The sequence below is a fragment of the Myodes glareolus genome, chromosome 14, assembly GCF_982192425.1.
Source record: "Myodes glareolus chromosome 14, mMyoGla1.1, whole genome shotgun sequence".
In the NCBI taxonomy this organism is placed as follows: Eukaryota; Metazoa; Chordata; class Mammalia; order Rodentia; family Cricetidae; genus Myodes; species Myodes glareolus.
Genome location: NC_142039.1, coordinates 32038277 through 32182455, shown reverse-complemented (window position 1 = coordinate 32182455; position 144179 = coordinate 32038277). Strand labels below are relative to the sequence as shown.

At 44.3% G+C, this 144179-nt stretch overlaps 2 protein-coding genes, 1 long non-coding RNA gene and 1 pseudogene across 4 annotated transcripts; 2 read left to right on the top strand and 2 right to left on the bottom strand.

Annotated features, from left to right (window-relative positions):
* Positions 1–23373: 23373 nt before the first annotated feature.
* Gpr137b (G protein-coupled receptor 137B) lies at positions 23374–55716 on the top strand. Its single transcript, XM_048460907.3, has 7 exons — positions 23374–23841; positions 42579–42628; positions 47299–47521; positions 48867–49016; positions 50945–51073; positions 52805–52929; positions 54759–55716. The coding sequence occupies exons 1-7, from the start codon at positions 23473–23475 to the stop codon at positions 54865–54867; spliced, it is 1155 nt and encodes a 384-aa protein (XP_048316864.1). The 5' UTR covers positions 23374–23472; the 3' UTR covers positions 54868–55716.
* A 4816-nt stretch (positions 55717–60532) lies between these two features.
* On the bottom strand, positions 60533–103221 carry Ero1b (endoplasmic reticulum oxidoreductase 1 beta). 2 transcript variants are annotated; one of them, XM_048460904.3, is made up of 17 exons: positions 102954–103221; positions 93435–93554; positions 88430–88513; positions 86238–86279; positions 84293–84375; positions 83673–83746; positions 79915–80035; positions 79764–79810; positions 76913–76924; positions 74781–74807; positions 70701–70793; positions 70313–70559; positions 69378–69447; positions 68755–68841; positions 67267–67400; positions 63181–63237; positions 60533–60837 (listed from the first exon to the last, which is right to left on the bottom strand). In XM_048460904.3, exons 1-17 carry the CDS (start codon positions 103053–103055, stop codon positions 60822–60824), a joined length of 1416 nt encoding a protein of 471 aa, XP_048316861.1. In that variant the 5' UTR covers positions 103056–103221; the 3' UTR covers positions 60533–60821. The 2 variants fall into 2 exon arrangements, with proteins under 2 accessions (XP_048316861.1, XP_085555361.1); XM_085699235.2 differs by having other exon boundaries at positions 60533–63237; positions 102954–103219.
* LOC125417373 (large ribosomal subunit protein eL21 pseudogene) lies at positions 91577–92408 on the bottom strand (annotated as a pseudogene).
* Positions 103222–103247: 26 nt separating the features above from the next.
* On the top strand, positions 103248–105498 carry LOC125417374 (uncharacterized). Its single transcript, XR_007237115.3, has 2 exons — positions 103248–103894; positions 104617–105498. It is a non-coding gene; the product is annotated as an uncharacterized LOC125417374 (long non-coding RNA).
* The last annotated feature ends 38681 nt before the right edge of the window (positions 105499–144179 follow it).

Below are 144179 nucleotides of genomic sequence, written 5' to 3'. Positions count from 1 at the left end.
TCGTATGGCGGGTGAGAGACAGACGGATAGGCACGCCATACAGAGTGAGGTTGGATATTTATTTACTGGGTTATAGAAGGGAAGGGGAGAGGGAGGAAGAAGGGGATAAGGAAAGAAACAGAGAGAGAGAAAGGGGGGGACAGAAAGGGCTCAGACTGGAAGCAGAAGATCCTCCTGCCTCTGCAGTGGACAGGGAAGGGAGTGGGCAGGGCTTGTCTCTTAAAGGGAGGGGACAGACCATTACACATGCTATTTTATATTTGGATGTGCAAATATTTGCTTGTTCATTCACAATTGATGGACATTTGAGCTGTTTCCAGTTTTCGCTGACACAGATAAAGCTGCTATATATATCTGTACACATTCTTTGTGAACATACACATTTTCTATTGCTCTTGGAGGAAGGCTGCTAAACTGTGCAAATAGTGTAAATTGAACTTTACAAGGAACTGTCCGACTGTTGTCCATAGTAAGTGCACCATGGTGCTTGACCGTTGGCGACGTCTGGGGGCTGCAGACACTCCACATCCTTACCAGCACCTGTGGCTGTGATTATGTCTTTTTATTGTGCCTATTCCATTTCATGTGGAGTGATTGTCATTTAGGCTTTTTTCTTTAGGGGTTTGGTTTGTTATATTCTACTTAGTTATGCATTTGTGTGGGTGTGGTGTATGCAACATGCAAAGATCAGAGGATGACAGAGTGTGTCTTCCTCTACTACACATTGCATATTTGCATATTGTCTACCTTATTCCTTTGAGACAGAGTCTCAGTGATCTGGAAGCTTAGGGTCTGGTCAGGCTGGCTGGTCAGTGAACTACTGGGAGCTGCCTGTGTTTGCTCCCTCCCTAGGGTTACAGGTATGTATATCCAAGCTTTTGTTACATGGGTTCTGGGGATTCATACATAGGTCCCATCTAGCCCAGTATATCCTGGAACTTTTTAAGTAACCGAAGCTAGCTTTGAACTCTCAGCAATCCTGTGCCTCAGCCTCCAGAGTGTTTGGACTAAGGTAGCTTTGATTTGTGGGGTTTTTTTTTGGCGGGCGGGGGACGGTTTTGAGACAGGGTTTCTCTGTGTAACAGTCCTGATTGTCCTGGAACTCACTCTGTAGATCAAGCTGGCCTCCAACTCAGAGATCTGCCTGCCACTGCCTCGTGAGTGCTGGGATTAAAGGTATATGCCATCAGCACCTGGTTTGATTTGTGTTTTCTTAATGATACAGGTGTCCTTTTTTTTCCCCTTTTTTTTTCTTTTCTTTTTTCTTTCTCACCAAGAAATCCCTGTTTATTTACTGACCAGATATAAAGGTACCATAGGTGATGTCTTAGTTGGTCTGTCTAATAATCCTGCTTATCTGGTCTTCCGTGTTGCCAGCATCTCTACCTTCCACAAAATGAGTCGTCTTTTTCCTTCACTCTACCTTGTGGAGAAGATAAGAAATTCACGGGTAACTTCAGGAAGTTATTCACTTCCTTGGAGCATTTTCTGACTGTATGGATCCTATCTCAGCTGTAATCATCCATGCAGATGACGCCGTATTTACTAAGAGATTGAGCAATGAAGACAATCTGCTGAGGCAGTTTGCTTCTTACCGCTTGCCGTACCTACACTTGTAGGTGAGCCCATTTGCTGAATTCATGTTGGGGTCCCTATGCAACGTTGTGTGACAAACTTCTCCTGGGGGAGATGCAACACACACATCGACTCAGCCCAGAGAGGCAGATCATAGTGTAGATACCACCAAAGTCCAGTTTGGTGAACCAATGAGTTTTATGGTTACTTACAGGAATATGGAAGTCTTGGAGTTTCTATTGTTGTGATGATACACCATGACCGTGACAACTCTTATAAAGGAAGGCATTTAATTGGGGCTTGCTTACACTCAGAGGTTTAGTCCTGTATTGTTATCGTGGGAAGCATGGTAGTATGTAGGCGCTGGGGAGGTAGCTGAGAGTTCTACCTTCACATTGGGAGGCAGCAGGAAGAGACTGAGACTGGGCCTGGCTTGAGCATTTGAAACTTCAAAGCCCATGCCCAGTGACACACATCCTCCAACAAGGCCACACTTACTCAAAGGCCACACCTCTTAATAGTGCCACTCCCTGGTGACCAAGCATTGAAATCTATGAGCCTATGGGGGCCATTCTTGTTCAAACCACCACAGTGGGTGAGGTGGTTGAGGTGGGTTTTTTTTTTTTTACAGTAACAGAACTTACTTAAAGATGACTTTAAAAAAAAAGATTTATTTATTTATTATGTGTATAGCATTCCTTCCATGTGTGCTCGCATTTCCAGAAGGGGCGCCAGGTCTCATTATAGATGACTGTGAGTCACCATGTGGTTGCTGGGAATTGAACTCAGGACCTCTGGAAGAGCAGTCAGTCAGTGCTCTTAACCACTGAGCCATCTCTCCAGCCCCTTAAAGACAGCTTTATTGCCGAAGCCCACTCCAACATGAGTGACATCGCATAGAAGGTAGGAACCTGGGGCATACTACAGGCAACTCAACAGGTTGAAAAGTGTCCTTTCAAAGTGATTCTTGTCTAAATTCTTCCAGGCAGTTTGCCAGGTTTCTGCTTGGTCCAGGCCTGGTTTTAGAGTCTTCTTTGAACTTGGATTTGTCTTTTAGGCACTCTCAATTTTTATTGCTTACTCTAAGAGGGAAGGGCCTAGTGAATCTGGTCAGTTTCAGGGACTTCCTAAAGCTGCCTTGAATTGTTTACATTTCTGTTTAAGAAGCTTCCCTGAGGGATGAAATGTTTCAATAAGGAGGAAACTGTTGTGTAGCAAATGTAACAATACCCAGGCTATTCACTGAAACCTTGTTGAGCTTAACAAAGGTGCAATTGAAGATCTAGCACAGAGAAGCTATAGTACCTTGTGGTTCACACCAAGGGCATCTCGAATTCTGAGGCCAAATGCCAAGTTCAGTTTGCAGGTACATAGAAGTTCCCAGCTTTTCTTGCTATTCCAGCTATTCAGATCTCAGTCCTGTACATCTGCCTATAGATTTCCCTGTGACAGCTCTTTCATAGAGAAGTGGTGTAGGAGGTCCTCCTGTCCATGTGTTGCTTTCATTGGTTAATGAATAAAGAAACTGCCTTGACCTAGTTAATAGGGCAGAATTTAGGTAGGCGGGGAAGACAGAATTGAATGCTAGGAGGAAGAAAGGCAGAGTAGGAGAGAGACGCCATGGATCCACTGGAGATAGATACTGGGAATTTTCCCTGGTAAGCCACTGCCACGTGGTGATACACAGATTAATAGAAATGGGTTAAATTAGCCAGGCAGTGGTGGCACATGCCTTTAGTACCAGCACTCAGGAGGCAGGCAGATCTTTGTGAATTCGAGGCCAGCCTGGTCTACAAGAGCTAGTTCCAGGACAGGCTCCAAAGCTACAGAGAAACTGTCTCAAAAAAAAAAAAAAAAAAAAAGAAAAGAAAGAAAAAGTAAAAAAAAAAAAAAAGAAAGAAGTGGGTTAAATAAAGATGTAAGAATTAGCCAATAAGAAACTAAAGCTAATGGGCCAAGTAGTGATTTAATTAATACAGTTTCTGTGTGGTTATTTCAGGGCTAAGCTAGCAAGGCAGCTGGGACAAACAAGCGGCCCTCCTTGCCAACAACTGGTGCTCCAGTGTGGTCAACTATATCCACATAAAACCTGAGAGGGCTTGAAAAGGAATTTTAGACACAAACACAGAGTTTAACACAGCTTCTTGTTCTTTGTTGGCGGCATGCTACAGCTCCTTTAAGAGAGATTTTTCTTGATGCAGCCATAGTGGGGGGGGGGAGCCATGTGGTTTTAAAAGGCAGCTTCCTGGTGGACCATGCTGCCAGCATGAACTCTGGCTATGAAGCATTTCAATGGCATTTGTGGACTCGGTTGTTTGTGTGCCCATTCAGGGTCAGGAGGAAAGTAGCTGAAACTATGCCCATGTCTCAGTGCTCCCTGTCTGGGCGGGTAGCAGAATCAGGTCTACTAGGCTTGCACTGGCAGGAGAGCAGAGCGGATTCCTGCCGCCATGTTTTTAGGCTGCGTAGTGCTCTGTGTGGCAGATTTAACTTTTACTCAGAAAAAAAGGGGGGCTTATATGCTGCAGGTGCTACCCAGAGTTTAGGTGGTGAGGATGGCTCCCACCCAGCAGTCCTAGAGCTGAAGTGAACTACCTCCACCATATTTAAAGCCTGAGAGAGGCGGAGCCAGCACCTAGGGCCACTGAGACCAAGGTACTTAGCATTTTAAGAAGTGCATCTGATCAGAAAGGAATTACAGATACACAGTAGGACAGATTCAGACATAAAAGACCTATAAATGGGTCATAGTGTTGGATAAATGTATGTAGGCTTGGAAGAGAGAAGAAAAAGAGTATAGAGAGTCATAAAATAAAGTTAATGCTTTAAAAAAAGGGGTAAAGTCTTTAAAGAGAGAAAGTATAGACAGTCATAGATTAAAAGAGTAAAAACACTAGAATAAATATTAAAAAGTAATAGAGTAAAAACAAGCCACATAAAGATGGAAAATTCACAGAGAGTTTGGATTATGTATATTATTGTATTTTCTTTGAATTTTTTGACTGTGAAGGAGCTAAGTACAGAGAGACATTTCACTGTATGGGCTGCTAAGCTAGGCCATCATGTATATTATAAAGGTATCTTGACTTCAGAATTTGGGTCTAAGAACATGTTGCTTGGGAAAAGGATTCTTTTGTTTTCACAGAAGATGAGAACCTGTGGTTTGCTTCCAGGCAAATATGGTTTCATAAACCAAGACCCCCTGAAAGGTTGCCAAGAACCCCCCCAAAAAATTACTTCTCCCAACTGCTGACTGAGATAAATCTAGCACACAGGATGTACCATGAAAGACCTGATTAACAGCGCCCCCAAACAGCAGGAAGCAGTATGGACAAATCTACATCCATATTCCCAAATATTTTTTTAAATATTTATTTATTGATTATGTATACACTGTGTTCTGCCTGAATGTGTGCCTGCAGGCCAGAAGAGGGCACCAGACTCCATTACAGATGGTTTTGAGCCACCATGTGGTTGCTGGGAATTGAACTCAGTACCTTTGGAAGAGCAGGCATCTCTCCAGCCCCCATATTCCCAAATATTGCCTATAAATGCATGTTTACATTTAAAGGGGGATATGATATAGATATGAATAATTTGCATTGGTATGGATCTTGGTTTATTGATACAAATTTAAGATCAATTTTGTTATATATATATTTCTGCTCTTGATTAAGGTATTGTGATTGTGTAGCTCATTTAAAAATGTAATGTATAATTAAATATAGGTTAATAGAGAGTCATCTTTAATATTTAAGCTTGTAATCATGTTAGGTTTTCTAGATGCATAGAGATATATTTCAGTTAGATAGGTATTCTTCAAATCTTTCAGAGACCTTCAGAATATGGCATTTAAAGTGTTTAAGAACTTAAGACTTTTCATGACAGTGAGACACATCTGCTCCTGGCAGCACCAAGCTACTTCAAGAGGAAGATGGACATCAAAGAGGCTCCTTATGGAGGTAGTTAGCCATTTGTGCAAGAAACTGCTCTTACCTGGACATGCAGGACCTGCAGAGAAATGACTGTTGAACTTGCCTAAAGGTGAGATGGTCCTTCAGGGTTCCTGCTTCATGAAAGAGTCTGTCAGACATTCTGCAGGACACAGAAGAAAGTGACTGGACTGTCTTTGAAATTTCCTGCTTCATGGAAAAGTATGCTGGATACTATGGGCCTGTAGGCTGAAGATGGATGCCCCAGTGGTACAGAAGAACTTTGGGTGACTGTCCAGGCAGCAAGATGTCTCTGTCAATTCTAGAGTTTTGGAAGTTGCATACAATGCACTTCCTGTTTACTTAGGTAATATTATATCCTTCTGGAGTCTTTGATGGAGTTGAAGAATTTATAGATAAAAGATAAAGTAAATAGAAATATTATAACTGTAATTCTTGTTTGATACCTGTTTGTTATATGTAATTTTATTATGTTAAAGTTAAAGCCTTCCTTTTTGTTTAAACAGAAAAGGGGAAATGGTGTAGGAGGTCCTTCCGTCCATGTGTTGCTTTCATTGGTTAATGAATAAAGAAACTGCCTTGGCCTAGTTGATAGGGTAGAACTTAGGTAGGTGGGGGAAGACAGAACTGAATGCTGGGAGGAGAAAGGCAAAGTAGGAGAGACGCCATGGATCTGTCGGAGATAGATGCTGGGAATTTTCCCTGGTAAGCCACTGCCATGTGACGATACACAGATTAATAGAAATGGGTTAAATTAAGATGTAAGAATTAGCCAGTAAGAAACTAGAGCTAATGTGGCAAGCAGTGATTTAATTAATACAGTTTCTGTGTGGTTATTTTGGGTGGCCGGGACAAACAAGTGGCCCTCCTTGCCACAGAGAAGCTTCCTCCTGGCCTTCTGAAGCATCTTTAGGCCAAACTTCTTCCAAAGGTGCTTTCCCTTGAACTCTGCAAAATCTCGTCACTTTTTCTTAAGGGTTCCTGGCACAGCAGCAGAAACCTTACTTCCCTTCTCCGCACAGCCTCCAAAGTCCCTGCTGGAGAAGGAGCTGTCAGGGATCCTTCCATGTGGATTTGCGCACGTGCTGCTTGCTGCCCCTTCTCTTCTTTTTGGCTGTTTCACTGTGCAGTAAGGCAGGTGTGCCTCAACTTAGACTTACACGAGAGCATCGTTCCCATAAGCCCATTGAAAGATGAGAATTTTGTAAACCGAAAATGCATGCAACCCACTAACCCACTGAACTGACTGTTAGTGCTGGAGAGTGTCCCATGGTTTCCTGGAAGTCTTGGGGTGACTCTCACCCAGTGTTGCTGGTCCAGGATAAAAGTTTGGAATGTGAAGCATGGCTGCATAATTAGGAAGTCAAAATGGCACACCCAGCCATCAGAAGTCCTGACCTTCTGTATTTGTGAGGGAGGGGAAGAAGTCAAGTTAAAAACTCAAGTATTTGGTGGATGGAGGGTGTGACTCAGCATTCGAGTATTTGCTTAACATGCAGAAGAAGATTCTGAGTTCACACTGCAGTAAGAGTGCAAGAAAGCAAATTTTTAATTTAATTGTCCATGTTTTGCAGATAGTAGATTTGATCCATTCTTTAGTAGAGATGCTAGTGTTTGAGTAGTGCATCTGTGTTTGTGCTTATGTGTGTGTGGGGTGCACATGTCTATATATGTGCCTTATGTCTAGTTGAAGACCAAAGATCAACTCAGAGGTGCTTCCTCAGGAGCTTTCACCAGTTTGGGGGCAGTCTCTTTCATTGGAACCTGGAGCACTGATTAGATCAGGCCAGTTGACCAGTGAGTTCCAGGGACCTGCTCCTCCCTGCCAGTCTAGGGCTGGAATTGCAAATGCAGGCCACCACGCACTGCTTTTCCACATGTTCTGGAGACCAAGCTCAGATCCTTGTACCTGCTAGGCAAGCACTTTACCAACTCAAATATCCCCCCAGACCCTTTGTGTGTGTGTACGTGAGCACGTGCACATGTGTGTGTATGCATATATACGTGTGTATGCATATATACATGTGTGCATGCACATATACGTGTGTGTTTGTGTGTATGCATGTATACGTATATACGTGTGTGTATGCATATATACGCGTGTGTTTGTGTGTGTACACATGTATGTGTGTATGCATATATATGTATTTGTGTGTGTGTGCATATATACGTTTGTGTGTGTGTATGCATATGCATATTGAGGTAGGGTTAGTGTGGACTACATGGTCCAAGTGACCCCATACTCGGAGCTTGTCATTCTTCTGCCTCAGGTTCTCCAGAGTCGGGATCACAGGTATGCACCTCTTCCAGGATATAAATAATACTTAATTAAAATTATATCTTCTACATTTCTCTTATACAAAGGTTTTCAGAATTGACTCTGTGTTAAAGATCAGAATTCAATCTACTGTTTATTGGTTGCACAAATGATGAAAAACCATAAAACTCCAGCAGATGGCGCCAAGATCCACCTTTCACACAATCCCAGACCCACCTTTGAGAAAACAAAGATTCTTCACCCACACGGGCTGTGCCACCGAAGAAAATTCTGGTAAAATGGTCTTTAAAAAAAAGTCACAAAAGTTGTAGTCCTAAGAAAATAACCAGAAGTTAGATGGCCCTGTAGAGGGGCCTCCCATCCACCACCTGCCTTGCTCCTATAGTGAAAACAGCCCAAACCTTCAGGACACTTAGGCTGGCTTTATCAGACTGTGGCAGTTGAAGTCCTCGGCCCCCTTGCGCTCCCTTGCTCCATTAGGCCCACAGCTCCATTCCAAACTTCCACCAGTATTCAGATGCAGAGGCAGGAGAGGGTATGGCCTGTCAGGTTGAAAGTGCTCCCCAAATCCAGGAGTAGAGGACTGGTAATCAAGGGAACCAGAAACTGAGGCAGCTCAATAAATACCTGTATTATCCTTCCTACAGTGTCCCCTGGATATATTGTCACCTCAGAGTAAAAACTGTACATTAGGTGGGTAAGATTAAGGCCCGGGGAAACCCGTGACCCTTGGAATATTCGGGGGAGAAACTGGCAGACTGGCAACCTTTGTGCCCAGAGCTGAAGATCAAACATTCACCAGCCCCCACCTCAACTCCCTACCCCCATTCCTCCTTGGTACACACCTCTAAAGTCAGGTCGGGGAGGACGTCGACCCACCACAGTTGTGCTGAAGGTCATGCTCTCTTTGAGTTGTCTGAGGGGGGCCTTTGAAGGTGCTGCTCAGAGTCTGGTTCCAGCTGGAGAGGTGTTTGAGCTGCTGTTTTGGAATGCTGTCCTCTGGATGTAACACAGCCTCGGCTTTCCTGAACTCACAGCAGGGGTGCTTATCCCTGGGAAGCCCAAACGAGAATGGCCCATTAACATTCCATCCTGGAGAGGAGGTGAGAGGACGTGCTCACCCGCCCCACACCTTCCAGAGGACTTACGAAGTTAATGGTTGCTGGGAGGGAGAGACATTCTTCGGTGGTATAGCCTCTTTTAAGTCGCTCACACTACTGTAAGTAACCTCTGGCCCATCCTCCTTTAAGTTAGCCCTAATTAAACTCATTGGTCCACTGGCCCATCCTCCTTTAAGTTAGCCCTAATTAAACTCATTGGTCCACCAAGCTAGACTTGAGTGGGAGTATTTCTACGATCTGGTGCTGATGGCCTACTGGGATAACAGGCGTTTGTTTGTCTTTAGGGCTAAGCTCAGGAAACATCAGCCAAGATGTGAGCAAGCTGTCTCTCCTACCCTTTTCCAGGCACCACGCCATGGTGGACTGCTCTTTTTGAACCTTGAGCCAAAAAGTCGCTTCTGTCCGGTAAAAGCCAACTATACACCAAGATAACGGAGTGTCTGAAACCTGTTGCACAACGAGGAGGCTTTGTGAATCCAAATTTGATGAAAGATCCATGAAATGGTTCCTTTTTTTAAAAAATAAAATAAAATAAAATAAAGACAGTCTCTCTCTGTGTAGCCCTGGCTGTCCTGGAGTTCACTATATAGTCCAGGCTGGCCTCGAACTCAGAGATTTGCATGCCTGCCTCCCAGTGGCTGGGATTAAAAGTGTCAGCCACTTTGCCTGGCAAGACGCGATTCTTATTTGCTTATTTGTCCATTCTCTTGCTAATGTTTATTAATATTTCCCATATAACCAGACCCTGTGTTAGCTGGTTACTCCTAAAGGGGAGAGGAGAAAGAGGGCGGGCTTCAGAGCCGCGCAAGCACAGATGTATGCAAGAAGCCAAGACTATGAACTGAACATAATCCCGTGCCCCTGGCCACTCTCCCTGGACTCTTTCTCAGGAGACTTGCAGACTTAGAATGTGCAAGCCAAGTGATCTAGCAGAGGGGCCCAGCTCACATGGGAGTATCTGCCTCAATACGACGACTCCAAACGCCCAGAGCACACTGAAGATTCTGCTCTGATTCTTTGGACCTGTACAAGATTAGCAAAGGTTTATCCTAATTTCAGACCCTCTCCTGAGAATGCATTTTTCAGAGCTGTGCTGGGTAGTGGGCCCCTGTTCTCTGGTACTATATTATGTTTTCCAAACATACAGAAGAGAGAAGGAAAGACTTCCCAGGGAAGGAAAATTAACCGAATGTTTCACCTCTCCTATTAAGTTTGGCAAGAGTGACTTTTCTAGAATAAATAGATCTTCTACTAATCACTGAAAAAAAGGCAGAAGAGAGAAAAACATCTTTTAGACTCTAAAGTTCTTAGGCAACAAGTCCTTTTCCTACAGGGAAAGTTTTATTCCTTAAAAATATAATGCTGGAGTGACCACAGCCGCTAGTCCAGGCAGAGACAGGGAGAGCGGTGCAGATTCCCCGCAGTGAGCGGCAGAGGGGTGGCTCATCCCGGACAGGCTGGTGCTGCCATGTGGCCGGGAGAGTCACCCAAACGGGCAGTAAAAGGCTTATAAGACATAGTAAAATAGACATAAGGCTGAACATAAAGATGAACATTTATTACTTAAAGGAGAGGGAGAGAAAGAAAAAAAGAGACAGGGAAAAAGAGAGAGATGGGAAAACACGTGTGCACAGGCCAAGAGAGGGAACAGGAGAATTAAGAAGGCAACGAGAGGTCAGAAGTCGCTGGGAGTGGGCGTGGCTTGCCCCTTAAAGGGACCAGAGACCAAAAGAATTAACAGAAAGCTAGCATATTTTTTTCATCCTCCATTTTTTCTGATCTAAACACATCCAGGAGCCTAAGTGGATGGTGCATTTCTATAATCTCAGAACTGAGGAGATAGAGGTAGAAGTTTAGGAGCCCAAGGTCACCCATAAGGAGTTCAAGGTCAGCCTGGGATTCATGATGGTGTCTTAAGAAAACAACAACAACAAAAAATCCTCACATTTGCATTGTGAAATAGACTGTGACTAAGAGTATTTCTTGACTGACGCCCATGGCTCATAAAACCAAGACAAGAAAACTATCCTTGCAATGTTGAGTTAGATGTCTAAAAAGTAATATACATTATATGTATGTGTATAAATCTGGAGAAAATGAGTTAAGATATTTGTGAGTGATATCTCTAGATGCTAGTGCTGATAATTTTAACTTTCTTTCCCGATCATGTGCATTCCCAGTACTAAATGCTGGGTCTCAGGGTGTTGGGATTCAAAGCAACCCTTTGGTGGGAAGGCATTTCCTCCATAGATAGGTCGTGTGTGCTAACGGCAAGCAAGGGACTCAGTCCAGGAGTTGAACACACTTGTACATTTCCTTTGCAAATATATTTGAATTGCAAATATAACCAAATTTAATGACTCTGAAGCCCAGAACCTGCCTTTGGCCAGCAAGAGCTCAAGACTTGATGTTGACATGAAGGGAGGAGGTGCCAGGCTGTGGTGGTGTACACCTTTAATTGAAACACTGGGAAGGCAGAGGTGGGTGGAGCTCTGAGTTTGAGGCCAGCCAAGTCTACTAGTGAATGTCAGGCTTGCCAGGGCTACATAGTGAGACCCTGTCTTTACAAAGTCAGGAGAAGGCTGGGCGTGGTATGCCACCATGCCTTTAAGCCTTTAATCCCAGCACTTGGGGAGGCAAACAGAGGTGCATCTCTGTGATTTCGAGGCCAGCCTGGTCTACAGAGCAAGTTCCAGGACAGCCAGAGCTGTTACACAGAGAAACCCTGTGTTTTCTTGAAAAAAAAGTCAGAGGGAGAGGAGAGGGAGGAGAGAAAGAGAGAAGAGGGAGAGGACAAAGGGGAAAGAGGAGAAGAAAAAGGAAAAGGGAGGGAAGGAGAGAGATTGAAGAGGAAAGAAGAGTGGAAAGACTATGGAAGTGGGTGGGAGAGGAAGAAGGAAGAGAAGAGAGGGAGGAGGAGGAGGGAGAGAGCAGAGAAGTGTGTATGTGTGTGTGTGTGAGAGAGAGAGAAGGGGGAGAAGATAGAGGATAGATAGATAGATAGATAGATAGATAGATAGATAGATAGATAGATTGATAGGGAGAGACAGACAGACAGACAATGGGAGATGGAAGAAAGGGGGCTGACTGTGATTTCACCTAAATACTGATTATTTAGACAAGACTGTTGATTCACATTTCCTGTGACTTCCAGGGTAGCTTACCCTGGAGCCCCCAGAGAGGCACACAGGATGCCATCCTGCTGAGCTATGGGTCAATGCCACTATCCTATATTCTACATGCAATAGTGTAGGATCTACCTACATCCCTTTCTTGCAACATTGAAGTCATGATGGGGAGAAAAAAGATTTACAAACTAAGAAACTGAGATCAAAAGTCCCCAAGTTGGTCCCAGAGAGCTGGCTGGACACCAAAGGTCACTTTAGGCAGTGTTTCTCAGTGGGTCATTGTTAGATGTAGAACATTTGGGACCAACCTTGCTGTCCATGGCTGTGTGTCTTTGGGGAGCACTTCTAACCTCTCAAAGACTCCTCTAACCACTTACATCAGGGAGAACAGAATGATAAACTACAGGACGTAATGAGGAATTGATGTATTTGCTTGTTTGTTAAATATTCCTTGGGGCTGTTTAATTCCAACTCCCTACCTTACTCACCTTGATTTTGCACCCTCTGACCTCGGAGTAATTCTGGTTTGTGTTACTCTTGGGGAGAATAGAAGTAGGAGACAGAGCCCTTGACTCTGAGACCTCCCAGTGTCCTTAGTTCATCATACTTTAGGCTAATGTTTTCTGAACCCCAACAAGCACACATGGTTATAATCCCGCTTGCTCTTCTGACATCATATACCCTGACTTATCATACTTATGAACAACCAGTAAGCCAATGCCCGCCTGCCTGTCCACCTACCCACCTTCCTTTCTTCCTTCCTTTTTTCCTTTCTTCCTTCCTTTCTTCCTTCCTTCCTTCCTTCCTTCCTTCCTTCCTTCCTTCCTTCCTCTTCTTTGTCTTCCTCCTTTTCACCCCCACCATCTTGGTCCTCACAATGGAACCCAGGTCCTTACACATGCTAGGCAAGTGCCCTCTCTCTAAGCCACATCCTTAAGGTCCACTCAGCACAGATTGGCCCAGAATTCATTCTGTAATCCCATGTGTCCTTGGCCCTGAGCCACTCTCCTACCCCCTGTGCATTAGGATTGCATGTGTGAGCCACCACATGGGTGTTGTCAATCAAACCCCATCCTCTACAAAAGCAACTAGTGTTCTTAACCACTGAGTCATCTCTCTAGCCCCTTTGTCAAAATTTTAAAAAAAATTTTAAGGATGTGTGTATTGTCTGTCTGTCTGCCTGCCTTGAGTTATAACTATCCCATAGTCTCAGAGCTGGCCATGGTAGCCAGTGTATTACTGCATCTAAGCAGTACACACACATATATACACACACACACCACCTGTAATAGCCACTCCTTCAGCTCCCACAGGTCCTATGGTGCTCACAGAAATGGCGTTTCAGGTCTAACACTTGGTCCCTGACAGCCTGCTGTTGTGGGGTCAAAGGCCATGGAGACAGAACCCAGACCAGAGCAACCTCCCATAGCTACAATGCCTTTGCTGGTCACCAGGAACTGTCCTTACCCAAGCAGAACAGAGCTGGCTGCTGCGGGTCCCAGTCCACCCCCATCCACCCCACGGGGCTGAACAGAGTCCAGCATCTGGTTGTACATTAAAGGACAACAGGCCAGTTCCTAGGGCAGTGGGGACAGTGGGGAGCTACAGCTTGGAAAGTTGCCAGCTCTGGGGGCCACAGGAATAGGCATGGCCTCATCCAGGTTTAATGGGCTGGTGATTACCAATAGGCAGCATTGCCTAGTGGCCCAGACTTAGACACAGGGTGTGCTAGGCCAGTTCTGCTGTCTGGGAGCTGGGTATCGTTGAGGGAAGGCCTCTCACTTCTCAGACCTTCCTCTAACCATCTCTGAGCCAGGAGAGTAAGACAGTAAATTAAGGGGATATAGGAAACACTGTGACGAATTTCATTCTAAGACCTGAAAAATAACTGGTTTTAGCTGGGAGAGGTGGTGAAATCCTTGTACTTGGGAGGTAGAGGTGGGAAGATCAGGAGACCCTACCTCAACAAAACAAAGAACCATCGCAAACAGCAGTTGGCTTTGAGCTGAGCATGGTAGTGCGTACCTGTCGCCCCTGTACTGGAAAGCTGAGGCCGGAGGATGATGAGTTCTAGGACAGCATGAACTACACAGGGAGATTCTGAAAGAGAAAATGGTTTTAGTGTGCTTGCTTGCTCGTTCTGTTCTCCTGTAGTTATTTCATTCTACGTCTGAGCTTTCCCAGCTCTGACTGCCTGGGACATCGTTAGCTCACCACCAGACCTCTCTGTGGCTGCTCTCTTCAAACCCTTCCTTCCTGTCTTCCTCGTGTGTGTGTGTGTGTGTGTGTGTGTGTGTGTGTGTGTGTGTGTACGTGCGCTTACATTCATGAAGGAATGTGAAGGCCAGAGGTTGATGAAAGGTATCGTCCTCAACTGTTCCCTACACTTTTTTTGAGACAGGACCTCCCACTAACCCTGAAGATAACCAATTAGGCTAGACTGGCTGGTCTGTAAGCTCCCAGGATGCCCCTGTCTCCAACTCCACAGCTCTGGGATTACTACCACGCTGGGCTTTTCACATGGGTGCCTGGGATCAGACTCAGGTCCTCAAGCTCCTGTGACAAGTGGTTTGTGGGACGCCTCTGCAGTCCCCACACCCTTCATCCTTTCACAGCGTCCTGCTTGTTCTTGGAGCCCCCCTACCTCTCGCTCCATCCTGGGACACCCAGCCCTGAAGCTGCCAGCCCTCAAGTGACTGCCATGTCACAGCCATTGTATCCTAGAATGCTCTTAGTTAAGGTTTCTGTTGCTGCGAGGAGACACCATGACCATGGAAACTCTTACAAAGGAAGACACTTAATGGGGGTGGCTTACAGTTCAGAGGTTTCAACCATTACTGTCATGGTAGGAAGCATGGCAGCATTGGGGCAGGCATGGTGCTGAGAGTTCTACATCTTGACTCAAGGGCAGCAGGAAGTGGTCTAAGACACTGGGTGGTATCTTGAGCATATATGAGACCTCAAAGCCTGTTTCACCAGTAACACACTTCCTCCAATAAGACCACACCTACTCCAACAAAGCCATTCCCGCCACTCCCTTTGAGGGCCATTTTCTTTCAAACCACCACATGGTTTTGCCATAACAGAGGGCTAGACAAGAGGAACACAGACTAAATCCACTCATTACCACTAATGCAACAATTGCTCAAAGCTCTCAGTCTCCCCACTGAACTGTGTTCTTGCCACTGCGGCTCTCCTAATAACTGGCCATGTCAGGAGAAAAACTATTTTCCCCTTTTCCCTTATAGCTCTTAGTTTGGGTGGATCCCATAACATAAAAGAGATCAACAAGTAGAGAATGAAGAAGTGGCCCCCCAGGTTAGTTATTCAAGATCCACAGGAGCTACCCAGAAAACTGAGTAAAACTCATTGCCTCTAAAACCAAGAAGGAGCAGTGTACGGGAACTTCTGGGACTGGGGATGGCTCAGAGTGGGGAGTCACCCAGGAAAAGTATACAAGTAGATTTGCTAGCAGAATTAAGTGGGAACTTCCTCTGATAAGACTTAATCACCCTTTACTCTCAACTGATGTTCTCACTCATGTGGCTTTGTTTCTAGACTCAACTGTTTTTACAAAAGACTTCCCCTGTGGGCTAGCCCTATGCCTTGTTTGCTTGATATTCCTTATTCAATGGGTTGTATCTAGGTGATGTAATCTGCTGTACCTAGGACCTTGTACTGGGGGCACTACCCTGGAGGCACACATATCTGGGGTCAATCATTTTCATAGATGCTGAGGTTCACTCGAGTGCAGGCTTGGGGTTCTCACAGGCTTGCAGCAAACCGGAGATAGTTCTAGTCTGTTGTACCTGTGCCCAGAGTCATCTACTTCTTTTTTTTTTTTTAATATTTATTTATTTATTTATGTATACAATATTCTGTCTTTGTGTATGTCTGCAGGCCAGAAGAGGGCACCAGACCTCATTACAGATGGTTGTGAGCCACCATGTGGTTGCCGGGAATTGAACTCAGGACCTTTGGAAGAGCAGGCAATGCTCTTAACCACTGAGCCATCTCTCCAGCCCGAGTCATCTACTTCTTGTTCTTCCCTTGTGGACCCTGTTATGGTTTAAGTAAAATGCTGCAGGTCCTGAATGGTGGCAGTGGGCAGTGGGTCCCGAGACCATGGCAGGCCATGAAGGCAGCCCGGTCCCAGGCAGGAAGCCATGTGGCAGGTGACAGACCGAGACGGATAGGCACACCATAGAGAGTGAAGTTGGATATTTACTTAGTGGGTTATGGAAGAGAAGGGGAAGAAGGGAAAGAGGCAGAGAGAGAGAGAGAGAGAGCCGGGGAGGGGGAGAAACAGAGAGAGACAGAGAGAGGGGGGAAGGAGAGAAGTTGGGAGAAGGAAGAGATAGAAGCTGCCTCTTCGAGAGGGAGACAGAAAGGAAAGGACTCAGGCTGGAAGCTGAAGATCAGCTTGCCTCAGCAGACAGGGGAGGAAGTGGGTGTGGCTTGTCTCTTAAAGGGACAGAGCAGACCATTACAGACCCCACTGCTTCCAGAAGTCTCTCTGACTCAGCATGCCTACTCCCTTCACCCACAGGGGCACAGCAAGGCGCCTCTGGCTCCCACCTAGTATGGGACTCTTGCTGACCCAGCAGCCAAGCCATGGTGAGGTGGCCTCCTGTATTAAAGGTCACCGCTGAAGCCACAGGGTGATTTTGTTCTCTTTTTTCCTGGTTCCCGAGACAGAGCCTCCTGTAGTCCAGGCTGGCCTCAAACTTGCTACATAGTTGAGGCTGCCCTTGAACTTTTGACCCTCCTGTTGTCCCCTCCTGAGTGCTAAGATCACAGGTCTTCCTTGTTGCACCTAACTTGGCTTTGAGTTCTTACCATGGGTAGAGGGAACACTCATCCCTTGACCCTCATACTGCCTCCTAACTCCCAGACCTCCACTTCTCCTGAAAAAAGCCCCATGGCTTCCCAGGTGCCTTCCCCCCCAGTCTAACAACTTCTTTGATTGAATTCCTTATGGAAAAAAAACCATGTTATTCTTTTGGGAATGGGATCACTCATCGTGTTCCTGTCTTGAAGGTACGTACAACCAGTAAGCCCTTCCTTCAGGCTGGATCACTGCATTCTTGAGGATACTTGAGAGCTTGTTTGGAGGATCTAGCAGCTACTCACACACCCTTGGCCAACGCCTGGTCCTCCTCTGTGGTGAAGGTCATCTACTTTGAGTGCGCCACTCTGGAATGGACACACTTGGAGTTAGGGAGGAAAGGGACACCATTAGTCCGATCATTAGTATTGATCCTGGTAATCAATGGGATGTCAAGTATTGCAGCGAGATGGCCTTTATAGCTTAAGTTCTTGCTGTAGTCTGGAAGGGTTAGTCCATTCTGAAGACATCTATCCTGACCAGGGCCTGTGTTGGTCAGATTCTACCCTTGGAGCCCTGGGATGGCGCATGCTCCCCTCTCAGGGCCCAGGCTTGCCTTGCTCAGCTCTCCTCCTCTCCCTCTCCTTCCTTGTCCTCAGATGAAGAAAGCTGGGCACTCCCTGGCCTGTGGGCTGAGAGATCACTCTCTTTCAAAAGCACAAAGCCCTTACTGTGTTCTGTACCAAAGGAAAATGTCAATGGAGTCCTGGGTGTGACCAGTCCCTGGGGCCCCAGAGCTGGCCTGCCCTTGTTTTCTGTTTGAGAGGGCTGAACTATGAGGGTCATACTTACATACATACATACTTACAACTGTAGTATGTGATTGTGTGAGCATGGTCATATGCTGGTTTATGAGTATCATTAACCCAAAGGCCAGGGCACTCACCACTGCCCAAGGTAACTGGAGATGCCCTAAAACTTAGGGAGCAGAATTGAAGGCAAAGTAAAGAAAGGCTCACTTGTAGTTCTCCAGACATAACTGAGCATGCTGGTGCATACCTGTGATTCCAGCCATTCAAGGGCTGAGGCAGGAGGATTGTGCTTTTGTAGGCCAGACTAGGCTAGGCTGTAAGACCAAAAAGAAAAGAAAAAAAAAGAAAGGAAAGAAGGAAGGAAGGAAGAAAGGAAGGAAGGAGGCTAGATGTGATGGCTCACTCTTGCAATCCCAGCATTCGGGAAGCTAAGGCAGGAGGATTGCTCTGAGCCTGAGGACAGTCTGGCCTGCTGAGGAATCCCTTTGCCTTAGCTCCCAGGGAACTGGCATTACAAGCATTACTGGTAGAGTTTATAAGACACTGTGCTATGCTGTGACTTTGCAGTTTCTCTCCCCCTTGGAGTTGCAGGCAAGCTCAAGACAGCCTTGAACTCTAACTAAACTTTTCTTTTATCCAAGGCCTTCTTGCCTTGTGATTCCTGGTGCATGGGCTGGCCCAGACCAGGTCATGTGGCATGAAGCTTGCCTGTTTACCCTTGAAAACCTCTAAGGATGATGGAACTCCCTTTGTTACAGATTTAAAAACTCTCCCTTGAAGACCTTATCGCGTAGTCTATGATGCTCTAACTCTCCTGGTATTTTAGGAACTAAAGGGCCTGTCACTCCTCCCTCAGGACCCCCGTTATTCTATTCATGAAAAGTATTTCTCCTGCTCACTCCCGTCTGAGGGCCTCGTTGTGGCTCCTTATGGTCATGCTCTTATAACTCTCCTCATACAGATCCTGTAAAGGGTAGTGCTGTCTCAGGTTCCTTTTCTAAAATGTCTTTTATATTTTATCTAACAGGGTCTACCTGGAGGAACTAGATCAGTGGGGGTGGGCCTTTGGAGGTAGATCTCATCCCTACTTCCTTCCTGCTCCTCTCTCTACTTCACACCTGTCACGAGGTAAAGAATCCTCTCCACAACACAGTGCTGCCCCTGCACACTTCCACTCAAGTGCTTAGGACAAAAACAGTGAACCAGAGCCTTTGTAATGGGCAGAAGAAGTTCTTGTACCTTCAAGTTACTCTTGAAGGTATTTCAGTCCCAGCTACACAAAAAGGATCTAATATGGATGGGTCCAGCAGCACAAAGATCTAGACACATGACTATTGAGAATGGCGCTTCTCAATCATCTGCCAGCTTCCTGCTTCTGTTCTTTCACCTCTGGCTCTCCTAGTGTGAGACTGTTGGGAACGGTGACAAACACTATAACCAAAAGCAACTTGGGGGAGAAAGGCTTGTTTTTATCATGTTCTTCAAGGTCACTGTCTATCACTGAGGGAATTCAGGGCAGGAATTCAAGAAAGGAGCTTGAATGAAAAAGAACAGAGGAATATTGTTTGCTAGCTGCTGGTTTGCACTCTGAATTACATGCATGGTTAATATTCAGTTAGCTTTCTGATACAGCCTAGGCCCTTTAGGTTCAGGATAGTACCCCTGGGCCCTCTCACATCGTCACTGAAGACAACTGTTCACAGACAATGCCACAGGCCATTATGATCTGATCCGATCTGACTGTGGTGGCTATGAGGACTGACTATTGTGTCTGTGATGACTGTGGTCACTATGATGGCTGTGATGGCTGTGGTGACTGTGGTGACTGTGATGATTGTGACTGTGGTGACTGTAGTGGCTGTAATGGCTGTGGTGAATGTGGTCACTGTGATGATTGTGTTGACTGTGATGACTGTGATGGTTATGGTGGCTGTGGTGACTGTGGTGACTGTGGTGACTGTGGTGACTGTGATGACTGTGATGGCTGTGATGATTGTGATGACTGTGGTGACTGTGATGATTGTGATGACTGTGGTGACTGTGATGGTTGTGGTGGTTGTGGTGACTGTGGTGACTGACTATGGTGGCTGTGGTGACTGTGGTGGCTATGCTGGCTGTGCTGGCTGTGATTATGATCGTGGGATATGTTGGTGATGACTGTGTTGACTTTGAAGGCTGTGGTGAGGGCAATGACTGTGATTTGAGTACTGACTATGGTACTGACTTTGATGGCAGTGGTGACTAAGATGACGTTGACGGTTGTGATGACCGTGAAGGCTGTGGAGATGGTAATGGGTAGGATACAGTATGGATTATGGTGACGGCAATGACTATGATGACAATGATTACCATGATGACCATTTTGCTCTGATGATAGTGATGATTAAGGACTGTGCTTATATCATGAGTGAAAGGAGGTGAATAGATGGCATCCAGCCATGGAAATGGGATCTCCCTCTAGTGGCACACCCAAGGGCAAACACTCACAAGCTAAGACCCTCATGAGGATTCCCCCTGATAAGGGACCAGATAGAGAGAGAGGGAGGACGGTAGTTGTGGCTCAAAGGTAGAGCACTTTCCTAGTACTCACCACACCTTGGGCTTTATCCACAACACATAAAATAAAATAAAATAAAATAAAATAAAATAAAATAAAATAATGGAGATTATACAGTGTACCTCAAAGTCACTAACACTATCCCTAGCTTTAAGACCATCTGCACAACAAGGTCTCGAACTTCTGCTTTATTTTTTTCCTTGCCATGCCATAGGTAAGTTTCTCTCTGTGTGAGGTAATTGTTCTTTTCCACTTGCTTTTTTTCTACTGCTGTTTTTTTTTAAACAGGACCAACTAATGATAGACATCTTAGTACTTAATAAAAGCCACCATCTGGTTAGTTACTTTTCTAGGTGCTGTGAAAAAATACCTGATGAAAACAATTTAAAGAGGGGTTTGCTCTGACACACAGTTTGAGGATACAGACTACCAAGATGGAGAAGGCACAGCAGAAGGAATGTGAAATATTTGATCACACTGTATCTGTAGTCCAGGAGCAGAAATAGATTAATACCAATATTCAGCTTGTTTTCTTCCTTTTACACAGCCTATGCCTCCAGCTCATAGAATGGTGCCGTTCATATTTAGGATGAGTCTTTCCAACCCACTTAGCTCAATCTAGTACCTTCTTCACAGACATGCCCAGAAGTATGTTGCCTAGGTAACTGGGGATCCTGTCTAGTCAACAGCCAATATTAAGCATCACCTCATGCCTAACTATTGCTGACATTCTTTTGAACATGTGGTGTGGATGGATTGTTCCTCTCTCAGTTCATTCTCCCTTCATCCAGAGTATCGAAAGTATGCCTTCCAAAGCTGTAGGGCACCGTATAGAATGAGCACTATCTCTCAGCCTCTTCCGCAGCTAGCCTACATAGGCAATCCAATTCTACCGAGCAGAAATCGGATGCATGGACATAATTTCTGGGATGGCTCCATAAACCAAAGGGTCAAATGCTCTCCCGTCCTCTTTCTGATGCCACATGGCTGTGGCCACAATAGTTGGAGAGCAAGCAGCCACCTTGGATCAAGAGGTAGTCTTGCACAGTGCAGGACTAATGTTAAAGCTCGGTTTCTAAGGACAAATTATGTTCCTTCAGTATAATAAAAGAGACAGTTGCTTTTACAGTGGGCCAAGGGAGCCAGTGGTAAACAAGACAATATTTCTATCCCAAGGAAACTTACGCAGATGTCACAATGACTGATAATTAGACAGGGGTGTTCTGAAAAGACATAGAGCATCTAGCCTAAGTGACCGGCACGTGATAGATGTTGTTGTCTATTAAATGCATTGGTGCTCCAGGAGGTAAAGGCAGGGCGGTCTTGAGCTCAAAGCCCAGTGGGTTCCAGGGTAGCCTGAGCTACAAATCGAGACCTTGTCTTGAAAACAGTTTCTGGAGGAAATGTTCCATACAGATAGGTGAAAGGATTGGGCCAGAGATTGAGGAAGGCATGAAAGCGTTGTCTTGTCTTGCCCAGGGTGTTGGCAGGTGTTGGTACTGTTCACCCTTCCTCAGGAGTTCAGTAAGCGAGGGGCTATCAGTCCGAGAAGGTGCAAGTGCAGTTAAGGAGACTCAAGCTCGAGACTAACAGGAAGGTGTGATCTTTAGAAAGCTAGATGCTGCTGTTCTGTGCAGAACCCACTGGAGCAGATCAAGTCAGAAGCAGGCAGACCAGCTGGGCACCTACCGTGGAAGATTAGAATCAGATAAGGAATTCTACTGCGAAGGCACACTGACCTTGTTTAGTTGGAAGAAAGTGTGTAAATCGCAATTTTGAGGAAAAGCCAGCTTCATGTTATTTCTGGCTTCTTAAGCTAAAAGAACATACAATTGGGAATGAAATTGAATATTGGTCAAAAATGAGAAAGGGAATCAGGAGAGATGGAGCTGTCCCTTGGAAAATCTGCTCTTTCCTTCTGATTATCCTAATTGCTCACCTAGTTATGCCTGCACACAGGCAACTTGGTTTCTTGAGAGCTCAGAAGTCATCAGCTCCCAACACTACCACTATAAAGTAGTGTGGCACAGGGTTGGGATAAACAGTCAGCTTCATCTGAGACAGAGAACCTCTGAGCAGCAGCAGCTGAGAGGAAGGACAGGGTATCTGGGTGGATCAGATTGCACTAGTCTCACCTAGTCGATGTTGCTCCTCTGCGCTGACGACAGAGCGCAGCCGCACTAGGGCGTGCAGTTAGGTGTTCCGGGAGAACACTGTGCGGCTGGGACTAAAAGCAGTAGCTACCAGCACAGACCGGCGAGAAATTCCGGCCTTTTGACCATTCACATTTAGAATTCAGAAGCGTCGCAGAAGCTGGCCAGTTCGAGGTCACAATTTTACTTTTAAAGGCGGGTGACCGCGTGGGTGCACGGGAGAAGGAACTTGTAAAGTGGTTTGGTTTTTAAATAAAAGAGTGAACTGCAAAACCAGGCATCAGCAGAAAACGCGAGGTCAAGAGAGCAGACACGCCCCCAAGACACACCTCCAAAGAAACACCAGCGCTAGACTCCCACATTTGGAGCACGCAAACTCGTGGTGGGGTCAGTGGCGTGTAGTTTGTGTGCGAGAGAGTGGATGCTCAGGTCAGGGGCACAGATTTCCTTCGTTACCAATCGGCACGAGAAGTCCAAGAGATGCACTGATCAGGGGTGCGTGCTATAAGGGGGTGCACAGTACGGGGGCACGCGGATGCTCTCTAGCGCCATCGATGGGATTGGGGGAACTCACGGATCCCAGTTATGGATGTTCCCTAGTCCCATCCCCAGACCCAGCCACCGGATAATGGGGAGCACATGGGTCGGGGCACAGATTTTTCTCCAACCCCAGGCTTGGGGTCCTGAGAGGCGTGTGAACCCAAGTTAGGAGGCGTAGTGCACCCGCGTTCGGATCACCCCTAGTCTTGGCCATGGGTGAGCACAGTCATAATGGTACTTGGCACCCTAATACCAACCCGGCTTCAGCTCTCAGGCCGCTGTCCCCGGGGCGCGCGCACCAGGGGCGCGCGGGACCGGGATGGGCGGGCCGGGTGCGGGCGCGCGCTCCTGGGGGCGCGGCGCTGCCAATCGCAGACAAAGGCCGCCCAGCAGATCATGTGGTGCGGCGGGAGGAAGTGCGGCTTGTTTTCCCGGCTGGGCTCTGGAGCGGCGGGTGCGGCGCGATGCACGGGTACCCGGGAGCGGACGGCTGCGAGCCCCGATGAAGCCCGAGCGGCCCCAGCCCGATGGAGGCGCCTCCGTGGGAGCCGGTGCGCAACGATTCGCTGCCACCCACGCTGAGCCCGGCCGTGCCGCCCTATGTGAAGCTCGGCCTGACTGCGGTCTACACCGCCTTCTACGCACTCCTCTTCGTGTTCATCTACGCGCAGCTCTGGCTGGTGCTGCGCTACCGCCACAAACGACTCAGCTACCAGAGCGTCTTCCTCTTCCTCTGCCTCTTCTGGGCCTCGCTGCGTACTGTGCTCTTCTCCTTTTACTTCCGAGACTTCGTGGCGGCCAACTCGTTCAGCCCTTTCGTCTTCTGGCTGCTTTACTGCTTCCCGGTGTGTCTGCAGTTCTTCACCCTCACGCTTATGAACTTATACTTCACCCAGGTGAGTCCCGGGAGAGTCGCTCATCTGCTGGGGTCGTCCTCCATCCTTCAGGCGGGGACAGGTTTCTTCTGTCTCAGGTGGAGAGGGTGGGGGCGAGGCGCGGGTCCTGGGACCATCCTATCCTCAGACCTTACTTGCAGGCGACCCCACTGTATTCCTGAAAGTAGGGAGGACCCACCGGGTAACCGGGAGTCTTCTGTGCACATCATATTCGGTGCTGATGCAAGGGGTGCCTGAACTCTGGTTTCCCATCTCCCTTGCAAGTCTTTAGACACCCCTTAGTCTGGTAGGCCATTTGAGTGTTGACCCCACTTTGAGGCCAGACACGGCCTATTGGGAGTAATGGTGGGGCGGACTTGGTTTTGATGAGATGTTTTGAACCTTTGGGATTAGGAGCCCTACTGTACTGTGAATTAGTAACTCATTCCACAGGATTGCTTCACCAGGGCCGTCTGGTGGCACGCCCAGCTCCCCAGCTGCAGGAGGTTTTTTGGCTTGCTGTCTCAGCTCAGCGGTGAAGCCCCAAGAAATAAGTCGTAAAATTGAACCTGGGCTCTTTTTACAGGCTCACCAGCTTCGTTTTATGAGACCTGGAGTTAATAAGCTAAAGGATTGCATGAGGGCTCCTGTGGCTGTGCCTTTCCTTAGTGAAAACACAGTGATTGCAGGAGGCTTTACAAATACCCAGCCAAGTCCTTCTCCAAGGTTTTAACGACACTGCGGCGTTATCCTTGCCTTCTCCAGTTCCTTTTAGCTTTCCGGGCACTAAAATGTCCATTTTCACAAGGGCCCTGCCCAGGGGGCATGCTCTGTGTCACCTGATGAGAGTGATTTAAGTATCTTTCTCGCGGCAGAGGCCCCTTGCAAGCAGGCATGCTGTGCCTTTGAACGGTAGCTCTGTTTTTCAAAATGTTTTGATGAAAATGTGCTTGTTGGGGTGCAGGTCGGTGGTGTAATGAATAAGGGGTCTGACTAGCCGGGGGCAGAGTTGTCCTGGTATCATAGAAACTGCTGACTGAAAATGTGGAAGAAATGGTTTTGCCTAACAAATACCAGATGTGTTGGTGCACACCTGAAATCCTGGTACTTGTTGAGTAGAGGCAGTTGGGTCAGGGGTTCTAGGCCAGACTCAGCTACATAGCAAGTCTGGGGTCACCCTGAGGTATATGAGACCCTGTAGGGAGTCTGAAGAAAACTAAAGGGGAGAGGAGGAAAGGTACTGGACATGTCAGGTGTGGTGGTTCATACCTGTAATCTTAGAGCCTGGGTAACTAAGCCAGGAAGATTGCTATGAGTTCTAGCGAAGCCCGAGCAATAGCATGAGACCCTGCATCCCCTCCTCCAATCAGATGTAATATTTAACAGAGTATGTATGTTTATATAGTGCTATTTAATAATTATATATATATTGGGTCTCTGCTTGGAGCCTTCTTAGTGGTCCTGTGGGTCAGCATATTTTCTAGTCCAGGGGTAATGGGTGTGGCTCTTCTGATGCTGCTTTTAAACTCTAAAACCAGTCCAGGCCATCGGCTTCATGACACACAGGTTTTGTAATTGAGCAAAAATGGGTGGTTCCTGCAAGACGCAAATGTAAGGTAAGGTAGTGTCATTTGGAATACTGTGTCTCAGATGGAGATCTTACCGCTGGTCCCTTTTGAGTATGCTGCCCTGTCTCTCTGGCAGTCACATGCCAAGCCTGCTCTTAGAGCCAGATTAGGGGCCGGCCGGCGCATTTTCTGCACCATCTGCTGGTTGTTGAGTAAATGCTGAGCAAGGGAAAAAGTGACCAGGCAGACAGAGCCACTTGTCAGGAGGCTCCAAGTCACCATCCTTGTTTTCTTTATGTCCCCCAGGTAGGAGGACACAGTAGCAAGGGGGCATTTGTCTGAGGGCTCAGGGTAGGGTAGTTAGTAGGAGAAGACAGCACCACCGTGAGGATGTTCCTAGCTTCCTGACAAGAATTCTGGTCCTTCTGGAGAGTTAGGAAGCCGACCCTTGGACTCTTCCAGCCTGCTGTGCCATCTCTGGTTCTCTGACATGGGTTCTCAGTCACTAGAAGTGCCTGGAATGTGGCTCTCCAAGGATCCCTCTGCTTGAGCTCATTTCAGACCATGTAAATCCAACTGTGGGAGAGGGTGGTGGCTACCAATGAAGGCGTGTGTGCTGGCTGGGCCCAGTGGTGCGGGTCTGTGGTCTCAGCTCTTCAGAGGTGGAGACAGGAGGATTGCTGAAAAGTTCAAGGACAGGGTAGACTACAGAATGAGACTTATCTCAGTCCGCCTAAAATTATTCAAATCCAGTTGAGGCAATAAGGTCTGTACACACAGTGTCAATCATGACTTGAGGGGTTGAAAAGAGTGAGGGCTGGAAGACGATGCAATGCCTACATCCCCAGGGATGGAGGTCCTGAGGCAGGGGACTGGATAGAAGAGAGCTAGAAGGCCCGGGAGTTGGAAATGGTCAAGAAGGGAGTCTGGGAGGTAGAGGGAGCTGCCTTCTGGTGTCACATCCTTAGGCCTGGCACGCTCATGTCACTTACAACCCATGAACTGTTCCTCCTCCCAAGACTCAGAAAGCGGTGGCATTACCACGAAGTCAGCGGCATTACCACGAAATCAGCGTCCTGTGTGGAGTGCCCTCACCCCTGGAATGCCCCACGGTATTTTTGCTTTACACAAAGAGTGGTTTGGAGAAGGGCGTGTCCGCTCTCAGCCTGTTGCTGTTCTTTGAGGCCCTGTCAGAGAATCAGTACCTTGCCTGGTAGCTCAACCTGTCTGCCCTGGTCCTGTTCTCGCTCTGCCCCTGTGGATTACTGCTTTGTCTGCGAGGTGGACTTCGGCTTCATTCCGGCCCACTTTATGCTTCTTTTGCATGAAGCCTTAGTGGTGGTAGGATCCCCTGGACTGCTTAGTCACACAGATGTTGGACTGGCCGTCGGATCCCCCATCTGGCCGCTTTTCCCTTGCCAGACAGAAGTGTACCCCCTCCCTGCGCACATGCACAGAAAACTGAGCCAGGCGCTAGACCCTGGCAGGGTGAGCTCTGCCAGAACTCTCTTAGACATCCACTTTCCTCTGCTATTTATACCCATTGGGCCCACACAATCTCAGATCAATGGGTGCCTGTTGAGGCTACTCAGGGACCCGGAGGAAGGGGCTCTCTTGCCAGTGGGTTCGTTCATGAGACTCTCCATCTCAGCCACACTTTCTGAGGTAGCCAGGAAGATGGAGACTGGCTTGGCCTGCTAATCGGAAGAAAGCTATGTGCAGTGTGAGTGTGTGCTATCCCTAAATATCTGAACTCTATTTGATAGACCTGTTGTTCCCAGTGAACAACCAGCTCCAGGGGCCAGCGGAGGTACACACAGCTTGCGGGGGAGGGCCAGACATGCAGGGAAGCCTTGGACCCAGAGTCTGCCGAGCTCCACATCAGATCACACTCTCCATGGTTAGGGCAGGAGAAGACCGCGACCGTGAAAGTCCCTGTGTTGGGGACATTGTATTGTCCCCCTCACCGGGTTATAGGACAGATGGTCCAAAGTTAAAGGTCTCTCAGCTTCTGCATGGGGCAGGTCTATCTGTAGAGCAGAGGTCATGAGGTGGTTGGGGCTCTGAAACCCTGCTTGCTGTGTGTCCCAGACACCTACCTAGGAATTTCCAGTCCACGACTCCAATTTTGGAGGCTCCTAGGGTTGCCTGGATGAAACGAGTACAGGCTTCTCTTGAACCCTCTGTGGTCTGAGGACAGGAATGGAGGAGTGAGCTCTCTGTGGGGGAGAAGTGGGCGTGGCGAGTGGACATTGACTTGGGAAGTAGGAGCCACCAGAAAATGGAGTCTGTGGACACTGTCACCATGCTGCCAGGAGAATGGGGTAGTGGACTTTGGACAGAGAGTGTTCTTACTGTGACTTCCAGCAGTCAGTTCAGTCAGAATTTGTCTATCAAATACCTGTTGTGCGTCAGGCCTCTGGGAGTTGGGAGAGGGAAGCTTCTAGGCCTCTTGGTGATTGTGAAATGGCTTGAGAAACAGACAAGACAGATCTTGCTGACTCCAGGTATCTCATGTCAGAGCTGGGACTATGCCTAGCCTGGGCTATGCACCGTCCATGGTCCCGGTGCCTTGGTCCTTGTGCTCACACCCCAGGCTCTCCGTCAGCCAGAGCTGTGTGCATTTCTGGGTGTGCATTTGTGCTGCTGCCTGTGTGACAACAGGTGCAGAGATTTTGGCCATACTCTACTCAGTTGCGCCTGTGCGCCTACTTACCTGTCAGGGTCTGTGTGCATGCTTGTGTGTCTCTATGTACAAATGCCTGCATATACATGTACCTGTGTCTCCGTGTGCCTGAATGTAAACCCTACATGTATCAGCATGCACGCTTGTGTATATGCCTGTGTGTGCGCACAGCTGAGTAGATCTGTGAAAACTTGCCTGTGTGTACATTCCTGTCTATGTCTTGTGTGTACACGTCCGTGCATGTCTGTGTGTGAACACCTATGTCCCCATCAGTATGCATGCTTATGTGCGTTTTTGAATACATGCTTGCTATGAATGCTCGTGTGGGTCTCTAAATATCAGTTTGTGTGTGCCTCTGCATGTTTGCATGTGCTAGTGTTTGGATACCTCTGTGTGTGTGTCAGTGTGCATGTTTGTCTGTGTGTCTGTGCTCATGGAGAGCCTGCACTCTCTGTCATTGCTCCTGGGTAGAACCTTCTATTTGAGCAGGACAGGTTCCTCTGCTGTCCCTTCAGCAATGTTTGTTTGTTTGTTTGTTTTGTTTTGTTTGAGACAGGACCTCACCAGATTGTCAAGGTTGGCCTTGAACCAGCGACACTGCCCAGGCAGGCCTTGACACTGCCCAGGCAGGCCTTGAACTCTTGACTCAGGCTCCTGAGTAGCTAGGATGGCAAGTTTGGGTTACCAGATGTAACTTTAGTATCTTGTTTTCCTCTCTTTTCCCAAACTTCCTTTGCATGCTTGGCACTCTGGGAACAGGAAGACAGCTCTGTTCAGTGGTTCTAGTCCTCTGACCTCGGCTCTGTCCAGTGGTTCCAGTCCTCTGACCTCGGCTCTGTTCAGTGGTTCTAGTCCTCTGACCTCGGCTCTGTAGCGCTGATTCCAGTCCTCTGACCTCGGCTCTGTAGCACTGGTTCCAGTCCTCTGACCTCGGCTCTGTAGCACTGGTTCCAGTCCTCTGACCTCGGCTCTGTAGCACTGGTTCCAGTCCTCTGACCTCGGCTCTGTGTCAATGGTTCTAGTCCTCTGACCTCGGTTCTATCCAGTGGTTCCAGTCCTCTGACCCTGGCTCTGTCCAGTGGTTCCAGTCCTCTGACCCTGGCTCTGTTCAGTGGTTCCAGTCCTCTGACCTCGGCTCTGTCCAGTGGTTCCAGTCCTCTGACCTCGGCTCTGTAGCACTGATTCCAGTCCTCTGACCTTGGCCCCAGCAGAGACTTTGCTGAGGAGACTGCACAGACTACACAGCAGTAGTTATCCTTAGGAGTTCCCAATGCTGGTCCCTGACATCTCAGTCCCTGCCTTTGCATGGTCACACAAAGAGACATCAGGGCAGAGCCCTGTCCTAAGTTGGTATCATTGTGTGGATGAGCTCAGTGACCCACACCAGGGTGCATCTGCCCGCCGTCACTGTCCTGAGGCTCACCTCTGAGGCCCCATCCCTGTCCCTCGCCTGTTCGATGTTCCTCCTGCTAGCTGCTCAGCACCGAGCCCAGCAAGGGCAGGGAGCATGGGAAGGGCTGAGCAGGCGCGCAATGCCCGTGCGACACTCTCTGCAGCAGCTCCTCGCCAGGGTGTCTGGGGTTCGGGGACGATCCGACCCGATCTGTGTCCACTTCCTTCAGCCCTTCCTGGTCACCTTGGATTTTCTTGTGAGGAGGAAGCCACTTCCAGATTGGAGGCCCTGCCAGTCTTGAACTCCAGGTAGCCGGGGCTCCTAAGACAGAAAAACAGCTACACCAGCGACTGGCTCAAGCAGCACCAATGGGGGCTGCGGGGGCTCAGAGATTCTAGTTCATCCTTCAGCTGAGGTCTTTACCTGGGAGGGACCAGTGAAGCCTAGTAGTGTCTTCGCCACGATGCCCAGTCCCCAGACTTCATGTGGAAGATGGGGAGAAAGGAAGGGGTGTCAGGTACTGGCCAGGACATCAGGCCTGTGAGCCACATGTGGTCTCTGTCACAGACCCCTTCCCCCCTTCCATTTAAAATCTGCTAAGGACACAGATTTTAAAAATAGCCTTCGGGAAGGACTTGGTCTGTGGACTGTAGTTCGCTAGCCCCGGGGTCAGGACAAACCTGTTTGTTTTCCTAGCTCTCACGCCACCTTTAGTCTGTGGGGGTTTGTTGGGAGCAAGTCCTGCAGGCAGGTCACAAGCAAGCCTTGGCTTTGCTCAGGAGAGTATCACTCATTCAGCGCCCAAGTTTTTACTACCTCTTAGTATATAGCCCCAGGAGGGCCACACTTCCAACATGCAGACAGATCTTTGGGGGCAAATTATATCCAACCCGTAGCTTCCATTAAACAGTCACCCCTTCCTCTTCACGGCAGCCTCAGGCAGCCACCACTGTCCTTTCTGTCTGGACACTACATAGCAAAGGAGTCAGACAGAGTGTGACCCTCTTTGTCCAGCTTCTCACACTCAGTCTGTTACACGTATCTGTTCAGTTCACAGTGCTGGGAATTGAACCGAGAGCCTCCCACGTGCCATATAGACACTCCCTTTAAGCTGTATCTTCAGTCCTCTTTACTTTTTATTTTGAGGCAGGGTCTCACTAAGTTGCCTGGGCTGTCTTGAACTCACTCTGTAGGTCCAGGCAGGCTAACTTGTGTAGCCAAGTAGCTAGGATGACAGGCCTGTACCACTAGGCAAAACTGCCTTTCTCCTTGGAACCAGCCATCCTCGGTGCCTTCCCTTGTTCCTGACATGATATGGACTTATCCCTTCCCTCCTGGTTGCTGTCCTTTGAAGTCTGCTGGCACAGGCCTATCAACCCTGTTACACAAGAGGCTGAGGCAGGAGGATCAACATTTTAAAGCCTACCTGGCCTGCAGAATGAGTTCAAGGCCAGCCCCGGGCAGCTTGGAAAGTCATTGTCTTCAAATAAAAATACAAAGAGGGGGTTGGGGATATAGCTCAGCGGAGTAGCACTTGCTTGGTATGCTTCAAGCCCCAAGTTCCCTCCCCAGTGCGAGAGGTGGGGGAGAAAAAGCCTCAGCTAGCCAGGCTGCTTCCTCTTCAGGAGTTCCCATAGCTATTCATTCTTTGTAGAACACGAGGAACGCCGTCCAACACCACATGACCCACAAGGTCACGGGTTCCTGGGAAAGTCTATAAATCTCCGCATTTGCCTTGTTTCTGAAGCGGAAGGTTACTCCGTGGGGGAAACCTGGGCATTTTTGGTGCTGACTTATTTCGTAGCTTTTGCATAATTTACTTTCCAGGAAGGAATCCTGTGGTAAGATCCAGCGTGTCGCTGCTGCGTGCTGGCCAAGTGACCCTCCATTGTGGAGCCGGTGGGCTTGACTAGTTAGTTCCTCCAGTGGTAGAAACATATCCTCCCTGTCACTTGGTTAATCTTCTTTGGATCCTGTGGCAGTTGAGCAGCCCTGGCTACTGAACTAAAAGTGTGATCGTGGCTCCCTGTGAGAATATGGTCATAGCACTACAGCTCGGTCACTCCTGGGACTGAGAAGAGAGCTCGTGAGGGAGGCTGTCCTTGGATGTTAGTCTGTATGCCAAGGCAGGTGGACAGTGCTTCCCCGGTCAGCTTGGGACGGGCAGTAACAGGAGGGCAGGGCAGTGTGTAGCTCAGACTGAAGCGGTCCTTGAGTCAACTAGGTCACCTCTGCCTCTTCACTGGACAGGTAGAAGCAGAACCAATGAGGCATGTCTCCTTAGAATGATAGTCCTGGGCACCCGAGAACAGAGGGTACAGATATCTCTGGGACAGCACCCAGATGAACATCTGTCCACCTCATTGTATGGCAGATGCTAAGCCTGGGACTGGACTGACTCTGGATCCAGCTCGCGGCAGACAAGAACAGGGAGAAGCATTTGGCGTGCCCTTGGGTTCAACTTGGAGAACTTTCCATAGGAGGGTAGCCTTGACCTCACTGTGTAGCCCATGCTAGCCCCAACTCATCATCTTCCCACCTCAGACTCCCTAAGACTGGAATTACAGACATGTACAACCACATCTAGCTTCTAGCTGCCCTTCTTAAGTGACGGGATGAGTTTGTCCTGGGGGACCATGTGTATAGTGTCGCCTCTATAGGCCCAGCTCTGTTGCCATGGACACGGACTAGGTGTGGGGCTGCAGACCCTCTCTGGTCCCAAAGCTGTATCTCTCACCCGGAAGGAAGGAAAGACTAACAAAGAATGCAGAAGCAGACACTCACTTTACTGTCTTGCAATGCTGACCTCAACTGCAGATCCCCTAGGGCGGCTCCTAATTCTCCGGGGAATCCTGTAGGAAGGGCCACATTCTGCATCTGATTTCAGGGACTCTGACCATCTGCCAGCCTGCTCGGTGAAGTGGGACGCTCAGGGCCCATAGGCATACACCGTGAGGCAATGGGATGGTGCTGGAGTTGGAAGACAAGGAAAGAAGGAAGAAGACCAGGGCCTTGGGGGTTATGTAATTTCCCCAGTGTATCAGGAAGTGGGCAGTCAGCAGGGCCGTGAGTAGGTGCTCACGTGCCGCTGAGTCCCTCACCTGGTTGAGTAAGAGAGCTTCTTTTATGGTCGAGAAAGCATCCAGGCTAGTCTTTTGGCATTTAGAATCGTGGTTGGAAGACATGCCTGGTGATCCTCAGTCCTTGTAGCCACATGGGTGCCACAGGACTCCTTAGCACCTATCAATAGGCAGGTGTTTGACACTTCACTCACCGAGGTCTCAGAAATGCACCGGGCAGATGCTGTTACCCATCCTATTATATGGGTACCGGAGGAGTAGTGAGGTCAGGCACCTATCCCAGATGCACAGCTGATAATTGGTGAAGCTATCACGGTTCGATCCTGGATTCAGCTCAAGCCTCCCCATTCTTCCCTTTGTTCCTCTGCTTGAGATGGATGTGTACAGTAGCCTGCGAAGGCATGGTGAATGTGGTACTAGGTGAAGACGCAGGAACTAGAGAGCCGTTCCACTGGGTGTTGTCATGGGTGGACACGCCAGCTATAGAAGACTGCGGGAGGTATGGAGACATTCCCAAGAAATACAGCCGGCTGGTGGTGGCTCAGACCTTTAATCCCAGCACTTAGAGAGGCTGAGGCAGGTGGATCTCTGTGAGTTCCAGGACAGCCAGAGATACACAGAGAAACCCTGTCTCAAAAAACAAAACAAAAAGAAGAAGAAAAAAGAAACACAGACTGGTGTGTGACAGCCCCATAGTTTCTTCTGTATCCATACATACACACAGTAAAGGTATAAACCAGCCTGGGTCGAAAACAGTAGCCGCAGGGAAGGAACCACCCTGGCAGGGAACAGAACCAAGCAGGGCTTAGCTGGCAATGGTGGCAGTTTTACTTATTAAAAACAAAGTGCAGAGCTGGAGAGGTGGCTCAGTCAGTCAAGTGCTCGCTGTACAAACATGAGGACTTTATTCCTGATCCTCAGCATCCACATCAAAAAAAACAAATAAGCCAGGCATGTATAGTAACACATGTCTGTAATCCCAGCACTGGGGAGACAGAGACAGGAGGATCCCTGGAATTCCCTGCATAACCAGCCTAGCTTAACTGGACATTGCCAAATTTAGTAGAGATACTGTCTCAAAAAGTAAGTTGGACACTGGTTTAGGAAGACTTGTGATGCTGACCTCTGGGGCGTACACACTCACGTTCTCGCTCTCTCCCTCTCTCCTACTTGGAACCGACATACAAAGCGTTACTATTGGAAGAGAATGCTGGGCATACGAGTTACTCTCTGTGCATGTATGCATATGGAATGTTTTGAAATAAAATGTTTAAGTGGCTGGGGCTATGGTAACACTCTTGTGTAGCATATGTATGAACCAAGAAAAAAGGATGTGTGAGCCTTAGATGTGATGGTGCCGGCCTGCCATCCCAGCTACCCTGGAGGCTGAGCAGGGGAGTCTGGAGTTCATGGCCTGTTTGGTCTTCAGAGTAAGTTCAAGGCCACCCTCAGCACCTTACTGAGACGCTATCATATCACAAAATAAAAAGCGAAAGGGATGTAAGGGATGTGTAATTCAGCGGGAAAGACGCAAGCCCGTCTTCTTACTATTCCCAGACCAGTGCACATACATACATTTACAAACCTATGTGTGCACGTCTAACTTCTCAGCTACTTCTAAGGGCTCCCCAGTGCCTTCAGCCCACAAGACAGGACCATGGCTTGCAGAGGGTAAGGGGATTGTGTTGCACCCCCAAGCCTGTCTTTTCAAGGGGTTGGGTACAGACTCTTAAGAAGGTTATATTTTGGAAGGATTTTGAAGGTTTCTGTAGAAGAATTTTTTTTTCTTTCTTTTTTTTTTTTTTTGGTGGGAGTGGGTGATTTACAGGTAGGATCTCAATAATATACAGCCCCAGGCGAGGCTCAAACTCGCACGAAATGATCCTTCTGCCTCAGCCTGCCAAATGCTGACATTACAGGTGCATACCCACACCTTGAAAACAAAGGAGGAATTCCAAATCAAGTATAAGTTAGGAAATGCCATGGAGCTCTTGGAACATAGTTGGAGCAGTTACGTCTCTGGGGACAGCAGGTTTGCAAAGGACACTGTGACACACGGGAATGTAGGTAACGCGGGCTGTTTCTACCAGGACCAGCTATTGTGACATTGGTGAAAGAGAATGCCAGTGCCAACGTGAAGCGGCTGTTGAAAACACGGGTTATTGGGAGTTCAGAGGGTGTGAGCCGATCTGTGACATCCACAGCCTGTGATTTATTAGGGGAGAGAGGCAGAGGTCAGCCACTTCTCAAAAGAACTGCGTCACACACAGGGGCCTGTCATCTAGAAGGGTGTGGTGAAGGGCCTAGGGTTCCTGGGGCGGGGGTTCTTAAGGTTAGTTGTAGTTGGAGGGTAGTGAAGAAGCCAGTTCAGGGAACCATGCAGGACCCCCACATTCCTGTCATCTGTCAGCTGCAGCCCGACCAACAAGTCACTGAGTGCCACCTAAGACCTGTGTGACACTGTGACACCCTGCCCGGTCCTGCTAGGACAGACAGACACTGAGAGGACTTTATTACTGTCTTTTCCCACTCCTTCCCTTTCCTCTTATTGGAGATTGAACCCAAGTTCTTTTGAATGTGAGGCAAGCGTGCTATCACTGAACTACGAACCCAGCCTCTTTATTCTTATCATTTTCAGACAGGTCCTCACCCAGTTGACCAGGCTGGCCCTGGACTCAACTCTGTAGTCCAGGCAGACCTTGAACTTAGATCCTCTCTCAGCCTCCTAAGTGGCCTGCATCATGGTGCCCAGCTCCAGGTAGAACTTAAAGAAACAGAGGAACTGGGTATGGTGGTTGTGGGGCTGTCAGCTCAGCACCTGAGAGACAGAAGAAGGGTGTTGCGCCTTTCAGGCCAGCCTGTGCTAACTGACACCCCCTCCCCACAATAACAAAAGGCTGATGAAGTGAAGCTAAAATTACAAGGAATTTGCAGGCCCCTTTGTTTGTCTGGCAAAGGCCCGAAGTGACTGGCCTGCAAGACCTGAGGTGACAGGCCTATGGCGTCTCTGATGAGATTGCTATCCTCCTCCTTCAGTCTACTCCTGCTGTATCTCTCCCACTGTGGGGGAATCCCCTGAAAGCCCTGTCTCAGTGTTGGGAGGGGAAGGAGGAAATGCCCAGTTCCTGACCCAGCTTCTCAGGGCGTCTGGGAGCCTGTCTTGGTCAGTGTTCTACTGCTGTGAAGAAACACATGACCAATGTAGGTGGAAGTTTCTGTCCTGACCGTCTGCTCCTAAAGAACCACTCAGAGTCTTAATACTAATTATAAATGCTCAGCCAATAGCTTAGATTTGTTACTATCTAACTCTTAAATTTAAATTAACCCATATTTCTTATCTGCCGTCTGCCACATGGCTCATGTCTTGTTATCTCATTTTCTACACATGCTGATTCCCTTCCATCTCTGACATCTCCTCTGACTCCGCCCTTTTCCTTCCCAGCATCCTTCGTTTGGCTTTCCCACTTAACTTTTTCCTGTTCAGCTATTGGCCTTTCAGCTTTTTTGTTAAACCAGTCTCAGTGACAAATCTTCACAGCGGACAAAAGGATTATTCCACAGCAAACCAAGATGACTCTTATAAAAGAAAGCATTTAATTGGGGGTTGGCTTACAGTTTCAGAGGTTTAGTTCATTATCATCATGGCAGGAAGCAGGGCAGCACACCAGCAGGCATGGTGCTGGGGAAAGTAGCTAAGAATTCTACATCCTGATCCTCAGGTAGCAGGAAGAGAGAGAGCCCAAAGCCTACCCCCAGTGAAACACTTCCTTTAACAAGGCCATACCTTCTAATCCTTCTAATCCTTTCAAAACAGTTCTACTTCCTGGTGGACTAAGTAATCAAATATATGAATCTACGAGGCTACTCTTTTTAAATAATTTTTATTATATTTTTTACTATGTAAAACAATTTTTAACTTGAAATATATTTCGATCATATTTTTCCACTTCCCCAAGTCCTTCCAGATTCTTTCCCCATCTCTACCCACCCAATTTGAAGTTCTTTCTCAAAAAACAAATCCCCCCCTAAAACCAAGAAAACAAAATAAGCCACCACCCAAAAAGAAGCAAAACAAAATGCCAAACTGCAACCAATTAAAAGCATACAGAAACCAGTGACATCCATTATATGCTGGTCAACTACTCCTGAGCATGAGACCTGTCAAGGAGTGGTTGATACGCCCAGAGTCAATCCAATAGAGAAAACAGATTTTCCCTCTCCCAGCAGGTGTAAGTGACAACTTATTTGTTAACCTTTACCATAGGGGCTGGATTTTCATTCATTCATTCATTCATTTAAAAAAAAATAACAAAGTAAAATATAATAAGATAAAGGAAGAACTATCAAAAACAAAAACTATCACATCAAAGCTGGACAACACAGACCAAGAGAAATAACAACCAGAGACCCACTTATTGGCACACTCAGGAATCCCATAAAAGCACTTAACTAGAAGCAGTAATACATACCCAGAGGGGTGTGTGTGTGTGTGTGTGTGTGTGTGTGTGTGTGTGTGTGTATGTATATGTATATATATGCACGCACGCGCACACACACACACACACACACACACACACACACACATGGTGCAGACCCATGCTAACTCAGCTCTGTGAGTTCAGATGAACTCCTGTTGATTCAGAGGGCCTTGTTTTCTTGGTGTCCTCCATCCCCTCTGGCTCTTACTCTCTGTCTGCCTCTTCCACATGGTTTCCTGAGCTCTGAGGAGAGGGATTTGATGGAGACCTTTCATTTAGGGCTGAGTGTGCCAAGGTCTCTCACTTTCTTTGTAACATCTGGCTGTGGGTGTCTGTATTTGTTCCCATCTGCTACAGGAGGAAGCTTCTCTGGTGGTGGCTGAACAAGACTTTGATCTCTGAGTATAGCAGAGTCACTAGGAATCATTTTATCACTACATTATTGTTTCTTTTTTTAGACCAGTTTTTTGGTTTTACCTAGTCCCTGGGCTGTCTAGTGCTTAGTCCTGGGTTCCATCTCATGGAGTAGGCCTTTAAGACCAAATGAGTTATTGTATGATTAGTGGTCACTTTGCACCAGCATTGCTCTACATATCTCGCACCATTGAAGATGAAGGGTTTGTGGCTGGCTTGGTGTTTACATTTCTCTTTGGAAGTGTGTGGAGGACTTCCCTATGACAGAGACCCTGGAACGTAGGAATGACAGCTCTGTGCAGGTCCCAGCTGGACATCTCTGTGTCCAGTGAGCTGTGTGGGTGTTGTCTTCAGCCACGGGGCCTTGCTGTTAGTTGTGGAGAGCAATCAGTAACAAACTATAGTCTTGGTAACAGCCGGAGTTGTTTGGGGATTCCAATGGGGCTCCTTTGGCCAACCACTCCATTAGATGTAACCCAGTCCTGGTACTGGAAGCTCTTTGGTGACAGGAGATGGCCAGCTGGACTCTGTTCCCTTGTGGGGGCCACTCTTATTCAAACCACCCCAGGCCATGGCCTGACTTACTCCATCCTTTCGTTGAGTCTCCTGCCTCCATCCTGCTCAGATCTTCAGTCTTAAAATTTTAACCAGGGCCAACTCACACCCTCAAATAACCTCTGCCTGACATGTCACCTGCATCCATTTTTAAAGAGTGGTTATGTCCAGATTTGACTCACGGCTCCCACTTCCCTCTGCCTGTGTGCATTCTGGGTATGCACTTCCCTCTCAGGCCTTCCCCAGCTGCCAGACCCAGTGGCCACAGTCGATTCATAATGCCTCACCTCTCTGCACATGTGACAACCCTCCTTGTCCCACATTTCTGCAGACTGACCTTGACTGCTGAATAGGCCCTTCTGACTCCTCTCTGTTCCTCTTTGCTCTTTGCAAAACAAAACAACAGCTTAACTAGGGGATAATTCCCTTGATTCCCCTACTTAAAAGGGCACTGCATTTAGAGTGGGACAGCTATCACTGCAATCACCTAACTGCCCAGACAGCCGCCCACCTACAGCATGGCTTTGATTTGCCCATCTTTGCTTCTGCCGAGAGCAGTTCTCATTGGAACCCTTCTATGGCTCACACTTCCTTAGATGTCCTACCACCTCCGCCTCCGCTCTTCTCATTCCTGTGTCCTCACAGTTCCCATCCCACTGCCCCACACCCGTGTCTTCACACCTCTCTGTAACTCTTCTACATTCTACCTACCTACATCCTGTCAAATCCCACGAACCCACAAATCCAAGCGCCCCCTCTTCTCTATCCTCGTATCTTTTAGCTCCTCACACCTTCCATGTCTGCTCACATTCCCCACATCTCAACCGCTCCTTCCCCATACTTCCCCAGCTCTCTCTCCTCACCTCCCTTCCTTTCTTCATCCCTCCTCACATTTTACCTTTTCTCATCTCCTTCACTTCCGCACACTCGCATCTTGATGCTTTCCCACACCTCTCTCCCCTCCTCAGACTGTCCTGTACCCCACCGCTCCACACCTCCCCCACCTCTCCACCCCTCCCTCACCTCAGACCCCTCTGAACCCCACCTCTCCACACCTCCCTACCCCTGCTTTTGATCCCCTCTTTTATCTGATACCTCCCTTGGTCTTTCACCTCCCCACACCTCTCAGATCTCCTCACACTGGGCTGTTGTTTGCTTCCCCTCAGACTTCCCCACACCTCACACTTCCCTGCTTGTCCTCAGACAAGCACCTCCTGTCTCCTCACTTCCCCTCAGACTTTCCTGGGTCTCACATCCCTCCACACCTCATTACCCGGCCTCATGCCTGACTACCTTTCTTCCTCTCACCCTTTCCTAAGCCCTCCATCTTCTTTTCCCTCTTCTTTCTTCACTGTTTGTTTAGGATACACCTGTTTGTCTCCAGGTCAGGAACCAGCTCTTCCTTTCCACAGTTCTTCAGAGGCCAGCCAAGTGTCCTTTGACAGGCCATTACAGTTGTTTGCTTAATCTCTTGTTGAATTCACCCCTTAAGCAGTCAGGTGGTGGGGGTCTCCTTCCTTCAGCTTTTGTGGCTCTGACTTTGTATCCTTCAGGATATGTGTGCTGTCAGCAGCTCTGTGAACTGCAACAGCGTGATTCATCTTTGCCTCCCCACCAAGGAGCTTCCTGTATTTCCAGCTGAGCTCCTGGAGTCAGCGCAGGCTCACGGAGGTGGGTAGTGGGATAAGAGGCCCCAAGGACCAAGATGTCACGTGAGGCTGGTTTCCATCCATCTTTAATGAAGGCCTGCAGACAGAGTGGGTGCACAGGACGGCCTGGAATTATTACCGCTTTACAACTTAGTGCAGATGTGTATGTCTTATAATTAATGAGGACAAAATTATGCTCAAAATCTTTATATTTGCATTGATATATCAGTATGCTATCTATCACATATCTGTTCTCACGTCACTAGCATCTGTTTCAGTCATCAGTAATTTCTGTAAACTTTAGGGAACTTAAGTTTAAGGATAAGGGAAGAGGTCTGAGCACAGTTTGCGGAGCCTGGCTGCATTCAGACGAGATGCCATTGCCACACATGCAAAGTGGGTGGAGCTTTTTGCTTTGAACTTGATTTGTTGGCTTGGGAGGATCATGGTGGTGCCGTTCTATCATCTGGGATGCCTTCTTCCCTTCAGGCAGGGATGAGACCTTAGTGGTGAGTTAGGGTTGGTAGCTTAGTGTCATCTTTGGTAGCGGCAGGTGAGAGGAGCGGCTTTCCTATTTAGTATATTCCTAGGATTCATGTCCAGGGGCTAAAACGTGGATATTATTTTAAACTTGCTCTTCCTCATCGTTGTTGCCATCCTTGTTGGTGTTGTTTCTCAGGCTGCCGTGAACACCCCATCTCTACTGCAGGGCGGTGTTCCTCAGCGTCTGGTTCTCTGAGCAGCCATTAGGGAGACTGAGTGATTAAATAAGTTTGGAAAACTGACATACAGCATGTTTCTTTTGGAGACTGATGTTATAGCAGTCTTCTTAAAGGCTCTGAGAACTCCTGTAGGGAACAGGTATTTTCTGGGACCCCAAGGTCAGTGGGTAAAGATGCCTGCTGCCAAAACTGATGGCCTGGGTTTGATCCCTGGGCCCCACATGACAGACTTTGGCCTCCACCTGCATGCACGGCACATCTGTACCCATATACATGCAGACACAAATGATTTAAGAAGATAACTATGTTTTCTAATGTTTCTAAATGTATTTGCTCACATGACCATATTCTCAGTTTCCAATATTGTTTATTATTGATTACCAGTTCTGTTGGGACAGTGTAGAGGTTCTGCCTCAGGGCTAATCCTCACACGTGGGTTGCTGTGCTGAAGCAGGCGAATGTTTCCAAGACGTGTGTGCTGGAAATGGGAACCCTGACCTTTGTGTGGGACTGGGAAAGGATTTTCACGGGTTTTGGCTAGGGTCATTGAGTCCCACCTGAGTCCATTCAGTGTGTCCTTTACTGAAAGTGGGCAGGCAGAGCTGCAGGACCAGGGACTTCTGGAAGCACAAGAAATCATTTCCTTATTTGTAAGGTACATAGTTGGTGGGGCTGTATTGACCAAGGGACTGTGGGAATTGTTTTGTATCTCCTGAGTGAAGACACCATTCTGCACATTCCAGAGAAAGTAGACACAGCATTGGCCAAGGCTGGGAGTGAGCTGGGATCCCACAGGAGCCTTGGGCCATCATTCATAGTCTTGTCCATGTCTTCGTGTGACCTAGTGCTGCACACCTGCAGCACTGCTGAGGGCAGAGACGATGGTGGCTTACACACCTGCGGCTCTGCTGATGGTGGCCCAGTCTGAGACTGAGCCCACAGCCTGTAAGTCTGTGCTCCCGCCAGCTGCAGTTAGAGACTGTTTTAGTAGTTCTGTATATCTGTACACATTTTCTTCAGTGGGACTGTAAGCCATTGAAGGCAGGGCTGGTCTTTGCCTTCTCTTTGCTGACAGCATCATGGATGGAGCCGAGCTCATGGGATAGGACCACTCACTTGTGTCTAGGCTGACAGTGTACCTCCCAGAGGCTGATGTAGGAGTCCCTTCTGTATTTGTGTTGCTTTCATTGGTTGAATAAAGAAACTGCCTTGGCCTTTTGATAGGGCAGGAACTTAGACAGGTGTGGGAAACAGAACAGAATTCTTGGAAGAAGGGCAGAGTGGCAGATGCCGTGAATCTCCGGCCTGAGATAGACATAGGTTAGAATCTTACTGGTAAGCCACAGTCACGTGGTGATGCACAGATTTAATAGAAATGGGTTAATCAAGATGTGAGAGTTAGCCAATAAGAGGCTAGAGCTAATGGGCCAGGCAGTAATTTAATTAATACAATTTCCGTGTGATTATTTCGGGTGTAAGCTAGCGGGGCGGCTGGGACAAATAAGGGACCCCGCTCCTACAACAAGAGGCACCATGGGTAGAGATGGTTAGTCTCGTGGTAAGCCACCAGAGCATTGGGGACTTGTAGCTAGTGAGTTAAAGAAAGCTACATACTTTGAATGAGTCCCTGACTGTAGCACAACATCAAATAAAATGATGTATTTCCATGATGCCATGATGAGATCAAGGTTTTTTGTTTTTGATTTTGTTTTTTTTTTTTTTTTTTTTTTTTGTATGTGACAAGAGTCTTCTTGCCTTGGCTGGCTCTGAATTTTTGAGTTTCCTGAGTGTGGGGATGGTGGTCATATACCACCATGCCTGCTTCAAAAGTCATGTAGTTTCTGTCTTTTCTTCATTGGCTACTTTAACGAAGTCTCATTTTTTTGCTTTGGTTTTCTGCAGTCCTGGGAACTGAGCCCAAGACCTTGTATGTGTTAGGCAAGCACTTGACTGAGCTCAAGGATTTATTTGTATGTATCCTCAGTCCTCATTTTACGTTTCAAGACAGCTGAAGCTGACCTTAAACTCACTTTGTAGCCTGGGCAGTCCTAGAACCTGGTACCTTCTTTACCTCAGCCTTTTGAGAACTGCGTCTCAGTGTCAGGGAAAGTGCCCGGTACCTGGCTGTAAAAGGAAGGGGACTTTAAGTGATGGGGACATTTTGTTGCTAAACACTTTATGCCCCAATCTTCCATGTTTTTCTGTCATTGCAGGTGATTTTCAAAGCCAAGTCAAAATATTCTCCAGAATTACTCAAGTATCGGTAAGTACCCTGGAACGTTGCTTCTCAGACAAAAGGTCAAAGTGTATGTGAAACCTGTTCCATCTACTGGAGTGTGTACACTTACCCTCTGTAAACACCAGACAGCCCTGCAGTGGTCCTGTTTGCCTAATGGAGTGCTCTCCTTGTTCATGAGAGCCGGCACATTGCTGGGTTTGCTGGAGTCCTGTGGAACAGTGTGCACACACTCACACACACACACACACACTCACACTCACACACACTCACACACACTCACACACACACTCACACACACACACACACTCACACACACACACACACACACACACACACACACACACCAGGTTTGTCTTGCACTCCCTGCCCTCCTTCCTCAGCCTCCTGCTTGCTGGCTTTGCAGGTATATACTATCATGCTTGCCTGAAACACTATTTAAAACAATGTAGCTTTTGGTCGAGTGCTCGCCCAGCATGCATGAAGTCTTGAGTTCAACTCCCAGTACTATAAAAACCGGATGTGGTGCACACCTATGATCTCTGGACTCTGGAGGAGGAAGCAGAAAGATCGGATGTCCAAAGTCATCTCAGCTAGATACCAAGTTTGAGACCGTTCTGGTTTATTCTAGATGCCCAGGAGAAGGCCGTGGTCTGAGGGACTCCTCGAGTGACAGGCTCGGTTTATGGGAAAGGGTGATTGTGTATGTTCCTCCTGATGGTCTGCGACCTTCCATGCATTGTCAGAGAAATTGTCATTCTCCAAGCTTAGAATGGTCAGATCTAGGTCAGGTGTGATGGTACACACTTGTAATCTCAGCCCTTGGGCTACTGAGGCAGGATCCTGTGTTCGTGGCCTCCCTGTGCTGTGAATTTTGAGCTAATCTGGGCTCATGAGACCCATTTCATCAAAGACAAGCAATAGTGAAAAAAAGCAAAAGAAAAAAAGGCCTCAGAGAGGGCTGGGGCACATTGCAGTCTTTGTGGGCTTGCCCCAGAGCACTCCACCACCACGGGCACAAAACACTGGAAAAGTGAATCCTTGTGTCACCACAAAAATGTACACAGATTTCACTTCCACACAAGTGGCCTTCCACATCTGTGGAGTCAACATCAGTGGGTCAGAAATACTCGGAAACAGGCTGATGTCATGGCTCTGTGGTTCTGAGTGTGTACTGCTCATCCAGGGGACCCCAGTTCCATCCCCAGAAGCCATGTGTAGAGAGTGTAAAGAGAACCAGCTGCCATAAGCTGTCCCCTGATTTCCACGTGTGTGCTGTGGCACATGTACCCACATATACCCATTATATACCCCCTATGCACACTAAAACTATGACCCCCCCCGCAAAAAAAACCCAAACTCTCAGAAAGATATTGCATCAGTACTGAACATAGACACATATTTTCTCGTCAGTCACTTGCTGTATATCGGTTATCCTGCATGACACAGACTTGATTTAGGTTATACAGGAAAATGTGCATAGATTCTGTGCAAATAGGCCTTTTTATGTAAGGGTTGTCCAGGCATCCTTGGATTTTGGTGTCTTTGGTGTCCTGGAATGACTCTCCTGTAGATACTGAGAGATGACTGTGTATGTAATGAGGATTCTACAATATTTATTCAACGCTCAATCTATTTAAATGCTTTTGAGAGTGTATGTGTATGTGTGTGTTTGTGTTTATGGGGAAGCCCGAGGATGCTGGAAGTGTTGGCTCCCTCTGGAGCTGGAGTTATATGGTGCTGTAAGCTGCCTGCTGTGGGTGCTGGGGATTGAACCTCTGGAGGAGCATACACTCTCCTAACCACAGAGCCATCTCTTTGGCCACCAGAAGAGTTACTTTTTTATCCCCAGTCTGTATCCAGGAAACAAGTTCAGAAAACTGTGTGTGGATTGGGAGTCTGTGCCCAACACTGCCTGCCTGCAGTTTGTCTGTTCTGATTCTGTCACTGCTGCTGTGTCGTTCTCTGTGTGTTTCCTCCACACCATTGAGCAGGAGCTTTATCCCCTAGAGGCTGGGATGTTGGGGCCAGGAGGTAGAGTATCCGTAATCTCAAAATTACAACACCAGATCACCTGAATGTGCATATGAAACATAATTGGTTTTTGTTTTGTTTTGTTTTGTTGTTGTTGTTGACACATGGGGTCTGTTCCTGAGATACCTCACTCAAATTTATAGTCCCAGCTTTTAAAACAACTTAATTTTATAATTAATTAATTGTACTTGGGATTAAACCAGGGCTTTGCATAGTTGCAAGCATTTTGGATGAGGGATACTCGGTTTGTAATGAGTAGAAAGCTGTTTTATGGTAACAGCCCAGCTTGTCTGTGCTCTGACCATCATCTTTTGTGGCCTCTGGATTAGTGGTGCTCAGCATGGGAAGAGATGAAAATGACGCTGTCTCTGCCTGCAGCTCCTCCACCCCCCAGGACCTGCAGCGATGTGAGCTGTTGAGGTTCTGTGTCCTCCAGACAGAGCTGTCTGACCTCTTCTGTTTTATAGGGTAGGGGTGGGAGTCTTTGATGGAGTTTCAGTCCCCCAGTGCCTGTGTCCAACCCCAATCACATACTCCTTCTGGTATGTCGGGATCTCATTTCTCCGGGCCACATGTTCCTCCTTCCAGGGTATGCACACACACACACTCTGAGCTCCTTGTCATTAGAGCTGGCTGGCCTATGTGGCTTCCCCTTTTCATCAGATGAGCCGGGGGTGCGTGTGGCTCTGGGTACAAGGCTGTGCAGGGAGGCATCCACAGTCCCATCTACTTGGAAAGATACCCTTTGTTCATGCCAAATTGTCTCCAACAAGAGGATGTTGTAGTTTGGGAGCCAGTTATCTGATGCAGGGTTTTGGGCCTGAGCCCTTCCTTCCGAGGCGAGATTTCATGTATTACAGGCTGACCTCCAATCAATTCATTAGACTGTCACTGAAGATGGCTGTGAACTTCTGATCCTTTTCTGGTTCTACATCTCAAGTGCCGGGATGACAGGCGTGCATCAGCACTCCCAGCTAACTCAGCACTGGGAATCAAACCCAGGGCCTTATTATACGTGCCAGGCGAGCACCCTAGCAGCTGAGCCACGGTCTTCCATCTCAGAATATACAGAACAGCGGCAGGAAACCCCGCCTGTAGTGGCGCGAGCACAGTCAGGCCTCAGGCTCTGAACCTTGAGTAGGTGGGGGCAGGCATGAGTTGGTTCTTAAATCTCTCTGGTTGTCAGTCATGGGAAAACTGTGGAGTTTAAGTGTGAGGGACCCAGGAGAGCAGAGAAAATGGAGTGTGCATGACCGTCAGAGGCAACAAAGATCTCTGTAGCAGCTGCTGAGCTGAGCTACAGGCTGTACTGGAAGCCAAAGAGCAAAAGGCTTTGTGGGGGGCTGGAGAGATGGCTCAGTGGTTAAGAGCATAGCCTGCTCTTTCAAAGGTCCTGAGTTCAATTCCCAGCAACCACACGGTGACTCACAACCATCTGTAATAAGGTCTGGTGCCCTCTTCTGGCCTTCAGGCATGTATACATAATAAATAAATATAAAAAAAAGGCTTTGTGGGATCATGGCTTCTAACTGGTGTTGAGATTAGAAGCATAGGTCACTTGCACCAGTCTGTGTGTGTGTGTGTGTGTGTGTGTATGTGTGTGTGTACACGCGAAGGGGGCGGGGTACGTGCATGTATATGTGTTTACCTGTGCACTCAGAGGTCAGGGGAGGACGTTGATATGGTGCGTCCAGCTCTGTCCCAGTCCTTACTCTCTTGAGGTCGTCTCCCACTGACTCTGGAACTCAGCAGCCGACAGTTTCCATCTGTCACCCTAGCCATCTCCAGTTCCTGGGGTTGCAGGTGTGTATGGCCATGCCCATTTTGTGAATGTTCTGGGGATGTGAATTAGTGCTGAACTAAGCCCTCAACGCCAGTCCGTTTTGGAGCCACGCAATTTCACTCTTTTTTGCGTTTCTACCGCATGGATCTGCGGGAAGAGATATAACGGGAGCTGCGAGAGGAACCTGAGGCGAGACCCCGAGCGCCAGGGAGGCGGAGCAGTCTGCATCACCTGTGGCGGGTCTCTTACACATGTGTAGCTCTGAGAAACTGTAAGCGGGAAGTGCCAGAGAAGTGAACAATCTATGGCTGTAGTTTGATAAGAACAATCCATTTAGCGTTTATTAGTTGCTGTGGCAGGTTTGTGTTGTGGTTTTCTTGCACTGTTTGAGCTCAGATCCGGGTCTCTGTGCTAGGCAAATGTTCTGCCACTTAGCTCTGTTCCCAGCCTCAGCTGCGGCAGGGTTTTTTTTTGTTTCGTTTTGTTGTTTTAAAGCTGTATTCATTTTATGTATGAGTGTTTTGTCTGAGTGTATGTGTGTACGCCTCGTGTGGGCCTGGTTCCAGTAGAGGCCAGAAGGCGACTTCTTGGGCTGGAGTTACAGACAGTTGTAAGCTGTCATGTGGGTGCTGGGAATTGAACCCAGGTCCTCTGGAAGGAAGAGCAGCCAGTGCTGAGCTGTGTCTGCAGCCCTGGTGGCAGGCTTTTACTGATGGGAGCTCTCTGCAGCTGGTGAGCGTGGAGGGAGGCACGCAACACATCCGCAAATGATGTGTGTTGACTACATCCAGCTGCCCCTGAGCATTTGCAAGGGATCGGTTCTGCGACCCAGAATGTAGCGCTCATAGGAAGTAACATCCTGGTGTCTCGTTGTCCCCAGGTTACCCCTCTACCTGGCCTCGCTCTTCATTAGCCTTGTGTTCCTGCTGGTGAATCTGACCTGCGCTGTGCTGGTGAAGACGGGAACCTGGGAAAGGAAGGTTATCGTCTCTGTCAGGGTGGCCATCAATGACACACTCTTTGTGCTGTGTGCCGTCTCTCTCTCCATCTGCCTCTACAAAATCTCCAAGATGTCCCTAGCCAACATCTACCTGGAATCAAAGGTAAGGTAGGAATGTGGCAAGTTCCTTATTCTGCAAATGACTTCCTGGCTTGCACCTAAAGCACAGCAGATCTTGCTCACCCTGCGGCTCACTGAACTTTGTGTGAACTTTTATTTCCAGGTGGCTTAGCATATATTAAGTGTGCAAAGTTGTTGGGAAAGCTCAGTCCGGTTTAGAGCTACATTTATTTAACTGTTAACTCAGTTTTGTGGTGCTAGAGATCAAACCCAGGGCCTGTGCATGCTAGGCAGCAGCTCCCACTGAGTTGCAGCCCTGCACATTTGAAAAATTCTTATTTGGAGACAAGGTTTTTGAAGTTGCCCCGGCTGGTTTTGAACTCAGCAAAGGCTAGCCTCAAACTGAAGGTCCTGTCCCTTAGGCCTCTGAGTAGTTAGGACTAGCAGAATGTGCCATTAGGCCTAGCTGAACCCACATCTTAATTGTCTACATTTAATTTTTGCCATAAAGTTCATTATCTTACTTCTAATACATGAGTTGTGCATAAAATTTTGAAAAAAAAAGCTCAGTTTTTAAAAGGGTTAAACGGTGCATGTCAGATATTGGCTGACCCCTGTGACAGATGAATGGTCCTTTGATTTAATGATGTGATTCAATGACTCTTCTTCAGTGCAGGACACAGTTAGTTCTGCTTTCCTGTGGTCCTTTAACTGAGGCAGAACCTGATAAAGCTTCATACAGAGGGATCAGTCACAGATAACCCAAGTGACCCCATCCCAGAGGCTGAGCAGAACTCCTGTGCTCCCAGCCTTGCAGGTTCTAGACTTTGAACAAGGCCGTGTGCATCCTGACCAGGGCTTGCGGGCTGTGCCAGGCAGTCAGCCAGGATCTTGTTACTGAACGGTGGGACTTAAGGGATTTGATGAGCTTTGTGACATTCTGGCTCTTAAGATCAAGGCCTTGGGGGCTGGGGTGATACCTCAGCCAGTGAAGCGCAGGCATAAGGACCTGGCTCCGACTCCCCCAGAAACCACATTAAATGTGGAGCTCAGCATCATGTGCTCGTAATCGCGGCGCTCAGCAAAGGGGCAGGAGGACCAGCAAGCTCCAGGTACAGTGAGACGAGTGACCCAGGAAGACACTGAGAGACACACGCGGAAAGAGGCCCGCAGGTGACCCTCTTAGTGGCATCGTCCCAGCCCCATGTTTTAGATGAAGGGAACAGAAATCTGAGAGGGAGGGGCTCAGATGCAGCAGGGCCTGGGGTGGGATGCTCTGGCAGCTCTGGCTGCCTTCCAAGGCTCTCTATTATCAAGGCCTGCTGGGTGACACCAGGGACGGGGCTGATGCATCTCAGGGGCCCACTCCTGTTGGCTTTGTCTTCCAGGGCTCATCGGTGTGTCAGGTGACTGCCATCGGTGTCACCGTCATCCTGCTCTACACCTCTCGGGCCTGCTACAATCTGTTCATCTTGTCATTTTCTCAGATCAAGAATGTCCACTCCTTTGATTATGACTGGTACAATGTATCAGACCAGGTCAGTGGGGGCATGACAAGGTGCTGCCTGCAAGGGGAGCAGGTCAGGGGATGGGATGAGGTGCTGCCTCAGTGGGGAGCAGGTCAGTGGATGTGGTGAGATGCTGCTTCAGTGGGGAGCAGGTCAGTGGATGTGGTAAGATGCTGCCTCAGGGACCAGGTCAGTGGATGTGGTGAGATGCTGCTTCAGTGGGGAGCAGGTCAGTGGATGTGGTGAGATGCTGCATCAGTGGGGACCAGGTCATGGATGTGGTAAGATGCTGCCTCAGTGGGGACCAGGTCAGTGGGACGTGATGAGGTGCTGCCTCAGTGGGGACCAGATTGGTGGGCACGGTATTGCTTCAGTGGGGACCAGATTAGTAGGATACAGTGAGTGCTGCCTGCTGGAAGGCCAGACTTCCCGTATCTGCTATTGTCCAGTCCTGCCCTGTGGGAGTTGATGGCCCACTGATGTGCAGACACAGATGAACCTCTGTGGTAGAGAAATGAACCCCTCTAGCAGGACTCTGTTGGATTGCTTTGCAATACTCGTTAGTGTTATCTGGAAAAGCAGCAGATACCTGCAAGTGTGTGAGTTCAGGTATGAGATCCCAGCAGTGCTCACAGCTGGAGCTGATTTAAGACCGTGAGATAAAAATAAAATGACCTCAGTGAGCTAAATCCACAATGGCTATATGCATACTATCCCTGGGAAAGATGAAACCATGGCTGTAACCTAGCAACCCTGGCCAACCGTGTCCCACAGGTGCAGCAGGGAGAAAGCTGGGCAAGGATGCTCAGGTCCACGTGCCATTTGAGGAAAATTAGACATGAGAATCCTAGACCTTAAGCTGTGGTCTTAAGCTCTTGATTTCAGAGGTGTTCATCATACACATAAGGGTTTTCAAGAGCAGACCAGTAGAGCCAGTACACACCATTCAAACCATCACCACTGCAGACCAGTACACACCATTCAAACCATCACCACTGCAGACCAGTACACACCATTCAAACCATCACCACTGCAGACCAGTACACACCATTCAAACCATCACCACTGCAGACCAGTACACACCATTCAAACCATCACCACTGCAGACCAGTAGCATCAGTGTACACGCCATTCAAACCATTACTACTGCAGACCAGTACACACCATTCACACCATCACAACTGTCCACTTGACCTTTTTCTCTTCCCAAACTGAAGCTTCATCAAGCAACAGATTTGGTTTTAACAAGTTACTTCCGTTTTTCTTTCAGCCAAGAGCTTCAAACCTCTATGTTTGGGTGCGATGGTTTTGAAGGGCTTGGCTTTGGTGGTTTCAAGCACCTGCGCCTCCTTGGGGAATGGGCGACTGCACTGGGCTGAGCTGCGGTTGTCAAGGAGACATAGGAGACATGAGTGCCATCTCCCTGTGGAGGAGTGAGGCAGCCTTCAGCATGATGTGCTGGAGGAGGCTTGAGGACCAGGCTGTGACTCAGTGTTCTCTTCCCAGTAATGGGCTGAGAAGCTGCCATATCCAGTTCCTCTCTACTCTGGGACCTTCCCTCCAGGAAGCCCCTGTGGCCTCCCCTTGGGCACTTCCTTGCTCAGGGGACTTTTCCTGGACAAACTGCCTGTGGTCAGCTCTTGTGGAGAATAGGGCGTGGCTATTGTGAAGATGAATCTGGACAGACAAGCTACTCTCCTTTAGGAGGAGTCCGGGCTGGGTGTGGGCTCTGGGTTCATCCCCCAAGCTGCAAAAGTAAATGAGTGGCCAGTCACAAATAGCCGTCCTAAATGGTCTCCACTGCTCTCCAGCTGGGGCCTGACCCATCACCGAGACCAGGTTTCAAAGTGTGGGCTTTAGGGGGGCATTTCACTGTACCTAGGGGTGTTCTCTGCTCTGTGTGCTCCACCACTGGTTGCCTGAGGTCTCCTGACTTCATTTTCTCCACTCTGGAACAGGCAGACCTGAAGAGCCAGCTGGGTGATGCCGGCTATGTAGTGTTCGGCGTGGTGCTTTTCGTGTGGGAGCTCCTACCCACCACCTTGGTGGTCTACTTCTTCCGAGTCAGAAGCCCCACGAAGGACCTTGTAAGTACTCTCTCTCTGGCACCCCGGCACCCCTAATCCTCCTGAAACCAGCAAGTAGGATTTCCCTCCCAGTTTTTCCGTGAAAAGTGACCATTGTGAGGTAGGCTCTCTATGACTCTTTCAAGTAGGATCTTCTTTCTCTTAATTCTCTTAAAGCTAACCCCCCCAAACGCATTTTCGTTATTTTGCAAGAGAAATGAAAATTAAGGTTTGTCTCATGGCCCAGGAACTAGCGAGAACCCTAGACCTTAAGCAGTGTTTGATCACAGACGTGGTTATCATACACACAAGGGTTTTCAAGAGCAGACTAATGAATCCCAATGCCACACAGTGTTCACTGCCCCCCCCCACATGCTGTTCTTTTAGCAGAAGACGGAGGGAGGTATGGCAGTTGGTAGGGTACTTGCCGAACACGCATGAAGCCCTGGGTTTGATCCGTAATACCACATAAACCAAGCATGTAATCCCAGCACTGGGGAGATAGAAGCAAGGGGATCAGAGGTTCAGTCATATTTGGCTGCGTAGTTAGTTCAAGGCCAGCCTGAGCTACATGATACTTTGAAAAAGACTGTTTGGAGACTCACTTTATCCCCAGAGCGATAGCAGCTCACCAGGGAGTGGGAGAGCAGGGCAGTGGCGTCACAGTGACCATGCTAAAGCCATCCACTTGTGCTTGGCCACATCTGCTGAGCCAACCCTCTAGAAGAGAAAACCAAGTCAGGTTCAGAATCCCCTGGAAGCCTTGCCGCACCATACAAGCTAGGGTACAGCTTTGTCTTCCTGAGCCATACACTCGGGGGGAGGGGCAGTGTGAGCGATGGGGGCGCAGGATGATGCATGTGGACACGGCACAGCTCCTGGTCCATACCCGGGTAACAGCCGCTTGCTGCTCTTTTCCCTACTCGCCTCTGAGTGGTCACTGCTGAGCCAGGCACAGGAAACAGACCAAGGTGAGGGGAAGATGGAGTCCAGCCTGGCTCTGCCTTCCCTGCCAGGATGGACTCCAGCAATGCCCACGTGCATTTTTTTGAGGATTCAGTTTGGGGCAAAAGAATGAAAGATTGAGGAACGACCTCCAAGAGCCTATGTGATTATACAGGTGTGTCTCCACATGGACTGTCTGCTTTAGTTTGGGGAACTTTTTGTCGTTTTGAGACAATCTTGCTGTAGAATACGGGCAGACCTCTTGCCCCAGCCTCCCAAGTGCTGGGATTGTAAGCGTGAATGGCCACGCCTGGCTATTTGGATGTATCTGTGAGGACTTAGAACAGTAATTCACCATTGGAACTAAGAACGCCATTGTGACATTTACACAGGTTTATGTTACCCTCGCTCCTCCTGACCTCCTTTATCTCACCAGCTCGTCTGTCCTCCTCCTGCTTTCGGGTCCTTTTTTACAAACTCCCTATAGATCCTTAAAGAAAGCAGCCCCTCCCTCCTCCATGATGCATTTTAGGGACTGGGGATGGTAGCTCAATTGGTAGAGTGCTTGCCTAGCATGCAGGGAACCTTAGGTTCAGTCCCGAGCACCTGAGAGGTAAAGGGAGGAAAGTCACAATTGAAGGTCATCTTTGGCTACTGAGGTTGAGGCAAGCCTGAGATTCATGAGACCCTGTTTTGATAAGAAGAAGAAAAAAAAACCAGGCACATTAAACACTTCAGCTAATGACGGTACTCCTCCCTCATGCTAGCAGGCAGTTGTGGATGCTAAATGATAACGTTTTCTTCCAGACCAGCCCTGGGATGGTCCCCAGCCATGGATTCAGTCCCAGATCTTACTTCTTTGACAACCCACGAAGATACGACAGTGATGATGATCTTGCCTGGAACATTGCTCCTCAGGGACTTCAGGGAAGGTAAGAGCCTTCTGGTGGGGAGAGACTACCCCTGAATAGAACTGCCCTGCATGGGACGTAGCCAGAGGTGAGAGAAAGCAAATGGTCTTTAAAAGATCCCCTCCCCCAGCATTCTTCCTACTCAGTATTCCATGGAATGCCTGATAGCTGTGCTGAGTTAAAGAAATCAACCTTTACTTATAGGACTCCTCCGAGCCTCCCCAGAGAGGGCCAGGGCATTTGCTGCTCAAATCACTCAGTGGAATATGATTTGGGACATTCAGGCGGACATCTTGGATCCTCTTTTAAGGACAGAGAATACATGACCAATAATCACTAGAGTGAATATATTTTAAGAACTAAAATTTGAAATTTGTCATCCTTTTTTTTTTTTTAAAGATTTATTTATTATGTATACAGGGTTCTGTCTCCATGTCTGCTTGCAGGCCAGAAGAAGGCACCAGACCTCATTGTAATGTAGATGGTTGTGAGCCACCATGTAGGTGCTGGGAATTGAACTCAGGACCTCTGGAAGAGCATCCAGTGCTTTTAACCGCTGAGCCAGCTCTCCAGCCCGAAATTTGTTATTCTTAAACAGTTATTTAGTAAGATATTCACAAATGTCACCTCATTCAGTGTTTGCTACAACCCTATGAGGCCAGTATAATTGAGTTCTCATGGGAGTCCCTTTGCTGGGTAAGCAGTGTGGCTGACCCTGGAGCACACTCTGTCAAAGCACATGGGAACTGCCCCCCTTTCTTGAAAACTCACTAGCAGATTGGTCTCAGTCTATTTTGGGGTGGGCACTTAGACATGTTAACATTCACCATGGTGTGTGTGTACTCAGGGCAGTAAACAAGCTGTACCTGGCTGCCTTCAACTAGTTCCAGTCTGGATAATAGCTGGGAAAGGGAAGATGGGAAGCACCCGCCCGTCAGGGCCAGGAGCAGCCCTCATGGCTTTGGTTTCTGCTCGCCTTGTGCATGATCTGCCCAGTGCTCAGAATACGGTGCTTGCTTTGCACTCTGTATAACTAACAGAGAAAGTCCTTGGGAATGAGGAGAGGGCTCTGAGAGGACCTTGGTTTGAGATACAGAGCTGAAACAGAACACATTCCTGTCTCCCTGGGTAGGGAGGAGAGACCCACGATCATATAAAAATGAAAAGCAAGGTAGCAGTTAAGGAAAAACACAGAGCAGCCATGTGAAGAGTACAGTCTCTGGAAGCAAGCTAATGTGCAAAGATTTCTCAATGTCAAAAGTTACCCTCCCAGAGTTCGGGCTCCACTTCTGCCTAAAACTGTTCTCTTAGCTACCCTGCTGGAACATTCCTAACCATTTCTTGCTAGAAGTTACCAAGAGCAGAGAGGAAAGTACTCTCACCCTGTGTACAGAGCAAGAAAAGACTGTATTTCATGACAGAGGAAAATAAAAACAGTATTCTGAGTTCTAATGAGATCTTAGATATTGCTTTTGAGAACTGTTGTAGGTGTTCACTCAACCCTGACAACAGCCCAACAAGGAAGTTACTAATGTCACTCCTGTCCCACAGATGAGGAACTTGAGACTTAGAAGTTGTCTGTCCAAAAGTACGGGTAGTGCACTATATTGCCACCTTAGGGTTCAGACACAATTTTTTTGCTAAAACTATGTTCTCTACAGTGGCTAGTTTTAGGTTCTAGTAGTTCCAGAGTTCTGAGTACTCACTGCAGAGTCCAGTAGACTTGAACACAGGCCACCAGAACTGTGTGTAGCTGTTGGTTGGAAAATGGACTTCAAGACACCTCATGAAGAACTGGGGTCTGTTGCTAATGTCAAGCCATTGAACTGGTTTTGTTTGTTTGTTTAAAGTTTTGCTCCAGACTATGATTGGGGACAGCAAAGTAACAGCTCCCTGGCCCAAGCAGGAACTCTGCAGCAAGACTCCACTTTGGATCCAGACAAAGCAAGCCAAGGGTAGTACCGGCTGACAGTCTGACAGTCCTGTGCAAGAGTCCTCTGTTGGAAACCTTCAGCCAGACAGACTGGATGACAGCTGAGTTTTCAGGGCACTTTTCCTTATGAAACAGGACTCCAGTTTTTTTTTTTTGCAATAGCTTCCTCATGGCTAGGTAGGACTAAGCAATAATTTAGAGTGATAAACTCTTAACTTTAGTGCTAGCAGAGAGCCTGGCTATTTCAGTGGGTATAATTTAAACTTTTAAAATAAGAGATTCTGTACTTTTATAAAGATGTATTTTATATAACTTAAATACTAATGCTAAAGTATACTAGGTTTTTTTCCTTGATTGTTATTGCAATGTATGTTGTAGTTTGCACAGATTTTCATGCATAATTCACTTTAAAACGTATAGACTACGTGGTCTAACAGTTTAAAGAGCCTTCCATCTGAAGGTCATGAAGGTCCCGGGGATTGTGAGCGCCACACGGATGGACTCCTGTAACTCCACTCCAGTGTTGAAAGTCAAGAGGAAGCAGAAGACCACGGTCTGTACGTGACAGGCTCCACAGCAGGAGTCTCTCCTGACCCCTGCCCACAGCCTGTGCTTCTTCACCGACAGCCCTACTGTGCACACTCCAGGAACAAACGGAAGCTGTCAAGATGCACTCGCCAACACTAGTCAGCCGCCTCGGCCGTGTGGGTAGCCATTTTGTAGTTTTCTTCAGCCCAGTTTAACTGAATACTCACTACCTCAGCAGGAAGGCAAGAGCGCCTTCCCTGACTCAGCCAGTGCTCGCTATAGCCAACAGTAAGCCACGAGCTCCCCACAGAGTGTTAACAATAAACATTTCTGGCCCTCAAGCTAAAGGACTGTGGACTCCTGACAGCTTTTCTGTAAACCATGCCTGTTTACTGTGTGAGCTGTACATGGTGCTCATGGCCTGTGATTTTAAACAGTACTCCGACCATATGTTGAAAGCTATGGGTGTGAAAAAGTGGGTTCTGTCTATGTGGTAGCAGGACCCCATCTCAGCCAGATAGTGTTTCCAGACAATGTTCCCATGTGCCATCTCAGGGCTCCCCTGGGTGTATCCCAAAATGGCAATCCCAGAGGCTAGATGCTCTGGCTTCTCACAGACTGCACCATCTGGTCACCAGGGCCGGAAGGCAAGTCTCGCTCACAGGCTCTAGCCCACTTCACACATCTCTCCTGCTGTCCTAGAGTTCGGGGATCTAACAGGGACAAGCCCACTCTCTCCTATTTAGATGTATTTAAAGTTGGTTTCAAATGGGTTGTGATTGGATTTTCATTGGATAGAACACCAAATTGAAGACCTACACAGCCCCTCACTACATCTTTGCTTTCAAGCATGAGCAAACGTCTGGGTTACAAGCCATCCAAAATAGTTATTTGCCAGGGTGAACTCCACGCAGAGGCAAAGCCTGCACGAGTTGCCTAACTCAGTAGTTTACAGTAACAGTGTATAAGACAGCTTATCTGTCAGTGTACCTGCAACTGTGCACTGTTGCAGCCAGTGCCTGTGTCCAGCCCCTGTGTCCTTGTCTCCAGCAGCAGCCGAGGGCAGGGCTTTCTGAAGAGCACAGCAACATCAAGATAGTTCTGTATGCACTTATTTTATAGCACATGCACACTTTATAGTTTGTCACGGAGAAGACAGGCACCCAGCATTAACCAAGCTATGATCCACTTTTACGATAATGATGTCAGCTATTTATTTTTTATTGGAAAGGACAAAATGATATGTCTATGGAATCTCACCATTGTTTAAAAAGACTATTAACTCTTAAATGCTGTCCCCACAGGCTGGAATATAATAAACATGGTGGCCATGGATCCCATGTAGGGAAAGAGGTCTGAGCTTCCTCTGCTAACAAAACTGCTCCTAATGTGTTAGATTAAACATAGGGAAAGAAAAGTTCATGTTTACAACCCCATGAAATTAAAACCTGGTCATATTAAAGCTTGAAATGCACAGGGTCAAGCCGGGTATTATGCTTGCATTCCCAACACTAGGTCAAGTTTGAGGCCAGCCTGAGCTATAGCAGTACCAAAAATGTGGTACCAGCTTTGAGATCTGCTGTAACAAGAACAGGGCACACACGATTTGGACTGCTGGAAAAGTCATTTGCCCACACAGCTAAGGATCTGGCCAAGCTATGTTTGTAGCTATCATTGACTGGCATATATTCCATTAGACGGTTAGCATCCAAGTGTTAGGAGTTGTGAGCTACAAGTTAGTACAGCATACATCCAGGTCACATTGTTTTCCTTGTGGCTGCAGCAAGGATGGAATCCAGGGCCTTACTCAGATATGGCCAATGCTCTACCACTGAGCTGTATCCTCTGCTCTTGTCAACCCTGTTTTGACTGTGTCAGACACATAATAGCTGTTCTGGTCCCATGTTTATCTGCATAGGTTAGGTAAACCTTAGTGCCTCCCAAATTCCCCCTTCACTAAAACTCAACTGCTTTTTGTGAACAACAGTGTCGAACCAACACTTCTCCCCTATGAAGAACAAAAGCAGTGTTAGTTACTGTGGGTACTTGAGAAGCACTATGAGAATCTCATTCGGACCTGCATAGTGTATTATGTATCACTAGAACATTGTGTACCCATATGCATGTGTACCTGCACAGTGGCCGTCAAATCTAGACCTTACACCTGCTAAGCAAGTGCTTTGCCACTGAGCTACAAACATTCCACCCCTGTTGTTTGTTCTACTACAAGGTTACAAATAACTTATCAAAATTCACAAGTGAAGACAACTATTTTAGAAAAGAATTCTCTCACTTTTACCAGACAGAGATCTAAGCAGACTGGTGCAGAAGTGCTTCAATGTCCACTTCCACTTTATCCAGTATGAGCTCTTCACAGCTTCTGATGGGACCAGGTGGGGGGCTACTGAACGGAACAGGCTCCAGTCAGCTCTCAGCAAAGACTAAACTAATTAGACAAAGTGAGAAAACTTTTAAAATGGGACTGTGAAGACATGCTGTGTAATTCAGTGTCCACTGGGTGTCTCTGCTGGACTGACTGCAGTTGTCATGATTTGGACCTGAGACAATACAGAGGATCGCACATTAACTTCCTCTTATCTCCTGGTAGGGACATGAAGGTCCCTCTCCCAAAGAACAAAATGCCTGGCACTTGCTGTAGCCATCCCTATGTCCCAAACTATTGGACTCCCAATACCTTTACCTCATCCTTGCCCTGGGTAGGTACTGTGTTCAGTATGGACTCATGCAATCCAGGCTTGTGATCCTTGGATCCAAATGTAGGGTCTTGGCAACGCCTACAGATATCCACAGCTGCCTTCTCCAAACCTTGATCTGCCCCTGCTGTTTTCTGATGTAGATACCTTACCGGTGGCTTCTTTTCCCTAAGTCTCATCTGGTTAACACCTCAAATTCTGACTTTCTATGCTCTCCACAGACCGTTTGTCCCTGGCACCTAGTTAGAACTAGAGTTTAGAGGCCCACTTTATTCGGCTTATATGAGCCTCAAAATTCTTCCTTTCTACCAACCCTTGTTCATGTAACTGTTACCCATGTTTCTGACACCCACTAGTATTTCCCAGTCATGGTGTTTTTTCAAGACCCTAACTAAAGCATAAAAGGGCGCTTGCATTCAGATAAACAGTGCTTTCCCAGGGCTGCTGTGTCTGTGGAGCTAAGCATCCTTCCTGAAGTTCTCTATAAATAAACTTACCAGCCCCATCCAAGGCTTCCAGTCTACAGAGCAGAGGCCTGTCAAAGGCTTTGCCCAGCTGTAGGTACACCCCAGGCAGCTTGGCCTGTGTGGTTTGATGAGGCCCTGACTGGCAGCTGTCAAATCGCTTTCCCCAGTCAGTGTTCTGGCAGCGTCAGGAGGCTCCCTGGACTTCTGGGAATATTTTAGGTGGCGCGTGGCCTCAGTGGCATTTTCTTCAGGTGTGGTCTTACTATAAATGGAATGGAATATGTTTGGGCTATAGAAGCTGAGCTATGTGGTGGCAAGAGTGTTTTGCTCATTGCTATATTCCCAGACCCCTCGAGAGTCAAAATCCGTTCTTTTCAGAGCTGCCCTTAAGTAACTCTTGTACTTTTACCAAGCTTAGCACTCACTGAAGGGCTCCCCCATTTATGAGTCTTTAACAGATACCCAATTTTTAAACAAATAAATGGGGGAGGGAATTTTTTTTTGTTTGTTTTGTCTTACTATATGAAGGTAAGTCCCAAATCATTCTTGGAGACTTTGTCTTACCATGGGTGCTGTGACAGACCCCTATGAACCGCTCCATTTAGTAAGAGTGCTCAAATTACCCCGGGTAGTTAAAATCTAAGGGGGTCTTTCCAGTGTGAGGCTGAGTTAGAAGAATAAAGCAAAACCATTAACACTTCTGAAAAAAAAAATACCGGTGGATTGCTGTCTTGGTCTGAAGTAAGGAAGCTATTCTGTGAGCTAATACAGAAGCCACCACAGAATCAGTAAATCCGACTAGAAAACAGCATGGAAAACCATGAGAGCAAACAAAGCCAAATCAACTAGAAGACTAAGCTGCTCGTCACACTTGAAGGACTAATATTAACAGGTGAGGTTCTGATAACCACGTGGTCATAGTGGACAAAGATCAGTAAGCAGAGCCAGGGGATGCTTTCATATATTAAAAGTTGTTCATTTTATATAGTTAGGCAGACCACAGTGTCCAAGTGTAGCATCTGAATACCATCTCTGACAGGGATGTTGTGGGTGAGCAGCACTGTCAGACGGTAGGTGGCATGTGAACAGAACCAGCCTCTGGAAGGCAGAGTCTGTCAGTGCCTTTCAAAAATCAGTGTGTGGAGTCTCTCACTTTTGAATACTTACCGTAGAGATGCACGTAAAATGTGACATGACGTGGACAATGTCTAGAATCAACTCAAATGCTCAAGAATGGTACTGTTCAACTAAATAATGGCACAGCCATGGTAAGGATGCCCAGCAACCACTAAAGTGAAAAGGTTGTCTGTGATATGTGGCCTCTGCAATATCAGGTGATAAAAAGCAAATGGTATGTATGTGATGTCACTCCAAGATAAAGAGAAATAAGGCTTTATGTTTATATATGTTGGCTATTTTTTTTTTAAAAAAAGGTATGGATGGAAATACAAAAAGCCAAGGGAAGAAGGCATCTGTGTGCACTGTGGCATTGTGTTTTTGGTATAAAATGTGTTTTTAACCACATGAATGTACCACCTATTCCTATTCAGAAAGTTAAATAAAACAAGCATTTTTTATAAAGCCTATGGCTCAATACAAATCAAAGAATGCCAAAGTTCCTATACTTTGATTGAATATAATAGGCCTTTACAGAAATGACACAAATGGCCCTCATTATCAGTAGAGGCTCTGGAGCCATGGGTTCTGGTGGCACTTTCAGGCTCCACAGCCATGAGTTGTGAATTTGGCTGAGTCTCAACTCATCTGTTTTTATGCTTTAAGAAATAACTGTACTTACCACCTAGTGCGCTGGTGACGAGCTGATGCATGTGGTACCCTAAGCACAGGCTGCCAGTGCCTGACATTGTGACTTCAAGAAGATCCCCCTCAGACGATGCAGACGTGTATTTTCTTCCTGATTCTTAAGTTATAATTGATTGCTCTTGAAATGGAGGAAGAAAAAAAAACCAAAGCAACAAAGATTGCAGAAGCATGTACTTTAATTCATGGTCTAGATTCTGGTAGGTACAACAGTGAATTATATGGAATTCTCTGAAAACTCAAAGCTGCACCTGTAGATGTTACTTCAAACAAAGAACATGAGGATTTCTGTGCTTGGCTTGTGCCATGGAATTTCCATGACACCGTGTACCTGGTCTGAGCTTCTGGTGACTAGCCTTGACTTCTGCAGCTGCTGGGAGGCCTACTGTGAACTGTGTCCAGATGTCCAGCTGAAGGCAGTGCTGAGAAGACCAGCACAGCCGTCCTTCCTTATGCACAGTGGCACCTAGGCAGAGTCGAGAAATACGGCATAGCATTTCACACACACGACACAGAAGGCCAACATTTGACTTGTCAACTTTCAAAACTGAGGTCTTGTTGTTTTGGCTGATCTGCCACATAATCCAAAACAGGAGGCGTACTGACTGACCATTTTAGTGTGTACAGTGTGTCTACCGCGAATGCCACTACAGGAAAACAAGCATAGGCCACCAAGGGAAAACACTTGCTCTTCTTCACGCTGATTATGTCACCAGGTATAATCATTCCCATCCATTTTGCTTGTCAGGTGCTAGATTTTTACAGTAGGCGACGAGACACAGACAGACAGACAGCACGTTGTGGCTCGGCTGTCGAGCGCTCTCAGTGTAGGCTCTCAGCACTGGTGCAGAACTGCAGACAGCCTCCTAAGGATCAGCAGCGTACAGTCTCCACAGTCCTCAGATGCATGGAAATATATGCCACGCACACAACCGTAATGCACGTAAAAGTTATCCAACGAACATCAACTGAGGAAATTCAGTGAAACCTTGGGTACATTCTAACTTAATCACGGCTTCTCAATTTCCTAGCACACACTCCAACACTACTGTGTGTCCTAAGCTTGGAATAAATCACAGTTAAGAAAAATTCAGCAAGTGGAAATGAAGTTTTTTTCTGAAGCCAATAGTGTAAAACAATAGCATCTAACTGCAGTAATGGTAAGTAACATTACCAAATTGACCTCTGCATTTAAAATAAAAACAAAAAGTGCAAAATTTTCACATTTCCTTACATTCTAAATGGACACTACAGAACATTTCTTACTAATGCACTAGCGAGGTCACTGGTATTTACTTTGTGGGCTTCTGTCTTACAGTGGCCCACTCCCATCACACGGCAACACTTGCAACTCTTTAAAATAAAAAGCAAAAAAACAAAGCCATCTTAAAAAAATAATCAATCTATAAAATTCACCACTATCAACAAAACATAAGTTTATAAAGGTTAGAAATTAGGAGGGAAATAAGTAGTGAGGCCTCAGTCCCCCATCAGCCCTCCACAGTGGATGACGAAGCACTGAGAGAGGAGGGAGCCAACTCAATCTAGTACACACCATGAAGTCACAAGGAAGACAGGTCAGACTTTGGCAGATAAGATGTGGGTTTAAGAGCACTTACTGTTTACTTCAGAAAGACGGAATCTAAGGAAAAGTGAGACTTTGGACTCGCATTACTTCCACACAGATAAAAACCTTTCAAGTAATCTCATTATCCACTGCCACCTTTAAAAGAACCAAGATTTAAAATATTTAAAGACTTTAAAAACCAGGTTTAAAAAATGACAGTCTAGGGTCTTCCAGTCCTCTACTGTCTTAAGTCACACCACGGACGGCTGATCTGGGATGAACTGAAGATGGAAAAGGGGGGAAGTGACACTCCTGCCAAAGCATCTCACCAGACAGAATCACACCAAGAGGTAGAGGATTGCATAGATTGTGTCAAAATCAAATATTGAAAATGCTTACTTTAAAATAGCAAAATTTGTGTATAATGCAATTAGCATTATAAACCCACAGGATCCCATTCAAATTTTATGAATAAACAATCCATTAAATAAATAGGGCTTTTCATAAAGTAACTGAAAATGTTTATAATTAGGAGAGGAATGACGAAGTCCAAAGAAGAGGAACTGTAGGCTTTAGGGAATGGACACCCCACTCTGAGCCAGCCTGGTGTACACAGGACATCTGGCTAAGTATGCATGGGAGGGCACTCACCCACCTCCACCAAGGCAGGTCCCTTTAGGCCAAAACCAAAGCAGCAACAGCAACTAAACAACTAAACTTCTTAAAGTGGTTGAGTCCTGGGAAATCATCCAGAACTTCTCTCACTAAGCACTGAAAGGCCTATTCATTATAGTGACAGCCCCGTATCACACAAGATGACACACAGTGTTAGGCAAGGCGAAAACACTAACTACAGCACTGACAACTTTCTGTCACTGAGACCAGCCCTAGGCAGCACTGGTTCCCTAGTTCTTCTATCACAGACTGAATAGTCTTCTCAGGATAAACACAGTCATTTAAAGTTTGACAACAAGGAATGTAGGGTAATACAATACAAACAAAACCAATGTGAAACAAACATGGAATTAGTATAACTTACAATTTTAAAGTATATACTTCATTTATAAATATCTCTAATCGATATTCTATTAAGGATCATAAATATTCAAGTGAACATTTAAATTTTCTCTTTAAGAGTTCAGAATTCTTGAAGTCTTAGACACTTTGTCTGCTCAATGTCCAAAGCTAAAAGGCTTCACATAGTCCGTTATGTCTACAGAGACATAGAAAAGTCTTCATTACCTCCTGTGCTGTAATAATGCTTTAAAGTTCTGTAATTCTCTTATGCTTGTAGAAAGCCTACAGGAGGAAAACAAGTGCATATTAATAAGGACAGCTGATGAGATGTGCACACATTTCAAATGCTGATACTGGATCCTTGAGCTGTATAACCTGGAAGCAAAAATCTAAAAGAACCAAACACTAAATATTGAGAATTTCATTTTATTTACTTTATTTTTCATTGCATATATTTGGGTTTTATTGCTGGGAAACATGCAAAACTAAAACTGAGATAATGCTAAACATCTACAAAGTTTCCAACTACAGAAAATGCCAAAATTCTTATGTTCAAATCCACATCACAGACACACTGAGTGTGCTCCCTTCCACTGTCTGAAGAACTAAGTCCAGCATACAAAGTGACACAGGCAGGAGATCTGGGTGTTTAGAAGGAGGTAGGCACCGTAGTGCTATAAGGTAAGTTAACCCTTACTTGAGCAGACAATTGGAGGAAAGCCTAGAAATAAAATCTTTCTAGGCCTACCCTGTATGGAACATTTTATAAAAGGAAGTTACTTTATATTCTTATATCAAGTCTTTCAATCTCTGGCCTCTGGTTTTTTGTTTTGTTTTTAACTTTAATTAGAACTGGATTTATAAGGATATTTTCATATATGTATACAATGTGTCTTAAAATATATTCTACCCCTGCTTTCTCCATTCTCATCCCTCCCCCATCTCATTAATGTTTTGTTACCCTAGTTTTCTTTAATGTCATTTATACAAACATGGTGTGTGTGTGTGTGTGTGTGTAGGCGGAGACTGCTCATTCATTTCCCAAGTGCCCAAACCCAAATAATAATGTAGAAACTATATTAATTACAACACTGCAACACTGTTTGGTCAATAGCTTATGCATATTTCTAGCAAACTCTTACATCTTAAGTTAACCCATTTCTATTAGTCTGTGTATCACCATGAGACTGTGGCCTACCAGTAAGGTTCTGGCCAGTAGCTGGTGTCTTTCTCCTTCAGCAGCTATGTGGCATCTCCCTGACTCCACCTTTCTCTCTTTATCTCTGTTCAAATTTCTACCTGGTTTTACTAGGCCATTGGCTGAAACAGCTTCTTTCATAACCAATGTAATAAAACATATTCATAGCATACAGAGGGGACTCCCACGTCATCTGTGTTGTGTGTGTGTGTATAAAATCTGTATCCACAAATGACAGAAAACATTGTCTTTCTGAGCCTGATGTGATTCACTATCTTGAGTTCCATCCACTTCCCTACAAACAGTATAACATCATTATTCTTTATACTATAAAACGAATTCTGTATATGTACTACGTTTTCACTATAGTATTAGACATGATGGCATCTGGCTCTGGGGGTGGTAAAATGACTCAATTCCGACTCTGATGTAAACTGTTGGTAGCTCTCTTGGAGCCAGGGCAACTCAGACCCAGTATGCAGTCAGGAGCAGAGAAACGTAGTGACTCATGGGATGCCTGTTTTGGCAAGAGATAGAAAGTGCAGAGAGAGCACAGAGAAACAAAGGATGAAGCAAACCTATGAGAATTTCGTTTTAAATAGATATGCTGTACCTCCATTAAAAGTGACAAGTCACAGGACTTTGGTTCTTTGGGCTTGCTTAGAAGGGCAAAGGAAGCCAATTCATCTATCTTCACATCAATACTACAGATGAGAGCTAGGTGTGGTGGTGCACGCCTTCAATCCCAGTACTCAGGAGGCTGAGGCAATGGATCTCTGAGTTAGGAGGTAGCCTGGTCTACAGAGTGAGATACAGGACCGCCAGGGCTACCAAAGAAACCCTGTCTTCAAAACAAAACAACAAAGACTGTAGATGAAGGGCAGAAACAGTGCCATGAATGGCTCACAAGTATTTGTTGTGTCCTACAAGGTCCTTCCCAACTCCCATTACCTATCTACATTTATGGTACTGTGTAAGTGATTGCCAACGAATAAATAAGCAGCTCAAACCCAGAAATAAAATTCTGGGATGCAAAGAAATGAAAAACCTACAAGTTCATTTTTCCTAATGTACAAAATTCAGGGTTAATCAATCAAAACTCCAGTATTTCTCTTCTATAACCTAGTAACACAGTGTACACTGCCAACTACTCTTTTTCTTTACCCAGTACTTGAAGAGTTCCTGTTTACTGGGAGCTTAGGAGGCCACAGGCAATGATATGAGCCCCATCAAGTGTATATACTCAAGTAACTTAAAGAATGCAACAACAAAAGGTAGCTAGAACTTTGCTTTTACATTTTAGGTAAAATCAGGTTCAAATCATGTATTTTTCCAGGATCCCCAGTGTGGTAGTTTGAATGTAATTGGCCCCCATAATCTCATAGGGAGTGGTGCTATTAGGTGTGGCTTTGTTGGAGTTGGTATGGCCATGTTGGAGGAAGTGTGTCACTGTGGGGGTAAGCTTTGAGGTTTCCTATGCTCAGGATACCACCCAGTGTCTCAGTCGACTTCCTGTTACCTGCAAGATGTAGGACTTTCAGCTCCAGCAGCATGTCTGCCTAGATGCTGTCATGCTCTCCACCATGATAATGGATTGAGCCTCTGACATTGCAAGCAAGCCACCCTCAATTAAATGCTTTCCTTTATAAGAGTTGCTGTGACCATGGTGAGTCTTCACAGTAATAGAAACCTTAACTAAGACATCGAGCTAGTAAGCCGGGCAGTGGTGGTACACGCCTTTAATTCCAGCACTCAGGGAAGCAGAGGCAGGCGAATCTCTATGAGTTTGAGGCCAGCCTGGTCTACAAAGCGAGTTCCAGGACAGTCAGAGATACACAGAGAAACCCTGTCTCGAAAAACCAAGAAAAGAAAAGAAAAGAAAAGAAAAAAGAAAAGAAAAGAAAAGAAAAGAAAAGAAAAGAAAAGAAAAGAAAAAAAAGACACCCAGCTAGCAGGTCGGTTCTGAGGTTCTGAAGAGGTGTACTGCTGGCAAATGGCAGGCCAGGATCCTAGGACTCCAAACCTGTTTCCTAGCCAGCACTCCCTAGGGGAGAATGGGCTCTAGATAAGAGCTGAAGCTAGAAGGGACATTTCTAAAAGCCAGTCATCAGCTGCTACCTTGTGAGCTGTATCTCAATTAGCACAGATGTCTTCACAGAGAGAAGAGCTGGACACAGCAGCTCACACCCTAGCACCAAGGGCTGAGGCAGATCAGAGTTCCAGGTCAGCTTGCACAAGAGCAAAACCCTGCCTAGATAAAAATATGTGGGGGAAACAGGTGAAGGCTTGGCATTAAGATGGGACATATCTAAGTTATCTTTAAAGTCATCGGTCTCCTTTGAATTTAAAATCACACTCATAAAACATACACATTAATCCCTGTCATCTGGTTCCAGTTTAAAAACAACTTTTCTCCATGATGTGACTTATTTTGCCCTACTGTTATAACACTGCATACAATTTCCTGATTCTTTTCCTTCTGCTTTATAACCCTCAACACTGCATAAATCTCCCTATAAATTCAAATTATATTTATACCCATTTCTGATATAAGAAGCAGTGTATGTGTATGTATAGACTTTCCTGATACTGAAAGAAATGGAATGTGGGAGAGGACTCCCACACATTGCTTAGGCAATACAGAGCAGGGAAAGGGCAGCATATCTTTGATTACTTCTCGATCATATCCTCCTCCTGTCTACTATACTACAGCAGACAGTAGCCAACTAAAGTAAAGAATTATTAGGAGACTCTTTCCCCCATGAAACTGAGAAGTTAAACTGAAAGGCACTGGTACTGGAAACTATCAGTTCTTCCTAGGACTGACAGAGAACTGACTGTGAGCCTGAAGGTCACACTAAGCAATCAGTTTAAGTTGTTATTTTGTTTTGTTTTGAGACACGCTTTTTACTACTTAGGCTAGGTTGGCCTTGAACTCACGATCTGCCTTCCTCAGCTCCTCAAGCTGGGGCTGAGTGTGTGCCATCACACCCAGCATTTGACTCTTCTGTTAGCAAACCAAACCAAAGCATGCCTTTGGGGGAAAAAGACAATCTGTGCAGTATAGTGAAGCCTTGAGGGAGTCAGGTCTCAGCTGCAGGTGCAATTCTTACCTTCCAAAAGCATTTACAAGAGCAACTATTTCCTGCCGGGTGAGCTGGAAGCCTTTAGATGGACTGTTCTCCGGAAGTTTCTGGATTTCTTTTTCAGAGAATAGTATCTTCAAGGCAGTTCCTAAGCCCTGAGTCTAAAAGAGAATATTCATAAACTTACATTAACGTCACACCATAGCTACTGTGAAGAACTGCTCAGTAAAGACACTGAACACCCTATGAGGGAGCCGGAGACATGGCCCAGCAGCTAGGAATGCTTGCTGCTCTATCCAGTGGCTCATAAGCACCTGTAACTCCAGCTCCAGGGAATCTGACATCTTCTACTGGCCTCTCTGGGTATGTGAGAGCACACACGCACACACACACACACACATACACACACCTAAATAAAAACAAGAAAAAATGATTTCTTTTAAAAATCCTACGAGTTGAGCTTTACGATACAGTGCTGGATTATGCGTAGAACATTGTCTATTCCCTCACAGGTCACATGTACATAAACACAACAATGCTCAGGAAAACTTGAGCAACCTGATGCTGGTTGAGCATGTTTCTGTCCCAGATGACTGAAGTGCCTGTTTTTATCATCAGAACCACAGTACTGACTTGGAATCTTGAAAGCACTAGTTTTTTTGTTTTTTTGTAGTGTTAGGGGATCAAACCTGCTCTACCTCAGCTCTCTACCCCAGACCCCTTAAACACAGTTGCTGCATTTAGAACCCTTAGCAATTCAAAGTTCCAAGAGCACTGCAACAATAAGATATTTCTCAGCACTAGAGAAAAAGAAAAATCTTAATTTCAGCACAGCTGCCTTTAAAATAATCCTATCTCACCAGCTGGTGCAGAAAGATAATAATAATGCCTTGAGAACAAAGCAAGACCTGTCTTTAAAAAAAATACCCACACAAACAAAAATTAATTTTGCCTTTTGACTTTCTGTACTTATCATCATCTTTGGAAGAAAATAAGGTAAAAATCAAATAATCCTCTGTACAATGAACATTAAGGCCTGCCCCACAGAACTTTAACATTTTGTGCTAGGTAGCCTTTCACCACTGAAACAAACCATGTCCAAAATTTGATGTTTAGGGCTTATATAACCAATTTTAAATATGAGTCTAAGATGGTACTAAGACAAGGAACACAAAAATGTGCTTGCTCATGAATCAGTCTAGTAGTGTTATCTTTCAGTAACAATACAAAAAAGCCACACTTGGATCTCCTTGTTTCCAAACACTAATTCATTGGACAACAAATAAATCTTGATAAAACTAAGCAGCTGGGCAGTGGTGATGAATTCCTTTAAGCCCAGCACTTGGGAGGCAGAGCCAGGTAGATTTTTGTGAGTTCAAGGCCAGCCTGTTCTTCAGAGCTAGCTCCAGGACAGCCAGGGCTACACAGAGTAACCCTGTCTCTAAAAACAAAAACAAAGTAAGCAGAAAAATGTAAGGCTATGAACAGTCTGAAAAGGAAAGACAACACACACACCTGTAATTTCCCCCACAATCTGCACTTATCACATCCCACACAGTCCATGATACGGGAGATGTTCTTGAAATGTAACCGGAATTCCTCCTGATGTGCAGAAAATACCAGAATTAGACTTTTGAAATTAAGCTACATTTGGTTGAATTATATATAGAATAAAGTTTTGAAGTTTACAAGCGATTAAGCTGTTTTTCAACAGTAAAAGCTCTGACTCTGTGTACACAACATAGTATGTCACACGACAGACATTAATAGGAGCCAATATCCCTGGTGCACATTTAACACGTTTTACTGAGAAGGCACTTAACAAAGGGCTGGAAAGTTAACAGTGGGAGAGGTCTTTACTTGTAAGAACTGAGTTGTGGCTTACATTGAATGGTTTCTAAAATCTACTTTGTCAGGGTATTTCCTCACAGCAACAGAAAAAGGAATGAGTGTAAAACATAACTCAGACTGTTGGCCATAGAACAGATCCAGCTGCAAACCACTCAGTGCTACGCTGTCCCATAGGTCCTCAATCAACAGTGATCTAATCAGACTAACATCAAAGTGTTGGACAACTAGGAAAGTTTGGATGAATAAGATGAAAATACAACAAATGGCTTCCACAATGCCCCCGTTACCTTTAATGACTTGGCCCCCTTCTTGTCACCTGCAAACATGGATTTCTCATCAAAGTGCATGGGAAAGGACCTGATGAAATGACAAGACTATTAGTACGTTACTAATGAAAAGTCCAAAGCTTGTCCTAGCACTCTGCTAAAATTTTATAGCCTTACAAATATTTGTAATGAAGGAGGGTGACAGTTCACACATACACTAGTAAGACTACAGCAAGCTATTCTCTCTCTCTTTTTGGGTTTTTCTTTTCTTTTCTTTCTTTCTTTTTTTTTTTTTTTTTTTTTGAGACAGGGTTTCTCTGTGTAGCTTTAGAGCCTTGTCTCGGAACTTGCTCTGTGGACCAAGCTGGCCTCGAACTCAAAAGATCCGCCTGTCTTTGCCTCCCAAGTGCTAGGATTAAAGGCGTGTGCTACCAATGCCCAGCTAAGACTGCAGTATCTTAAGGAAATTAATAAAATTATTTACAAGTGAAAAGCAATCTCCAAATATGCCAACACTCGTATTCTTGTACATGTTAATGTGCAGTTTACTTTAGTCATTCACCGTCTACCTTTTCCTTCGTGTCTTTCTGTAACACGGAGAGAATTGTTTTACAGACTACAGATGATTTAAACAGTTATGTGACAGAAGGAAGCTAATAGCACCTTGTATTCTCACTGTAATTCTTATGCACTTACTATGACTCTTTGCAAGTTTAAGCAATAACTGAAAGGATACTAAATCAGTAGAGCATTTTGACACTACATAAAATCTTCGGTTCTTTATTAAAATATACATGGCCTATTTGCAAGTGTAAACACTTCTGCAGCCAAGCTTCAGGAGGCTTTTTACTCAGCATCACTAAAACTACTGTGGTAATATTACTCCTGTGTTCCTTGGCTCTGCATCTCTCTTTGCTAATATTTGGAGGATTCCAAAACTGACATTTAAGTCTTACTTTGTGTCCTGAAAGATGCTAAGGAGAAGAGTCTTGGTGTCGGCATCTTCTTCCAAGTTGCCAGTGTAAAGATCAACAATTGAGCGCTCAAAATAAGGGGCCACCTTTGACAAAGCACGAAGCTCAATCAAGTATAAAAAGTATAGATTCTTCAGTCTTCGTGGACCCTCCCCCTTTGTTTCCACTGGATCAAAGCGGCGTTTGAATTCTTTGATGTTAGGTCCCCAACTAGGTTTACCCCAGGTTTCTGAAAATAAAGAGAAATATATTGTCTTTTAGTATAAAAAGTGTTTTTTGTTTTGCTCTGCAGAATATGTATTTTACTTTCCAACACTTTTTTTATAGTATCTTAGAAGCAAAACAGTCTCCATTTATGAAATCTGATTACCTTCCAGAAGATAATTTGCACACAGATGTAAATTGATGCTGGCATGTAGTCCTGATATAAGCTTATAGAACACTCTCTTCTCAAGACACAAACCTATTCAGAAAAACAAAACAAAACAAAATCCATGCCCATTAGATACAGAATATTTAATCAAAACAGGCAGTACCTGGGTTTTAGGTTAATATTTAAGAGCACTGTTATGGCTGGATATGCAGTATCCCTACAGGCTTAGGTTTGGAATTCTTAGGTTTGTTTTGGTGGGGCCTAGCTGGAAGAAATACAGCGGTGGGGGCAGAGCCTGAGGGGCAATGTTATTCCTGTCTGCTTCCTGTTGCCCTCTGCCTCCAGTCTGCAGTACAGCTGTTCTCTACCACACATTCCATCAGGATGTTCTTTTCACACACTCAGGGCCAAGTAGCCATCGAGTGCACCCTCTGAAACTCTGAGCAACATTAATCCTTCTGTATGTAAAAAGTTTCTGTCCGCCATGTTGTGCTGTGGGACAATGGTCTTGTACCTTGTAAAGATTTGTCATTTGTACTTGTTTAATAAAATGCTGATTCACCAGTAGCCAGGCAGAAGTATAGGCAGGGTGACCAGAACAGGAGAACTCTGGGAAGAGGAAAGGCTGAGCCTGAAGCCATCACCCAGATGCAGAGGAAGTAAGATGAGAAAGCCTCACTGATAAAAGGTACCAAGCCACATGGCTAACACAGACAAGAATTATGGGCTAATTTAAGATGTAAGAGCTAAAAAGAAGCCTGAACCAATAGACCAACCAGTTTATAATTAATGTAGACATTTGTGTATTTATTTGGGACTGAATGGCTATGGAACTGGGCGAGACAGAAATCTCTGTCAACAATGTTGATCTCTTGACATAAATGTAACTAACAGACATTAAAAACAAATCAAGAGATAACATACAATCAGATGGGGATTTTCACTAGAAAACAGTAAGATTCTTGCTTCAGAATAGGCTTAACTACTGAATATAATAAAAAACTTAACACAGAACAAGACAGAAAAGCCTGATCCCTGAAGATGCCCCAAACACTGTGGATGTACCTGTGAAGTTCCTACACTACCACAAAGACCTGTTCCTAGGCTACCCTGAAAGCAGCTGCACAGGCTGTAGTTTAGACTAAGAATGTTCTAAACACAACTTATATTTACAACACAAGACAAGCCCCACCACCATATGGAATTCAATGGCATGATGTAAAGTCACTTCATATAGTTTCCTTAACCCACAAAGGTTTCTGGTCAAAATTTATGGCAAATACTAACACAATCCCATGATCCTACCTACCCCTACTACCCTATAAGATCTTCTCTCATAGTAACATACATTGTAAGTGCACTTAGTGCCACCAAACGGTAAGTAATCTTAGGAATGGCAAAGACGGGGCTGAAGGGAGAGGCTCTGTAGCCGAGAACATGCATAGCATGCACATGATCCTGAGTCAACTTTCAGAACTAACATGCTCATTTATACTGTATTCATTATGCCACAATAAAAAGGAAAAATTTGATGAATATTCTTTATAAAAATTTTAAGAAAAAATGAAAATGCAAAATAAAAAGCGAAATTTGTTTTATGTGCACGAATGAATATTTGCATGTATGTATGTGTACCATGCGCATGTGTGGTGCCTATTGAAGTCAGAAGAGGGCATTGTATCCCCAGGAACTGGAGTTACAGATGATTGTGAACTGTCATGTGGGTGCTAGGACCCAAACTTAGGTCTTCCGAAGGGGGGAAAAAAGTACTAAAGTACTCTTAACCATAGAACCGTCTCTTATGTCCTCTGAATAGAAAACTAAGAATCTGTTAGATGCAGCTTTTCTTTACCACCCAACAGGTTTTTATTTATTTTCTTTTAAACACTTTTCCTATTGGGGAAAATGTGGACATTAGGGTACAGTCTCATTTATGTGCCAGGAGAATTTTCTTAACATAAGAGCATCTATGTGGCTGACCGCTGCACTATATCAAGGCCTCTCAGATCATTAGTTTACTGTCTTACCACAGATGGCTCTGAAACAAATACCCTCGAAATAGAAAACAAAAACAAAACAATTCACTTGAGATCTCATTCTCTAATTCAAAATGTTATAGAAACTAAAACATAGAGATTAAAATTCATTTTGTAGCTTTCTGCAGAAAGTATATGGCCAATGTTAAATGTTTGTAACAAGGACTACAAGTAAAATGAAAACTTATTAAAATATTAAGTACTAACTTCAAGAAAAATTTTAAAAAATACATTATCAAGAAGCAAATGGTCAAATTTATGATTCAATTTCTATTCCTTCTAACCTACTGTATGGGCAATGTTTCTATCTTACAAAATGGCCAATGTCTAGAGATGTGACAGCAAGTTCATGAAAATTCACTAAAAGTCAGGGACTGGAAAACAGAGGAATTCTTATTTGCAAAGTTCACAAAGCCTGTAAACTGGAACAGGGTAAGTACAGTGAGGAAGGTAGAGCAGAAACATGCTTCTGTGACCTGGGTGACCTCAAGCAAAATACTGACATCAAAGATGTACCAAATGACTGCACCAAAAGGACACGCAACATTGGGCAGAGATGCTGTAGACCTTCTGGCCCAACCTGGTGACGAACAGGTGGGACTGTGCCCACGAAGAGCAGGCAAAAGTTTCTACCTCTTACTCTGAAGTAACACAAAAAGCCATCCTGCAAAGGCAATTCTACCAACTTCTAGTTCAATGATACATAGCAAGTTCGACCAGCAAATTTAGGGAGATCACTTCTATATTTAAGAGCACTCAAATTAAGTTTTCAATGATGGGTTTATGGGACACTAAATATATGTAAACATTTTTCTCACACAAGTGTTAGATTTTCTACTGTCACAACTGCCCTGAATTAGAATAGCTCTTGGCTGTTTTCAGGAAATTCTCCACCAACAGCGTAGGTGGCAGCACAGTTACTGTCACAGCCCAGCTGAGGAAACAATCTCAGAAGAGACTGAGCCAGTTGTCTGTACCTAGATGTGCTCTTAGGAACCACACACTCACATTCAGTGTTTCCAAGCAGCACAGTGGGGTGGAATGGTTGATGCACAGGGCCTAAGGTCAAACACTGTCAGATTTCATTTTCCTCCTCCATTATCAACATTATCAACATTCAAGTGTCTATCTCTCTGAGTCTCAATCAGGAGTGTTAAACTTATAACTCATGTGTTAACTCATCCAAGAATATCTATAAATGCAGCCTAACATGCTTGTAGACCACAGTATCATGTCACAGTGTCAAATGTTGGGTGCCCCTGATCTTACTTTCCACATTGTTCATCTTTAGGGTAAACTTAAGTTTTGCATCATTTTCCAACACAACTCATAATAGTAGTCACACATGTTCACTTTAAAATGACCAATATATACATATAAGTGACTAAGAACAAACAGAAATTATGTTCATAAGAAACACAGCCAGCTAACAACTCACAGAATCAACTACTTAGAGTTTAACGCTTTGTTGGAAGCTATGGCTAGAAAACAATGATTTGCCTCTACCACTCAGCTTGTTAATTCATCCTCCACCAATATAAAACAGTATAGCATAATTTCAAAAGCATCATAATCCCACTTACTAATCAAGGCTGTTAAACTCCTAGAGTATCTAGCTTTTAATTCATAGTATTTTATATTAGTAATAAGGAAAAGACAAAGAATGAAAAATGTGCGGTAAACTATATTGCTTTAAATTTTCATTAGGCAAATGTGGACTGTATGAACATGGGTACATACGTACCATCTTCTGCATTTAATTCTCCTTGCCTTGTTTTACACATCACAAGTGCTTCCTTCCTAAGAGAAATTCCCCTGCTTTAAAAGCACACTTGTTTGCTACTTACATAGGTTAACACCGAGGAAAACCCAATAACCTGTCTAGCCTGCATATTCATCTGGTACTGATTTTTGGCGCCAACATCCTCAAGATTTTCACATAATTTTATCACAAAATATAATAAACTAAACAACGTTAGTTTCTTTCAAATATTGTTGAGTATCAGTTGTCTAAACAATGAACCACAAATAAAAAGTTTACCTTCTAGCCAGGTATAGAATGATTCTCCTTTAAAAAAAAAAAGAAAAATTGGTTAAAATATTTTAAACATTGGTGTATAAAAAACAAATTTAGGTCACTTAAGAACTACCTCTAGGGATGCCTACTTCTTTAAATAGTAAAACGGGCATACATTCCTAGGAAAAACCCATATATAATTTAAAAAACTCTGGAGAGTGTCCTTACAGGTATCTTAATTATTAAAATATATAATTTTAGTGTAAATACTAAAATTTAGCTTATTTACTGAAAGTTTAAATACAAATGCATGGGTACAAACACTTAATGAACTTAAATCTGTCTGAGGTAACAAGCCTAGTATTATACCAGCAAACGATAAATACAAAAATTAAATTATAACTACTCAATTTTTCCTAAGGCAATAAAGCTAAGGTTAGCAACAACGTGCTGTGTTCTTACAAACTGTGGAGAGATTTTATAAGTGGTTTTTGCCACAAAAAAGTATGTGTGTGTGTGTGTGTGTGTGTGTGTGTATAGAGAGAGAGAGAGAGAGAGAGAAAGAGAGAAAGAGAGAGAGAACACTAATCTTATTTAGCTATTCCCTATGACACATGCTTCAAAAAACTGCTGATAAATGTACATAATTATGTCATTAAAAGACAGAAGATAGTTTCTGGTTCAATAATGCTCTTCTGAGTTAGGAAGGGAAAGAAAGGGAAGTGCTGCTGTACTTCCTGAGAGAATGACAGAAAACCTAGCCCAGAGGTGCTGCCCAGTCTCTGGGATAAGCCCCGGGAGCTCCTCTGCCTCCTGAGTGCTCCCCATTCCACCACAAAACAGCAGACAGCCTTTGCAGTCCCTCCTACTCCTCCCCTTGCTAGGGGCTGTTACCATCCCACTTCCTCAACCTCCACTGCAAGCTCCCATTTGGCTGGGAGAACGAGGACAAGAGGCCTCTTAACCCATCCCTTTGGACTTCAGTCTCTCCACTGCAGACCAGTCACAGGGCACTTACTGCTCAGCTCTCAGGTTCATGCCATTTCCTCCGACGAGCCTGCACTAGCCAGTTCTACTGAGCTACACCTGCTCCTTCACTTCAGCGTTCACCTCAAAGGCCACTTCTTCCAGGAGCCTTTCTCATCATGTCCTGTCATACATGAAGTGCTTGGCTGCATCCTTACTGAGTCACACCTGCTGGGGTCTGTGTCTGAGATTCCGTATGTTACTGTGTCGGTGTGTACTTACTGAGTCACACCTGCTGGGGTCTGTGTCTGAGATTCCGTATGTTGCTGTGTCGGTGTGTACTTACTGAGTCACACCTGTTGGGGTCTGTGTCTGAGATTCCGTATGTTGCTGTGTCGGTGTGTACTTACTGAGTCACACCTGCTGGGGTCTGTCTCTGAGCTTCTATATGTTGCAGAGTCAGTTGTGCATTGCATTTGCTTTCCTCTGTGCATCCTTGGCTCACAGAGGGAAGGTGTGAATTTTATATAATCTCCCAGTCTGCATAATGCTACTGAACACAGGTAAGGAGACAGCAACTGAAATAATTTTCTGGCTGTTTTCGCAGCCAAATGCTAGTAAATAGTGTTTATGAGATTAAGCACTACATTGAAAACTGAGAATGTAACTTTCAAAGTCACTAAGTAAATAAAGAAGTCACAAATAATCTGGTAAAAATAACTTTGCTACATTCCCTCAGAATCTTCACATAGATTAAACAAATTATCCATGGTGTATGTGGGTAGGAGGCAGGGTCCTGAGTGCCGCAGCCATGTGAAGCCACTGGACAGCTAAAGGGATCTGCTCTCTTCCACCATCGTGTGGGTCCTGGGAATGGGACTCAGGACATCAAGCTTGGCAGAAAATATCTTTACCACCAACCTTCAAAATTTCGTTAACAGAAAATGGGGAAGAGGACCTACTTTCTATGCTAAACATTTAGGTAAAATGGTCCCTATGCTTTTTTTTTTTTTTTTTAGAAAAAATTAAGACAACTTCATTATTTAAAAAATCTCATTTTTGATCACCATTCATTTCTGGAAAAAAAAATAGGCTAAGCCACCTGCATTTGGTGAAGAGAAAAAAAACAACAAAACTTAATAGTAAAAAGGTTCCGTCCATGGTTGAAGCAAACACAAGTTTCAACTCACCGTCATCTTCCCCTAGAGGAGAAAAGAGAAAGGGCATTACAAAGTGCCTTACCCTGCCCAGATTCCAGTCCCACTAATGTTAACACACAGCTTATCCTCCCTGCTAAACTTTTCACCGGACCATGAACTCTGATCACTATTGCAGGCATCCTGCAAATATGAGCTTTGTCTGCAGGCCAAAGAGTGCAAGATTCCCACATCCTATAAAACAAACAGGAGGAGGGAGGAGGGGGACAGGAAGAAACTGAGAAGGGAGAAGGAGCTGGGCCTGGTGACACTGCAGAATCCCGGACACTGGGAGGCTGAGGCAGGGCCGCACCACTGAGGTCAAGGCCTGGGCTCTAAGGAGAACTCTAGGCTGGGGTGGTGGCTCAGTGAAACTCTGGGAGCAGGGGATGTCCCTGTGATAAAGTGTGAGTGTGCAAGAAGCCCTGGTTTCCATCTCCAGCACATTAAAAGATCAGGAGGCAACAGAAGTGGGCAGAGGCAGCTAGGCTCAGTGCTTATCAAAAACACAAACATCCTTCAGCCCCACTCCCCTCCCCCACCTCTGTGGACAGGACAGTTTCCATGCTTGGGACTTATCTAGATGATTACTCTTTTGCTCAGACAGGGTCAACGACACTTTCCTGCAGAGGAAAAGACCCCAAAGCTGACTGGCTCCATATTGCTCACCTTTGTGCAGTTGCCTGACAGACTCTGATAGAACAGTTTATTTTTCAGAAAAAGGTTCTGTTGCTCAAAGACTTTTGGAAAAAATAGTTATAGAAGCCTAGAGCTGCCAGGCGGTGGTGGCGGCGCATGCACGCCTTTAATCCCAGCACCTGGGAGGCAGAGGCAGGCGGATCTCTGTGAGTTCAAGGCCAGCCTGGTCTACAAGAGCTAGTTCCAGGCCCCAAAGCTACAGAGAAACTCTATCTCGAAAAACCATTAAAAAAAGAAAGAAAGAAAGAAAGAAAGAAAAGAAAAAGAAAAAAGAAGACTAGAGCTGGCGCTGCTTCAGGAATAGTGGGAGAAACGGCTAAGCAGGCAGAGCCCTCTACCACCATGTCAGTAGAGAACCCTTCAAGCCCCCATCAGCCAGAGCTGCGTGCTTCCTTTCGCAGCCCCTAAGAGCTGCTTCCACACTCACTGCTTCCGATTGTCTTTAATGGTCTCCCATTTTTTCTTTTCCTCCTTCCCTATTCGCATTGTTGATTTTTTTACTCTCATCTTTGTAGCGGTTTCTAGTCTAGTTTGGTAAATGGTAAGTGTTTCTTTGGATTTGACATCTTTTGTTAAACAAACGATTGTATTTTCTACTTTGAAACAAAGTCACCACAGGAAAGGTCTGAAGAAATGCCTTCCTTTTAACAAGTAACAAAGGAGGGATGGCCTTTTGTCCTTTATACAGCTTCCATAGTGTCAATTTTAAAAACATTTTGTGTAATTAAGACATTGAAGTTGAAAACATTAAAGTTATGATGTAAAAACAGCAAGAGATAAAAAAAATAAGTCATGGCCACTCTGCTCATAGTCCCAGCTTTTGGAGAAGAGCATTTGCCTTGACAGTCAGCATCTAAGACCAGTGCCTATGTCAACCACCCCACATCTGTTCAGGTCTCAGGCCGAAGGTATAAACCTACTTAGGCATTTCAACTTTTTAACTCAGTCCTGGCCTAGACTCTGGACTAGTAGGTCAGCTACAGGGTCAATCCCAGGGATTAGCTGCACCTAGATAAGAGGATGAAGATGTCCCCACTGACCACAGCACGCCACACCATTTGAACAGCACATTAGCTATACATACATGTACCTTAAATAGCCATGTTTTTACAGTAGGTTTGTCTGGTACAACAACCTTAGTAGCATGTGCTGTGGACTACGCTCTGCTCAAACATGGAGGTTGGGGAGGGGTCACCACAACATGAGGAACTAAATTAAAGGGTTGCAGCATTAGAAAGTTTAAGAACCACTGAACTAGAGTGTTTAAAAATGGAGACAGGGGCCAGGCGGTGGTGGCGCATGCCTTTAATCCCAGCACTCAGGAGGCAGAAGCAAGTGGATCTCTGTGAGTTTGAGGCCAGCCTGGTCTACAAGAGCTAGTTCCAGGACGGGTTCCAAAGCTACACAGAGAAGCCTGGTCTTTGGTGTGGGAGAATTGTCTGTATTCTGTCAATCATGTTTTAAATAAACGCTGATTGGCCAGGCAGGAGGTGTAGGCTGGGAAACCAGACAGGAAGTGGAAATGATGCAAGGAGAGCAGGAGAATTCTGGGAAGGAGGAAGCTGATTCTCCTACTCCTGCCCAGATCACCGAAGTGGCAGGATGTGAGCTGCCCCACTGAAAAAGGTACTGAGCCACATGGCTAAAACAGATTAGAAAAATGGGTTAATCAAGATGAGAGCGTTAGCTAATAAGATTGACCTAACAGGCCAATCAGCATTATAACTTATAGAGATCTCTTGTGTGGTTGATTTTCTCTGGGGCCTGCCGGTTGTGGGGTACCAGGCGGGGACAGAAAACATAAACAAGCAGGCCCGGTCCCCTCATGTTACAGGTCTTAAAAAATCAAAAATAAAATAAAAATAAAATGGGGGACAGGGGACAAGGCCCTCATTCTCTCTCTTCTTAATTTACTCTTGTGGGGCAGGACCTGGGCCTCCAAAGTTTGAATTTCTCAGGAAATCTGAGGTTCATATAGATTCCTCACATCTTCTAATCCATCCTACACCAGGCTCCTAGTTTAGGACCAGAAGACATCTAGCCTATTAACTCATGTTTGTCTTAATCACTAAAATTAAACAAAATATAAAATTGCTGGTTTACTTTTTTTCAACTTGAAAAAGCATGAAATGTATGGAAAACCTACCTCGGCTGGGTGCCAGAGGATTTAAAGGACGATACACAGACCGAGGCCTGGAAAAGAGGACAAAGCTCAGCTGTAAAACGGTTTGGCTTGTTACACATCACATTTCCCACAGAAACAGACATCTGCTTCCCCCTCTCCGGCCCTCTGTTACTTGAAGCAGTTTTCTTCGTAGATGCTGTTCCACACCCTCCATGCCGAGGAGCCCTTGTAGCCAGTGTACCGCTCTGGGTTCAGCAGCAGGTCCACGTACTGCGCAGCAGGGGAGCGCTCATCTGCCAGGAACAGCAGGAAGACCACTCAGTGTCACTACTCACCTACACTGACACTTCCAGCTCACACTGCTGGGCGGTTAACCCCTGTGACCGCACTTGACCCTGAATTTGTAGAACTGGGACAAGTTACTCAAGAGAGGAAAGAACAACTTCTTCCTTTCTTTGGCTTCTCAAAGGTCACTCAAGTAATGCGACATTCTCTACCTTAGTTATAACCACACAGGAATAAATGGAAACAGCATCAGATTTAGGTAATTATAGAAAGAAAAGAAATCACATATCTCAACAAAGACTAGGAAACATTTTGTTACATCTTCTATCACAAAGATTTTTCCATTATTCTCTATAGAATGAATGATCTGGTCATTAAACTTCCTCTTCCTTTCCTACCTGACAGTGTATTTTTCTGTCACTGAACAAGATCTATTAGCTATTCAATGACTACCATCCCCATAATCACAGGTGAAGCTGGCAACCTGACCCAGCCCCTTCGAGGGCTACTTGCTATCATGATGGAGGAGGAATAGAAAGGTAACAACAAATTGTTACTATTAAATGAAATGAATAAAACAGGTAATGGAAACATGATTTTACAGAATGCAAGATTTTTATCTCTAATCCTAATACCAAAGATATTGCACTACACAAATTCAGGCACAGGAAACAAGTTACAATTAGATATAAAAAACTCACAAGCAATTTAACTTGAATTGATATTAATTTTAAAAATCCTAATAAAAAATAAAACCTCAAGTCATGAGGTCTTAAAAGGTATTTCTTTTTTAGGTCTAAGAATGCAGGAAGTAGCTAATTGGTACAGGAACTGATGAAGTTATAGTTTTTAAACACCTGCAAAACAAACACAAACCTTAAGAGGTAAAAAGTATGTTTTTTTTTCTTTTTTGTAATTAAGTAAGAATTGTTAAAATTTATTCTTTAATTTCTGTTTTTTCCAAGAGGACAACAAAAGACAAGTTTACTGGGTACACTTCAAGGGAGCAGGGCCAGGGCAGGAACAGAACAGCCTGCCTCACTTATTTCTAACTCCTGTATCTTTTATTTCTAAATCTTTATATATGGGTATTTTGCCTGCATGTATGTTTGTGCACCACACATGTGCAGCTCCCACAAAAGCCAAAAAGGCGTGTCAGATACCCTGTGGCAAAAGCTATAGACAGTTGTGAGCTGCCACGTGGGTGCTGGGAATTGGAACCTCAGGAAGAGCAGCCAGTGCTCTTAACTGCTAAACCATGTCTCCAGCCCCAGTTATGTATTATTAATTTCTTTTAGCAGTTTTTAAACTCATTTGTAAAACAGATTAGTTACATATAAAACTACTTGAATACCACTGAAAGTCATTACTGAATTCTCTGATATAAACATGTGTGCACACATACACACACATGCATACTTTGAGTGTATACATGTGAAACTAAACATGTTCAGGGTATGCTATGAATGTGTGGGTGATACTAACACCAATCTCCTCACCACAGAAAACTCACTCAACTATAAAGGAAGAAGATTCTGACAGCAAACCATGACAATTTACAGTATATTTTAGTGGGTCAGCAACGTAGCTCAGTGAATGCATACTTGTCTAGCATGTGTAAAGTCCACAGATGTGTTTATGCATGCATGTGCATACACATACATACACACACACATATCTAATAAAGTGTTTTAAGGAAACTTAAAAAGGTATATAATCAAATTACATCAGTTAAAAAAACTCCTTAAATAAAACTTTTGTTCTTGGTTTTCCTTCATTTTAAAAATCTTTTAATACTTTTTAAAATCATGGAATGGGTAGTATTGGTTAACTTATGCTAATAAGGGGGTTGATAAGCTACCCAATGGCTATCTTTTCTGTTTGACCATGCTAACCATGTAGACACCAGAGGGTAACCTCGGCTGCGTGTTCTGCCTCTACCTTGACATGAGGTCTCTTACTGTTCACCATGCCCTACCTCATGTGAGTGCTGAAGATTCAAACTCAGATCCTAGGACTAAGTTCTATATGGCTAAATCCTGGAGCCATCTCTCTAACCCTGAGTAGAATTTTATGAAATGCCTCCTTTTAGTGTAATATACATTCACAGAATATGATAATCTCTAAAATAATCATGTTTAATCCTTTCATATAAAAAATGATTACAGTGGGTTTTGTTTTGTTGGCTCATCTTTTTAAGATGAGTGTTTAACACAGCCAGGCTAGACTTGACTTCTATGCAGTCAAGAACGACTCTGAATTTCTGATCCTCCCTCCTCCAAATCTCAAGTACAAGGATCACAGGCATGAGTTGAGGCATAAGAAATGCCTTGGGTGTTAAGCACTCAGCATACCTGAGTGTCAACCAGAGCAAACAAAAGAACAGCAACAACGACTTGAGGTACTTCCACTCACAGAGAGGGGAGGGCAGCCGCAGAAGTTCCACCCGTCACAATGAGGACGCTGCACTGTTTCTGTATGTGAACATCTAGATAATTGCAACACTTTTGCCTCAGTCCTCATCTTGATTCTGCTACAGCACGAGTCCTCCTCGTGGGAGGATCTGGGTCACTGGGGTGGGTTCTGAAGTTTCAGGAGACTCCAGCCATTCCTGGTATTCCCTCTCCCTGCCTTGTGCTTGAGATCAAGATGGAAGCTCTCAGCTATTCCTGCCACCATGCCCTCACTCTAGCACCGCGCCCTCACTCTAGCACCGCGCCCTCACTCTAGCACCGCGCCCTCACTCTAGCCCTCTGAAACGGTTAAGTCCAATTAAATGCTTTTTAAAAATATTATCTTGTATTCGTTGAGGTTTTTTTTTTTTAATTTTAAACCACAGCAATAGAAACCTAAGACAGTCTAAGAATCCTCTTCAATCATTACAAAGCAGTATGACCACCTTAGGTCCCTAAAGGACTTAGGAAGTTTCTGCTGTCCATTTCCATCTCTGTAGGTTGAGCTTCATATTCTTTCCTACTTCCCACAAGTTAACATTGCACTAAAAATGCAAGAGAGGCCAAATGAACGACTTGAATGCACAGCACAGTGGTAATATTCTCAGGCAATTTTGTGTTACTGTAATTTTCTTTTGCTAAGAGAGGCAGCAGGTACTTGTTTGACCGATTCTGCCCCTGTGCCCTTCTGAGGGATGCTTGGAAAGAGAGGGCTACGAGGAAGCCAAGTCAGAGTCCTTCTAGTACTGCAGGAATCGTTGTGGTTTATTGAGACCTCCACCAAATTTTTATGGCCTGTTCACAGAACCAAGTGATCTGATGTGAAGGCCCATGGGATATGGCATGCTGGAATGTTCATACAGGTTTGGGACTCAGATCTAGGACTGAACCATGTCTCAGCCACTTGCTAGTAAATGATCTTGGGCAATTTATTTGCTTTTTGAGGCTAAAGCTTCTCATCCATGGAACAGTATACATCTACTAAGGAAGCTATAAAGATCAGAAAGAAATAACATATCTATAGCACTTAGCACTGGGCCTCAAACATAATTCTCAATTAATGCCACTATCAATGGTGAGGCCTCCACAGGGAGAAATCAGTGTTAAACACTAATTTAGGTCATATTTTCAACAGTTTAAGTGTCTCAAAAAAGGCTTCAGATTAAAGTGAAGATGAAACTTATTTTATTACCATCAAGTTCACAAAAGTGATCCTGTGAGTCGTCATATCTCGCCCAGTCAATGAATGCTTCTTTGCTTTCATTACTACGGGAAGGAGGAATAAAAATATTATATTTGAAGCTGAAATGTTAACATTGTATTCTAATGAACAAAAACAGAGACCATTTCTTCAGAAGATGATGCCACAAAGTCTAGCAATAGTAAATGAAGGAATGATAAAAAAGTCATGTGAAAAATAGAGCTATCAATCTCGATGAGTTGTTTATACTTCCTAACTACTTTAAAATTATTATTAACCCTTGTTAGCACTCAAGGTCACCACTACAACTGATATACAAACTGCAGTAATGTTATTTTTTTCTAAAGTAGAGATTCAGCTTATTTTCTGAATTCTTTAAATTCAAGTTGCTTCTATATTCATAAAATCCCCAAATAATAAAATCATGACTTGGGCTGTGGTGATGCACATCTTTAATCCCAGCACTTGGGAGGCAGAGGCAGACAGATCTCTAAGTTTGAGACCAGTTTGTTCTACAAAGTGAGTTACAGCACAGCCAGAGCTACACAGGGAAACCATGCCTTGGGGAAAAAAGTCACTGATATTAACAAACTAAGTACAACTAAACTTGCCTTAATGTACTATTGATGGCGCCCAGCTTGTTGGCCTGCTCACAGTCTTCCAGTTCTTTGGTATTGTTTGCCGCCTGTGAATACTACAAGAGAATTCATACAAAGTTAAGTGAAAGTGATTAGCTCTTCTTCAGCAGACAATCTATTAATGGTGACATGTTCTATCATGAAAATCCTTACTGAGGATTTTTACAAGGCCTGAATCTGTACCTATTAAGTGAGCAAAGGCAGAAAAAACCACAATAGTTAGCATGTGTGTGCTGGTGATGATGTCATCTGGGAAAGAAACTGGATATAAAAAATACGTATCTAGAGTTTTACAGACACGTAAGTCCTTAGAACGGAGTCTTCAACTTAGACCATATCCCAAGGAAACATTTTTTATACTATAATCATCTTAGCGTTTTTATCATTTTAAAATGCTGAGATACACAGACCTTATTGTCCAGCATCCCACTTCAATACACAGGACTAGGGAGACTATCATGTGCTCACAATGAAGTTGGGGGCAAAAATGCCAGTGCTTCACTGCAACAGGAAAGAACCAGAATGACTGAAATGTCCATGTGCAGGGAAGCTACTGTTGGTCACACAAATGATCAGCACACTGCTTGAGGGTGAACGCACAAGATCCAGTGTGTCAACAGAGAGAGGTTTAGGAGCAAAAACAATGAGTCAAAATGTAAACTGAAAAGTATTTCCAACTTAAAGAAATTTATTACTAAAAATTTTAACTTTCCATAAAATATGTGTATTACTGTACTGCAGGCACGTGCTCTGAAAGTGTGTTACTTATAGACAGACACATATGTAGTAAGAGAACCACATCCGTAACTTCAGGAAATGGATGGCTCTGGGGAGGAGGAAGTAAATGGGATTAGAATGGTGTTAGGGGCAGGGTGGGTTAGACTACCTTGATATGCTTTGTTTAGCATAGCTTTGTAGCCAAAGTAAAGATGAGCAAGTGAACAACAACAATGCATAGAAGAGATGGCTAGAACAAGGGGACAGCACACAGTGGAAGATCTTCATCGTGCGTGTGTGTGCAGTAGTGGAAAACAAGAGTTAACTTCCAGCTAACAACACAGCTTACTCACTGTAGCACCAATTCTAATTGGCCTTAATAACAAAAACCCAGAGTCAGATATTAGGGGGTGAAGGCTGTATATCAGAGAAGCAGAGCAGCCAGCCACCAGTTCTTACCTCTACAAAATCACCAGACAGAATGAGGTATCCTGTCTCTACAAGTCCTCAGACTGAATGCTGTCTCTACGAAACCTCCTGTCTCCTCCTGCCTTATATTCCTTTCTCCACCCAGCCATATCACTTCCCATCTCCACCTCCCTTCCCTAGTGCTGGGATTAAAGGTGTAACGCTTGGCTCTTTGTCTCTTTTAGACTGATTCAATCTCATGTAATCCAGGGTAGCTTTGAACTCACAGAGATCCGTCTGACTCTGTCTCCAGAGAGCTGGGATTGAACGTGTGTGCCACCACTGCCTGGGCTCTATGGCTAACTAGTTTGGCTAGCTCTGCACTCTGATATTCAGGCAAACTTTATTTGTTAAAGCACAAATAAAATATCACAATTCATTTTTAAAAAGCACAAAGAATACCTTAACACCATTTCCAAGTACTTAGCTCAAAATATCTTGGCAATAATTTTCTTTATACAATGTAATCTGAATCTAACAGAGACACTAACTGAAACAGAAGACCGAAAATAGCTACCAGTATTTTTGCTGCAGTTACAATTTAGAGTTTTTCTATCTAGAGATTCTGCAAACAGATGTAATTTCAAAAGAAGCTAGGCATGCATGGCCCCAGCGTTTGATTCAAGAGTTAACAATTTGAATTCTGAGGCCAAGTGACTCCATTCTCAGCTAAATTCATGGCTCTCTACTGCCCCCAATATCCAGAAATTTTCAAGGAAGAAAAGTAACTTACCTTATTTGAACGCCCAGCTTTAATTCCAACTGGAATTTTACTCTTAAAAGAAAAATAGTACCATTACTTAGAAGACAATCAGAAGGGATGGTTGCTATCGAGGGAAAGAAGGGGAACACAAAGAAACTTATCTACTTTGCATCCTACGTTTGACTTCTCTATTTTAAAAAAATATATTTTATGTGTTTGAGAGTTTTGCAGCGTATATGCATGAACACCATGTGCATGCCTACTGTCCATGGCAGTCATAGAGGGCAGGCACTGGATCCCCTGGAACTGTGGTTATGGATAGCTCTGAGCTACCATGTGAGTACTGTGTGAGTAGTGGTAACTAAAGCCAGGACCTGTGTAAGAGCAGCAAATGCTCTTAATCCCCGAAACATCTCTCCAGCCTCTGTTGTGAGTTTTTCAATAAAAAAGTCTTTATTTCTGATTAGAAATGTAACACAGAAGAGGTTATAATACACTACAGATGGAAAGTACCCATTTGAACTTACAAATTAAACACTCAACTTAGAAACCTATTATGAACCAGCCAGCACTGTGGTTCATACTTGTGATCCCAAAACTCAGTAAATTGAGGAAGACTGCCACGAATTCAAGGCCAGTCTAGGCCATAGGGCAAGAATCTAACTCCAAAAATTCAAATGCACACACAGTTACAGACAGACAGACAGACAGACAGACAGACAGAAATACAGAGTATCAAAGTCAAATTAGTCAGGTCTAGCTATATGACACAGGCTGAGGCAGAAACATATCAACTCCCAGGCCAACTTGGGCTATATAGTGAGACCCTAACTCAAACAAAAACAAAGCCAAATAATGCAGGCCTGGGTGTGTAGCTCTGTGGCAATGTGCTTGTTTAGCCCGTACAGGCCCTGGGTTCTGATCCCAGTACTAGCACCAAATGAAACAAAACAAAACAACCTGGCTCCTGTTGCAGAAAACTCAGGACCTTCAGATTATGAGACCGATACGCTGCCTACTGCACTAGGGAGGCGCGCTCCTGTTCTGGAGAAAATGAAACTGAAGACCCGGGACAACAAAATGCAATACTTAAATCTGACTGGATGGACAAGCTACAAAGCGCAAGCATGCAGTCAGCTAATGATATGTGACTAATGTCTACCAAAATGAGGCCTCAGAATGGTATTAAGATTAATATCCCGATTTAGTTAATTTTGCTAATGTTATATACAAAAAAGTCTTGCTTCTAAGGAAGACAGCAGTATTTAGAGCATTCAAACATAAAGGACCAGTCTGCAACATGCTCAGACAGTTCAGAGAGTACAGCAAACAAAGGCCATGTGCATCCAGGGGTTCTGGATAACACGTCCATGGGATGCAGGACCATTCTTAGATCTTTCCTGCACGTCTAAGATCACGTTCCATAAATATCTTATTGGAAAAGAAAGACAATTTTGCAAGAATCTTCCATTTAGGATGACAGCGGTCCATATACTCTTTTAAAAAACTATTTTCAATGCCCACAAACTAGCCTGATTTGGTAAGAAAAGAACTGAAAATTTAAATCATAGCTTAAAACTAACTGTTATTGAGGGAGAATCATTTTAAGTTAATTATGTTATATGTCAAAACTGAAGTATCAGAACTGGGGGTATATCTCAGTGGTACCTGCCTAGTATGTGTGAGAATGTAGGTTCGTGTGTGTGTGTGTGTGTGTGTGTGTGTGTGTGTATGTGTATGTCTCAGACAATCCCCATTCCCCAGATCCCTAAAATGTAACATTATCTTGGTAGGAAACATTTTTATGTTTTATTTATATGGCAGTAAACCTATTTTTAAAGGTTAAAAAAAAGCAATGAAACTCTTCTCTAGGCTGGACTTTCTCATTTCATGCACCAAAATCCCCTTTTTAAATGTGACGTTTAAGGTCCTGAACTTCTCTTTTTGCCTATGAAACAAAATCAATGAAGCCCGCTGCAGGTCTAACGCTAGAATAATCCTCAGGTCTCCCTCCCATTTTAGAATCAAGACTTACGTCCACACCCCATCACCAACACCACTGGACACAAGAATCCCTCAACTCATCTTTCAAGGAGTCTAGTTATACGAGCTGAAAGCTTATGAAGTCTGCCGATACGTCCAAACACAAGGATACAGGGGTTGTGATTTTTTAAAGCCCAAGAAGAAGTCCCCCTCCATTACTGTACTCTTAATTACTGTACCTCTGGACAGGGCTCCACATGACAATCTTTTATTGAGCAGTGGCCATCTTCTGCCCAGAAAGGACATGGTCGCTTCAGATTAACCTTTTGAGGAAAAACAAATCAACATTAGCAATTGGGTATGATAATTACAGAATGTTTGTCAATGTCCCTATGTTGGGCATGGTGACACGGTAGTGATGAGGAGAGGAACTTCTTGACCCTGTGGCGCATACACAGTTCACGTATTAAATGACTGCAGCTTTGCAGGCACCTGGGTGGCATGTTAACTTTTAAAACAAAATGACTATGGGTTCTCTGACACTGGAACGGAGGAGCAGTTTGAGTCCACTGCTCATCTGAAGCACAGTTGCCATTGGGCAGCATTTTAGAATGACCTTAACATTCCCCAAATACCTTAGCATCAGGGCTCCCACACCCCCTTAGTCAGTGTGTACTGAGCACTGGCTATTTGTCAGACACCAGGTTAGGCTCAAGGCAAAAGAGAGTTTTCCCTCCCTAGGACTTATAATATCCTGAAGAAAAATCAAGTAATTGCCCATTGTAGTAATGTTTCAAAGGAGAACCCAGAGTTCTGTAGTAGTGCTGCTGATGGATGGAGCCTCTGAAGCAGTCATACTTTAGGAAGATGAAAGGTGGTGGGCATGTGTATTTGGCTACAGCAGTGGAGAGCTTTGTGGTGCTAAGAATGAAGAACCACCAGTTCCACAATTTTTAGTGGGTAAAGAATGGACCAAAAGGACGGAGGTCAAAAAGTAAATACTGATTTCCAAACTCTTCATACAACAGGAAGCTGGTAATCCAATAGGACTTGCAGATGTATTGCCCAAGCTAAAAATGAACGTTTTCTGTTTCTTCACTTACTTGTTACTACTTTTTACCACCTCCACCACCTTCACTTGTCTCTTGCCTAAGCTACTGCAATAGTTTTCCACCTTCTGCCATTACCTACTGCACACAGCAACAGTTACATCAAAACCAAGGCAGACCCTACCAATGTCTGCTCAGAACTTTTCCTGGGCATTTTCATCTCCCTTGGAGCAAATCCAAGCTAGCAGCAGCTCTACAGGCACCATTCTGTTACCACTGGCATCTGCCTCTCCTTCCCTCATCTATTACACTACATTTCTGCTTGACATGCTGGGTTCCTCAAGTCCCAACGTCTCTATAGTGCCCATTCTCTATCTGCTTTGCTCCTACAAAGGGCGTTTTCTCCACCTTACTCAGGTCTCTCAACAGCAGCAGGCCTTGCCTAGACTCCCTAAAGTAGTACTTAGAATACAACCACCCCCAATATATTGCTGTATGCTTTCTGTGTGTTTGTATATGCATTTGTGTATGTGCCATGTGTACCTGTTCATGTTTTTAAAGCTGACCTACCTACCTCTCCAATCCTACTCCTCATTCACCTGCTTCTGCTTCTTAGAAGAAGGTCTAAGTCTTCTTCTAATTCTTCAAATAAGCTAAGCTCACTTCTGTGTCAAAACTCTTACATTTATTCATCAATTTCAATGGAATGTTTTCTGCAGATCTCACAACTACTCACACTTTCACATTAGGAAAGTCTTTGCTCAAATATCACATTAGCATAAACACCATCCTTTCCTGACCATTTCATCAAAGCAGGACTACTTTTCTTTATATCCCTTACTCTGCCCCATTCATACAGTCCCCTGCTTCTTCTCCACAGCACTCACCTTACATCTGACATTACTGTCTATTTACTTATTGTTTGTCTCTCCAAGCAGAACAAAGCTTTGTCCTATTTACTGCTGTATGCACAGCACTAAGACTAGAGGCTGTCTGTCACAAAGTCACCAATATGACAATTGCCTGGCTGCAAAGGTGAGCAGCTGCATCTACCTTCAGCTCCTTGTTGGCTGAATCCCAAGTCTGCACGTGAGTTTGAAATCAACTCTGTTATTTTTGCCTACTTAAATTTCATGTTTCCTTCTTCTGTAGCAGTCTTCTAATTCCCTTGACAAACAATCATTCCTCATGTTCCTCTGAATGGCATTGTTACCAAAAGTATACTTCCTTCTTTTGGTAAAGGTATCACATGATAACCTGGACCAATCATTTTCTCCTACAGAAATTTGACTCTTGTATAAAGAACAAAAAATATGGGAAAATAGATAATTTGGCCTGGAAGTTTGGTAAAGGGCTGATGATACAGCTCAGTGGAACAGTGTTTACCTAAATGTCTAGTGGGCCAGAACCCTAGAGTCACCACCACAGTTTTGGTGGTGTGCTAAAGATAATGCCACTAGAGTCTGCTCCACTTCCATCTTTCCTGAAGTGCAGTACTTCAGTTTGTCTTTCAATTTGTAAACTACTTAGTTACTTTCTCTCTCAAACTTCTGTTTTTTGAGTCAACACAAGTACCCTACCTTAGGATACTCAGGCCTACTATTTCTTCAATTTAAAAATGTGGATAATAAAATTTTCTATGAAGAGTAAATGAGATAGCCATTCATCCAATATTCAATACTTCAATGGGCCAGGCTTTGTATGGATACAAAACTAGAAGATGCGATCCCCAAAGGGAGGTGTGAGTGAGGCTGCGACATCCAAACGTAGGCTGTCTCTGACAGCACCCACAGTTTCTACTAATTAGACGGAACCATATGAAACCAGCATGTTTAACCATTTCATATGATTTTTCTAATATTATGAAGGAAACAGCTACACATACAGTCAGGGATTTCATGTTCAGAAAGCACCTGTCTTACTTGTATGAAAAATGCCTAAAAATCAGCCACAGTGTAGGTATAGATTCACCAACTACACTCCTAACAGAGTTTGTACAAAGGAGAAACATTCACTCCTTTCTGGATATTCTTGGTATTTGTGGGCAAAGGAATGGGTTTCCAAATCTGTAATTTTCTAATTTATTTTTTGAACAACCTACAACTGCCAAAAGACTACATTTTTTTATCCTCAAAAATATTTAAAGAGCTAAGATAATCTATTCAGAATCAAGATTAAAAAGGAAACCATGTTTAAATTTTAGAACAAATTAAAATGAAAATTATATACCAACTAAATCCTGAGAGCAAGAACAAGACCATAGTAAAGTCAAGCATAGCTTTAAAATGTAGTTGTAGCTGGGTGGTGGTAGTGCACGCCTTTTCTTTTCTCTTTTTTTTAGAAAAATCCTTTACAGTTCAAGTCTTTTATTTCTTTTTGTACATCAGGCCATGAATTCGTACGTAACGGGTTCCAGCAGCTCAGGCTCCTTCCCGTTAGTTCTCACAAAGTGTGCTTCTTTGGGTAGAGCAGGCTGGCGCTTCAGCTGAACCCAGGTGCCCTTCTCTTTGACTTCCTTTCTCTTCTGGTCGTTCTCCTTCACCCGCTACAGGAAGTTGTCTCTGCTCTTCAAATGCTTGATGTGTTCAATCCGCACATTAATTCTCTTGGCAAGAATCTTGCCCTTGCTTGTTTATAGTGATGCCCACAGCATGCTGGTGACACTGTAGACTCTTCTGGTTTTGTCATGGTAACATTTATGGGACATTCCTTTTTGAACAGTGCCCATTCCCTTGATGTCTACAACATTACCCTTCTTGTAGATTCGCATGTACGTGGCCAAAGGAACAACTCCATGTTTCCTAAAGGGCCTGGAGAACATATAGCGAGTCCCCCTCCTCTTTCCCTTTGTGTTTGTCATTTTGGCGAGTTACTGAAAGATGGCTACCGTCGGTTGTGCATGCCTTTAATCCTAGCACTTGGGAGACAGAGGCAGGCAGATCTCTGTGAGTTCGAGGCCAGCCTGGTCTACAGAGCGAGTGCCAGAAATATGTATTTGTCAAGTAGATTCTGTGAGCGCACCCAGAGGACAGGGACTGGAGGAACAGGGGAGTGATATGGTCAAAAGACATGCTGTACTTGAACCAAAAGGCCATCAAGAAGCCCACTGTTTTGTACAATGAATATATACTAATAATTTTTTTTTTAATTCCCTAGACTACACCCTTGGTATTTTCTCCTTAAAAATGTATAACTACAATTGTTTCTTTGAGTTCTCATTGCTGACATAGTTACAAGACTGCTATTGCTTTTCTGGTATTTCCACAAGGGCTAGAGACTCATACTAGGTTAAAAACAGATTCTATAGAAATACTATGAGGGTGTATTCTACTTGTAACATCACTTGGTTTGCAGCCTCGACAAAGCATGCCAGTGACAGTCTGTTATTCTGCACTGCTTACAACACTCCCCTTAAACACGACGCTCCACTGAAGCCTTGTTGGGGAATATTATTTTCAGGCGTGTGACTTTTGTTTACACTGCATCTGTTTAACTCTGTGAAGCTGTGTTACTGAGCCTGTCTAAAACAGCTGATGGTCCTAATAAAGAGCTGAACGGTCATAGCGAGGTAGTAGCAACAATAGGTGGGGCTGGCAGGCCGAGAGTATAAACAGAGGGAGTGAAGAGCAAGAGAGAACAAGGAGAGGAGGACATTAGGGGCCAGCCACCCAACTACACAGCAGAGAAAGAAGAGAGTATACAGAATTAAGAAAGATAAAAGCCCAGAAGCAAAAAGTAGTCGGGATAATTTAAGTTAAGAAAATCTGGCAAGAAACAAGTCAAGCTAAGGTCAGGCATTCATAACTAAGAATAAGCCTTTGTGTGTAATTTATTTGGGAGCTGGGTGGTGGGCCCCTCCAAAAAAGCCAAAAGAGTAAAAAAAAAAAATTCATACAATGAAGCCTGGATAGCTTGGTCCAGATCACAGAACCTATGTTCACAGAGGCTGACAAAGTCCATGTGGGCATTTGAAGCATTTGTAAAGGAGGAGACTTCCATCTTAAAATCAAAATTGAAAGAAAAGTGAAGGGGGTGTGGATTCTTGGTATGTAATAAAACAATTTTTCTACTATGATACTTTTATAAAGCTTCATTTTTAAAAGATTTATTTTGAAAAACATAATAAAACAAGTCACATTTGCAGACAACTATATAGAAATCTTTGGATTAACAGAATTAAAATTTTCTATCTTACCTTGTAATAACGAAAATAGTCTCGTTCTTGTAACTTTTTTAACTTGGGGAAGATTTTGTAGGTGTTGAAGTTATCAATGCTGTCAATGTCACACAAGCAATCATCCAGAACTCCAGTCACCTAGAATGTACATATGTATCAACTACAAGATATACAAATTACTAATGTTTATACCTTAATAAATCTATTATTCTAAAAAATTTATTCATTCAAGTTGACCAGGTTTACTGATTAAAGTTCATAACATTAGGGCCAATGGAAGGGCCTAGAGGGTAAAAGTGCTTGCTGCCAAGTCTGATGACCTAAATTCAGTCTCCCTCCATACGGTGGAAGGTGGGAATGGCCTCTTGAAACTCTCCTCTGATTTCTGTATGCATGCCATGCCACATGTATACTCAGCCCCCAACAATACACGAAATAAATAACTGTAAAAAATACTTTTAAGATTCATAACATTAAAGCAGTCACTTTTTAACTATGACAGTTGAATATAAAAAAAAACAAAACAACAAAAGCCAAGAAAATTACATATTATCTACTTTGAAATACCTAACTTTTTAGGGCTCAAAACGGAAGATACTTCTCTGCCTTTCCTCTGCCTAAACACCAATAAAAATGTAGCCACTGGATTCCAGACTAACCTAGAAGTCACAGCCTGTAATGCCACTACTCAGACCACCTGCATCTTTCTTTTTGGCTGCCATTTATGTGCTAGGCATGGTGGTAAGAGCTTTAGTGTGCATCTCATTTATTCTTTAAAACTACCCTGCAGATAAGGTATTATGACCCTCATTGCAAGGAATTACGGTTTAACAAGCTTACAATTGTCTATATACCCATGGAACTTAACTCCCAATCTATCAGGCTTTAAAGTCTGTTCTTCCTCACAGAAGAACACATGGATACCACTCAGAGTATCCATGAATCCAAAAAGAGAAACAGGTATATAAGAGGTAAATTCTGAGTCCAAGAAATTCCATAAGACATTCTTCAACTTTAGTAAAAATGATTCTCTATATGTACAGCTTGAATTAATCCCAGGAGAAATCTCTTAAGTAAAAACAGCATTCTTCAAAATTAAATTTTATGGTTCCATGTACAGAATATTCTGAAAAGTGTTAGGAATGGTGGACAGTGTGCTAGTCTCCAGGGCTTAGGGACTGGGTAGGGTATAAGAGTTGGAGTAGGAACAAGACAGTGTGGTAATACAAAGGCAACAGACAGTTGAGATGGCTCAGCAGGTAAAAACCCTCCCCAAAGCCTGATGACCTGAGTTCAGTCCCTGGATCCCATGGTGGAAAAAAGAACCAGGTCCCAAAAGTTGTCATCTGATGACCACATGAGTCCATACCTACATGTGGATTGTGCATGCACGCGCGCACAGACACATACACACAAATGAGGATGGTAGAACAGGATAGATGCTTTAATTAAGTGTCTACACCCACACATTGCATATATGCACACATATGCGCATACACACAAGCACTCACATACACGATGATAGGAACAGGATAGATGCTTGAAGTACACATCCACACCCATACATTTCATACATTCATGCACACACACAAGTGTGTGTACACAAACACACATGAAATGATAATGATGAGGGGAGACAGGAACAGCATAGATGACCGAAGTCATCTATGGTGAATGCATGAAACTGCAATGTAATAAAAACGTGAATACATACACACAAATAATGTACACAGAGCCGGGAAAATACAAATCGTTCTATCAAGGCAATGTCCTGTTTCTAACTCTGTAGTCTATCTTTACAAGACCTTTGTGATAACTTGGTAAAGGGAATGTAGCACTTCTCTGTATTATTTCTTACGAATGCTCAACAACTTTCATCTCGGTTTAAGGTTTTAAGTAAAAACCAGAACAGGACTCTGTCTAGGAAAAGTTCTATTCATAGCCAGGCAGTGGGGGTGCACACCTTTAATCCCAGCACTCGGGAGGCAGTGACAGGTGGATCTCTGTGAGTTCGGGGCCAGCCTGGTCTCCAGAGATAGTTCCAGGACAGGTGCCAAAGCTAAACAGAGAAACCCTGTCTCGAAAATAAAAAAAAAGTTCCATTCATAAAGGCTTTGGATGGAAGAAGACACACAAGCAGTGAACAGAAGTAGAAGACCTAGCCAATTCTTTTTCTTTCCCAAAGTAGAAGGGTCTCTTTCAACTCCCTCCCACATGGAGGCAGCAATGCTACCTTTACATAAAGAACAAGGGTTGGCTGTCCAGCATTTCAGCTCTGGAAATTCTGCACTTACCACCCTACTAACTCCAAATTTCACTTTACTTCTAGGTTCTCAAGTGACAGGTGTGTGTGTGTGTGTGTGTGTGTGTGTGTGTGTGTGTGTGTGGTGTGTGTGTGTGTGTGTATCTGTTTTCTAAAACACTTTTTTAAGTCAGGTATTGGTGGCTGTCTTAGTAAGGGTTTTGTTGCTGTAAAGAGACACCATGACTAGGGCAATTCTTATAAAGAAAAACATTTAATTGAGGCGGGCTTACAGTGAGTTTCAGGCCAGCCAGGGTTACACAAAAAAATACTGCTCCCCAAAAGAGAAAAAAAAAAACCCTTTATGTAGTAACTGTTCTTTCTTAGTAATTTTTTTGTTTGTTTTTTGAAACTGAAAACTTTTAGTTTGTAAACCATCATATTTTAAATGTTTTCAGGGACTGGTAAGATAGCTCGGTCAACAAAATGCCTGCCACATAAGCATAAACGCCTAAATTCAGATCCCCAAGATATCATAATAAGCTAGGGAGACAGAAACCGAGGATCCCTGGGGCTTGCTGGTCAGCCAGTCTAACTGAATTGATGAGCTCCAGCTTCATCAAGACTCTGTCTCAAAAAATACGGTCGAGAAAGATTGACGGCACCTGATGTCAACTTCTAGCCTCCATGCATATGTATGCACACACACGCCATTTTCATTGTGAGGATAAACTGCTGTTAATACATATCTGTAACTTTTAAAGACTACTCAGATAAAACCTATGTCACCAAAATTTTGAAATGTAGATGTGAATATTGCCTGCATCCTTGAAGTTCCTTCTCAATTACATCTACCTAAGAGGTTAAAATCAAGCTTACTGTTGTGGTCTATTTTCTTTGTAATGCATCCATAAATAATTCCCATGTTCATAATATTAGTATCATTTTCTCTCCATTTTTTGCGAGGTGCTGCTTTTGCTAACATTTTTTACTTTGGCATTATCTACAAGAGTGAGTTTTACTTGTAGCTAGCTCGTTCACCTTTCCTGTTGTAAATGCTGTACAGTACGAAGACTAACAGCTTATCTACTCTATTTTGCTCCATGCAGAAGGAAGAATAATAGCCCAGGGTAAGTAAGTCCTGATTCCTAAGATACTAGTTCACAAATATAATCTTTTTGTTGTTGCTTTTATTGTTTTATTTTGTTTTTTGAAACAGGGTTTCTCCGAGTAGCCCTGGTTGCCCTGGAACTAGCTCTTATAGACCAGGCTGGCCTCGAACTTACAGAGATCTGCCTGCCTCTGCCTCCCAAGTGCTGGGATTAAAGGCGTGCGTCACCACCACCCAACTGCTTTTATTATTTTATTTTGTTTTTTGAAACAGGGTTTCTCTGTGTAGCCCTGATTGCCTTGGAACTTGCTCTGTATACCAGGCTGGCCTCGAACTCAAGAGATTCACCTGCTTCTGCCTTCTGAGTGTTGGGATTGAAGGTGTATGCTACCACTACCCAGTTCATAAACTTAATCTTAAAAGGATTAATATTTTATAAAGCAAGAGTCTTTAAAGATGTGGGTTAAAGATGCTTGCCAGGCAAACATGGTTACTTGAGTTGGATTCCTGGAATCCATGTAAAGTTGGAAACAAAGAACCAACTTCTCTGATCTCTACATGCATGCTGTGGCAAGCAAGTACACGCATGTGCATATATAGATACAAAAAGATTAAAAAAGGAAAATTTAAAGATGTGATTAAGATCTTAAGGCATGAAGATTATACTGGATTACTCAAGGGAAACAACAGAGTTAGCAGAATCAGGAGGAGGCAGGGGGAAATGAGAAGAGGATACAGTACTGACATTGAAGATACAGGAAGAAGTCATAAGCCAGAGATAAAGATGCCTTTAGAAGCTTGACAGAAGTACAAACAATTCCCAGCTACACCCCCCAGGACTCCCACTTTGTTGATGTCATAATTTTATCACTGTAAAATTCATTTTCAGGTTTTTGGCCTCCAAAACTATAAGATTAAAAAAATTATATTGTTTTTAGTGACTAAATTATAGAGATTTGTTAAAGCAGCAAACAGGAAACAAATATATTCCATATTAATTATAAATTTGACTAAAGAACGAAGTACACAAATATCTTTGTACATATATCTTGGGATACACGTATAAGAGTTTCTTAAGGTATTACTCTTGGGTGTAAAATTGTTCTAAGTACACGTTCAGCTTTATAGGGGAACAGCAGGCTGACTTCCAGAGTTTTTATATCAAATTAGTATCTCACCACCAATGATCAGGAGCTAATGTTGAGACATGCCCACTTGAATACTTAATATTAATCTATGATTTAAATTTTACCAATCAAGAAACCACACAGAGGTTTGAGGGAGTAGTGGATTTTTGTCCTAATGTACTACGTTCATTGCTTTCTGGTTCTGAAGTTTGAGAGGCTTGTCATCCAAATGTAAATGCTGGCAAATAAAAAAATTAGATATGGTGATCTAGTACTGAGATTTCTTGTCTTCAAACATAAACCTGAAACTCAGATATAGATGGGTTTTTAAAACTAAGCATCTAGGTAAGATAAACAAGATATAAACCCTGAAACTCTAGGGCAGAGTGTTCTAACGATGGACCAGCCCACTACAGATGAAGTCAACCAGGAGCATTAGCAAAAAAAATAAGTACTTAAAAAGAGTTAAGGTTGAGTTGTGAAAAAAAAATCTGCTGATAAGTAAAACCTGAGGTTTCACAACTAATGTATTGGCAATAAAGACACGGTAACCTTGACAAGAGAGAGCAGTTTTAGGGTAGTAGCAGACAAGTTTGACTATAATGAATAAGCTAAATAAAACAGGGAGAATAAAATTAGGCTAAACAGAATGGGAGAAAATGAAACAACTCGAGAATTTTTCCAGCTATAGAATTTAAAAAAGAAGGAAGGGGTAGCTCAATCATTAATGTGCTTGATGAGGACCAGAGTTCAATCTCAAGAACACGAGGTCGTAGGATAACAGTAAGCAGCACCTATTAAAGGAAGGAAAAATTAAAGACCCAGGGAAAAGAAGACATGAAGGGACCCATTGCCTTGAGTGGGAAAGAAGAGATGGCCCCTCATAGAAGAGCACACATGACTCATCTGTGCTTGGAACCAACAGTCACACAGCTGGCAGAGACCAGTTAAGTGGATTATTCTATGGCAAGTTCTCCTTTGTTAGGAATGAAGCTGACAGGGCAGAAGAGCAGATGATGAAGGATTAAGTTGAAAAAAATCTGTAATTTAAATTTCTTCAGCTGGGTGTAATCAGCTATTTAATTCATCCTTTGAGTTTCAAATTTTCTTTTTTTTTCTTTTTTTTTTTTTTTTTAAGACAGAGTCTCAGACAGCTCAGGCTAAGAAGGAATCAGCTAGCTACCTAACTGATACTAACCTTGAGCCTGCTTCCTACCTCTTGAGAGAGATTATAGGTACATGCCACTACATTTGACTTAAATTTTACTTTGAAAACTTCAATTTCATTATTTTTGATATTCTGGTCATTCTTTTAGATCTGTTTTTTCATATTTCTATGTGTTTTTTATTTAAATACATTAAAACTGATAGTACGTTACTTGACTAAAAATTTCAGAACTTAAAGTCATTTACTGTCTCTGGTGTTTCTACTATAGATACTCCTCAACTTCCTATGAGAAATCTTCCCTAATAAGCCCACTAAAACAAAAACATCAAATGGAAACTCAGTTAAGACACACAACCTGCCATACATCACGGTGTGGGAGAATTGTCTGTAGTCTGTCAATCATGTTTTAAATAAATGCTGATTGGCCAGGCAGGAAGTATAGGTGGGTCAACCAGACAGGAAGTAGAGGTGGGGTGATGAGAACAGGAGTATTCTGGGAAGAAGAAAGCTCTCTTGCAGTTCTGCCCAGATCACTGAAGAAGCAAGATGTGAGCTGCCCCGCTGAGAAAGGTATCGAGCCATGTGGCTAACATAGATAAGAATAATGGGTTAATATAAGCTATAAGAGCTAATAAGTAGTCTGAGCTAATAGACCAATCAGTTTTATAACTTATGGAGATCTCTGTGTGATTTTCTCTGGGACTAAACGGCTGGGGGACTGGGTGGGACAGAAACCCCAATGAGCCCAGCCCTTTGTGTTACAACATCATAGCTCAGAAACACAGGACACAATTTGGGGTGTACAAGTCGTTTGCCCTTGTGTTGGCATAGCTGATAGAGAACTTTGGCTCTCTGTCCGTGCCCAGCACTGAAAGTACGTAGCTAGTCAGAGAAAAAAAAACAAAAATCAAAATATGAAGTTGTTTCTACCAAGAAGATATTGCTTTCTAACGTTTGTAAAGCTAAAAAAAATATTGTAAATCCAAGCATCATAATGTAGAGGCTATCTGTATCTGATTCACAGTGCCCTCTTGCCTTGTGGTTTTGGTGATAACATTTTGGCCCACATTCTACTGAACACTATCTCTGAAGAAATCTTAAGACCCTGAGTTAAAAATATACTTCTCTAGGAGGAATAGATATTTGCTTTTTCTGGTAACCTGGGGGACATGAACCTGGGTTTGCTGTGCATTCAACTTCTAACCAAAGCTTATCCTAGCACACACAAGTGGTACAACCTTTGCCTGAAAAGGCCTGTGAGGGTTGCTCACAGATTCTCAACTGAGTTTTCATCCCTTTCTCCTAGCAAGTTCTTTTATTTTCCCCTTTACTCATTCACATGTACACTAAGGATGCAGCTCTTAGGGCCCAGGATTTGTGTGTATGTGTGTGTGTGTGTGGGGGGGTGTGTCTAATCATTCTCCCAGCTTAGGGAAGACACTGCTGTTATTTCTTACCAATTCTACCCCCACGAAGATGTGAAACTAAAAGCTTGATCTTTGAGGTTTAAAAGAAACCCTGAGGGTAATGAAAGTTAGACACTATGAGTCCCACATTTCTGACTTCCATTTGGTGGTGAGCTGTGTGTTCCTTGATTTCATGCCACCGCAGATGGACATTATAAAGGATTTCAAATATATCTGACTGAAATATCCTTTTACAGGAAAGCCATATGTAACATGCCAAGAATCATATTTGCATTTCATTTATAAGAAAATGGGGCATGAGATATACAAATGAACATCCTTTCACATGGTCAAGAATATTTTCCTGCTTTCAATATAGAAGGCAAAGTACTCATTTCCTTAAATGACTTTGATTTCTTGAGAACAGAGGTGTTTTTCAAGACTTCTAATTTCTTCCTCTTATCTTTACGGGTTTTTCTTTTTTTCCCTTACCAAGTTTAAGATGCAAGAGAAGTTTAAAAAAAAAAGTCTTAGTTCCACTTTCTGATTTTCTGGTTGCTGCTTCTCTATGCTCTGAAGCAAGTATGCCAATTAATACTGTGTAGAGCAGAAATGGCTCCATCAGGGCCCCAGTTTATGTCACTTAACAAGTTAATTAAGCTCTCTGAAATTCACTTACCATCACAGCCTTAACCAAATAAAATGTACTATATAATTAAGCATGTTACAGGTTAAATGTTATTAAAAACTATATATTAAATGCTATTAAAAACTGTATACTAAACCACTGAAAACAAAATATACATACACTTTTGTAGACTTTAGCATAGTAATACATTGAAATGCACTAATATTTAACTGTTGAGCTATATGTATTCATTTGGATATAAGGAAACAGAATTACAGGTGCATCATAAGCCACTAATAAGTATGATTATTGGTAGCTGGAGAAACATTAAGTGAAGCTTCTAGACTGGTAATAAAGTATATAAGTACAAATTAAAATATGACATATTAAGCAAGAAAATGAGAAATCAGACTTTATAAAAACATCTAAAGGTAAGGTCCACTCAAACCAGACAAACTAGCAACTAGAAAATAATTTTGCTACTGACAGCCTGGGAAATTTATTTTTGCTAAGTCTAGTAAATACATCCAGAATTCTATCATAGTGTTTTCCAAGCCAGGCTAAGATGTAGTGGAAAAAACAACCCCATTAGAGAGACTCGCAGGCTTGTTTAAAATGTTTACTCCTTGCTCAGCTCCAGATGGACTCAGAATATATTGAAGGGAGTCAGAGAATCTCCATGTTTAACAAAGAGTTTATTTATTTTCCTTTCCCTTTCTTCCTTTATTCCGGTTGGTTCAGAGTTTAGTTTTTTGAGAGTGTGTCTTTCTACGCAGTCCTGGTTAGCATGGAACTTGAATGAAGACCAAGCAAGCGTCCAACCTGTGGCCTCCTGAGTGCTAGGGTTACAGGTGTGCACCACTGTTTCCAGCTATTGCTTCTTTTTAAAATCAACTTATTCACTTAAAGATCACTCATACGGGCACAAACAGAATAGTCAAGCATTCTAGGAATTAGTGCTCAGCATTTTAACACCAAGAACAAAGTTAGAAAAACATGTTTACATGGTTACCCTCATAGTTACCATTATTGTTATTATTTTAGCAGTGAGCTTTAATTGCTTCAAACTACATGCCCCTCATTACCAGGCCATCTGAGACACTTGTTTTGATTCAGTTTTGGCTCTTTGAGCTAACACTTTGCAGCAGGTGCAGACAAGATGCAGCAGCATCTGGCAACCTATTCAAATCTTACTTTAAAAAGCAACAAACCTATACCTCTCTTCAAGGCAAGAGACTGTGATCAGCTAACCCTGGACTTTCTAGCATATAGAGAACGCTACAGTAATATCCGCTTCATCGAGGCAACCCCTAAAGTCCAACGGACTCTCCAGGGAACAAGCCTTTTTACTAGGGGCCCACAGGGCCTAGACCCTCCAATGTCCTTAAGTGGCCTCACCTGGCAACGCCACTTTGCATACGTAGGACAGGTGGGCAACAATAAGGCGGGTAAAGCCTGGCAATCTCCAGTACACAAGTTCAAGGAAGTAAAGATCGGTTCCCCTCTCCCCCTCTAGTCCTCTCAGGAAGAGGATGGAGAGCGCCTCCCTGTCATCTCCAGAGGGAAAGGTGTCAGAGGTTTGCATCCCCTCCACCCTTGCTCAAGACACCGAGGTTTTCCTCCCCGTCACCATCACAACGATTAAAGCCGCTAGCGCTTACTGGCCGTCACCATTTTCCTCTTCCGTCTGCCTCCGCCACGCGTGTCGCGTCCCCGCGCAAGCCGCGCTTTATAGACGTTTCCCGCACTAGCCGGTGCGGTTCTTTCAGCCCCTGACCGGCCACTCGTACCTCCCCCTCGGCCTCTCGGCGACACCGGAGCGACCCGTCCCCCGCCTCCCGCCTCTCTGGCTTACCTGGGTCTTGACGAGACTTGAGAGGAAGCTCAGGGTGACCAGCAATTGCACGGCGGCCGCCGCCCCCTGCCCGGCGACGGCCCGGCGGAACCCCGGACTCATGGTGACCTCGGCCGCTCGGAGCTGGGGAACGGCGGGCCGCCGCGATGACGACGGCTGGAGGCAGTGCCCGGGAACCGGGAGCCTCCAGGACTCGAGGTCTGCGCGCCGGCCTCAGGATGGAAACGCTCTACGGTCCCCAGTAGCAGCGACTGATGTACCAGCGCTGCGCGCCCCCGCTTCATTCCAGGAGGCCCCGCCCCCGGCGTCCTCAGTTGTGATCACGCCCTCTGTGCAAAGCCTTCTGGGAGTCGTAGTCCCGGCATCCCCCGCCCCCACCCACCCACCCACACGCTACGGGAAGGCCTTGAAAATGGAGAACTACGGGTTGGGGAGGCGCTCTGCTTCCCTGAGGCGGGGCTCTGCGGCGGCCAATGAGGCGGGACCACGAGGGCTCCAAAACACCCAAGAGGGGCGGGAGAGCGGGTACTGTGTTAGGGGTTGGCGGTGGCAACGAAGCCTCTGCCTTTCGTCGCTCTGGAAAACGAGGCTGGGGGCCTCGCAGGGCTTCCGGTATTGTGCCGGTTGTTCCTTGTCACCGCTTGTCCTTTTGGAGCCAAGACATTCTTAATAGGCAAGATCTTAACCTGCTGTCCCAAGAGCTTTCTTTGCCTCCTTTCTCACCTCTGCAGTTACTTAAAACCACCTGGCATCTTGTCAAGGTAGCTTCAGCACCTCCTTCATGTCACACGCCCCAGAAGTGAATGCCATTGCCTGGTGTCTCCCCTACTCCTCTACTAGCACCGGAAAATCTGTAACGCACTTTAAAGCATGAAGAGAGCACCAAACCCACACAGCGAAGAGGAGAATCGGGATAAAGGCACAGAAAAACTAGAAGCGACGTGAGCTATTTTAAAATTACTACCTTCTAGTTACAAGCATTGCAGCTCAGATGGAAAGGTACCCTGGCAGTCGGGAGTCAAGGAATACCACAAAGGCAGTCTCGTGGTCTTAATTACACCTCAAATATTGTCCTAGGACTATGTAAGGTTATGTACATAGGCTTCCTGTAGTCCCTAGCAAATAGGAAGTATTCGATAAATGGTAACCGCTAGCTTTGTCAATATCCCTGGGTTATAGGAAACACGTTAGGTAGCATGTATCAGCTTTCGATTGTTGATGTAACAAATGACCAGAAATTTAGTGGCTGAAAACAAACAAATGTATTATCTTACATTCTGGAAGCCAAAAGTTCAAAATGAATCCACAGAACTGCATTTGTCTGGAGTATTCTAGAGAACCATGTTTCCTTGCTTTTTCCACTAGAAGTTTTTCTAGAACCACTTACATCCTAGAGTCAGGACTTCACACAGCACAGTGGGCATAGCCTGCTTCCGCTGCCACGTGCTTTCTGACCCTATCTCTCTGGTTCCCCTACAGATAAAGACCTATTGCCTGGGGCTCACCCAGACAATCCAGGCAATCTCTGTATCTCAAAATCTTTAATCATCGCATCTTCAAAGATTCTTTTGCCACTTCACATTTACAGGCTCCAGAGATTAGGGCAGGGACACTAATTAGTGACTGCCCACTAATCAACCCAGCCATGTTTTATATCTTTCAGAGAGTGTTCGCATACTGGATTCCTCCGGACCTACTGCATAATCTGTAAGGTCAGCTAGACATGAAAGTTCAAGGACTCTTTTTGAAAAATGTGAGAACTTTCAAGACAGTGACAGCAGAGCAACGAGCCAAGTGCAAGGCCCTGCAACTCCACGAGTCTCCTCATGAAGCTAGCTAGTGCCTTGGTTTCCTCCTCCCTTCTTCTTTTGTTTCCACTCCGGATCAGGCCTTCTTTACTTACACAACCAACTTCCACTTGCTTCTTAAAGCTTCTTTTAGCTGGGTGGGTGGTGGCGCACCCTTTTAATCCCAGCACTCAGGAGGCAGAGGCAGGCAGAGCTCTGTGAGTTCGAGGTCAGCCTGGTCTACAAGAGCTAGTTTCAGGACAAGCTCCAAAACTACAGAGAAACCCTGTCTCGAAAAACCCAAAAAAAGGGGGGGGGCTATCATTTTCCATACTTCTCATTTTGTTGTGCTTTGGATATGCAGGGGGACTTTCCCTGAGTTCCTTTGTGCTTCATTTGGCCCCGATAACACCATGGAACATGGCCATATTTTTTTTAGTTATAAACTGTACTATTTTATTTATTATTTATTTTGGTTTTTCGAGACAGTGTTTCTGTGTGTAGCCCTGACTGTTCTAGAACTTGCTCTGTAGACCAAAGTGGCCTCAAACTCAGAGATCCGCCTGCCTCTGCCTCCCGAGTGCTGGGATGAAAGGCATGCACCATCACCGCCCAGTGTAAATTGCTCTATTTTAAAACCTCAAGTTTTTAATATCTGCTATCAAGGGCAGAAGCCATGACTATCATCCTGAGCACTGCAGGGTCTCTGTCACCGAAGAAACATTTGAGTTATCAATAAACGTTTGCAAAAATTATAATGGAGTCACATGGCACACAGTGTTTGTCTTTCAGCTCAGAAACTCGACTCACAATGTTTGGAAACATTTTTCCCTCTTGGTGAGTAAAGTCAGAAATGGGTGTTTTCCATGAGAAAGAAAGGTACTGAGGGCCACGCTGACCTGTGCTGTGATCTGTTTTCGTGTTTGTTGTACTGAGCAGTGTGAGGGGATTGTGCATTGAAGAACGAGCTGCTGCCATAGTTTTAGCCTTGCTGTTTACTTCTGCTTTTCTTTTTCTTTTTTTCAGAATGGGAAAATTTATTACTGTGCTTCCATTGCCAAAATTTAGGATCTTGGTCTTTCCGTCTTGCCTTTGTACAGGGCCAAAAGGGACACATTGGCTACTTTAACAACCTTAAAGTGGACTTCAGGATTGGCCTTCAGGGCTGTGCCCAAGTAGGCTTTCTTGTATTGTTTATCATGCCACTTCAGGTCCCATCGGTGGCTGTGGTGCTTCCTGGCAGTACGGAGACCACAACACTTGCCCATCTTGCCAACACCACAGGCCCGAGAGAAAGTTACTTCTGCTTTTCTTAAAACCAACTACATAGCAACCAGTATTAGGGCAGGCATTGCCTCTGTGACGCCAACCTTGCTTCCTACCTATAATCCTCAGTTTCAAACTTCCCATCCTAATGATGGGGTTGGAAGTTGAAACAGGAAGGCCAAACCACATCCCTTTAATGGCAAGCTATAGGAAAAATTCAGATCCAACTAAATTTAAAAAGAAAAATAATAGTAAGTAGAAAAAAATGACAACTCACGGGACTGAACAAGGCCTCACCACTTACAGCTCTGGAAGGGCGAATCCATCAGGGTGTAATTCCGGGACCAAGAGGAGTAGGGACTATTGGCTAGTCTTTTCCAGAACATTGCCGTTGTACTGACTCACTGCTTCCGGTTAATTTTTGTCATTTTCTCTCCCATTCAAATCCCTCAGGTTTAGCTAAGATAGACCATACTGGCTGTTTTTGGGTACCAGCTTATCACAAGCTGGAGGCATCAGAGGACGTGCCTCCATGAGATCCAGCTTTAAGGCGTTTTCTCAATTAGTGATCAGTCCATGATGGGTGGTGCCATCCCTAGACTGGTGATCCTGGGTTCTGTAAGAAAGAGGCTGAGCAAGTCAGGGGAACCAAGCTAGTAAGCAGCTCTCCTCTGTGGCCTCCGCATCAGCTCCTACTTCTGGGATCCTGTTTGAGTTCCTGTCCTGACTTCCCCAAATCTGAAAGTGTAAGCCAAATAAGCCCTTTCCTCCCCAACTTTCTTTTTGGTCATGGTGTTTCATTGCAGCAAATGAAACCCGAACTAGGACAGAGGGGAAGAGAAGAGAGATAAAGAGAAATAGAGAACACAAAAATATTGACAAGCCCTCAGGACTACAAAGAATGGGAAGAGGCTAGGTACACAGATGCACAGCAAGACCCACTCCCTTCCATTGTTAACAGAGGGAAAGAGGCTGAACAGACCGAAACGATAGCTGCTTCCTTCAGGAAGCCATACTATTACTGTGTGTGTCATACAAATTCACTTCTAACCCCCTGTGGTAGTAGAGATTGAACCTCGGGCCTCACACATGCTCTACTGCTGAGCCATATCCCCAGTCTTCTTCATATTTTAATTTTTAAGTAATTTTTATTTGTATTTACATGCACGTGTATGTGCCTACTTTTTGTGCACATTGTACATGCCTGTAGAAAACAGAATAAGGTATCAGATCCCCCCCCCCGAACTGGAATTTTATGATAAAGATGCTTGGAACAGAACTGGGGTCTTCTGTAAGAGCAGCAAGTGCTGATAACCACTGAGCCATCTCTCCATCTCCCCCCGCCCCCACTTTTATTACTAAGTTGCCTAAAGAGGCCATGGAATTTCAATTCTCCTGTCTCAAGCCTCCTGAATAGCTAGAATCGCAGCCTGTGCCATCAGGTCTGGCTTTCAAATACACTTTTATTTACCTTGGCTTGCATTCACACATCCATTAAATCTTCTCAGATGTCCTGGTCTTCGGGTACACTGAAAAGTATACATCAGGATACTGGCCAGCCAAACGTAGCAATATTATGTTCTTGCAGATAATGTAATTCATTATTTACAAACCACCTGGCTTAGACAAGCTTAATTATCTGGAACTAAGCTGAAGGAAAATTATTTTTTTTAAGTGGAAAAAATACATGAGCCTTCCAGCTCAATTCTGGGAAGGGTGAGGGCCAGCTTTGTTTATTAATACAACTCCTTCAGGACAAACAGTGATGATTTCTCATTGATGTGGTTGGGATAGATTACAGTTAATTCTGTGGGAGAATCAATCTTAGTACAGATGATGTATTACTTTTCTCATTGTTATAACCAACTACCCAACAAGAAGCAACAAGGGAAATAGGTTAGTCCATCATGGGGCTAGGGAGATCCACAGAAGCAGGGGGACAGGCTCTAATCTGTAGTAGTGGGAGCATGAGGCTGTATGCTCATATCTCAGTGGACTAGGAGACTAAGGAAACATCAGGCTATAAACCTCATACCTACCCACTCTTCCCCTCACATACCAAACACATACACACACACACACACACACACACACCACACCACACCAGAAACTGATTTCCTCAAACCAGGTCCCCTTCTAAAGCACTTGCAATCTCCCAAAACAATGCTACCATCTGACCAAGGATTCAAATAAAGGAACCTCTGGGGACATTTTATATCCAAATTATGACAGATGGTAAGCCATGATTTTATTTCCTGTAACTCTCAAAGGAGCCTAGCCTAACTGAGCATGAGTGACCGGGTATGTTTCACCGTTTGTAATGGATCGTGTGAATGGCACTTAACCCTCTCCCCAGCCCTTTGTTTTTGTTTGTTTCCTCTTGCTAGTTTCCCAGACAGGCCTTGCCATTTTGAGCCTCCTTCCTCAACCTTCTGAGGAGCTGGGATCACAGGCCTCTGCCACAAAGGCCTGGTCTTCAGATTCCCTCTTCATGGGAGACTGGCAGATGGTTTATTGGCTATGCAAGTACGAAGATTTGACTACTATCCACGACCTTCATCCAAATCTGACAATCTTATGGTCTGAGTTGGAGTCCACTTTTCTCATGAATAGAGTATAAAATTTTAGGCAAACCTATCTCACACTATCTTCTTTTTAAATCTCAATCCCTATGAACAGCAATTGATGTCTATATTTGTTGATTAGTTGTGTTGTTCACTGTGTCATTTATTTTAGGACTTACCAGGATGTAGGGCCCCTGAATGTTTCTTGTGGAGAACTGGATAGTGTCTGTATTTTGGAAAAGAATATTCCTGAAAATTGGAGTAAAATGAAAGACAATTTTTCATTAAGACATGAACAGCAGTATATTTGGAGAACAAGAAGACTGGGGATAACAGACTGCCACACTGCTGGAATCTCATTACCAGAAACGATTACTTTATAAAAGCTTTTTCTTTAAAGTATGTGAATGGGTGTTTCCTCTGCATCTATGTCTGTGTGCCACATGGGTGTGCAGGACTCAAGGAGACCAGAAGAGGGCATCAGATCCCACCCCCTTGACTAGCGTTACTGACAGCCATGAACAACCAAGAGGGTGCTGGTAATTGGACCCAGATCCTCTGGAAGAGTTGCCAAAGCTCTCAGCATCTAAGTTGTTAAAGTTTCTCTAAAGGAAAATAGGGTGACGGCAGCGGGGATTGGGGGATATAGCCGGCAAGAGACAGTAAAGGAGAATGAGTCCTATCAAAATGTTTTAGATCCACAATGCAACTAAAACCTTGATAAAATTAGCTTTTGCTGTTGTTGTAGCCTCAAGAACTTTTTGAAATGTCTATTGCTGCTGCTGCTGCTGCTGCTGCTGGTTTGTGTGTTTTAAGCAAAGCCTTACATACTCCCTCAGGTGGATGACCATGATGTCACTAACAAAGTGACACTAAGTTTGCACATTTCCCAGGTGTCTTCAAGTGCATTGTGTTTCTTTGATGGCTCTATGGCATGGAGAGCTCCTGACTTCTAATGAGGAAAATCTGACCAACGGCTCTAAATAAAAGTCAAGGCAATAGAGTGGAAATTTGGTAACACCAGTCATTTTTTTCTCGATAGTAAGCCGAATTGTGATTAATGAGCCTGCAAGGTGGCAATCTGACGTGTTTAAACAACTGTGCTGATAGTCCCAGCATGTCAACAAATGACCATAGGGACAGATTGTTTTTTTCCTTTTCTTTCTTAATGGGATCGCCATCTGTGACTTACAAGGGACTTTTCGTTTGATGATCACATCTCTGAATTATAACCGAGGGGATTTCTTCTTCTTTTCTTTTGTAATGAATTGGAATTAAAGGTAATGAAAACCAAAGAGCTTGGCTGGCGTATGGCTCTGTGTTAGCTATTCTTCTTTTAAAGTGTTCCTTGTGCTCCTTCGTGTTTGCCCAGCTGCAACATTCAAGTGTGTTTACTAAGTAGTATTAAAACTGATAGACTTGAATCTGTTAAGAAGCTTTGCTATTCCCAGAGGGATTAACAGGTTTTATGCAATTTGGATAAAACCTTCTTTTGTAGAACAGATTCAGTATGTTACTATGCTAAAAGGAAATATTTAATCTCTTATTTTCTTTGTAATACTGGGGGTTGACACTGGGATTTCAGCCATGATAGGCAACTGATCTGACACTGAGCCATCCCCTGAGGCCTCTTTTGACTTTCTGTTTTGAGATATGTTTTTAATGAGTTGCTTAAGATGGCCTTGAATCCATGCTGTAACCCAGATTGGGCTTAAATCTGTGATCTTCCTTCTTCAGCCTTTCAAGTAGCTAGGATTACAGGCCTGTGCTACTAGGTTTATCTATAATCTATGATTTGATGGGAGTGGGACAGTTAAATAAATGAAAACGCTAGAATCATTTCCGTGCCAGTTTCTCCCTCTCACCTTGTGATAGTCAATGTTGTTAGGTCGGCAGCTGTAGAACCACCTAGGAGAGAAATTCCGGGGATGCCCGTAAGAGAGCTTCTAGATTGGGTTAACTAAGATAGGAAAGGCAACCCTAACTATGGACAGCATTCTTCCATGTGCTGGGCTCCTGAATAAAAGGAGAATGCAAGAATACCATCCTGTGTAGGCCCAGCCATGACAAGCTCAACAGAGGTCTGAGTCTCAGTAGTTTACCCTAAGGGAATACCTAGTTCCCAGAAAGACCACAAACTGAGACTACCCAGGTACCACCCAGAAACAGACCATCCAAAGGAAATTCCTAACGTTCCAACCATTGTAGATAGGATCACCTGCCAGCACACCCCTAGACAAATGTCAGCTAATCAGGATTGAACCCGTCGCCCCACACCTTGCTAATGTATTTTTTTCTGGTTTTTTTTTTTTTTGTCTTTAAATAGTGCCCTCTAGAAGGGCAGGGTACCTCCTCTTGCCATTGCTGCGCTGACGAGGTCCCTGCCAACTTGTAATGTGCACACAATAAACTTTGCTTTTAAATTTCGGTGAGTTGGTCTCCCTGGTAGTCTTTTGGGGTCCCTATGAACTGAGCATAACACCCACTTTGTGCTTTCTGCCTGTGGTTACAATATGACCAGCTGTATTACACTCCTTCTGCCATGCTTTTCCTATAATGATGAAATGTACTCACAAACCATAAGTCAAAATAAGCCCTGCCTGCCTGCCTTCCATCTTTCCTTCCTTCCTTCTTCCTTCCTTCTTTCAGTACCTTCTGTCATGTATTTTGCCAAAAGCAACAAGAAAAGTGGTAAATATACTCCTGTAAGATCAGGGCCTTCACACTATCACAAAATCGCATGACCCCCCCACACACTGGGATTACCTGGCTAAATCCCACTTTCATCTACCCCCAACACACCAGCAACATTTTAAAAGAAAGAAGAGCTAATACAGAGTCACACACCAGCCAGAGCTAATCTCAGTGTAGGTGCACACTGGAAAATATTTCTTTAACATGAAAATGAGCATCAGAGGAACTAGAAACAGGACAAGACCATGGTGGTGGTTTGAGTAAGAACGGCCCCCATAGGCTTAATGTATTTACCAGGGAGTGGAACTGTTTGAAGAGATTAGAAGGATTAGGAGGTGTGGTCTTTTTGGAGTAGTGTGAACTTGATGGATGATGTGTGTCATTGGGGTGGGCTTTGAGGTTCCAAAAGTCTATGGAACCCATAGACTTCCATGCCCAGTCCCTCTCTACCAGCTACTTGAGGACCAGGATGTAGATCTCTGGGCTACTCCTCCAGCTCTATATCTTCCTATATGTCACGATGCTCCCCACCATTGTTGTAGAATTTTATTTTAAATAGGCAAAGATGTGTTACATTTGTTTATGCTATGGGATATTACTTGACCTGTATAAAGGTTATTACATTTGTTTGTGTTGCATTTGTTTAATAATGTAGGGATGTGTGTTTAATTATTTAAAGGTGTGTTGCATCTGTCTCACCTTGCCTGCCCAAGGAACCTGATTGGTCTAATAAAAAACTGAATGGCCAATAGCTAGGCAGGAGAGGGATAGCAAAGAATGAGAAGAAGAATGAGAGAAAAAGAAGGGAGGAGAGAACGAGGGGGACACCTGGGACCAGCCAACCAGCTGCCAGTCAGCAGGCACGAGAAACAGCTATGGTAAGATATACAGAAAGAAATTAAAAGGCCCCAAGGCAGAAGGTAGGTAAATAGAAACAGTTAAATTTAAGTTAGAAGAGCTAGCCAGAAAAGAGTGAAGCTAAGGCTGAGCATTGAAAACTAATAATATGGGAGCTAGTTGGTGGTTCCTAAAAAGATGCCTGGTATACACCATGATGACAATGGACTAAACTCTGAAGCTATAAGCAAACCCCAAAGTGCTCCCCTTTATAAGAGCTGCCTTGGTAATGGTGTCTCTTCAGAGCAATAGAACAGAGACTAGGACACTGGTCTAAGGGACTGCAGAGAGGGACAGGGAGACCAAGGCTATAGATAGTGGTGTGGCTGGATGTGGATTCTGCCTGAGTTCTGCTCTTTAATCAGTTCCCACCCTCAGCCACTGCGAACCTTGAGACATTTATTTCTCCGAATTCAGGAGTCTTTCCCTGAGTGAAATCGGGTTGATGCAGTGACTTTATCCCTGCCTTGTGCTGTTGCTGCTTCTCCAAAAGTCTTCCCCATTCGTTACTTTGTGGTGAAATTCAGAAAATGATAGTTTCATACTGTGTAAGGATATTGAGTTCTCAGAGATCCACATCCCACCAGGATCTTCTCCACTTGAGCAGAACAGTCGTCTAGCATTTAGGATGTACACACCTGTGATCCCACTGCTGGAAAGGTGGAGACCAAGAATCCCTGGGGCTCGAGAGCTCACCAGCCTGGTCTGGTCAGCAAGCTCCAGACCAATGGGAGGCCCTGTCTCATAAAACAAGATGAATGGCTTCTGGAGAGCAACATTCAAGGCTGGCTTCTGACCTCTGTGTGCATCTGCGTCCACATAGTCAAAATAAAATAAATAAAATACATATACAAAATTCATCCTGTGATGATGATGATGATGATGATTGGAAAATAAAAGACAAGCTTAGTACATACTCTTCAGGGCATGAAATGTGCTTCTTCCCTTGCTCTTCTGGTTGGAAGCCCTGGGCTTCTCCTTGAGTGTGACTTCCCACAGTCCTGCACTGTGCATCCTGGGAAATCCTCTAGATCCTAAAGAATGAGCTAAGCCAATTTTGCTGTCCCCCTTTTGTATGACAGCCCTGGCTGTCCTGGAACTTGCCTTGTAGACTAGGCTAGCCTTGAACTCACAGAGGTCTGCCTACCTCTGCCTCCTGAGTGCTGGGATTAAAAGTGTGAAAAATTACTTTCTATTCTATTGAACTATAAAATTATCTGGCTACTTCTCAGAAAACTTTATTTCCTTTCTTGCATCTTGGTGTGTATGTATTTATGGGTGCATATTTACATGAAGGCCAAGAGACCTACAGTCAACATTTGGGTGTCATTCCTCAACCATTCTCCTAATTTTTGAGACAGGTTCCTTGCTGAACCTGAATCTCATCAATTTGGGTAGCCTGACTGAGCAGTGAGTTCCAGAGATCCTCCTGTCTCCACTCCCCCCCCCCCCACCGGGGATTCAAGCATGCACCACTGCACCTGTCTTTTTACATGGTGGTCAGGGATCTGAACGCAGGTTGTCATTCTTGCATGGCAAGCATTCTGAGTGCCTACTATAGAGCTAATGCCATGTGCCCCCCTGATAGAATGGGATTTGTATGTCATGCCGTTGAAAAGGCTGGTGAATGGGATTAGTGGCCTTGCAAAACAGACTCCAGAGGACTGTAGAAATGCTCAGTAGTTAAGACCACTGGCTGCTCTTCCAGAGGACCCAGGTTCAGTTTCCCAGATCTACATGGTAGCTTGAAACCATCAGTAACTCCAGTTTCAGGGGATTTGACTTCGTTTTGTAGTCTCTGTGGACACTAGATATGCATGTGATGCACAAATATACATGTAGTCAAAACATCCATACAATTGAATCTCTCTCTCGATATATATGTATATGTATATCTATCTATTTATCTATATACACACACATATATCTCAAAGGGGACTCTAGGAAGAATCTTGGCTGGAGAGATGGTTCAGTGGTTAAGAGCACTGGCTGCTCTTCCAAAGGACCTGGGTTCAATTCCCAACGCCCACATGGCAGCTTACAACTGTCTGTAACTCCAGTTCCAGGGGATCTGATACCCTCACACCAACCGCACAGAAAATAAAAATTTTGAAAAAAGGAGTCTTTGGTTTTTGGGTTTTTTTGGGGGGGTGGTTTCGAGAAAGGGTTTTTCTATAGCTTTGAAACCTATCCTGGAACTCATCTGTAGACCAAGCTGGCCTCGAACTCAGAGATTCACCTGCCTCTGCCTCCCAAGTGCTGAGATTAAAGATGTGCACCACCACCACCCAGCCAGTCTTCATTCTTTCTGCCATGTAAGGACATAACAAGTGGACAACAGTGTATGAGCCAAACCTGCCAGTCCTTTGACTTACACTTGCTTACCTTTTTAACTGGAATAAAATTCCATGGAGGTGGACAAGACCTGCCTCATTTGTCCTCTGCACACGGCGGAGCCCTGGACGTGAGGAAGTAACTCAGTAACTATTTGTTGACCTAGTGAGTGACAGCGTGGACATCTTGCCAAGGACTTTCCATCTCAAGGTCCATAAATGCCCTGCAGCTCAGTGTTACAAAAATAACCTCGTGAACAATGAGGATAACAGAAGCAGCCTGGCTTAGGAGGACAGGGATCCTGGCTAAAACAGCTGAAATAATACACAGAAGACAAGGGATGCAGCAACGATGAAGGAGGTTCCCGGTGCCCAGGCAACAAGAGTGCTGAAGTTGGTGACAGCTGTGTCTGCTGAGCCAGATTCAAGGAGTAAAGTGTGATCCGAAACAGAAGCAAATTAACTCAAAGTCATGCAGCTTATTTTCCAGTAGGCAATTAATGCCTCCCTACTCCACGTGCCCAGTTCCCTGGGCTCTCTGAGAACAGGAATGATCCAGTCAACACAGAGTGAAGCAAATAAGAAACCCTGGTAAATATCCCAGCATGGGGAAAGCATAGTTGACTCCAGCTGGAACCCGGACTTGCTAATGACCCCAGAAATCCCAAAGTTAGGGGCTGGAGAGATGGCTCAGTAGTTAGATGTGCTTAATGCTCTTTCAGAGGACCCAAGTTCAGTTCCCAGCTCCAAAGGATTGGAAATCCTCTTCTGGCCTCTGCAGGCACCTTCACTTGCGTGTCCATATATGCACAATTAGAAATATATTATTTAAAAACAAAAATTGAGCACCTGGGATGTGGTTCAGTTGGTAGAGTGCTTTCCTAGAATACATGAAACCCTGGCTTCAATTCCTGTACTGTGTGAGCATAGCATGCAAGTTCACCACATGCATACATAATCAAAAATAAAATATATCTTTAAAAAGAAATCTTGAAGTTATTTATTATAGTCATGTTTGCTATCATTCTTATGATCATATATTGATCGTACAGAGCAAGGAGTTTCTTTATGATTACTTTATACGTATACATAATGTACTTTTAATCATATTCACCCTCAGCTGGAGAGATGTCTCAGCAGTTAGGAGTACTGGCTGCCACAAATCACACTCCCAGAGAACCTAGACAAGAATGAGGACCCTAAGAGAGATATACATAGATCTAATCTACATGGGAAGTAGAAAAAGACAAGATCTCCTGAGTAAATTGGGAGCATGGGGACCTTGGGAGAGGGTTGAAGGGGAGGGGAAAGGCAGGGAGCAGAGCAGAGAAAAATGTAGAGCTCAATAAAAATTAATTTTAAAAAAAGTACTGGGTGCTCTTTCAAAGGGCCGAAGTTCGATGACCCACACCCACGTGGCAGCTCACAACCATCTCCACCTTCAGGAATCGATACGCTGGTTATTACTTGATCTACTTGGGTATCAGAAAGAGCAGAAATGGAAATACTGATTCCCAAGGATCTTAGTCTCCAACCCCAATGTAGTTCTACAAACTTATTCCCGTACCACAGCTGCTTCCTTACTCGTGTGGACTAGGATTTACCCGCATGCTCTTAGCATGTCCCTCCATTCTACTTCAACAGGATAAGCTGATTCTGTATTTACTTTCCACTAAGACATAAAGTTGGAATAGGTGAACGGCCTAGAAGGAATGCTGTTCTGTTTGCTAAACAGAAACATTTCTTCCTTATATATAACTCCAGGCTGAAAAAAAAGAGGGTGAATATGAATAACTTTTTAAATTTAATTTTATGTGCATAGATGTTTTGCCTGTGTGCATGTCTGTGTACCACACATCTGCCTGGTGCCTGGCAAGGCCAGAAGTGGGTGTCAGATCCCCTGGAACTGAAGCTGGAATTACAGACAACTGTGAGTCACTATGTGGGTGCTGGAAATTGAACCCAGATCCGACGGAAGGGCAGTGTTTTTAACCACTGAGCTACCTCTCCAGCCCATCAAAATACAGTATTTTTTATCATACTAGCTAACAACATATGGCTTTTGTTATGAATATTAACTGAGTCCTCATAACCATGTCATTGGTAGGCATTTTGCTCCCACATCGTAGATGGCTTATGCACCTTTTCTAAATACAGGCAGCTTCAAAGGAAATGGAGGAATCAGAACTTGCAAGAGGCCTTTTCCCCAGCGCTCTGGCTCTGCACCACTGTACAATCTTAGTGGATCTGACCCTTGCTCCTAACACCCTGACTTGGCTGTCATACTCCACACTTCCACCATTTGCAACTGAGAAGCCGTGTTTAAATCAATATATGAGAGGGAAGTAGAGAACATTCCAGGCTTAGAAGCTGTAGGATAAAAAGGCCAGCCAAACAAACCAACCAATCCCTGAGCACGAAATCCAGCACCCTGACCCTGAACCCAGAGTCCATGAATAAAACACTTTGTCCCTGAACCTAGAACCAAAGAAACACGCCCTGACTCTGAAACCAGTGCCAAAGAAACACACTTTGTTCTTAGAATTAGAGCCAGTTAAAGATATATGCCTTGGCCCTAAGATTAGTGCCCAAAGGCTAAAAATGACGAGATAAAGAAACACAGTTTGGCTCTGAAATCAGAGCCATCTCTGTCCCTGACCAATTAAACTAATCAATCCCTGACCAGAAAAAAACTTCTCCCTGGGAAAACTTCGTTCTTAAGAAGTCCTATATATGCCCCTCTGCCTGTTCAGTTGCCAACTGTCCTTCACCACTCTGGCAGGGCAGCTGCTCTCCTGGACTCCTCCTTCTCAAGTCTCTTTCTCACAAGAGATTTAAGTGAAGATCTTCATTCACTGGAGCAGAATAGAAAAGTGTTGCTGGGATGTCCCTTAGGGGACTGAGCAGAAAAACCTTGTTGATACATTCCCTTAGGGGATCTGGGCAAGGCTGAGCAGAATGACTAGGAAAAAAATAACAACTTTTATCAGGACCCGGAGAAGACTGCTACACTTATGCAGGGGCTTCCTTTTAGCACAGTGTAGCAGAAACAACACCTTGGGCTGCAGAAGTGGATAGTGTTCCCTTAGGGGAACAGAGCGGAGCTCAGCTATAGGGGTTCTCTAGGAGAGAAGCAGGGTTGCTATATCCTGCAGGGACACCATCTACTCCCACGCCCCAACTTCAAGTAGCCTAACTTCCTGACAAGTCAGAAGATCTAGATTCTCTGAAAAAACAAAACAAAACATGCAATACTTTTCTTTCCTCCTTCCCCTTTCCCATCAGGACGACCCGACATACACAGTCCTACATCCACTGTCACGTCATACATATATGATGACTTATTTTGTTAAACATAGTGATCTTCAGGTCTACCTGTCCTCCTGAAAATGACATAATTTCATTCTTTATGACTGATGAAAACTCCCTTGTTGGAGCCAGAGAGAGGTTCCCTATGTAGCCAAGGAAGACTTGAACTTCTAAACTTTCTGCCTCCACCTCCTGAGTGTCAGACTCACGGGTGTGCATCCCCACACCCATGTTATGGGGTGCTGAGGTTCAAATCTAGGCCTGAGCATGCTAGGCAAGCACTCTACCAACTGAGCTAGCTATATCCCCAGCCCTAACCAACTCCTTTCTAACTTACTTTCAAAACCCACTGTGCAAAGAAGAGTTCTACTTTTCTAAAGAGGAAGAAGAAAGTTAAAACCCTTGTTGTGTAACATTTCAGCTGCCCAGAGGCAATGCCACAGATGTCTCACAGTTTCCCTAGCCTTCGCTTCCCATAATAACCTAATTTCTGTTGCCTCAAGACAATTTGTTATCAAACTGGGACTCTTTAAAAAGCCTTTGGATCGTTCTCTCTAGTGGTTCCACTAGGTTTTACAGCCTCAGATTCATTGTCACATTGCTTCTTTCTTCATCAAAAGAAAACCCAATGTGGGGAGACTGCTTAGTCAGTAGCCTGCTTGCTGAACTAGGATGAGGACCTGAGTCTGATCCCCAGAATCCATAAGAAAAGCAGGCATGGTGGGATGTGCCTGGAATCCCAGCCCCGAGGAGGTGAAAACAGATTGATCCCTCAATAGATAATCCCCAGGGAGAGACCCTATTTCTAAAATCAAGGTAGGCAGTGTCTGAAGAATGACCTCTGGTCTTCAAATACATAGGTTATTTGTGTGTGTGCGCACACACACACACACATCTGCAAACAAAAAAATAAAAGAGAATTCATAGACAATGATGCAGTCAGGGGCAGGACAGAGAATACAGATTCACTTGCAGAAAGAGTATCTCCCGGAGAAGGAAAAAATGCTGGGTCATTTCTCAGAAGAAAAGAGCCCAGGGTTCCTGCCATACTACCAGAGAGCAGGCAGCCTCAGACAAGGGGCTCACTTGGGATTCATGGTGCATCGTGGCAAGCCAAGAAAGTCGGACACCACTCCCCAGAGCAACAGCTTGGGTGATAAGGAGGTCTGTAGTTCAGAGCTTTCCCGTGATGCAAAGAACATACCCACGAGCATCCTGAGGGGTGGGGGAGCAAGTGAGATGCACGACACTGTCTTCAATGAAAACCTTCCTGCATTGCGACATATAAAGAATCTTCCTGACCTTAGGGACATAAAGAGGACACCAATGAGAGTGGCCATGTATGTCTCCCATTCTTCCAAGTCTTGGCATTCCTTCATCTATGACAGTGCCTCTCTGGGTCAGAGATTTCTGCTGTCGGCATGAAGAGGGTCCCCTGCTTCCTGAGCTCTCTGCCTGCTTAGGTTTGAAGCCCTGTCCCAGTTGTGAGACTCAAAACTACTGACAGACACTCCCCAGGTCCTCACCTAACATAGCATGGGTGCTACCAGCTAAAGCCTGCAATAGCTCAAGATGTCTAGAAATTTTCCCAGCTGTGGAGTGTGGTGGCAGGCGCCTATAATCCCAGGACTAGGTTGAGGGCAGCCGCGGTTTACATACTGAGACCCTGCTCGATACTAATAAATGATAAAAAGGTAAACTATCTTTAAGATACAACACACAGATTAGTAAAACCAAACAGAAGTGTCACCAACTATTAGAGGTGACAGCGTGTGGTGGTTAACAAAACAACCATGCACTTAGCCAGATTCCGAACCGGGATCCTATGGGTGGAACACCACAGCGTGCGAAGGCCACGGGTACTTCACCGATATTTATAAAGAAGGCAGCAAACTCTCAGTTGCTTGTTTTCTCCTACCCCTAGTCCTCAGGACACCAACACAGCTGCCACTGCTCCTGCACAGTTTAAGTGCTGACCAACTTTCTCCAGAAAGTTCAAGAGTGCATCCTGGTCAGCCAAAGCCCAGCTTTCTCAATATATTTTTTAAGTTTATCAAGTTTAGGTTTCTGTTAGGGGTAGATTTTTTGTTTCTGTTTTTTATTTTTTTATGTTGGGATGAATGTGAGCAGGCACCGGCACACGTGTGAAGGTCAGAGGACAGTTTTGCGGGTGTCAGGGCTTTGCTTCCACTGTGTAGGTCCAGGGAATTGAACTCAGATCCTCAGGGCACAAGCCCGAGCAATTTTTCTTTTCAAGTCCAAGGGCAGAGCTGACGAGATGGCTCAGGTGATGACTGCACTTGCCACCAAGTGTGCCAATCTGAGTTTGATCCCTGGGACCTGGGCAGTGGGAGGAGAGAACGGACTCTTGAACGTGTTCCTCCGATCTCGTGGCATATGCACAGGCAACCACACAGGCACACACTGAATAACTGTGATAAAGTCCAGGGGACAATGTAACCCACAGTGCACATTTACTACTTAGGTCTGTGTTTTTTGCCTGTTTCATTGTCAATGCCCACCCAGAAGAGAGAATCCTTCATCGGTAACCCCCTACTGATCAGAGCTCTCTATCTCTGTCTGTCTGTCTGTCTCTCTCTCACACACACAATGACCAATGAGCATTTGCAGAATCAAGTTCTGCTAACGTTTTCTATTAGATTCCCAAAATGGCCATTCTAGAATTGGCATCCTTCACAGCAAGAGAAAATTATAAGCCTTAAGTACTTTTGCTTGGGTCTTATATTAAATTTGAAGCCATCAAAAAGACCTCAACAGAATATGACAGTATTTTGTTAAGAAGATGACATCAGTGTGCATGCTGTTGACAATGAAACATGGTCACCCATCAGCAGAGAAAAGGGAGGAGCTAGAAAATATTTACTGATGGATCACTATGGCAACACCAGAAAGAAAGGGCATCCTCCGCACAGGGTAAAATTCTGAACATGTACTTAGCATTATTAAGATGAATTTCTGGGTAATTTTTTAGAGTCATTGTCTTGTACTAAACTGTTTGTAGTTTTCATTTATATTATATATTTCTTCTCTCTCTCTCTCTTTGTGTGTGTGTGCGCACGTACGCACACGCGTGTGCATGTGTGTGCACATATGGAGGAGTTCTTATAGGAACCACAGAACAACCTTCATTGTCACACCTGGGATACTGTCCACCTCTTTTTGAGAGAGGGTCTCTCTCACAAGGCTCACCAAATGAGCTGGGCTGGCTGGATTACAAGGATGCTATCACACACGGCTTTTCCACATGGTTCTGGGAGTCCAACTCAGACCCCTGTGTGTGTGAGTACTTTTCTGACTGAGCAGTCTCCCAAGTCTCCTCATCTGTTCTTTTTACTATTTTGCCTACAACACTTGCTATTCCTAGGTGATCTCCCATTGCAGTACTAATCAGACCCTCAACTTTTTTTTTTTTTTAAGGCTACAGCACCAGATATTCCCAGGCAGTCTCCTATTCAAGTACTAATCAGGTCTTCATCCATTCTTAGGCACAAACTGTGTTGCTCCCTTCTACAGAAACTTTGAATGTAAGGTTACATACTACACTTACTATGTATTTATTAGGAAACACAATTTCAGTTTTCCTTTGCTGGAGATAGTTAACATACCTAAATTTTAATGTTTACATAATCCTACTGCATTACCACGACAGTGATGTCACCTTCTATGATCCTACTGCATTACCATGACAGTGATGTCACCTTCTATGATTTTACTGCATTACCACGACAGTGATGTCACCTTCTATGACCTCACACTTTGTTTTATAAATTACCAGGATAAGTTCTCATGAATTCATATGTGCAGGAAAAAGTTCTTCATGTGCTTTTTTATACCTGTTTCAGAAAAATACATTAGAGCTGGGCATGGTGGGGTACAGCTTTAATTCTAGCACCCATGAGGCAGAGGCAGGTAGATGACTCTCTCTGAGTTTGAAGCTAGTCTGATCTCCATAGCAAGTTCCAGGCCATTTAGGACTATATAGTGAGACCCTGTCTCAAAATAAATTATGTGACTTTAAAGGACTATATTTTTAAAATCAGGGTTTTATGTATTTCATGCTGGCCCCAAACTCACAGAGTTTGTTTTCTAGCTGAGTCTGACCCTGAACTCGCTGCTTTTTCTCCTTCCACCTTCCAAGTGTTGAGATTACAGGTGTGTACTGTCACATACAACTACAGAATTATTTCTAAATAAAAAGTGAGTCCTGTGCCTCCCGTGTTCTGGACATTTCTTTTGGAAGCCTTAGATATGGCATCTTGGACAAGGCAGCACGACAGAAGTGACCTTTCACCGACAAAAGGCGTCAGCTTTTCCCCAGGAGGTCATCAGATCAACACTGCAGAGAATATAGCAGTGTAGGTACCCGCATGAGGTTGTGACTTCATTTTCTTGAGGTGTCTGTTTGGAAAAGAGATTGCTGATATAGAAACAACCCGAGGGTCTGCTGATGGGTGGCTGGGTGGACGGATGGATGAATAAGCCAAATAAGCCATGATGCATTGTGTATGCAGTAGAGTCCGTTAGGTTTTACCCGGCAGACATAACCCAAGGGAAGGACGGCTCCTTTTGTCTCATGGCTTCAGAGGGTCTTACTCCCTCAGAGAAGAGAAGGAATGATGGTGTTCATGGAGCTGGGAGTTTGTAGCATGGCTTATTTGGATTACCAGAAATAGGAAGCCAAGAGCATAATATTAGAACCGGGGGCAGGTATAGCTTTCAAAAGCTCGCCACTGCTGACCTGCTTCTACCAGCCAAGCTCGACCTCCTAAAGTCTACAAAATAATGTTATGAGTTAGAAGCGAATTTTCAAAACATGAGCTATGGAGGAGTGTAATAGTCACCTTCCTGTTGTGGAAAAAAAAAAAACGCCATGACCAACACCACCTTAGAGAAAGAAAGGTTCAGTTGGGCTTATGGTTCCAGAGGGTTAGGGTCGACAAAGACGGACACAACTTGGCATCAGGCAGATGACATGGCAGCTGGAGCTGGAAGCCGCAAGTTCACATCTGAAACCTTAAGCAGGAAGCACAGAAAGTAATCTTGAAACGATGCAGTCTATTGGAAGCCGTAAAGCCCACCCCTAGTGACACACTCTCGCCCGCAAGGCTGCACCTCCTAAACCTACCCAAACAGCAGCACCCACTCGGGACCAAGTACTCAAAAAACTGGACCTAAGAGGAACCTTGTCATTCAGATCACCATGGGAAGATTTCAGATCCAGACCTGAATATTCCACAGCAGTGGAATAGAACTCAGCTCTAAAGAAGAATATGAACAAGAGCTTGCCATGTGCTACATCATGGATAATATTCTAATATATTAGGTATTACCAAATATTCTAATATATTAGATAATACCAAATATTCTAGCTTCATTTCTGTTGCTGTGTTATAACACTGTAACCAAAAGCAGATCAGAGGAAAGGGTTTATTCCATCACAAGACTTACAATTCATCCCAATCCGTTATTGAGGGGGAAATCAAGGCGGCAGGAACTTGGAGCAGCTAGTTATAACACATCTAGGAACAGAGAGAAATGAGTGGACCCATACTGCTTTCCTGTTTGCTGGCATCTGGCTTCCTCCTGCTTTGTATGGTTCAGGATCGCCTGCTTAAGGAGTGGTAGTACGCACAGTGTGTCAGGTCTCCTCATACCAACGGTCAAGACGGTGTTCACAGGCTGGCCTGATCTGGTCATCCTTCAACTAAGGCTCCCTGTGTAGGCGATTCTAAGTTGTGGCTGGTGTTTAGAACTAACGATCACTCCACACATTGAAAAGTATTTCATGATCTCTTGTGGGAAATCAGAAGTAAGGAAAGAAAAAGGAGGACAGTGAGAAAGGGAAAAGAAAGAAGGGAGGGGTGGAGGGAGACATGAAGGAAGGAAATGTGGATGGGAACTCCTAGAGTCTGACTGAATGGAACTGCAGTGCTGTGGGAAGACTTGAATGTTACAGATCCAGGGGCTAATTATCTTGGGCTAGTTCTGGGTCCCTCTGAATCTGACCTAGCATCCTGTGACTAATAAATTTAAAAAAAAAAACCCTTATAATCTATTAACTTAGCACACCATTAGTTTCCACCAACCCCAAAGCTTGAAGTGTCATCAGAAGACATCTTCCCTTCTTGCTGTAGCCTCCTCTCTGACGTCCCCACCATTGTATCTTGAGCTTGTCTTGACTTATGACATTCTTTGTCTTGTAAAACTATAGATTTCATGAAACTGCCTGCATGTTTGAATGGAATTGGGGGGTAACCTAAATCTGTGTTCCGGGGCCATGATCACTAAAAACGTGCCCAGGATAAACTCTCTTGTTCCCTTTAAGATGAGAGCTGTGATTTTTCACACCAAAAGAAAGAAGGGAAGAAGGAAAGACAGACGAGAGGGAGGAGAAAGAGGGAGGAGAAAGAGAACAAACAGTTCTAAGAAGCAGAAGAGGGGAGAAACAGGCACAAGGTAGTGGATATGTAAGATAAACAAGTCTAGATACCTTAAGGACCTTGGGAAGACAGACAATACAAATCTACTGCATTTGGGATTGATTCTAAAGGAATAGATGTTAGCTGCTGTTGTCATGGAAACAAAATGAGTAACTGTGTGATATGTGGATAATTAATGTATGAGGATACACTAGTTTCCTTCCAATATTTTCACTACACGTGTAAGTGGAGACTCTACTTTGGTTTCCCGGCTGCCCAGACCCAAATAATCACACAGAAACTATATTAATTACAAGACTGTTTGACAAATGGCTTCAGGCATATTTCTAGCTAGCTCTTATATCTTAAATTAGCCCATTTCTACTAATCTGTGTATTACTATGAGACTGTGGTTTACCTGGTAAGGTTCTGGTGTCTTTCTCCTTTGGAAACTACATGGCATCTCTAGCTCTGCCTTCTTTCTTCCTGCATTCAGTTTAGTTTTCCCACCTACCTGTACTCTGTCCTGACATAGACCAAAGGAATTTCTTTATTAACCAATGGTAATAAAAACATGTTCGTAACATACAGAGAGGAATCCCATAATATCATTTGAAGACCTTGAAGACACATACTGAATTCAGTTTTCTTTAAAAATAATAAGAGAATCGAAATCTTCTTTCAAACCCAGAACTTTACTTTGTACATGCTAACACTCTACTAGCTGGGTTACATCCCAAGTCCAAGAGATCGGACAATCTTGTCCGCTCCAGGTTTTCTCCTCTGGGTGGGGAGGTCATTTGTAGCAGAGGTTTCAGAGTTGCTGTTAGATTACTCTATACTCAAGGGCAAGTGGGAACTAAATTTCATTGAGTAATCTTATTTGGTTGGTGCTAACAGATGCAGGGTCATTCAACAGCCCAGGCTGGGTTTACTTGTCATTCTAATAAATGAAGAAAGGGCTGAAGGACAGTTCTGTTCCCACGTGAAAGTGTTACCTTGAAAACATAATAATGCAATTTGCATTTTAAATATCAAGATGCACTGGATTGATGAGCCAACTGCATATTAATGCTATGTATTCTGTGTTATAAAGGGCCGGCTGGTGATTTGTCTCTTGGATTTATATCTGTGAGTTCTTGTTTGCAATTAAGTTCCTGACCTTTTCCTAGGACTTATTTCTTTCTTTCATTCCCTTTCTTTCTTTCCTTCTTTTTTCTTTCTTTCTTCTTTCTCTCTTTTTCTCTTTCTTTCTTCCTCTTCCTTCCTTCCTTTCTTCTTTCTTTCTTTCTTTTTTTCTTATCTTTCTTTCTTATATTTTTTGATACAGGATCTTACCAAAGCCCTGGATGGCTTTGAGCTCATTGTGTAGACCAGGTAGACCTAGAACTCATAGGGATCTGCCTGCCTCTGCCTCTGAGTGCAGAGATTAGAGGCATGTGATACCACTCTCTTGCCTAGTTCTTTCATTTGAAAAGTCATAGAAACACAAAGTCAACAAAGTGAAAGAGACTTTTTCTTCATCCCTCTGAAATATTTCTTAACTATAAAATTTTCTTCTTCTTACTGTATAACATAGAAAACTATGAGATAATTCAGGACCATTAACATTTCTTTCCCAGGTTTGTTTCAAACTCCTTATGTAACCAAGGATGACCGTGAACTCTGCATCTTCCTGATTCTTCCTCCTGAGTACTGAGGTTACAGGTTACATAAAATTCCGTTTATGTGATATTGTGAGCTGAACCCTGATTTTCATACATGCTAGGCAAGCTCTCTGCCCACTGATTGACCTATTCACTTCGCCTTAGGATCATTAGAACTTCCAATAAGTGATGTTTTGTGGTGGAAGATCATTCTAAAATAACCAATATGTCTTACCCTGGAGTTTATTGTAATAGGTATGTCCAGGAGAGTCTAATACCAAAAATATCTCTCTCTCTCTCTCTCTCTCTCTCTCTCTCTCTCTCTCTCTTTCTCATAAGATAGTCTCAATAGCATGATCTTCCTGCCTCAGCTTCCTGAGTGTTGGATTACAGGTGTGCCACATGTCCAGTTATACTTAGATTCCACAGAAACTCAAATAAGAAAAGAAATTTTGTACCCCTGCCTCTTCCCGAACTCATCAACTTGGGCTCAGTTCTGAGTTCATGGAAAAAAAAAATCTTCTTTACAGCAGGGCCATCAGCCATGTGCCAGCTGGAACACTCCCAATGGCATTAAGTAACTCCTCTAAAACAACAAACAAGGACAGAGATGACAGTGAGCTTTATCAGGTTTCCTTAAATGGACAATGTCAGTTTTGTTCCACTAAATCCACAGCACCTAGCTCCTTGTGGACACACAACAGCAAAGGTTAACTAATTAATACCCTAATTTCTTTAGAAGCCCAAAGTAGTAGCATTAACTACTGTTAAAGTGTTGTTTAGTCTGTGAAAAACAGAAACAGACAAATTTTCCAACATCCCAGACCGTTGTCTTAGTTACTTTTCTTTTGCTGTGATAAGACACCATGACCAAGGCGACTTAAAGATATATTGGGGGCTTACAGTATCAGACAGAGGTGGGTGTCCATCATGGTGTGCAGCAACATGGCAGCAGGCAGGCACAGTGCTGGAACAGTAACTGAGAGCTCCCGTCTTAAAACACAATCAAAGAGGTAGAGAGTAAGGATAATGGGTTTTCTGACCCCCGATAACAGGTTTCTCCACTGATGCAGTAAGTCAGATCAAGCCAAATTAAAGGGTATAACAACAAGTTTCTTTGAGCAAAGAAACTCCCAGGCAAGGTCTCTAGTCTGAGAGATCAAGGCTGGAGGAGCTGCACCCCCCACCCCCAACTAAAGCAGGGAGACTTTAGAGGTTGTAGGTAAGGGGTAATGACCTGTTTACCACAAGCTGGGTTTGTGCCCGAGTATGGGGCGGGGCGGGGGGGGGGGATTGGGGCTGCTGGCCATAACGGGGGGGGGGGGGGGGGGGAGGAAATTGCAACAGTAGCCAAAACCGTGGAACTGGGCCTTTTGTGCCTTTTCTTTGTTGGAGACTCTCTGAGCAGGTGGCATTTGGAAAGAGACAAGAATGGGGCTTTCCAGGCCAAGCAGGAGCAAGATGGAGCTTCCAACTGGACAGAGAGAGCTAATCCCACTCCTGGTGGCACACCTCTTCCAACAAGACCACATCTCCTAATCCTTCCCAAACGCTTCCCTAAACTGGGGGTCAAACATTCTTATATGTGAGCCTATGGGAGCCATTCTCACCCAAATCTCCACATTCATATAACGGGTCCAGGAGGTGAACAAGACGGAATTTCCTAGCCTATGAGGGACAAAGAGGCTGCACTCAGAGACCCATGGCCTCAGCCTTTGGCCACTCCCCACTGTTCATACAAACACCCCAAATTCTGACAGACTGCCTTTGAAGGAGTAGCAGTCTGCCAACACTGAAAGGGTGGGCAGCAGCTGGAACTAGAAAACTGGAAAGCAACTCTTTCGTTCATCTAGCTACGAGCATAGGCACCAGGAAAGCCAGCTGCCAGGGTCCCAGCAGCCACTGTAGCCCTACAATCACGAAGGTCACAGGAACTACCATGCCCATATGGTCATGCACAGGCCTCATTTGCCACAAGGACCACTGCTTGGATGTTTATTGTTCTTCGTCTTCTACAATATCCACAGATCTGCCTTGCTATTCCATCTATTGCTGAGGACATTTAGTCCCGGTGACAATATGTCCCCGAGACAACATCTCAGTCGTGATTAGTCCCCATTTCTAGGAACCTGCTTCAGACACAGTGATCAGAATTGATCTCTGTGTCTTGCTCAGGCTGGCCTCAGACTCCAGGGGAGCCCAGGCCTGCTAAAAGGTTCTATGGCTCCTAAGGAGCATGGGCCTCACCATCCTGGTCAATACAATTGATTTGAGCCAGGAAGATGGCTAAGTGATAAAAGTGCTTGCCGTGTAAGCTTTAGAACCTGAGTTTAGAGTCCCAGGACCCACGTGCAGCCAAATAAAGTGGTTTGCACCTGTAATCCCAGCGTTCATGGGAGGTGAGACAGGAGATGCCCTGGGAGCTCACAGGCCAGCAACAGCGCGTGGTGTGTGCAGGACTGAACCACAAAGAAGAGGCTCCATCTCAAACAAGGTAGAAGGCTAAGACTGGCACCCAAATTTATCCTCTGATCTACGCATGCACATTAGTGGCTCTGGGCCACCTGTGCTCACACGAGAACACACACACAGAGAAAAATTTCAGGCAAGCAAACACGTAATTTGATCAGTCTACCAAGCCTACCCTAGATGCTCTCTGGGAGATTAGACCTTAATCCACTGAGAATTCATGATAGATCTCCAGGAGGGTGAGGAGCTGCCTTAAAGTCTGTCAGGCCAATGTTTAATCTCAACTCACAGCTGTTACAAAATTCCCAGGTGCTGCATTCCCATGTGTTCACAGTTTAGCTCAGTATCTCATAGGGGGAAAAAAATCTTCTTTAATGCTCTCTTGACACAAGAGCTACCAGCCGTGGGTACAAAGTACACTGATAAGGTAGCTCAATGCTGGAACATTTCTGGACTGCCAGGTGTTTGCAAGTGGTGTGTGCAGCAGTTAGAACGGTGGTGGATGCCTGGCCAGATCAGAAACCATGCAACACTAACAAGTGCCCTCCAGGCAGGTACTGTTATGAACCCCAGTTCACAATTTATCAAGAAATAACAAAGAGAAGTAGCAAGATTTGAATCCTGAAGGTCTGACGTCACAATCAGGCAGATCCAATAAGCATCCAGACCTGATTCTAGTTTCACCTTTGTGCTAGTCTGGCCCCCCACCTTGGATAAGCTGCTTACATCCAGGGTCATATTCTTTGCCTACATGTTCAGAATACTCCCACAGTGCTCCTGTGAACTCTCATCTTGTTAATGAACTGCCTACTGGACCATTTGTCAATAACTAGGGAGGAGGGACTAGGGAAAGGGCTCAGTCAGGAAGTGCCTACTACACAAGCCTGAGGACTCCAGTGAAGTTCCCAGATCCACTGTAAAGGGCCTAGATGGGGCAGCATCTGCGTGTAATCCCAGTGCTGGGGAGGTAGAGACAGGTGTATTCCTCATCCAGGCAGACCAGCCTATGTGGCAAATTCCATGCCAGTAGGAGATCTTTCACTTAAAAAAAAAATGTGGGGCTCTGGAAAGATGGCTCAGAGGTTAAGAGCACTGGCTGCTCTTCCAGAGGTCCTGAGTTCAATTCCCAGCGACCACATGGTGGCTCACAACCACCTATAGTGGGATCTAATGCCCTCTTCTGGCCTGCAGGTGTACATGCAGGTGTACAGTGCACTCATACATTTTACACACACACACACACACACACACACACACACACACACATATAGTGGATGGCACCTGAGAAATGGAACACTTATGCACATATGTGCATGCCCCCCCACAAAGTAATTAATTAATTAACAAGGCTTATGATTCTAAAACATAAGAATATCATTCATCTGGCAAATAATCTACCAGGCTTCCAACCATGTGTGGCTTTGGCACCTCAGAGACTGCCATTTAAAGAGCAAAGGAACATTCCTTTAGTCATTGCCTGTTTGACAGACCATATAAGTACACGGTTCTTTCTGTGTCCCTACAATGGTTAAGCAATTGTACAATTAAGAAAATTGCAGTGACAACTGACATTTTTCTCGATACAATCAAGGGTATTGTTGCCACTTGAATGTTGTGGGTTGAAGGTTTAGGAATTGTCTCACTCTGTATTTGTGTCAAGGCCATGGGATTAAATGGAACAGGCAATTTAGCTGTAGTTTTGGAAGGAAATGCAGTTGTGATTAACAAGCCAGCAGGTGTCTGGTAACTAACTACTTTTGTTTACATGGTGTACATAAAACAGATATTGTGAGGTGGGTCCTAGACCTCTAAGGAGGCTGATGATTTATGTACTGAATTACATCTTGACTTAGACGTAACTTGCAATTTGTGGTTGGTGATAAGATTGCTAGTATTTATTTTCTCCTGTCTTTGGCAAGTTCTCAAAATAAAAGGAACTAGAAAGAGCCTATTGTTTTCCTTCTGTCTATTTACAGAGCTATAAAACTCAAATTTTCTTCACTAGATGGAGAAGAAAGATAAATTCGGGATAAAGTTTGAAATGATTAACGGTTCTCAAAAGGGGGTGCAAAATGAGAGCTGTCAGTGTGAAGAACGTTCGTTTGTATAACCAACACATTGTGCAGGCTAGAGATCAATTGAGCAACTGGTAAAGCCAGTTCCGTTCCTCCTCCTCTTGGTTGCAGACTGTTCTCCACACAAAACACAGCGCTGAATGTCAGTTATAATAGCAGGCATCAAACTCTGTATAATTAAAGAACAGGCATCAGCAAGAATATCCCATCAAGAAGTGACAGTTAGCGAAAAAGCATTCCCCAAAGATCTTAGAAATTGAAACAGCTGCAGAAACAAACCCACAGCTGGAACCGTCCCAGAAGACGCCCCACTTCTGGGGCGATAACCCACTGAGGTGCGTAAAGAAAGCATCAAGGAGGACCAGTACCCAGACATCCCATGGACGCAGCCGTACCCCTACTCATCCTCTTAGCCACAATCAAAAAGGACTTAGTGGATGGGCTTTTCCCACTGTGAGCTGGTCTAGAGCCAGGGTTTTCTTTTCCCATATGCTCCAAAGCCACCAGTCCCCAGGTTTGCGCCTGCGCTGCCCCCGTCTGGATGCAAGTTGCTTAATGCCCTCCAGGTCAGAGTTCCCGGGTGGTTTGTGACTCCCAGTCAAAGGAGGCACCTACCACGTGGGGCAGCAAGGAAACCGAGTGTGCAAGTGTAATTCCGAGACCTTATTTGCATAGATGCCTCGCCCATTCTGCTCACCACACCCTTTAAGCCGAGCGGACCTTAGGCACTGCCCCGCCTATGACTCCCACCACGACCAATGGCTGTAAACCACGTGGCCTCCAAAACAAGGATAGAGTGTGACAGGAGTGCCCGCCCCTATGACTTGGGTAGCCACCTCGCCCCCTTCTGGTCCTGGTCTTCTTCCACTCATCTTGTGTTGGACTCTAAATGTTGCGCCCTGGCTCACCAAACCTAGGCTCAGGCTTTTCAAAACCAGGACTCTCCTTGTTCAGACATGCAGGCTTTTAAGATCTTAAGTTGAAGCTGATTTCAGAAATTGGGTACCCTGGTGGCTGTGCAGGTGCAAACCGCAGACCCAGACCAGCCTGAGAGCTGCTCTCCTACCTGGACGCCTGGGAAGCTGCTGCAATGCTGGGGTAGAAGACGCCGTTTTTTGATGAATGCCACCTCTAAGAAAAGAAGCCCGGGAGGAAACCCATTCAAGCCTAACTAGTGTTACTATTACTTCAATTCTAGTGCTGCTGCCAATAGTTTTCTTCTGCTTTGGGCTGGTGTCCAAACAACAGGACTCCAGCAGCTTCTCCCATGCCGTCTCACAGTTAAGTAAAGGGCTGGCAGGCTGCAAAGGGGAAAAGGTTTGTACTAAAGGAGTTAGAAGTAACTTCCCTACTAACTACCACAGTGCCCAGCAGCTCCGACAGCTACTCAGTGCCTCCAACTCTGTGCCTGTGAAGCCAACTCTTGGCCACACACTGTCACAGAACCCCTATGTCTGAAAAACACTAGCAGATGGTATCGTTTGTAAGAGACTGTCTTTACTCCAAGCGATGTTTTTAACACCTTTGTCAAAAGTTAGGAGACCGTACCTGTGTGAGTTTATTTCTGAGTCCTCTGTTCTGTAGGTCTACATGATTGCTTTTGTGCTGGTAGTTGGTTTTGTTACTATGGCTCTGTGATATTTGAAATGGAGTATTATGACACCCCCAGAGTTGCTCTTTTTGCTAAAGACTATTTGGGGTCTGTTTTGTTTCCATGTGAGTCTTAAGATCGTTTTTCTGGTTCTGAGAACATCACTGGGATTTTGATGGGAAGTCCAGTTATATCTGTATATTGATTTCAGCCCTATTGCCATTTTCACAATATTCCTGGAGAAGAATGAAACTAGATCTGTACCTCCCTCGGCCTCTGCACAAAAATCAATTCAAAATGTGTCAGGGACCAGCCTCAACAAAAATACCACTTGTCGGAGTAGGGGCGCGGGGACTAGAAATATAAGCAAAGAGTATGAAGATGGGGAAAATAATAAAACAGAAACTATAGAATGGTGGTTTGGTTGGAAGCGTCACCCCAGACCCCTGGCACCCCCTTATCCGAAGAGTCTGAGATGTTTGGTTGGAAGCGTCACCCCAGCTGCTGACATCCTTATATCCAAAGAGTCTGGAATGTTTAAGTCCAGGCATCACCTCAACCCCTGGTATCCCTATATCCAAGGAGTCTGGGATGTTTGGTTGGAGGCTTCACCCCAGCCCCTGGTATCCATTCTAAAATGTTTGAGAGGAACTTCCCATTCCCGGCTCCCTCCCCTGGGAGTTGTCGCAGTCCAGACTCCACCTCTGAAAAAGCCCTCCAAACGGTGACCCCTCCCCAGGGAGGGTAAAGACCACTCCCACAGGCTATTTAAACTGCCCCCCCCCACCGAACACGTGATCTTCCGGTTCTCCCTTTCCCCTCTGCGTGGTTTCCTGATCTTCCTTTGGGGGGTGGAGTGGGCTGATGGGCACCCAGGAGTGCTGGCATCCATTAAACCTGAGCTTTTTCTAACTCGGTTTGATTTGGTCTGATTTGGATTAATTGCATAGGTGGAGAGGTTTGTTGGGCTGTAAAAAACTTTACAATGGTACCCGAAGGGAGTTCCGGTGAATGCTGAAATTGCCCATGTTTAATTTCCCATTGCTTAAAATACCCCTAGCCCATAAGATAGGAGTAAGATTTTAAAAACTGCATTAACATGATACAGGGAAATGAACAGGGTAGTCAAAGGTTGCAGGCTACATTCATAGTTAAACATTTTGTTGCTAGAACAAAACAAGTCATATTCACACCCTAGACCAAAACATTCTGTAGGCTGACCACTCCCTGGGTGGAATCAAATGTTACCTCCTTAAAGGAACTGGAACCTTAGTTGAATCCTTAGACTTTTATTTGAGGTAGAAACGTCTGTAATTCTCTATTCCTGAAATACAAGGTCAGGCTATTAGCCACACCTGCTGGCAATAACCTTGAGGAGAGAGCAGAACTCTCTGACCTGAATCTAAGTGGGACCTTGGTTTGAGGTAGAAATGCAATAACCTTGAGGGAATAGAGGAAAATTCCAACTCTCTGACCCTTGGTCAAGGTGGAAATAGGCTCACAATTTTGGACCTCCACAAAAATGGTTCCAAGATGTTAAAGTAAGACCTGAAACTGCTACAAGGGAATGTTGTCAAAACACTTCCAGATATAGGCACAGGTAAAGACTTCCTGAAAGGCACTTCAACTGCACAGGAAACAACCCCAAGAGTTGACAAACAGGACTTTGTGAAGCTGAAAAGCCTCTGCGCAGCAAAGGAAGCTACCAACAAAGTAAACAGCCTACAGAGTTGAAAAAACAACAACTAAACTAGAAGCGAGGGATCAATGTATAGGATGTATATAAAGAACAACACTAATTAAATATCAATAAATCTCTCAGTCAATAAATGGGCTTATGAACTGATTGTATAGGTCTCAAAAGAAGAAATATAATTGGCTATTAAATACTTGAAATGAATTCAGCATCCTTAGCCGTTAGAGAAATGCAAATTAAGACCACGTTGAGATTCCATCTTGCCACACTCAGAGTGGCTGTCATTAAGAGGGGGAAAAGGTAACACATGCTAGCAAAAATGTGGAGGAAGAGGAAGCTTTATTTACTCTTGGTGGGATTGTAATCTTATGCAGCTACTTTGGAAGTCAGTGTGAAGGTTCCCTAAAAATCTTGGGTGTCTTAGTTGGGGTTACTATTGCTGTGATGAAACACCATGTTTTGTTGTTGGAGAGAAAGGGTTAATTTGGCTTATATTTCCACATTGTTGTTCATCATCAAAGGAAATCAGGACAGGTACTCAAACAGGGCAAGAATCTGGAGGCAAGAGCTGATGCTGAGGCCATGGAGGAGTACTGCTTACTGGCTTGCTCCCTGACTTTCTCGCCTGCTTTCTTTATAGAAGCCAGGACCACCAGCCCAGGGATGGCACCACCCACGATGGGCTGGGCCCTCCCCCATCAATCACTAATTAAGAAAATGCCTTACAGGTTTTCCTAGGGCCTAATCTTATTGAGGCATTTTCTAAATTGAGGTTTCTTCCTCTCAGATGATTTCAACTTTTAAATTGATATAAAACTATCCAGCACACTTAGGTATATATCAAGGACTCTAAGTCAACACACTGCAGAGATACTTGTACTTCCATGTTTATTGTTAGACTATTTATAATAGCCAAGAAGAGCAATCAGCCTAGATGTCAAATGACAGATGAATAGACAAAGAAAATGTGGCACCTATATAAAAGGATTCCTATTCAGCCATTAGTAGTCAAAGTGAAAATATAACTTTAGCAGGAAAAAATGAATGGAAATGTGGAAATCACGTTAAATGAAATAAGTCAGCCTCAAAAAAAGACATGTTTTCTCTTATGCCCGGAATTGAGATTTAAGAGTGGGGGCGGGCGGTCTGTGTGTGTCTGTGTGTGAGGAAACTAGAAAGGGGATCACCAAGGGGAAGAAGAAGATATCTAAGGGAAAAGAGAAGGTAATGGATTGCATGAAAGCAAAGGAAGATACTCAGTGAGGCACTGAGAACCAGCAAGGCGGAGGCAAGGAGGATGGGGGAAAGCAGTGTGTATGGCAAGAACAAAGCACAGGGACACTTAGGTGAGAAACTGCCAAATTCAAACCCATTCATTTCTATGTTAATCTAAAACTAATTACAAGCCAGGCAGTGGTGGTGCATGCCTTTAATCCCAGTAATCAGGAAGCAGAGGCAGGTTTATCTCAGTGGGTTTGAGGTCAGTCTGATCTAGAAAGCCAGTTACAGGACAACCAGGTTTGTTATACAGAGAAACCCTGTCTCAAAAAACCAAAAGGAAAAAAATAATTATGCATATACTTTTAAAGAGTAACTGGTACTCTGAGACCACAGGCCCAGTCTTTTGTTTGCTCCAGAGTTTTTCCGCAGAAGCCTCATGAAAACCAGGCTTTGTCACTTGGATACTTAATGTTAAAGCTGAGTCTGAACTGAGGCAGTCGGAATTCACAGCCAGGGTACCCCAGCTGTGCAGAAGAGAACATGTGACCTTGGGAACACTCCTGATCTCTTAGCTGACTGCACAGAGATGCACTATGTGTGATAAGAACCATTCAAGCTCTGAGCTTGTGGGACACTGAACGCTCACAATGGTGAGACCCTTGCTAACTGTATCAGTGACCTCTCTCCTTGCTGGGATAAAAGCAACTTAAGGAAGAGTTTGTTTGAATCACATTTTGAGGATACAATCTGTTATGGTTAGAAAGGCATAGTGGTAGGAGCATGAGGTGGTAAGCCACATTGCTTCCACAGTCAGGAAGCAGAGAGGAGCTAGAGAGATTGCTCAGCTGTCAGGAGCATATTTTGTTCTTCTGGAGGATCTAAGTTTGAGATCCTAGCACAATACCAAGCACATACATATGTAGTCTTGTAGTAGGTGGTGCTTGTTAGTTCCTGGTAATGGAGATGGGTTAATTTATGAGTTAGCCAGAAATATGCTTAAGCTATTGGCCAAACAGTATTTTTTTTTTGAAAAAAAAAAAGTGTGGTTTCAAAATGGTAACTCCCTGGGCCATGCTGCCAGCACAAACTCTGGTTCTTTCAGGAGGCCAAGCACTTGAATGGGGTTTGTGGGCAGCGTGCTGCAAGTTACTTGGTGGCAGCATGGGCCAACTGGTTATCAGAGTTGAGGTGGTGAATGTGGCTCTCATCAGGCAATCTCAGAGACTTCTGTCATGTTGGACTGGGCAGAGCAAGCAAGCAGGGCTGTGTTTGGCCTAACAATGCTGCTGCTTAGGTTTTTAAGAAGCATTTAGCATTCTAAGAAGCCATCTTGGTCAGAAAGGGATTATAGATACACAATAAGGACAGATTCAGACATAAAAGACCTCTAAATGGGTCACAGTGTATTTAAAAAATGTACATAGGCTTGGGAGAGAGAAGAAAAAAGTAAAGAGACAGTAAATATAATACAGACGGTCATAGATTAAAGGAGTAAAGATAATACAATAAATATTAAACTTGTAAAAAAAGTAATAGAGTAAGAAAAATAAGCCACATAAAGATGGAATATACACAGAGAGTCTGAGTTATGTATATTATTGAACTTTCTTTGAATTTTTTGACTGTGAAGGAGCTAAGTACAGAAAGACATTTCATTGTATGGGCTGCTAAGCTAAAATAACATATATATTCTAAAGGTATCATGACTTCAGAATTTGGGTCTAAGAATTTGTTGCTTTGGAAAAGAGGTTCTTCTTTTATTTCCATAGAGGATGAGAACCTATGGATTCCTTCCAGACTAATGTGGTTTGATGGACCAAGACCATCTGAAAAGTCTCCATGAACACCCCCAAAAATTATTTTGCCCAACAAAAAGCAGGAAGCAGTTTGGAGAGAACTATGCCCAAATTTCCAAATATTGTTTATAAATGTTTGTTTACATTTAAAGGGGGATATGATATAGAGATGAATACTTTGCATTGGTATGAATCTTGGTTTATTGATACAAATTTAAGGTCAATTTTGCTATATATATATATTTCTACTCTTAATTAAGTTACTGTGTTTGTGTAGCTCATTTAAAAATGTAATGTATAATTAAGAAATATAGGTTAATAGATAATCATCTATAATAGTCAAGCTTATATGTCCCGCGCTACCGTCTCGCCAGCAAGAACAACGCGGCACACTTAGGATCCTTCTGCAGCAAAGCTTTAATGCGTCTTGAGAGGGAGAGCATAAGCTTACATTGCAGAGACCCAGAATGAGGGGAACCCAGCCCTTATAAAGGAAACAGTCCTTGCTTCTGACGTGTCACTCTTGGATTGGTCCGCTGCCCATTATCCCAGATGATGCCTCGGAAGTAGGCAGGGATGCAGCAGTAGTAAATTACCAAGCACATGTGCTGGGATTAAAGGCGTGTGCTACAACACCTTGAACTCACAGAGATCTGCCTGTCTCTGCCTCCCAGGCATTGGGACCAAAGGCGTGTACTACCACACCTTGAGGTCACAGAGGTCAATCTGCCTCTGCCATCCCAGGCATCAGGACTAAAGGCGTGTACCACCACACCTTGAGGTCACAGAGGTCAATCTCTACCTTTGTCCCTTGAAGCAATGGAGAATGTGGTTACGGCCCTCCACACTTATAGTCATGTTAGTTAGGTTTTCTAGATATATAAAGATATATTTCAGTTAGATAGATATTCTTCAAATCTTTCAAAGGCTATAGAATATGGCATTTAAAATGTTTTAAGAAATTAGGACTTTTCATGACAGTGAGACACATCTGCTTCTGGCAGCAACAATTACTTCAAGAGGAAGATGGGTATCAAAGAGACTCCTTATGGAGTTTGCTAGCCAATTGAGCAATAAACTTCTCTTGCCTGGACTGCTTAATGTTATGCTGTATGAACGGGACATGCAGGACCCACAGAAAAATGATTGCTGAACTTGCCTAAAGGTGAGACAATTCTTGAGGGTTCCTCTTCATGAAGAAGTCTGCCAGACATTCTGCAGGACACAGAAGAAAGTGACTAACAAACTGCTAATATAGGTGGAACTGTCTTTGAAATTTCCTGCTTCGTGGATACTATGGGCCTGTAGGCTGAAGCTGGATGCTTCAATTATACAGAAGTATTTGGGGTGACTGTTCAGGCAACAATATGTCTCTGTCAATTCTAGAGTTTTAGAAGTTGTTTACAATGTACTTCCTGTTTACTTAGGTGTTGTAAAAGGAGCGGTGGGCTACTTCCCGCCACCCGGCTCCCAGCCGCCTGGCTATCTTATACCCCAAAATAACAACACACCAATTGTATTCATTTAAACACTGCCTGACCCATTAGTTCTAGCCTCTTATTGGCTAACTCTCACATCTTGATTCAATCCATTTCTAATAATCTCTATGTCACCATGAGCTTGTGGCTTACCAGGAAAGATTCAGCATGTCTGACCTGGCAGCTTCATGGCGGGTGGCTCTCTGTGACCCTGCTTTCTTCCTCCCAGAATTCAGTTTTGTCTATACCACCTACCTATGTTCTGACCTATCAGGTCAAGCAGTTTCTTTATTAATTAACTAATGAAAACAACATATAGATAGACGAACCTCCTACACCACTTAGGTAATATTGTATCCTTCTGGAGTCTTTAATGGAGCTGAAGAATAGTTATAGTTTTCCTTAGTTATTTTAAAAGATAAAGTAAATATAAAATACTTTATATTTACTATAACTATAATTCTTGCTTGATACCTATAGTATTATATGCAATGTTATTATGTTAAGGTTAAAGCTTTCCTTTTTAAAACAGAAAAGAAGAGGTGATGTGGGATTCCCTTCTGTATGCTGTGAATACAATTGGTTAATGAATAAAGAATCTGCCTTGGCCTGTGATAGGAAAGAGTAGAGTTAGGTGGGGAAAACTAAACTGAATGCTGGGAGAAAGATGGCAGAGTCAGGAGAAGCCATGTAGCCCTGCCAGAGACAGACACCGGAACTTTACCTGATAAACCACAGCCTCGTGGTGATATACTGATTAATAGAAATGGGTTAAGTTAAGATGTAAGAGATAACCAATTAGAAGTTAGAGCTAATAGATCAAGCAGTGATTTAAATAATATAGTTTCTGTGGGATTATTTTGGGAGTCTGGGCAGCTGAGAAATGAACAAATGGCTTTCTACAACATAGTCTCATATATGTGGGGGTCTCAGATCCTAGCATATATATGTGTGTCTATGTGTCTCAAATACCCTAGCATATATATGTGTGTGTATCTCAGATCCTAGTATATACACATGTGTAGGTGTATATATGTCTATGAGAGAGAGAGAGAAAGAGAAAGAGACAGGCAGGAAAAGAATGCTGGCTCTTGGCTCACTTCCTCCTTTTTGTTGAGTCTAGAACCTCAACTCATTGCATGGTGTCACCCACACTTAGGATGACTCTTCCTGCCTCAATTCACTTAATCTAGAAGCTTCCTTACAGTCATGCTAAAAATCATCTTCCCATGGACCCGGAAAGCCCTTTCAAGCAGACAAACAAGATGGCCCATTGCTCTGACACAAGGAAATGGACGAAAATCTAGGACGAAGGTTAGTGCTTTGGACGGACACTATTCCTGGGAAAGTCACTCAGCTGGGCTCCGTCTGAGTTCTTGTTAAAAGACCATGCATCCTTTTATCGCTCAGCTTCCTCTAGCAGCTCAGATAATCAGCTTCGCGTGTTGCTTAGGAAAGGGAGCGTCTCCTTACTCATCCCAGAGCTACAGACATTTTTTCTTCAACACCCTGGGTTGCCAGGCTTAGAGCATCTAAGATACTAAGTTTTGCCTTTGTAATCCTGTTTTATGAGGCTAGGTCCCCCCCCCCTTTGAGGACTAACTCCAAGTGGTTTAGATGCTTAAGAGCCTAGACCTGGCACACTTTACTCTGTTAATGTGTTCTCCTCAAATGCCAAGTGCGTACCGCTGTGCCTTTCCAGGATGCAGACGCTGGCTTATGGGCACACAGCTCACATTAAAGTGCCAGGCAAGCCTAGGAATTTTTTCTCTTGACTTAAAATAACGTTTTAGCATGCAAAGGAATAACTTCTTCGTGACATCTCCGAAGATATGATTCACTGTAGCTTGCCCTTATTCTCTTCCATGACCTCCTCCCGCCCAAGACGGCCCCTTTCCTCCCCCTAAAGACTCTCATTCTGCTTTCATTTTGAAGATGTATGTGTCTCCATGGTGATTCTGAGTCCATCAAGTTGTTTGTGTATCTATATGAGTGTGTGTATACAGTTATGTAAGCTAGATTAAATGAGAGAGAAAATATGTGATATTTTGCACCCCTCACTATTCTTTCTATTTAAACTGTCCCATTAGTCCTGTTCTTCCTCCCTCTTCCGTTTCCATGTCTGAGAATGGATACTGTATGCTCTTCTTTATTTATGTAGGTAGCTGTGAGTGCTTTGCCTGAATGATTATAATGTGCACTGGATTTGTGACTGGTGCCTGTAGAAGCCAGAAAAGGATGCTGGATTATCTGGATCTTGAATCATGGTTGGTCATAAAGTTGCATGTGGATGCTAGGAATCAAACCCAGGCTGTTTGTAAAAGCAGCAACTGCTCTTCACTGCTGAACCGTCTCTCCAGCCTCCTACCATATGGTGCTGCAAGAGTACCTTCTGCTCCTTCAGCCAATAGTCGCTGAAGTACGAGCCCACAAGCCCACGGTGCTGCGGGAGCGCCTTCCGCTCCATCAGCCAATAGCCGCTGAAATACCAGCCCACTGGGGCATGGTATATTTCTCTTTTAAAAAGAGTGGAAAGTCTCGGCTTTGCCGCACTTGGTTCCGGCTCCTGCTCCAGCGACTAGGCTCCTTTCCTGACGGTTTATGGTGTATGTAAGTTCTACCCCCCAAAATAAACACCCCTTTAAAACCTAACTGGTGTGGGATTGATTCGCCATTAATATACTTTTCAATTTGTTGTGGATGGCATTGCAGGCTTTTGTTGCCCTTGTGGGAACTGAAGACAGGACCTGCTAGGTAAGTGCTCTATCTCTGAGCTACATCTCAGCCTGTGGTTATGGCGTGTTTTATAATCCAGAATAAATTGCTGTCGTAGTGAATGTTCTATGAGTTCCTGAGAAGAATGTGTATTCTGCTCTTGGATAAAGAAGTCAAGTTATGTTAATAATATCAAGTTGATTGGTGACTTTTTTCTTCTTCCATTTTCACAATATAGTGCTTTCAGGATAGAAAGCTTGCTTTGAAGTTACTTCACTCTTTCAAAAATGCATCTCCTGGGCCAGTGAGATGGCTCAGTGGGGTAAGTCACTTGCTGCCAAGTCTGGTGACCTGAGTTCAATCCCTAGAACCCACTTAAGTGGAAGGAGAGAACTCACTCCAGGGTGCTGTTCTCTGACTGCCACATGTGCTCAGAGGTATGCCTTTGCCCACACACATAAACAGGCACACACACAAAATAAATGCCAAGTAGTGTGCATACGTGTGTGTGTGTGTGTGTGTGTGTGTGTGTGTGTGTGTGTGCGTGTGTGTGTGCCCTCACTCATGGGGGTGCATGTAGAGGCCAGGGTTAGCATCAGGTGTCTTTCTTCGTCATTCTGCGCATTATTTTTTGAGACTACCTTTTACTGAACTTTTTCCTGGAACTTACTGATTCAGAGAGATTAATTGCACGTCAAGTCCACAGAAACTGCCTGTCTCTGCCTTCAGCGTTACAGACAGGGCTCCCATGCTCCCCAGCTGTTTTCCTGCGTGCTGAGGATTCAAAATCAGGCCCACATGTTTTCATCAGTGTACTTTATCCACTGAGCAACTCTTCATCTCCCAAATGCTTACTTTTTGACTGGACATTTTAACAATGCTGTGATGGTATTTGCTATGCCATCCACCTATCTCCTCACTTCATGCATGCTTCACCTGTCCACTAGAGGGCGCTAAAGTAATCAACTTTGATGTGCAAATGTTCCACACATAAAATTAAGGAGTATGGGTTTGGTGGCTGTTTTCCTTTTTTAGAATTAGCTGCTTTTGCATCTTGTAATGTACCTTTGTGTGCGTATGTGCAGGGGCCATGTGTGTATGTGCATGTAGAGGTCAAGGAACACCCTCAGGTATTGTTCCTCAGGTTTTATTCACCTTGTTTGAGACAAGTTCTCTCAACTTGGTCTGGGACTCTCTAAATAGGCTTAATCTAGCTGACCAATGAAAACAAGGATCCGCCTGACTCCATTCTACCAGTCTTAAGCTTACAAGGACTTGACAATGCCCAAATTTCTTGCATGGATTCTGGGGATCAAACTCTGATTCTTGCAATTTCAGGGCAAGTACCAACACCATTTCACCAGCCCTGTAATTCCCCTCTTTGGCTCTGATAACTTGCCTTGCTCTAAAGTATGCTTTGTCAGAACTTAATGTAGTTATTTCGACCTTCTTGATTAGTGTAGCACAGTTTATACATCTCCTACCCTTTATATTTAATGCTATGTCTTTGCATTTGAAGTGGAGTTCTCATAGACAAGACATACTTGAATCTTGGCTTTTAAATTATATTTTTATCTTCTTATTTGGTGTTCATCTGTGCATGTATGTATATGCATGTGGACCCACATATGAAGACCAGAAAACAATCATTGGGAATAGAGCAGTCTCCTTCCAGTGTCTGGATTCCTGGGATCAAAGTCACATTATCAAGCTTGGCAAGCACCTTGACCATCTTCAGTTCCTTGTATCGTGCTTCATGATCCTTTCTAATACTCCATCTTTTTAAATAAAGACATTTTGAGTTTTGTCTTTGTTGGCTCTTTGCTTTTGTTGTTGTTTTGAGACAGAGTCTCACTGTGTAGCTCTAGTTGTCTTGGGACTTCCTCTGTAGGCCAGGCCGCCCTTGCACTCACAGAGATTTCTGCCTCTGCCTCTGGAGTGCTGGGATTAAAGATGTGAACCACCATGCCCAGCTGCTCTTTGTTATTTTTATGAGAGTTTTTAGCATAACTACTGATTCTAATTAACATATCTAGACCATTAATGTTTAAAGTGATCATTGGTACAATTGGATTCCTGTTTACTAAATCTGTTTCTCTTTAATGCTTTCGATCTGTTTCTTTTTTTGTCTCCCACCATTTTTCTACTTGTAGTTTAAACTGAGTAATACAGTTCCCACATATCAGCTGCATTACATTAAAAAATATTTTTGAGTGTTTATCCTAGAGGTTGAAATATACATTCCCAACTAATACAAGCACATTTTCCAATAGTATACAACACTACCCAGGTAACACAGCACCAGTAAGAACAGAACAGTCCCTGTTCCTCCCTCCTGCTCCTTTGCATTTTGAGGTTAAATTCACCAAGCGTAGAATTCTAGAAAGGGTTTATTGTCTAGTCACGCTCTCAAGTTTTTACTCCATGCTTCTCTTGATTGTACAGTTTCTGAGGAGAAGTTGACACTAATTCTCTTTATTTTATTGTTATGTGTATGTGTCTGTGAGTATCTACACCTGTGTGCAGTGCTCAAGGAGGCCAGAAGAGGGTGTCAGATCCCCTGGTATTGGAATTACAGGTGGTTATGAGTTGACCAATGTGGATGCTGGGGACTGAACTTGAGTCTTCTTCAAGAGCAGTAAGCGTTCTTAATTGCTAAGCCACCAATCCAGCCCAACTTTACTATTGTTTTACAATATTTTGGAATTTTCTTTCCTTGTTATTTGTTCTGCAAATTATTGTGAATTTACATTTCCATATGACTTTAATTTTCAATTAGTTTTAAGTTCCAAGAAAACATTGTTGGTTTAATTGGTTTTCACCAAATTTATAGTTTAATTAAGGAATTGTGAATATACTGATAATATTAAACTTTCTTATCTATTAACCTGGCATGACAATTTTGTAAGATTTGTTTTGTTTGAGACAGGGCTTGCTATTTAGTCTTGGCCTACCTGTTACTCACTATGTATCACAGGTTGCCCTCCAAGCCATAGTGATCCTTCTGCCTCAGCCTCTGAAGAACTGAGATTATAGGTGTTTGGTATTTTCCCTGCTTCTATTGTGTCAGATATTTAAGGAATGTTTTAACAAGGCTTCCTAGCTTTGTAATAATATTCTTATATAGTTTTATTGATTGTGTTCCTGGTTACTTTATGGTTTCATTTGGCTATAGAATATCTTACTGCCCAACATAGCTATTTAATAGTTCTAGCAGCTGCTCAGCTGACTCCTTAGATCTAAGCCCAC

What these genes read in the sequence shown, in the direction of transcription:
- Gpr137b (XM_048460907.3), top strand. Translation starts at nt 23,473, where the DNA reads ATGGAGGCGCCTCCGTGGGAGCCGGTGCGCAACGATTCGCTGCCACCC. An exon ending in CCAGAATTACTCAAGTATCG is followed by an intron (nt 42,629 to 47,298) that starts GTAAGTACCCTG and finishes CGTTGTCCCCAG; the next exon opens with GTTACCCCTCTACCTGGCCT. An exon ending in CCTCAGGGACTTCAGGGAAG is followed by an intron (nt 52,930 to 54,758) that starts GTAAGAGCCTTC and finishes GTTTGTTTAAAG; the next exon opens with TTTTGCTCCAGACTATGATT.
- Ero1b (XM_048460904.3), bottom strand. Translation starts at nt 103,055, where the DNA reads ATGAGTCCGGGGTTCCGCCGGGCCGTCGCCGGGCAGGGGGCGGCGGCC. An exon ending in TGCAAATTATCTTCTGGAAG is followed by an intron (nt 70,560 to 70,700) that starts GTAATCAGATTT and finishes CTTTATTTTCAG; the next exon opens with AAACCTGGGGTAAACCTAGT. An exon ending in AGGGGGCCAAGTCATTAAAG is followed by an intron (nt 68,842 to 69,377) that starts GTAACGGGGGCA and finishes TCTGCACATCAG; the next exon opens with GAGGAATTCCGGTTACATTT.